Genomic DNA, 142,291 nt, shown 5'->3' with positions numbered 1-142,291 from the left:
CAAAAAAGTGTTGAGGTCAGCAGGACAAAATACCCCCCGTGGGTTAGGGGGAGTCCCATATTGGTTGGGACGAGAAAGAATTTACCCGATGCTCCCCAGCATGTCGTAAGAGGCGACTAACGGATTCTGTTTCTCCTTTTACCCTTGTTAAGTGTTTCTTGTATGGAATATAGTCAATTTTTGTAAAGATTTTAGTCAAGCAGTATGTAAGAAAATGTTAAGTCCTTTGTACTGGAAACTTGCATTCTCCCAGTAAGGTCATAGATTGTACTACGTTGCAAGCCCCTGGAGCAAATTTTTGATTAGTGCTTTTGTGAACAAGAAACAATTGACAAGTGGCTCTATCCCATCTTCCCCCTTCCCCCGTCGCGATATAACCTTCGTGGTTGAAAACGACGTTAAACACCAAATAAAGAAAGATTGAATAGATCACAAACAGCCAAGAGAGGAATTATAATATATTATCAAAATTACATTTTATTAAAAAAAAGGCCATTCCTTTAGTATCCCACACTCATGAACTAAGCATGATGTGAATATGCGATGTGAATGTTACTACATGCATGGTTGATTGATTGATTAATTGATTGATTTTACAGACACACAGTCAAGCTTGTAATTTCTCTTGTAGAGATGAATAAAGATTATTGTATTGTATGTATACAATGTTAGAGATAAGACTGCTGTGAATCACACCTATTCTAAAAGGTTGTGGTTGGGTCAAATCAATTAATTGTCTGTGAGGAAAATTGTGTGTGTTAATTGAAGATCTTTTGTGATCATCAGGTGGCTTCGCTTTCGTCTTTGTGGCTCAAGATGTCAACTCTGGGAAGGACTATGCTCTCAAGGTAGGAGAACACTCATCTTATTACTGTTTGCTACATTTTATTTTCAACACCATAGATGGGGAGGTTTCGTTAAACGGTGTTTGAACAATATTGGTTTATTAATGGAAATGATTCCGACTCCCTGTTCAGTTTTAAATTGTTTTTCGTGTATGCTGTTCACTCAGATTTGACCATCATGCTTACTGTGTATTTTGTGTGTGTGTGTGTGTGTGTGTGTGTGTGTGTGTGTGTGTGTGTGTGTGTGTGTGTGTGTGTGTGTGTGTGTGTGTGTGTGTGTGTGAGCGCAAGGATGCCTTTCTGTGTTGTGTCTCTTGAGTTTTTACTGTAAACCTTCTTTTTTTTTTTAGATTTAAATTTGAATACAGAGTTTAGTGTTTATCACAAAAGGGAGTTCAAAAAGGCTTTTGCAAAACTGATACATGTAGTGTATTTTGTACATTTGCTTTGATTGTCCAAAGGGTAGCTGCGTAGATCACGCCAGTTTATTTGCAAATTTATGTTTGTTACTAGCTTTTTCCAATCCATATGGTTTAGCTTTTGGCATGTAAAAGGGTTTTGATGCTTGAAGTCAGAGTCTTTGTTTAAAATCACAATAACTGTTTTCCTCATTCCCTTGAAAAGAGGTAAAGAGTATTGGCTGTATTCCCGTTCTTTCCTCTGTGTGTGTGTGTGTGTGTGTGTGTGTGTGTGTGTGTGTGTGTGTGTATCACCAGAGGTGTTCATTGTTTTAACCAACATGAATTTCTTTTCAGAGGCTCCTGGCTAATGATGAGGAAACGAGCACGTCAGTCATGGATGAGATCAAATACTTGGTAAACAGATTTATGTATAGCCGCTTTTGGTGCTTGTGCTGGCATGACTCATTTGTCCCTGACAGTTTATGAGAACATAGCTTTTAAAGTGTGTGTTTTGTGTCTTAATGGGCACTGTTGCATTTTACTGAGTCATTGTGTTTACAACTGTTTTTTAAAGAGCTTTTGAACAGTTAATGTATTTAGGGGTGTGTGTGCCCGTTAGTGTGTGTGTGTGTGTTTGAGAGAGAGAGTGTGTGTGTGTATGTGTGTGTGTGTGTGTGTGTGTGTGTGTGTGTGTGTGTGTGTATGTGTGTGTGTGTGTGTGTGTGTGTGTGTTTTCTCTGTTGTCTATCTATTATGTTCTGCTATATATAGATAATAGAAAGTACTTTGTATCTGTGGGCAAAAGAAACATTTAGTGAAAGAATCATCATATGTTAAAGGTGTTCAGTAAATCTGAACACCTCTACAAGGTATTGAAAATTCAAAAGTGGGTAAATTGTGTGGTGTTGCAGAAAAAGCTGTCCGGACACCCACACATTGTGGAGTTCATCACCGCAGCGTCTATCAGCAAAGAGCAGTCTGACCACGGGCAGGCCGAGTTTCTGCTCCTCACAGAGCTCTGTTCAGGTAAGTCTTATTCTCATTGCTTACTTATTCTGGTCTTATGGGCAATTATTTCGCATGGAAACATCAAGTTTTTGCCCCGAGAGTTCCTGCTCCTCTCAGAGCTCTGTTCAGGTCACTTTTACTCTCATTTCATACTCATTCTGGTCTTATGGAGCATTTTGTTCAATGGAAACATTTTCCCCCAAGAGTTTCTGCTCCTCGCAGAGCTCTTCAGGTCACTTTTACTCTCATTTCATACTCATTCTGGTCTTATGGAGCATTTTGTTCAATGGAAACATTTTCCCCCAAGAGTTTCTGCTCCTCGCAGAGCTCTTCAGGTCACTTTTACTCTCATTTCCGACTTATTCTGGACTTATGGAGATTGTTTCACATGGAAACTTACTTGCTTTCCCACAAGAGAAGCTACCTGTAGTACATGTACATTGTAACCCCCTCTGCTTGAGACTTAAAAAACATATGAGAAAATCAGGTCTTAAAAATAGGAGTCTTACAGTGTTGTTCTCAGGTCTCAGTCTGCGTTCTGTTGCGCATTCTTTTTTGATCTTCTTCTTCTTCTTCTTCTTCTTCTTCTTCTTCTTCTTCTTCTTCTGCGTTCGTGGGCTGAAACTCCCACGTACACTCGTGTTTTGCACGAGTGGAATTTTACGTGTATGACCGTTTTTACCCCGCCATTTAGGCAGCCATACGCCGCTTTCGGAGGAAGCATGCTGGGTATTTTCGTGTTTCTATAACCCACCGAACTCTGACATGGATTACAGGATCTTTTTCGTGCGCACTTGGTCTTGTGCTTGCGTGTACACACGGGGGTGTTCGGACACCGAGGAGAGTCTGCACACAAAGTTGACTCTAAGAAATAAATCTCTCGCCGAACGTGGGGACGAACTCACGCTGACAGCGGCCAACTGGATACAAATCCATCGCGCTACCGACTGAGCTACATCCCTGCCCTGGCAAAGTCTGTAATCGGGGGGGGGGGGGGGGGGGTCTTCAACGTTTACTCAGGCCTATGAATTGAATGTGCTGCTTAGTGACAAAAACAATAGTTGCAGTTGAATTGATTATCAAAATCAACTGATGTTACCTTTCTTTCTTGTGTCACAGACAAAGATGGTGATGAACTTGGTGTCTTTGTTGTGCAGGTGGACAACTGGTGGACATAATCAATGCACAGACATCACCTATGAACCCTGATCTTGTACTGCGGGTGTTTTACCAGACGTGTCGCGCGGTGCAACACATGCACAAACAGAAACCTCCCATCATCCACCGTGATATGAAGGTATGTTTTGTGTCTTAGAATTGAATTGTACCACTAGAAGCCATGCACAAGTAACTTCTGCCTACCTTGTCTAAAGCAACGTCATGAGAGTTGTGCCATATAGAGTGGTAGGTCGTATGGAAAGTAAGTTCCTGTCTTTTATTTGTACGTGTGGCATGAAAACGTTCTACAATCACGACTTTCTAATTAAAATTACAGTGCTGCAAAGGTATTTAAGATAGAACACACCCTAGGGAATGCAGGGATACAGAAATACATGTATTCAAACCTTATGTACCTTTCAAGAAGGAGGTCACTGCATTACGAATGAGTCTGGAAAACATCATTATTTCAATAGCTATTGCTTCAAAATCAAGGCCAGTTTGAGTGTCTGGATCTGATTTGAAGCAGGACTTTGTACATATGCAACGATGGAGGGCTCTATATTTATTTTGCTTGCCCACTACAGGTTGAGAACTTACTGCTGAGTGACCAGGGAACGATAAAGCTGTGTGACTTCGGTTCAGCAACTACAGAGACGCATTACCCAGACTCTTCTTGGTCAGCCATTCAGCGCAGTCTGGTGGAAGACGAGGTTTGTTGTGAACGTTTTTGATGCAAGCACAAAAAGTTTTCTTTGAGGTGTGGAGTGGACAATTACACCAAAGTAGAGGGAGTGATGATTGATTTTGTGATCATTGAGATGATTAGTGTGAAACGTCCAGTCAAAAGTTGATGAAGATCAGTTTTGAGGTTTGGCTTTATTTGAGGTTTATTTTCTTTGGTAAACACACTTTTATTGACTACCAATACTGTTTAAAACTTGTATTTAGTTTCATTTCACTGCTGATAAGATACAACAACCAAACACAGCAAAGGTTGCATCTATATGACCGTGACAGGATTTGGCTGATTCATTATTGTGCTTTTCTCTCATGCCTGATATTTGTGAATTTTCTTTTGTTTAACAGCTTCAAAAGAACACCACTCCAATGTACAGAGCTCCTGAGATGTTGGATTTGTACCAGAACTTTGCCATCAACGAAGCACTCGATATTTGGGTAAGAATTTGTCAACAAAAAAGTTGTTTTATTGTTAATCTCTATCCTTTTCTGATTAAACTCAAGTGTCTTTACAAGTATTTTGTTAAACTTTTTATTTTATTTTATTTTATTGGACTAAGTTTTGATTGAGTGTTGACTAGTTTGTGTGTTTCTATCTAAAATTTTAATAGCATTACATTATTTCTCTATATACTGGAAATTGCAGGATAAACTGCTGTTGTTATGTGATATTTTGTATGTGTGTTTGCAGGCTCTGGGCTGTGTGTTGTTCATGTTGTGCTATGGTGAACATCCGTTTGAAGATTCTGCCAAGCTGAGAATCATCAACGGCAAATACACAATCCCTGAGTCAGACACCAAGTTCACAGTATTCCATGATCTACTGAGTGAGTTCAACAGATATTGAGTTTAACTAACAGTAAACTGTGTTGAACAGTCCGTACATTTAAAGCATTTGTGTGTGTGTGTGTGTGTGTGAGTGAGGGGGGGGGGGGTGCTTCTACAACAAAAAGAAAGTCCTAAAAACTTCATTGGTTATGTGTCATTTTGTTGACAATTACCATATTAAGTTGTATCACAGTCCTGTTTCAAACAAAGACATGTTCTAATACTGGGCTGGTTGAGTAGTTTTTGTGTTTGTTGTTGCTTACCTTTGTCGTTGATATGTCAACAGTGGGCATGCTTAAAGTGAACCCTGCGGAGCGACCGACAATCAACGATATTATCGACAGGCTGCACGAGATTGCCTCTGCAAGGGGAGTTAACTTGCGGGAACCGCTTGGTCTCAGTCCAGAAGCGCCAGCTTATGCACCAGGTAATGCCCCGGGTAACAGAGACCGATATAAGGTACAGATAAAAAATCTCATGGCATTTATGGCGGGACACAATTGTATGTAACGCACGTGAGTAATTCTGATAAGCACTGGAGAGGTAGAGATGGTTATTCTAGGAAGAACATTACAGGAAAGAAAGGCAAGAAATTGATGAAACACAGGAACATCATTCTCTGTGGAGGTGCTGTTGTGCATGATTATACTGATAGCATGAGTGAAAAATATCTACGGGAAGAAGGAATTGATTTGAATGCAAATGCTTCAACATGCTCTTTGCTGCAGATGCATGGCTATGTATTCTCTCTCTCATGCATACACACACACACACGCACACGCACACACACACACACACACATGCACATGCACACACACACACACAAAATGCACAACACAAATACACACAATCATTCAATCAAGCAATCAGTCATTCAATTTAGCTGAAATAATATCACTTTCTCTTCATTTTCAGCCACACCAGAACGACGGTCATACAACAACAGCCCAGCTCATGCCAACCCAGCTGTCAACAGCAACAGTGCAGGCGGCGTGCCACCAGGGGGAGCTGCCAGCACAGCCTCCTCCCTCTTCAGTTCCATCCGAGGCAGCGCTGGCAGTCTGGTCAAGAACATTCGCGATGCTTCCAGCAAGGTCATGGACACTGTGTCTGCGTAAGTCAGCCATTTTGACAAAATTCTAAAGGGAGAGATGCTCGCAGGAAGTGAGTGAAAGCTATGCAGAAATCACCCATCTAGCACAGTATAGTGGAACCCCCCTTTTAAGACCTCAAGAGATCTGAGAAAATCAGGTCTTAAAAAGGAGGGAGTCTTGAAATGGGGTAAACTTACAGAGGCTCCGAACAGAAAGTCTGAGAAGACAGGAGTCTTAAAAGGGAAGGAGTCTTAAATTGGGGAGTCTTTAAATTGGGGTTCCACTGTGGTACATGCAGAATAAGAAGTGTTAAATGAAACAAGTTATTCTCATTTGAAAAAAACTCTGACTTACTGTTGTGGTGTGTCATGCATGCTTCCTTCCCTTTGCTATTTGGATTGAAGAATGGAGCCTCTGTCTCACTTGTTCCTGGTTATCAACAATTCTTGGGTTCTTCTTGCTGAGTTCAGGAACAATAGCTCCTTGCTTTTGGGATGTTCACAAAGATGTGAAAACGGGCCTTGAAAGAGAATGTGGTTTACAGCTCTCATCATGAATCGAGTGAAAGCGAAAGTATTTAGGCTCAAAATTAAGAGGGTATTAGATCAGATCAGGTTTCACTGTTTTTCCATTGTGTGTTAGAAGATCAGGTTTCATTAACCACTGTTTTCCCATTGTGTGTTAAACAAATTGAACTTGCTGTGATACGCACATCTACTGCCTTGAAATGAACTGTCAGGGAAAGCTAAGGTTGAAAGCCAATTGTATCATTTAGTTAGCTTCATTGGTGTTGGACTTCTCTGATGTATTTCTGGTTTCATCTGACAGTTCAAGGAATGTCAGATAGAAATGGAAAAGATCGAATTTGAAGTACTTGCCATGTTTGTGCCCTGTTCAAGCTTTCTTTTTAAACTACATTGAACTCAATCTCTGTGTTGCAGCACAATGAACAAAGGTGACCTGGATATATCCTACATCACCTCCAGGCTGGCAGGTATGTCGCTTCTTCTATGATTTGATCACGAGTTGCTTGGCCAGCCATTTTTCTTTTTCAGTGTAGACTTTCTCATGCTTGCTACACATCGTTATTCTTGTGGGTACCTTGACAGAGAAATGATGATGTGAGAAATTTGACCACTCGTCTGGAGGAACATGATGTAAATGGAAGGCTTCATTCTTGGTTCATGTTTGCCTCAAAAGATCAAATTTAGTGTGATATGGAAATGGATAACCTTTGCTTTGACAAAGTGCGATGTCATTGAAAGAAGTTGATTGTTAGCAAGGAGTAAAATCTATAGAGAACTGGCATGTGTTTTGTTGGATAAAGTGCCTCAGTTGTGGCGTGACAGGCTCCCATGCATTGCTGCATTGTAAGTGTTGTGATATCTAGCTGTAGGGCGGGGATGTAGCTCAGTTGGTAGCGCGCTGGATTTGTATCCAGTTGGCCGCTGTCAGCGTGAGTTCGTCCCCACGTTCGGCGAGAGATTTATTTCTCAGAGTCAACTTTGCGTGCAGACTCTCCTCGGTGTCCGAACACCCCCATGTGTACACGCAAGCACAAGACCAAGTGCGCACGAAAAAGATCCTGTAATCCATGTCAGAGTTCGGTGGGTTATAGAAACACGAAAATACCCAGCATGCTTCCTCCGAAAGCGGCGTATGGCTGCCTAAATGGTGGGGTAAAACCGGTCATACACGTAAAAGCCGTGGGAGTTTCAGCCCATGAACGAACAAACAAACAAACAATATCTAGCTGTAAGGAAATGAATAAGTTATGTGTTCCTTATCTTTGCAGTGATGTCCTTCCCTGCAGAAGGTGTGGAATCAGCCATCAAAAACCACATAGATGATGTGCGCATGTTCCTGGAAGCGCGGCACAAAAACTCTTACGCTGTCTACAACCTGTCACAGAGGAGCTACCGCCCCGTCAAGTTTGAAAACAGAGTAAACATTCTGGTCTTTTTCTCAACAAGACAACTTACGTCTTGAATCTTCTGCGTCTGTAGTTTTCAGTTTTTGACTCACATGCGAAGCAAAAGTGAGTCTATGTACTCACCCGAGTCGTCCGTCCGTCCGGACGTCCGGACGTCCGTCCGTCCGGAAAACTTTAACGTTGGATATTTCTTGGACACTATTCAGTCTATCAGTACCAAATTTGGCAAGATGGTGTATGATGACAAGGCCCCAAAAAACATACATAGCATCTTGACCTTGCTTCAAGGTCAAGGTCGCAGGGGCCATAAATGTTGTCTAAAAAACAGCTATTTTTCCCATTTTCTCTGAAGTTTTTGAGATTGAATACCTCACCTATATATGATATATAGGGCAAAGTAAGCCCCATCTTTTGATACCAGTTTGGTTTACCTTGCTTCAAGGTCAAGGTCACAGGAGCTCTTCAAAGTTGGATTGTATACATATTTTGAAGTGACCTTGACCCTGAACTATGGAAGATAACTGTTTCAAACTTAAAAATTATGTGGGGCACATGTTATGCTTTCATCATGAGACACATTTGGTCTCATATGATCAAGGTCAAGGTCACTTTGACCCTTATGAAATGTTGCCAAAATAAGGTAGTGAACCACTAAAAGTGACCATATCTCATGGTAGAAAGAGCCAATAAGCACCATTGTACTTCCTATGTCTTGAATTAACAGCTTTGTGTTGCATGACCTTGGATGACCTTGACCTTGGGTCAAGGTCAAGGTCAAGCATGTGAGTCGTATGGGCTTTGCCCTTCTTGTTAGTTCCTTTTCCAATTTGTTGATAATCATCACTTGTTTTAATAGAGATTTTTGTACCGCTCAATCCACTCTTCCCACGCCCAGACTTTTCAGCTACTGTCCTTCATATCGTATTGCCTTGAGTTCTTTCTGAACTGAATACATATTGATAAATTGTTTGATGGTATTTTCCTTTTTCCCAACCAATTGTAAGGCGTCATTGCTTGCTTCTCACCCAGAACAGTTTATGCTCATTCAAAGCAATTAACAAGGGTAATGAAAGAAGGGATTCTTCACTGAAAATAAATGTGATGGAAGCTTGGGCTTCAGTTTTTCATATTTTGACAATGTGTAATGTGTGTCAGGTATCAGAGTGTGGCTGGGTGCAGCGCAAGGCTCCAACACTGACCACTCTCTTCGCCATCTGCAAGAACATGCATCTGTGGCTGCGGCAGAACCCCAAGAACATCTGTGTCGTGCACTGCCTGGTGAGTAGAGGTCAAAACAGCTGGTACAAAACACGAAGAGCATTCATAGTAACTGTGTCTGTCATTGACAAGGGGTATGTTAAAAGTGTAAATCGGCAGTAGAACGTTCTTTTTGCACAATTCCTGACTTGTATGAATGAAGGCTGTGAAGTTAACTTTCATGAGTTTGGAGTATGTTAGTTTTGTGTGAGAGAGAGAGAGAGAGAGAGAGAGAGAGAGAGAGAGAGAGAGAGAGAGAGACTCAGACTCAGACTCAGACTCAGAATTTTATTACAAAAGGATAAAGGTTTTAGGCAAAGCCTATTCTTCCAACCTGTCCTTTATGCAACACATAAAGACAGACGCACATTAAAAATGTAAATTCAATCATATAAAATACAGAAATACATTGTATGGAATGCAACACAATGTGCATTTAAGGAATTACATAAGGAGAACTCAAAAATTACAAAATTACATTGACATAGTTATACCTTTCATTTGGGAATAAAGTTGCTCCGATCAGCTACACATCCGTTAACACTTTCTTGTATAGAATATAGTCAATGTTTGTAAAGATTTTAGTCAAGCAGTATGTAAGAAATGTTACGTCCTTTGTACTGGAAACTTGCATTCTCCCAGTAAGGTCATATATTGTACTACGTTGCAAGCCCCTGGAGCAATTTTTTGATTAGTGCTTTTGTGAACAAGAAACAATTAACAAGTGGCTCTATCCCATCTCCCCCCTTTCCCCTATCCCATCTCCCCCCTTCCCCCGTCGCGATATAACCTTGAATGGTTGAAAACTACGTTAAACACCAAATAAAGAAAGAAAGAATCCGTTAACACTAGTACAAAATGTTTAACAAAATAACAATCGAACAAGAGAGAGAGAGAGAGAGAGAGAAACAGAAGGTATGTGTGTGTGAGAGAAAGGGAGAGAGAGGAAAATCAATAAAATTGAGAGTGCATGGCATTGGAACTTGCACCAGGTGACCGTAAGTGAGTTTGCTCCCCTTTCTTTGGTTTACAGGATGGCAGGTCCAACTCCGCCACAGTGATAGGAGCATTCCTTGTGTTTGTCAGACTGATGGACAATGCATCAGCGGCCATGCACATATTCTCTGCGCGACGGGGACCACCTGGCATAACGCCATCTCAAAAACGGTCAGTTCCAGTATTTGCTATCTATTTCTCAGTCATGTGAGAGGTAACTGAGTAAACATAACGCCATCTCAAAAACAGTCAGTTCCAGTATTTGCTATCTACTTCTCAGTCATGTTGGAGGCATCTGAGTAAACATAACTCCGTCTCAAAAACGGTCAGTTCCAGTGTTTGCTATCTACTTCTCAGTCATGTTAGAGGCATCTGAGTAAACCAGAACAGTGATGTCATCTTTATGGAGTCAGAGGTGAATGAGTTAAAGAGAAGAGTAATTGGATCCTCATTAATTAGGGTTTGTGCTTGGTCTTCAATGTCATATTGACCCAGTCGATTGTATTTTTATGTCATATTTATGGGGTCTAGAGGTAATTGAGTTAAAGAGAAGAGGGATTGGATCCTTGTTAATTAGGGCTATGTCAAGCTTGTTGGTTTGTGCTTGGTCTTCAGTGCCATACTGACCCAGTTGATGTTATTTTCTCTCAGGTATGTGGACTACATCGGGCAGATGGTTGCTGACAACCCGGTGCTGCCTCACCAGCGACCGGTGCTCATCAAGTGTCTCAACATGTCGCCTGTGCCGCTCTTCAACAAGATGAAGTCAGTAACATAGCTTTGGGATTCAGTGTGCTGACGAGATTGTGTGTGTGTGTGTGTGTGTGTGTGTGTGTGTGTGTGTGTGTGTGTGTGTGTGTGTGTGTGTGTGGGGGGGGGGGGGCATGTGTGTGATCTCTGTTTTGCTTTCTTTTTTCCCCCTTTGCCGCTTTGGTTGGAGGCAGGGATAGGTTCCCCTCTCATATATGTCCACAATTTCAATTTGTTTAAATCCTTCAGGGGTTTGTGGCAATTTATTCCTATTTGGAAGACTCCATCAGCAGCTGAATCTAAGGTTGTCGCTAAATTTTTTCAGTTCAAAAGATGTTTACATGGTGACGGGCGCGGTGGCTTGGTGGTAAGACGTCGGCCTCCTAATCGGGAGGTCGTGAGTTCGAATCCCGGTCGCTGCCGCCTGGTGGGTTAAGAGTGGAGATTTTTCCGATCTCCCAGGTCAACTTATGTACAGACCTGCTAGTGACTTAACCCCCTTCGTGTGTACACGCAAGCACAAGACCAAGTGCGCACGGAAAAGATCCTGTAATCCATGTCAGAGTTCGGTGGGTTATAGAAACACGAAAATACCCAGCATGCCTCCCCCGAAATCGGCGTATACTGCCTGCATGGCGGGGTAAAAACGGTCATACACGTAAAAATCCACTCGTGCTAAAACATGAGTGAACGTGGGAGTTTCAGCCCATGAACGAAGAAGAAGAAGAAGTTTACATGGTAACAGCAGAATCCTACTCTCCTTTTGAAATGATGTCATTTGTAGCCAGTTGAAGCTCTCTTTGCTTATTGGCACTGACTTTGCACAGCATGTTTATGTGCTATTTCTTGCAGGAATGGATGTACACCATTTGTGGAAGTGTACGTGGGTGAGGAGCGGATAGCTACAACTTCACAGGAGTATGAGAAAATGAGGTAATAATTTTGCTCATATTTGTTAAAGTGTTTATGACAGCACAGAGTATAATATCTGAGTTGTTTTGCTAATACACTGTAGTCAAAATTGTATTAAATCAAACTGGCTAATGTGATGACTCATTGTGTGTGTGTGTGTGTGTCTGATCTTAAATAAGTTTATTGTCGCATATTTTGTATTTGGTTTTCTGAAGTGGTGTGTGTAATTTACAGGCAATTCACAACGGAGGATCGTCACGTCAAACTTCCCCTCAATGTGTCTGCTGCAGGGGATATCACTCTAGTCTTCTACCATGCTCGTTCCACATTCGGTGGCAAAATCCAGGGCAAGGTAAAAGGAAACTGTTTCCACAATGATATTGCTCCTTTTCATTGTGCTGAAAGACGGCAATCTGCTACAATTGTTTTGACAGATAGCTGTTACTCTTCTTTTTTTTTTATAGTGAAATTTACTTCTGTTGCTCAAAAGCTCAATTTTTACTGTGACCAGGCATGCTATATGTCAAAAAATGGAGGAAATAATAAATACAACAACAAAATAAAAAATAAAAACTTCAACAATATTTATTTTTAAATGCTATAACTTTTTGTATGGTGCTCTTCAACGCGGAACCACATTGTCATTAAAATGTCAATCACCAAGCCGAAGAATATTTCAGAAGTAACTTTGTGCATTGTTCTGCGAAAAAACTCTTTTAGCACAGTACTAGGCCTGTCTGTTGTCGGCTGCAGGAAGTTTCTAGGCTGTGAGGCAGCATGTAAGCCTTGATGAGTTTACCTCTTAACACGTGCAACCTGAAGCTTAGTGTGCTTTATCAACAGGGAGCTCTTTTGTCTTGACTCTTTCAGATTACCTCCATGAAGATGTTCCAGATTCAGTTCCATTCAGGTTTCATTCGGGAAGGAACAACGTCCATGAAGTTCACACAGTGAGTTATGAGCATTCCAGGCAAATGTTTGTGCTTTTAAGTGGAATTGCATATGAAGAGGAACAGGTTGCTTGATGACAGGGTTTCTGAACACCTGATTGCTGTATTAACTTTTTGAGTGCAAAAATAATGGCTAATTGAAGAAGAAAAAACCCCTGATATGTTGCTATTTATAATTCTTCTTTGTTCAGCTTATTTATCAAATAGTAGATGGTCATGCTTGTGTGGCTTGTATGAATGATTCTGTTTTCTCGGCCAAGTTATTGAACCCTGAATCCCCCCCGCGGGTTAGGGGGAAGAATTTACCCGATGCTCCCCAGCATGTCGTAAGAGGCGACTAACAGATTCTGTTTCTCCTTTTACCCTTGTTAAGTGTTTCTTGTATAGAATATAGTCAATGTTTGTAAAGATTTTAGTCAAGCAGTATGTAAGAAATGTTAAGTCCTTTGTACTGGAAACTTGCATTCTCCCAGTAAGGTCATATATTGTACTACGTTGCAAGCCCCTGGAGCAATTTTTTTATTAGTGCTTTTGTGAACAAGAAACAATTAACAAGTGGTTCTATCCCATCTCCCCCCTTTTCCCGTCGCGATATAACCTTGAACGGTTGAAAACGACGTTAAACACCAAATAAAGAAAGAAAGAAAGAATTGAACCCTGAACACTCCATGATTTATCTTACTTTAGCTACTGACCCATATACAAGCCATGGGGAATGAGGGATTGCAATGAATTATATGCAAAAACAGATTAGGACCTGAATCAACCCTCTCTCTTTACCATGAATCTCTCCGGTCTGTTTATATCTGTCAGTCAAAAAACACTGGTGACCTACCTGCAGCCAATCACTCGCCTCTTGTCATGAATATTAACAGTAGAACCGTTCTCGCAAACATTCCCACAGAGTGACCTGAACATGTGTTTTCACTGCTTCGCCTTTTTTTCACTTCTTTCTCCATAACTTTGACAGAACAATTTTAACGCGAACCAGTCAGCCTGGCACAATGAAAGCTAGGGTGATGCCTCATCGGATCTGTGCACCTAATTGTTTAACCAGAGACCATCCCACCAACCCCGTTATTGACTTAATAGCTTCGAATTGAAACTGGAGAACCTGGGCATTGGCACATGCGCGGAGAGGTACTACGGGACAAGGGGAGACTACTCTCCCCTAATGGTATACTGATGGAAAGCTAGATTAAATTACATATTCCTACTCCGAATCACATGTAGCAGTTGACTCAGTCTAAAGTGCTAGGTCTGAAAAGGCTACCCGTCTAAGGGGAGCAACCCCAACTAAAAAAGTGTAAACGTAGCTATGGTAATGACGACGCACCCAGGGAGTTACCTCCCCTCCTGCGTACTACGTCACTACTGCTACTGACCACGTGACCCCTATCATTCGACACTTCAGCTTTCTAGGGAGCAGGTCGTGAATTTTTTGGCTCTAGTGGAAGTTCGCTGTTTGGTGTTTGCTTAGACACCCACCGGCACCCACACCCGTCTCTTCACCCGCTGCACTGGTAGTTGGTGAGCTCGTTCCTTTACTTGTATCGAACGTAATTTTCAGTTGCTACTTGAAATTTTCGGCCACGTGTTGGTCACGTATTTTGTGGTAGCCATTTTGGAATTTTGTGTCTCCATTTTGTTGTCAGCATGTCTGACGGAGACAAAAAGCGCGAGCGCGGCAAGGCTGATGTGAAAGGGAAAATTAAACCCAAGTCTTCCACTTCTGTCCCTAAGCCTATTTTGGTTGTTGTTTCTGACGCGGCTAACAATGCTGTTATGACGGTCCCTATTTCTGCCCCAAATGACCAGCCGGTTGTGGGGCAGTCTAATCAACCTACGCGTACCGCTGTTTCTCGCTCGTCTTCTCTGCCGCTTGCAGATTCGACGTCGCTGGTTTCATCGTTGCTTTCTTCGCTGGTTCCCGAGCTTCGCACGTTGGTGAGAGAGGAGATGGTGCGTTCTCAGCCGTCGACTTCCGTTGTCCCGTCGATGGCTTCCTTTCCGCTTCCGGCTGTGACGCTGTCCTTGACCGAGGCGGTTGCTTCTGTGCCTTCTACCGCTGTGGTTGGCGACGCAAGTAAGTTGGGCTGGTCCGTAGGTCCTCGTGAGGCCGCTGGACGCTCCCTGCTGGGAAGCAGCCCTTTTCGGCGGGTTCACGACCCGCAAACCCCTGTTCGTTCTCACTTTGGCTTCACGGAAGACCATCGTGTCGATGAGCAATGGCGGCATTTGGTTCAGGCTTCGACGCTTCCGGCACTCGCCGGAAGCGTAGGTCCTCCGACGTACGCACCCGCTGGGGTCGTTTCCGGAGTCGACCAGCCGGTTCCGTCTGCTGCGCTTCCGGCACTCGCCGGAAGCATAGGTCCCCCGATGTACGCACCCGCTGGGGTCGTTTCCGGGGTTGACCGGACGTGGCCCTCTGGGCATTCGGCCTTCCGGCCGCCGTCCACAGTGTCTGCGCTTCCGCCTTTCGCGGTCGCGTCTGATACTTTTCCGGCTCAGACCGGATCTGCTGCTTCTTCCGCTTCCGCTTCCTCTCAGGTGGCGGTCGCGGGGGGGCATCACCAGCCCTTTGGGCAGGTGTCTCAGCCCTGGCCGGGGCAGTCAGCGCTTCCGTCTTCGGTTGTTGCTTCGACTGCGGTTCCGGTTCCGGCGGCTGCGGGCATGCCGTCCTCTTACTCTTTCCCTAGTCAGGGCATGAGTTCGGATGGTATTGGAGTGGACGGGTTTCCGGTTTCCGGTTACGGTGTTCACCGCCCTTCTACCAGCAACGTGGACTTCGGTCCTTCGCCGGATGTTTCGGATATTCAGTCCGTCGCCAGCGAGGCTGCACGTGTTGGTTATCCGGAGAGACTCAAAGTGGCTCTTGAGGCCGCTGCTGAGGTCACTTCGAGATATTTCGCGGAAGGGGCTTCGGTCTCTTCGGCTGCCGCTTCGACGGCACCGTCCGCGATGGCCGATTTTCGCTCTGGGAAGGAGGATGACTCATACTTCCGGTTTTTGGAGTCTCCATCCATAGCTTTTCAGCTTTCTCAGGTTTTGGCCAAACCATCTCCTTCCGGAAGCGGAATTCCTTCACTTCCGGTTCCGCTACTCGTGCCTCACGGCTCAGTTCCGGAGCTGGCTCAGCAGTGGATGGCTTCGCCTTCTCAGGCTTCTGCATTCGCGCTGTCGTCTCACAGGCGGTTGGTCTTGCAGAAGTCTCCTAGGAACTTGTTGGATGCGTTCGCTCTCCCGCGTTCATCTTTGACAGTTCCTCCGGAGATGCTGGCCTTGTTGGCCAAGCCTATCAAGAAGGATGACGGCGTGCTCTTTTCTGAGAACACTCTGATTGCTTCTGAAGAGGCAGGGCGTCAGCAGCTGGAGCTTGCCTCCATTGCTGAGACTCTCATTCGGGCCCTCTCTCGTGCCCTCACTGATTCACTGAATCCGTTCTCTCTCAGCGAGGATCAGGATGCGGATGACGTCTCCACTTTGTTGGCCGCTCTTGCGAGGGTCAATGAAGAACAGATGAGACTTTCCGCGGTGCACTATGCGCACTCTGTTATGTGTCGTCGGGATCTCTTCCTGTCACACTCTCAGTTTTCGGATCAGGCGACCAAGGACACTTTGCGTGCCTCACCGGTCTTGGAGGGTTCCCTCTTTGGGCATCTCGTTTTTGATGCCCGAAGACAGGAAATTCAGGCTAACAGGGACCAGCAGTTCTCTGACTTTTCCCTGCACAGCCTTAAGCAGTCCAAGCAGTCTCAGCCTTCTCAGCCTAAGCAGGCTAAGGTTGCTGGCCCTCCCAAACCGGCAGACAAGGGTCGTGGACGTTCCTCTTCTCGGGGCTCGAGAAGACGACCGTCTTCCGGCAGGGGGAGAGGCGGCTCTGGAAGCAAGCCTCACCCCCAATGAAGTGCTCCCGATCTCCCCCCCACCCCGCCCTCCACTCTGGTGATGGCGGGGGGCCCTTCCCGGGCACTTTCCCATTGGCTCGTGTCCATACAGAGTCAATGGATCGTGGGGGTCGTGAGGTCGGGCTTCCGTCTTCTCTGGAAGGATGGCAAGGCACCTCTGGTCAGGCGTCCGCCGGCGTTCAGGCCTCCCTCCTCGCAGGAAGCCATTTCCGTCCTTCGGTCGGAAATAGACTCCCTGGTGCAGAAGGGCGCAGTGGAGAAAGTCCTCGACCACAGTTCCCCTGGGTTTTACGGACGGCTTTTCGCCGTCCCCAAAGCCTCAGGGGCATGGCGTCCTGTCTTGGACCTGTCGTTCCTCAATACCTTTTTGAGGGAGATAAGGTTCAAGATGGAGACGCCAGCGTCGGTCAGGGACTCTCTCCGCCCGGGAGATTGGGCGACTTCCATCGACCTGACGGATGCATACTTCCATATTCTTATGCATCCAGCCGACCGGAAATGGCTTCGTTTCCGGTGGGCAAGTCAGGTTTACCAGTTTCGCGCCCTTCCTTTCGGCCTGTCTCTCGCCCCTTGGGTCTTCACCATGGTCGTGAGACAGGTCTGCGCGCTGGTGAGGTCGCGGGGTGTCCGGCTACGTGCCTACCTGGACGATTGGCTCATCCTGAGTCAGAGTCAGGCGGGGTGCGAGCAGGATACCCAATCGGTTCTTCGGGAGGCCAACTTGTTTGGCTTCGCGATCAACCGATCAAAGTCGGAGCTGACGCCGTGTCAGACGTTCACCTACTTGGGAATGTCTTTCGACACGGTGGCTTGGACTGTTCAGCCCTCTCAGAAGAGGGTGGACAAGCTCCAGGCGTGCATACGCTCCACTTTGCCTCTCCCGAGGGCCTCCCTGCGGACTTTGGCCTCCATCTTAGGGCAGATGGAGTCCATGGCTCTCCTGGTCCCCTTGGGGAGGGTCCACAAACGTCCCTTTCAGCTGGCGCTGAAGCCGTTCGTGGACTCTCCCACGGTGGATTGGAATGCCCTCATCCCTCTCCGGGGATGGTTCCAATCCGCTACCCTTCCGTGGCTGGACACGGAGTGGGTGTGCAGGGGCGTGCCGATAGCCCTTCCTGCCCCAGACTTGGACCTGTTCACGGACGCGTCCTTGGTGGGGTGGGGGGCTCACACAGACCAGCTGACTGCGTCAGGTCTGTGGTCGGCAGATCAGAGGATGCAGCACATCAACTTGCTGGAGCTAGAAGCCGTGGCTCTAGCTCTGGACAAGTTCCGGCCCTCCCTTCAGGCCAAGCATGTTCGTCTGTTTACAGACAACACGACAGTGGCAGCTTACATCAACAAGCAGGGAGGGTCGCGGTCTCCGTCGCTTTCGGCCAGGGCCTGCGAGATCCTGATTTGGTGTTCAGAGCATCAAATCAGGCTTTCGGCCAGGTACCTGCCCGGAAGCTTGAACACTCTGGCGGACGCGCTCAGCCGCTCCGACAGAGTGCTTCAAACAGAGTGGACCATCACTCACGGAGCGCTGGATCGTCTCTGGTCTCTTGTGCAGAAACCTCAGGTGGACCTTTTTGCCACCAGGTTCTCGAAGAGACTACCAGTGTTCGTCTCACCATTCCCGGATCCCGAGGCGTGGGAGACGAACGCGATGGACATTTCCTGGTCAGGCCTGGAGGCTTACGCGTTCCCGCCATTCCAGTTGCTCACGCGAGTTCTCAGGAAGGCGGAGCAGGAGGGCCCGTCCCTCCTGCTGATCGCTCCTCTTTGGCCGTCTCAGCCGTGGTTCCCGGACCTGCTGAGACTCGCCCAGGGCCCTCCCATTCCTCTCGCTCTCACGCGAGGAGAACTGGTACAGCCTCACACCGGCAGCCTCCACGCAGAGCCTCAGATGCTGAATCTTCACGCGTGGAGGTTGTGCGGTCTTCTCTGAGGCGCAAAGGGGCATCAGATCTGACCATGGACCTGGTAGGACGCTCGCACAGAGCATCTACCTCGTCCGTTTATGAGTCACATTGGAGGGCCTGGGTTACCTGGTGTCACGAGCATCGGCTGGATGCTACGGCGCCCCGCACGATGCACGTGGCGAACCATCTTGCTTTCATGTCCTCTCAGGGAGCTTCCGCTGCCTCGTTGAAAGTAAGAAGATCGGCCATCTCGGCGACCCTACGCCAGATAGGTCGCTCTATAGATGTTAGTGGCGTGATCGCTGGAGTCATCAAGGGCGCTTCCCTTTCTGACGTCAAGTCTCGCACGCCCGTTCCTAAGTGGGATCTCTTATTGGTCATGGAGTTTCTGCGTTCAGCGGATTTTGAACCTCTCAGAGATGCCAGTTTTGCGAATCTTACACGCAAGTCCCTTTTCCTTTTGCTGCTAGCATCGGCAAGAAGGGGCAGTGAGATCCACGCTCTTTCCGGTAATTCGGACGACATTTCCTTTGAATCAGATGGGTCCGTTACCTTGCGGTTTCGGCCTGAGTTTCTTGCGAAAAACCAGGCTCCCGAGCGAGCTTCTCCTTTGGTTCATGTCAGGCCGTTGTCCACTATTCTGGCTCCGAATGACCCAGACTTAGTAAATTGCCCTGTTAGAGCCCTTCACATCTACCTTGCCCGTGCTCAGTCTCTTAGATCCGCAGCTCAAAAGCTTTTGTTTATTTCTCTCAATACGGAGAGACATAAGGATATTACTAAGACGACTCTGGCCCGGTGGGTGTCGGCGCTCATTAAGCATGCTTACGAGTGGAGCCGCCGCAATGAAGGGGGGACACAGCCTGTCCTTCCTCTGGAATCAGCTCGGGCTCACGAGACGCGATCAAGAAGACTGGAGGAGGTGCTACACACCGCATACTGGCGTTCCGAGGATGTCTTCATGAATTTTTACCTGCGTGATATCTCGGCTCTTCGCCAGGATGGATCTAGAGCTTTGCCTGCCATGGTGGCAGGGGGTCAGCTCTTGACAAGGATTTGAGAGTGAGTTTGAACTTTTTCTTGCCCACCGCCTTGTTGTTTCAATCTGCTACATGTGATTCGGAGTAGGAATATGTAATTTAATCGAAAATTTTATTGTAAATTTTCATTTAATAAATATACCTACCCGAATCACATATCGTAGTCCCTCCCACCTACCCCGCTTATGATTTGGAGATTTTATTCTTCGAGTCGAATGATAGGGGTCACGTGGTCAGTAGCAGTAGTGACGTAGTACGCAGGAGGGGAGGTAACTCCCTGGGTGCGTCGTCATTACCATAGCTACGTTTACACTTTTTTAGTTGGGGTTGCTCCCCTTAGACGGGTAGCCTTTTCAGACCTAGCACTTTAGACTGAGTCAACTGCTACATGTGATTCGGGTAGGTATATTTATTAAATGAAAATTTACAATAAAATTTTCGAGTTAGCGACCTTGGTTTACGATCTGGTAAAAAGGGACACTTCTTAGTCTAGCACTTGTACGTAAGGTAAACATCATTTGTCGTCATGGGATCTGTCTCTTGCAGATTTGAGCTTGACCAGCTGGACACGCCAGACAAGTACCCCGAGCCGTTCAACGCCAGCATCGACATCATGGTGGCCCCCGTGGCCAAGCAGCCCACCGACAAACGCTACCCCTGGGAGAACTTCAACGCCGACAAACTGGGGCCTCGCATACTCTTCTCTAACAGAGAGGAGCTGCACAGCGTCATTGAGGAGTTTGGTCAGTACAAGGGAGATAATGTGGGTCTGGGGGAAGGCTTGCAGAGAAGAAAGGGGGGGGGGGGGGGGTCAGATTGAATTATTTGGAGGAGGATGGGCAGGGGGTGGTCAAGAGGAAGCAAGGTTTGTGGTCATTGCTGAGTTCAACAGATTAGAGGGTTAAAATCAAGGCGAACTATGCTTGTATTGGGGATATATGACATTTGCAGAATAAGGGGAACAGACCGTTCAGACATAGGCTTTTATTCTTTGTCTTGCAGAGCCTGATGCACTGTTTTTCATCTGACAGCAATTCAGGTGAATTAATTGAACTCTTAAGACCTGCCACCAGAGAACAAATTTTCAAGGATATTAAGGGAAGGGGATTTACTAGACCGTTTTTCTGAGTGTTTCTGAGCATTTCAGGGGTAAGCTTTGTCTCTTTTGCCATAACTTACCAAATGCCAAAGCTTTTATGCAGGTGTGTTTTACTTCTTAAAAAGTTAATTGGCAGTTTTTTTGCTCTTCTTCAGGAGTGTCGGAACGAGCCAAGAGTCGTCTGAGTCGCACCCCTAGCAAAGAGTCTGACGATGTCTCGGACACCCCTGAGGGTACTCCGTCCAAAAAAGGGGCCAAGGGCACAGAAGCAGCCAACCAGAAGGGAGACGGGGAGGGAAAGGGCAAGAGCAGCTTCTTCACCATGCTGGACTGGTCTGATGACCCACAGGGAGGGCCGGAGGGGCAGGAAGAGACCGCGCCTGTTCAGCGTACAGAGGCTCAGGTGAGAAAAAGTGATGGTAGGTTCACTCACTCAGAGCTGCCAACTGCTAAGCTTTCAGTGTAGCAGGCTATGTTTTAAGAGCAGTTGCTACGCCAAGCTAAAGATTGCTATGCCTAAACAAATAATCACAAGCATCAAAAAAAGATGAAAAGTGCTACACTTGAGGCTTCACAAGTGTTGGCAGGTCCGGTCACTATTGTATCACTTTTCCAGACTGAAGATGTCAATGGTCAAAATGTGGCTTTGCTGCCAGAGTCCTGCTGGCCTGACATGTCTACTTTGTTTGGTTGTGTTTGGGACAAAAATGACAATGTTACCATTCAAAGATATTCCAGGAGATCAGCATGAGTGTGTTACAAAAACTTAAAAGATACAAATCTGTAGCAAGAGCCACTTTAGTCATTAGTTATTGCGTTTATTGACATGCTTTTGCACTTCTACTGCCCCCACCTCCAACCTTATTTCGAATACAGTGGAACCCCCATTTAAAGAACCCCCAATTTAGGACTTCCTCCATTTTAAGACCTTGCTTTTTCAGATTGTCTGATGATAAGCTCTGTACATTAACCCCCATTTTAAGACTCCCTCTTTTATAAGACCTGTTTTCTCCCATTTTGGGAGGTCTTAAAACGGGGTTTCCACTGTAGTCCAGTGTCACCCTTGAAAAGACAATTGAGCAAACACTGTCTGTATGCTCTCCAGTTGGGGTTGTTGGATGAGATGTCAGGAGACGATGATGACTTCACAGCTCTCTCCAGAGGCCGCGCCAGCAGCAAGAATGACGACTCCTACGCTCCCACCAAAACTTCTGCCGCGAACTTCTTCAGCCCAGACAGCGACGAGCAAGACCAGAAGCCAGACGCGCAGAAGCAGGAAGGAGACGCCAACTTCTTTGACTCGGACTTCGGGGGGTCTGCACCGGCCAGTAACGGAGGGGGTGGAAGTGGGGTGGATCTGTTGAACATCAACAACATCAACTCCAACAAAAATCCCCAACCAGACGTGGTTGCCGACCAGCTCGGGGGTCTGGGGTTGGGTGGAGGAGGAGGTACTAACGCTCCTCCCAGCTTTGTGGACTTGTTAGGTGGAAGTTCAGACTTTTCCAGCACAGCGGCAGCGGCAGCAAAGCCGAGCTCGAAACAGCCAATTCCAGACCTGATGGGAGGTATGGCGGATGATACCTTTGACCCCTTCCAGCAGTTCAACACGTCCTCCTCCACTAGCTCGGGTACTACCTCTTCTGGTGGTGCTTTCGATCCATTCCAGAATATGCAGGTGAGATAAACTTGTTGAAGCATTGTTTCGTACAGGGAGGAAAGTTTCCATTTAAAAATCAGGAATTACAGATTTTAAAAACGTAAGTATTTCTGGATAAAATTCCGGAATTTGTCAAAGAAAGTCAGGTGAAAACTTTTCAAGATGTGAAGTTGTTTTTAGCATTTACTTAGATTTGACAGAGAGAAAAAAATTAGCTTTTGTTTTAAGGACATGTTCAGATGTGTGCATATTGTTTTCTTTTGAGGTTGTTTGAGAAGTTTCAAATGTCAACACATTCTAGATGATGCGCATGTGTAGGGACAGTTTAAAGGCAGCCACATTTTTTTGTATACTGTATACTTCATGCTTTATGTGGGTACTTAATATTTGTGGATACTTAAATGTATTAGGCCAACAACAACAAAATAGTCTGTTTACGGTATCCCGACCGACCCTATTTTTTCGCGCGACCCTAGACTTTTTTTTGGCATTTGGGGGAGAAAAAAAAATCTTTGTCTTTTGGCAAAATAACTTAAAAATATGGTTTTTTTGGAGAGAAAAAAAAATTTAAAAAAATTCCCGACCTACCGACCCTATTTTTTTTGCCTATGTTACCGTAAACAGACTATTTTTGTTGTTGTTGCCTTATTCATCCCTTGTAAACCATCAGAACACGATCACAGATCTATTCAGGCTTAAACATGGAATAAAGGCATCCGTCAATATAACACTTACCTCGACAGTACTATTCTTGCACATTATCTATTATAGGCCGAAAAAATTGGACAAAACGCTGAGTGGGTACAATTATCTCCCATAACCATGCGCCACCGTGGATCCCAAGCACTGTCCGAGTGCTTCCCCCTTACAGGATGTAGGTGGCGCGTCCTCTTTCTTTTTTCGCGCGTGTCAGACCGGCTGTGTTTCTGCTACGCTCCCGGATTATTTTGGACTAAGAGGCTCCTTTTCTGTGTGGACTATCACCTGTTGGATTATTGTGTGTTATTCCACTTCTGGCTTGAGGCTACGTTGTGTTTCCTTCAACTTGTGCCTCCGTTTTTGTGTGGCGGACTCGGCGTGCCTCCCGTCCTACTTCGTGGTGACCGGTCGTCTGCTTCTCGTTTCGCCGCATTCACTTGAGTATTGACCTAAATTTTCTTTGAATTTTGTTAATTCTCGGTCTTTAAGGGTACGTACAGGGCGAGGTAGGATGTCTCGTCCTGTTTTGGGCTCTGGTTCTACGGAACCAGAGTCTGCCGGGGGCAACCCTTCTCCGGGCGCCCAGCGTCATGTTTTACGCACGGAGAAGGGGATCTTTCGGCGCTCCGACTCTCCCTCCCCAAACGCTTTGCGTTTGCGGCGAGGGAGGGCGGAGAAAGCCTGTTTGAGCAAGCTCAATGCGAGCTTGCTCAAACAGGCTGGGCTTGAGCCTGGGACTTCGGGCGGGGCTGCGCCGTCGAAGGTTCGGGGAAGTTCGAGGGGAAAGAAAAAGCTTCTTTCTCCTTCTCCTTCAGTGGAACAGGCTTCCCCCCCTTCGACGCCGTTGTCCGGCCCTCAGTCTCAGGCTTCAGCTCCTCCCGGTTTCGAGCCTGGGGGGAAGGTTTCCTTCTCCCCCCTGGCTCGAATCCGGGGGCAGGTCGATTCCCAACCCTCTTTGGGGGTTGGTGAATCCGATCTAGGGGCTACTGGAGAGACTCAGGTTTTGACAGCCAACGGCCATACCACGTTGAAAACACCGGTTCTCGTCCGACCACCGAAGTTAAGCAACGTCGGGCCCGGTTAGTACTTGGATGGGTGACCGCCTGGGAACACCGGGTGCAGTTGGCATTAAAATCTTTCTTTTTCCGGTGCCTCTCCTGTGCCCTCCTCGGTTTCCACCGCTGTGGAAGCCAGGAGGGACACGGGTCCTCCTCTGAACTCCCTCGCTGGGTCGTCTGCTGCTGTTTTGACAGTAGTTTCGGCCTCCTGGGGGGGGAGATCGGAGGAGATGACGGGGTCTCTGAATTCCCTCCCCGCTGGGGTTGGGATGCGAATTGACCCCGTTCAGGGCGGTCCTGTGGGGGCAGGGGTTTCAGGCTTCGTGCCTACGACCACTGCTACTACGGTTCCCTCTGACGTCCGTGTGACTGGTGGCTGTCCCTCTTGAAACGCTCCGGCCGACTAGTTACTGGACGTGGAGGTGTTCGACAGAACGTGGTACTTCTGTCGAATGGTCAGGGCGACGGGAACATTGTTTCTGTTGCTCAGACCGACACCTCCGACCGGACCGTCTTGACCCCACGCCATTCCTTAGCGTCTGGTGTTCGGGTGACGGATGGTCCGGACCAAGGGTCCGGAACGTTCCAGGCTTACGGGTCGGGATCGAACCGGACCCACGGGTCCCGACTGGACTTGACCTCCGGGTTTGGTCCGGACGGGACCCATGGTACGGGACCGTACCGGACCTTAGGGTCCGGTGCGGGACAGTACCTCTGGCCCTTGCCGGACCCCCCGGACCTACGGGTCCGGATGGTACGGTACGGGACCAGTGTTTCGGTCGGGACCGGACCACCCGACCACCTCTGTTGGTCTGGGTGGTCTGGCACCGAACCGGAACACACCGGACCTACGGGTCCGGAGGGTACGGTACCGGACCAGTGGTCCGGTCGGGACCGGACCACTCGACCACCTCTGTTGGTCCGGGTGGTCTGGCACCGAACCGGACCATGCCGGACCTACGGGTCCGGATGGTACGGTATGTCCACGTCCGGACCGAGCCACCCGAACACTTCTGTGGGTACGGATGGTTCGGTACCGAACGGGACCTCCGGATGGTACGGGACCGGACCGAATCTACGGGTTCGGATGGTCCGGTACCGGACCACCCGACCACCTCTGTTGGTCCGGATGGTCTGTCACCGAACCGGACCATACCGGACCACCGGACCTACGGGTCCGGATGGTACGGTAGGTCCACGTCCGGACCGAACACTTCAGTGGGTACGGATGGTTCGGTGCCGTACGGGACCTCCGGATGGTATGGGACAGGACCGGAACACCGGACCACCCTACCGGATCGGTCCGGACCACCCGACCACCTCTGTTGGTCCGGATGGTCTGGCACCGAACCGGACCTACGGGTCCGGATGGTACGGTATGTCCACGTCCGGACCGAGCCACCCGAACACTTCTGTGGGTACGGGTGGTTCGGTGCCGAACGGGACCTCCGGATGGTGCGGGACCGGACCGGACCTACGGGTCCGGATGGTCCGGTGCTGGACCGGTGGTCCGGTCCGGACCGGACCACCCGACCACCTCTGTTGGTCCGGATGGTCTGGCACCGAACCGGACCATACCGGACTTACGGGTCCGGATGGTACGGTGTGTCCACGTCCGGACCGAGCCACCCGAACACTTCTGTGGGTACGGATGGTTCGGTACCGAACGGGACCTCCGGATGGTACGGGACCGGACCGGAACACCGGACCGGAACACCGGACCACCCTACCGGACCGGTCCGGACCACCCGACCACCTCTGTTGGTCCGGATGGTCTGGCACCGAACCGGACCTACGGGTCCGGATGGTACGGTACGTACGTCCACGCCCGGACCGAACCACCCGAACACTTCTGTGCGTACGGATGGTTCGGTGCCGAACAGGACCTCCGGATGGTACCGGACCTACGGGTCCGGACCTACGGGTCCGGATGGTCCGGTGCGGGACCACCCGACCACCTCTGTTGGTCTGGATGGTCTGGCACCGAACCGGACCATACCGGACCACCGGACCTACGGGTCCGGATGGTACGGTATGTCCACGTCCGGACCTAACCACCCGAACACTTCGTTGGGTACGATGGTTCGGTGCTGAACGGGACCTCCGGATGGTACGGCACCGGACCGGACCACCCTACCGGACCGGATCGGCACCCCCGACCGGACCGGACCATTTCTTTTCTGATCAGACCCCATGGGTTCCTGTTCAGTCTATAAATGGCGGGGGTTCGTTGGCTGGGCTGACCCAACAGTCGCAGGGTTGTTGTTTTTCTCCCCCTTCGGCTGCTGGAGACGTTTCGTCTTTGGGGCAGGGGTCTTCGCGGCCTCTTGCTTCTGTGGGCGTTTCTTCACAGCCTGCTTCATCGCTTTCGGCTCTTCCCCCTCAAGCTCCCTACACTCCTGCTTTTGAGGAGTTGTCGGGAAGTGAAGAGGAGAGTGAGTCGGAGGACGATAGGGAGGAGGATCAGGGTCGCCCTGAGGTTAACACTGAACCTCTACCCTTGCCGGTTTCTGATGGAACTTCCGAAGCTATGCTTCGTACTTTCCAACAGTACATGACAGACATCACGCGGCGTCTTGACGTCACGGATGCCTCTCTTAAGCGTCTGTCGTCTAGTGTTGACACACAGGACGTGGACCCGGGGTCTGAGGACGAGAGGCAGGAGGCTCGTCCTCGCACAGCTAGAAGGACGTTTGAACAGTTTCAGGACGTCCTTCCCTGAGACGCCCTCTCGTCCTTTGAGTCCGCTTCGGCCCGGGCGCGGGAGGCTCACGCCGCGTCTGCCGGCGGCTCGTTTTATGAACGATCCGGCCGCCGGCAATTCGCGTTCCACCCTAGTCTAAGTGCCACGGTGGAAGCGGCAGCACATCGCCTGAGGAGTACAGATTCACGTGCAAACGCGACCTATGTTCCTCGGGAGGACGCGGGTTCAGTGCCATGCTTTCCTTTGGGAGGCGCACCTCCACTGTTTCCTCGTGTCCAATCTGTTTCGTCCCTCCCTTTTCCCTTTGACTCTCGAACTCTCCCTTTCCAGACTTCGAGTGTTTAGGGTGGGGCTGACGGTGATGTGTTCGTTGGGGAGGTGCCTTCGGTCAAGAAGGTGGAACTGAGCTCTGCTTCGTTCCACAATCTTGAGGCCACCGTTTCGTCCACAGTCGAGGCCCAATCACAGGCCTTGACATGGATGAGCACGCGGTCCACACTGTTGGACCCTCCCAATCGGGCAGAGTCCGATTCCACTCGGGTCCTTGACACGGTTCGAGTGGATCGGGCTTTGCATGCCGTGCGATCGTGCGTGACGTCTGCGGCAGAATTGGCCATTGGAACACGGGTCCACTTTATTGGCCCTGTTCCGTGATCATTTTCTGCCTACTTCTATAGTGCCTCCGGATATGAGGAAGAGTCTGAGGAACACGTTTCCTCAGCCTTCTTCCCTCTTTCATCCGGACACTGTTCGTTCTGTGGTGGAGTCCACACGCCAGAGGAACACTGATTCTCTGATGGTTGGCCTCGCTGCTTCGGCGACGGCGGCGGGGAGTAAGAGAAGTGCTACAGTCACCTCCAGCTCCCAGCCTCAGAAGAAGAAGAAGAAGCCAGTTTCACTGCCTCCTTCTTCCTCCTCTTAGGCGCCTGTTGCGTTCCCAAGCAAGACGAAGGGTGCTCAGACAGGTAAGGGGAAGCAGCACCACCAGGGGGGGTGGTCGCAAGCCTGCGCCTGCCCGCCAGCAGAATTTTCAGTGAGTCCCGGCCCTACGTTGACGCCCCCTCAAGTTGCCCCTCTTTCGTCCGGCGGTTCCCTTTTTTCGGGCCCGCGGCATGTGGGGCAGACTGGTCTCCAACCAGTTTTTCTTGAGGGTGGTGTGGTCGGGGTTTTCTCTACCGCTGTCGTCACAACCTCCATTGTCCGCTCTACCTTGGACGTTCCCCCCTCCTCGAGAGCCTGCCAGATGGCAGGCTCTTCAGGACGAGGTGAACTCGTTGGTCGAGAAGAAGGCGGTCTACCCCCTTTCTCAGCCTTCTCTGGGGTTCTGCTCCCGCCTGTTCACCGTCCCCAAAAAGGACGGCCGGTTCAGGCCGGTGTTGGACCTCTCCACCTTGAACTTGTACCTTCACAGGTGCAAGTTCAAGATGGAAACCCCTTCGTCGGTCCGGTTGGCCATCCGGCCAAACGATTGGGCCATGTCTGGGACCTCCAGGATGCTTACTTCCACATCCTGGTGGCCCCGGGGTACCGACATCTGCTCCGGTTCGTTTGGGAGGGCACGGTGTTCGAGTTTCGGGCCCTCCCATTCGGCCTGTCCTTGGCCCCTCTGATTTTCAACGGGGACAACAACACCACATGCTTAGCTTACCTTCGCCACCAGGGGGGCACCAATTCTCGGTCCCTCTCCCTGTTGGCGGAGGAGATTCTGCTCTGGTGCCAGACCAATCAGGTCCGGATGTCAGTCCAGTTCGTTCCGGGGAAACTGAACGCCCTGGCCGACATTCTCAGTCGGGGCGATCAGGTTCTCTCCACAGAATGGACCATCGCTCACAACGTTCTACAGCGTCTGTGGGCAAGGTGGGACCGTCCTCTGATCGATCTGTTCGTAACTCGATTCAGCGCTCGGCTTCCCAGGTACGTCAGCCCCTTTCGAGACATGAATGCGTTCCACTTGGACGCATTCACTCTCTTGTGGAGGCTCCTCGATGCTTACGCCTATCCCCCGACATCTCTGATTCCGAGGGTGCTGGCAAAATATCTGCAGGAACGACCAAGACTGATTTTGGTCGCGCCTTACTGGCCAACAGCTCCGTGGTTTCCAGATCTTCGCGGTCTCACCCACGTAGACCCTCTACCTCTGGATCTGGACGGGGGAGGTCTGCTCCAGCCTCGATCATGCCTCCCTCATCCACGTCCAGAGAGTCTGTGCTTGACCGCATGGCTCTTGTGCGCTCCAAACTGCTTGCACTAGGATTGCACAAGAGTTCAGTAGAGTTTTCCTTGAACGCTAAGAGGCGATCAACTAATCAGCTCTACGACTTACGCTGGAGAGCTTGGGCCACCTTCGCCTTGTCCAAGGGGATAAAGCCGCTTTATCCCTCAACACAGGACTTGGCCAACTTCCTGGTGGAAGTGTATCAAAAGAAGAGTCTTTCTTCTAAGACTCTTCTTGGATACAGATCTGCCATCGCTTCCACGATTGCGGCCGCTACTGGTCGCAGAACTGAACACTTGATCAGGTCCTCCCTCATCGCTAATGTCCTTTCGGGTATTAGCAATGCAGCGGTGTCTAAACCTCTGGTTTCATTTCCCAAGGGGGATGTCTTTCTGGTCCTCAAACTCCTGCGTAGCAATGAGTTTGAACCCCTGGCAGGCATCAGTATCAAGTTGCTGATTTTTAAGACTAATTGTTCCTCATCGCTTTAGCCACTTGCCGTAGACTCAGTGGTATTCAAGCTTTGAGTGGCCTGGACTTTGACATTGAGTTCACCACACAGCAGTGGTTGCTAGCATGGTCACGTCAGTCTAAGGTATGTTTCTTGGGTATATTTTCTTTTACGGTAGTACTGTTCGAAAATTGCCTGGGTATCTTAATCCTTGGATTTAAGTGATTTTGATTAAGGAGTTTAATACTCTACATATCACCCTCACACCACTCTGGTATTCTGTGCAAGAATAGTACTGTCGAGGTAAGTGTTATATTGACTGTAAGGCTTCTTTTTAAGCCTACTGTCTATATGATACTTACCGAGACAGTACTATTAGAGTTTCCCTCCCGCCTCCCCTCTTGATATGTTATGGGCTTTTTGAGGGTCTGCAGCTCATAAAGAAAGAGGACGCGCCACCTACATCCTGTAAGGGGGAAGCACTCGGACAGTGCTTGGGATCCACGGTGGCGCATGGTTATGGGAGATAATTGTACCCACTCAGCGTTTTGTCCAATTTTTTCGGCCTATAATAGATAATGTGCAAGAATAGTACTGTCTCGGTAAGTATCATATAGACAGTAGGCTTAAAAAGAAGCCTTACATTCTGTTTGACCAAAATCAACATTCTGGCTGCTTCCTGTGCAGAGTGGGAATTTTGTTATGAATTATTTGTGCATATTGACACAAGGGTCAGTTACAAGATACATGCATTAACCCCTTCACTGCCACAGTATAACAGCATTTTGGTATTGCTGTGCGCCAGGGCAAATTTCGCTTTCTTCGGTAGGTTCACTAATCTGTTCACTGTTCAATCATTTATTGAGGTATCTCTTAGATCTTTGGCATGTGGTTTGCTTACACCCTTGGCTATTATGTGATAACATGATCATTGGACTTTGTTTGTGATTGTTATAGTAAAAATCGATGTAATGACCATTTTTGTCAAAAATTACAGTTTCCAAACTTTCACACACACACTGCAGCACGTAAAACCGCAGAAAACACAGCTAAAACTGGTGTCAAACATCAGGTACTCACATTACAGCCCATAACAGTATTCTTCTGTGTGGTAATCCATAAATCACTTCTTGTAGAGCTTCCAGAACACTGTATCATTTGAAAACAGGTCTACGAGTTGATGTCCGACTTTCGGCCGCCATTTTGAATCTTATAGATCGGAAAAAGCTTCTAAAAATGTTTTTACCACGTGGTACTAACTTATCTCAACGGTCAATGGGAAAGAACTGTGTTTAAACCCCTACAAGAAGTTGGACAGTGGTTACCTCCCATTTAGTTTTCACAAATGTCCTGAAAAGTGCTGATGTAAATGCCACGTACCTAGTACGTGTATGGGCGTATGACAAACCAAACATGACCACGTACCCAGTACGTGCTGGGCAGTGAAGGGGTTAATAAAATTCTTACTGTGCAAAGAAAGCAGTTAGGCAGTTGATTTTTGGTATACATATGTGACCCAGTTTCAAGAAACAAGAAATAACCGCTGGCCCTCCTTTCGCAGCTACAGCTGCCCTATCTGGGTTAATTTGGGATTTTTGTTGATTCTGAAAGCTGAGTTATAAATGTCTTTAAAACGATGTTTTATTGCCCTATCTTATCTTTCTTTTGTCTTCAGAGATGAGATTCTTCCGCGTTTTCGCGGAATTCCGCTCAAAAGTTGATCCCCAGGACCGTTTTTCTGAATCGTCCAGACCCTGGACCCCACCAGGGGCGTTGCCCCTGGACCCCAAATGTTTTTTACCCTCTTAAATCCAAATTTGGGAATCTCATCTCTGTGTCTTAAACTTTCAACAATGAGGGGTAATCGACCCATTTTCGGCATCGGATTACTGAAAGTATCCCTCGCAGGGCCTCACTGTATCGCATATGAATGGAAAGGTTATCGCATCAACTTTGACCTCAAGTGTGTGCGAACTTGGAATTCGACCAATGAAAAGAACTGTAAAGCGATTTTGGCCTGTAAACAAACGAACAAAGACAGTGAGCAACTGACCAACAGTTATTGCATATTTAGCTAGATTTGATAAAAATGATGATTGGAAACTAAAAAGAAGTTACTTTACTGTGTTCCTGTAAATTTTCGATTACAATAGAAGCATGGTTGCTAAGGAAATATTGTATTTGAATGTGCTTCTCCTTTGAAGGCTCTTTTCTCAAAATGGCCGCCGGGACCGTTCTATACTTTGAAACCCCATATCTCAGTGAGTTTTGAAGCTACAGGCATAAAACTTATATCAATTTAAAAGGAATGATGTGAAGAATATGGATATGCTAATAGCTCAATTTGCAAAAAATAGCACTTATCCCTGGTTTTGTGGTGCCTGGTCACATATGTGACCCTCCACCACGAAATGAGTCGCATGTCACATCGCGCGGTTCTGCGCTAGGCTTGATATAAGTCCGGGGAGTGTCTGGTAACAGTGTGAGGGTCACCTTAGTCACAGGCTTATAACTCAAACAGTTTTCGCTCTTTTCTAAAACGGTTTTCACCACTGGATAGAGCATAAAAAACTCTTTAGGAAAATGTAAAAAAATGAAAATCATGCAAAGGTGACATGCGACTCATTCCGTGGTGGAGGGTCACATATGTCCAAGTGAAAGGATAGTCATGTCCCATGAATTAGCCTCGACTCTGTTGAGATTTTGAGCATAACCGCCTATACAGGAAGGAATGCATGTTACCATTCCCACACTGTGCATCTTTACAGACCAAGCCACCTAAACCACAAAGCTCGAAGAAGCCAGCCAACAATTCCCAAGATGACTTCATTGCCTTCATGGAGAGCAAGTCGGACAAAAAGGACGAGGAGGATCTGTTTGGGACGTGGGACGCCTCCAACATTCAGCACAGTGGGGCTGCAGCCAGGGGGGTCTTCAGGCAACAGAACTCGGGCAGCCCCGGCTTACAGGTTAGTTGCTTGGTGTCTTTCTTGTTCTGTTCATGTGTCTGTGTGTACATGTGTCTCTATGCATGTTCGTCTGTGCATTTACATATGTGTGCAAGTGTGTTTTGGCTCCTAAAGTTGCTCGAGCTACATGAGGTTTTTTAAAATTGGTTTTATTTTTGTATTCATGTGTGTGTCTGTTGTGTACAGGTTTGTTGTCTACCCCCTTCTACAGTGGAACCCCCCTTTTAAGACCCCCTAATTTAAGACTCCCTCCATTATAAGAGCCTACTTTCTCACATTTTGTGTTCATAGCCTCTGTAAATGTACCCCCAATTTAAGACTCCCTCCTTTTTGAGTCACTTGAGAAAAAGTGACTCTATGTAATCGGTCAGTGTTAGTCTGTCCGGCCGGCCGTCCGGCCGTCCGTAGACACCACCTTAACGTTGGACTTTTCTCGGAAACTATCAAAGCGATCGGGCTCATATTTTGTTTAGTCGTGACCTCCAATGACCTCTACACTTTAACGATGGTTTCGTTGACCTTTGACCTTTTTCAAGGTCACAGGTCAGCGTCAAAGGAAAAATTAGACATTTTATATCTTTTCTCGGAAACTATCAAAGCGATCGGGCTCATATTTTGTTTAGTCGTGACCTCCAATGACCTCTACACTTTAACGATGGTTTCGTTGACCTTTGACCTTTTTCAAGGTCACAGGTCAGCGTCAAAGGAAAAATTAGACATTTTATATCTTTGACAAAGTTCATCGGATGTGATTGAAACTTTGTAGGATTATTCTTTACATCAAAGTATTTACATCTGTAGCCTTTTACGAACGTTATCAGAAAAACAAGGGAGATAACTAGCCTTTTCTGTTCGGCAACACACAACTTAACGTTGGGCTTTTCTCGGAAACTATAAAAGTGACCGGGCTCAAATTTTATGTGAACGTGACTCATTGTGTTGTGAATAGCAATTTCTTCCTGTCCATCTGATGCCTCATATAATATTCAGAACTGCGAAAGTGACTCGATCGAGCGTTTGCTCTTCTTGTTAAGACATGATTTTCTCAGATTTTGGGAGGTGTTAAAATGGGGGTTCGACTGTATATGCATACATGTGTATTGTTAGTGAACATCAACCCCAAGGCCACTCCTGTCAAGTGAACCACAGCAATTTCACTGGCTCTGTGTTGTCTACTTGCAGGTTCCAGGCATGGGGATGCACAAGAGTGCCAGCACAGGGTCTGCCATGAACATGGCATTTTCCGCTGGGGGGCCTGGCATGAGCAGTTCTCAGAGCACCAGCAGCTCTCTGGGCACAGGCACGGGACCCGTACCCAAGGCAGACCCCTTTGCTGACCTGGGTAAGTCTCTTTCCCATGCCGTGCTTTCTTTTTTAAGTTCTTTCATTGTCTCATTTGTTTAATTTGCATGCTTGTCACTCTTACTAGTTTTTGTTTTTGTATTTTTGTTTCTTTGTGTTTTGTTACATTTACTATTCTGTGTATCATGCGCCATCAGTTATGGCCCTTCGTGGTCAGCTGGGCGTTAAGCAAACAAACAAACAAACAAATGCGCCATCAGCACATTTTTGTGTGAAATACACAGTGAGAATTAATGACGAAGGATACAGAATGTGTTAAATATGAAGTAGCAGGGTCAGTTTGCCGGAGATGAAATTCCACATTCTTGATTAAAGAAGTCATTTTCTCCAATCTTTCTTTCTTTCTTTCTTTCTTTCTTTCTTTATTTGGTGTTTAACGTCGTTTTCAACCACGAAGGTTATATCGCGACGGTTTTCTCCAATCACGGCAGTCTCCCTGCAATGAGTGTATACAATAAAGCATGTGAATATGGCCAGAGTAATGACAAAGATTGTGTGTGCATGTAGAGGCATGACTTCAAGCCATGTTCCACTTCTGTGTGTTGCAGGTGGTTTAGGCAAGACTTCGTTCAAGGCAGGGACGGCACCACGGCCTCAGACACCACAACAACAACCACAGCGACCCAGCACACCAAACTCCAATGGAGGTATGTTGACCACCTGGGGGTTGGGTTGGGGAAGGGGGGAGAACCGTATGTATCCTTTTTTCAGGTGTATTCATGTGCTGTTTTATTTTTGTTGCTTGGTTACCCATGGTGAATTCTTAACATGTGTAACATGGCAAGCAAGAACCAAAAAAAAACAATGATAGGGAGGGGGAACCAAAGATATGAAACCAAAGTGTACCCTTTCATCAAGTGTATTCTGGTTTATTTTTATTTTCCTACCTGGTTGTCCTCGGTAAAATGTAATTGTGTAAACATTCTATCTGCGTCAGCAACAATAACGCCAGCAGCAACCAAAATAACAGCGCCTTGAGTCCCTGCGCCTTCAGTCCAAGTCTGGAGATACGCGCGCGATATAAGACTTCATATAACATAACAGCGGCCAAGCCTTAATGTTTCTGCTTTCTTTAGTCATGTACTGTTTTATTTTTCATCTCTTGCTTAATCCCGATTCATTAAAAACAAAAATGTTTGTAGGTCGGCAACAACCACCACAGCAACAGCAACAGCCACAGCGGCCCAACTACAACGTTGGTGGTTTCACCAGTCCTGGGCCCCATAAACCAGCAGCAAATGCCAGCGTCTTTGGTGCCAGGGATGATCGTGGAGTCCATAAAAACTTTGGTCAGTAGCTCTTGCTACTTTGATAAGTAGCTTTCGCTCAGTACATTCACCATAGTAGTAAATAAGGTTTGCCAAGTCGGATGGTAATTTACATGTTAAAACTTAACTCACACAGACTTCGTTTTAGAAAGATATATAGGATTGTAGATTTTCTGAGGTTTGAGAGTGAATGCATGGTTATAAGAAAACACTGAACATCCAAACGAGGAATCATTCTCTGCTGCAGAGCAGACCATATCTTACACATTTCCACTAATTAATAATGAAGCTGAAATTCCATTGAGTAATGTTTCAGACATGCAGAATCTGTTTTTCATTTTGTTAGTTGAGAAACTAATGTTTGTAGACTGCTGTAAGCATGGCTTGTGTGTCTTGTTATGGCAGGTGCTCGCCCCAAAGTGTCAGCCAGCGACTTTGAGGATTTGCTGGGAGACGCTCACTTCACGGCCGCCTCCAGGAACGAACCTAAAACCATCGCTGACATGAGGCGAAAGCAATTGGTTGAGGATATGGACCCTGATACACTGAAGGTGAGTTCATGTTAACTCAGGGGTTGTTCTTAGAAACATTTACGGTGGAGGGGTCACTCTTATCAAGATTTAAACGTTTTGTCAGAATAAGCGTTTACCAGCATATTGTCCCGATCGACACAAAACGTTTAAGTGCTGAAGAGCCCCTAGAAGCTGAGAAATTTCTATAGTTTTGACATCAAAATTGGGCTGTTTTATGTGTTTTCAATCAACAGGAAAAGCGTACTGTGGAACCTTCCTTATAGGACACACACCCCCCCCCCTGTTTTAAGACCACGCATCTTCAGACACTAGTTTTTGAGATTTTGTGTTCGTAACGTTGTTAAATTTACCTCCATTATCAGACTTCTTCCCTTGTAAGACCTGATTTTGGCAGAGTTTTGGAGGTCTTAAAAAAGGCGAAGCTGGGGGGTCCACTGTATTTACAGGCATCCAAGTACAAATGGCATTCTTGATTGTTGTGGTGTGTGCAGGTGTTGGAGTGGTCGCAGGGCAAGGAGAAGAACATCCGCGCCTTGCTGTGTTCGCTGGACAAGGTGCTTTGGGACGGAGAGAAGCGCTGGAAGCCCGTCGGCATGCAGGACTTGATCACCGCTGACCAGGTCAAGAGAGTCTACCGCAAGGCTGTGCTGTCTGTCCACCCAGATAAGGTGAGCTGCCGTGTTAAGTCAGGGTGTGTGTGTGTGTGTGTGTGTGTGTGTTTCAGGTGTGTGTTATACATAGCAGTAAGGGTGTGTGTGTGTATGTTTCAGGTGTGTGTTCTACATAGCAGCAAGGGTGTGTGTGTGTGTTGTTTCAGGTGTGTGCTATACATAGCAGCAAGGGTGTGTGTGTGTGTGTGTTATGCTTAGCAGCAAGGGTGCTTGTGTGTGAGTGAGTGTTATAATGGCATGCACCTTGCTGAAATGTACTTTTTGAGATCTGAAAAGGTGCTAAGACTGTAATAAATGCTACTTTGCTCACTCACACACAGTTTCTATACAGATGCTGCCCAAATTATAAATATGTACGAAATATTTTGGTCTGTGCCATCTAAACAGAGTTGTCTTTCTTTGATTCCCAGCTGCACGATGACCCCCACGAAGAGCTGGCCAAACAGATCTTCATGGAACTGAGCGAGTCTTGGGCCAAGTTTGAAGAGGATGGAATGAAGAGTCTGTACTAGAGACGGACAACCCTTGACTTCTTTGCCACTCACCTAGACCTTCGCCTTTCCCCCTCACCGGTTCTGTGAGCCAAGTAGCAATCCCACGGAGTCAGATTACTGCTATCAGTGGAGATTTGGACAGTGCAATTATTTGATTCTTATCAGTTGTCCATCATCGTAGTGAGAGCAGAATCCCCCAACCTCCCACCACCACCTCCTTGGAGAGTCAGCCTCGCGCCTCTTCACCTTCCTCATCCAAATAGACCTGCTTTTCTCCACAGGGCCCACAGAGGGTACGAGAATGCAATTTAGTCTTGAAATCCTTGAACTCTCTTTTTGTAGTTTTTCTGCAAGGACTAGCTTTACTGCAGGACCTCAATAATGTTTTCGTGTTCAAGTTCAGTACTAGCCCCACTTCAGTAGTTTTTGTGTTCTATATAAAGTACAGTTGTGATGCTGTCAGGAATACATCTGTGGACAAGCATGTAGTACTTGAAGAAAAGAATGTTGCTTTATGATTAGCAGGGATGAAAGCTCTCATCCAGAAATCAGGAATTCCTGATGTAAGGTATAATTTACTGATGGTTTTCCTGACTTTCAAACCATTGAGGGTGTCAAAATCATAGAGCAACACCTGAAAAAGTGAGAGCAACTTAGGTCTTCAGGCCGATTTTCCTGATTTTGAACATGATCAACTTTTATCCCTGAATTGGGAACCTGTTGGTTTTAGAATTCTCGTCCTAGTCAATGCCGGCTCATGCAAAAGATAGAAATACTCACCAAGCAAAGGAATAATGAAGTAAATGAGCCTTTGAGCCATGATCCTTACAGCTCTTATGTCAAAATGAGCGACAGCATAGTTCAGCCCTGACTTTGCTTGATTTACTTGTCAAATGATGGAATGGCTGTCTCGCTTTCACGTGTAAAAGAAAATGACAGTCAATTGGTACACTTGTTCAGAAGATACACACAGTTGAAGACCAACTCTAAGATATTGTGAAGCTGGTAGTAGTAGAAAAGTGCTCAAACAGTCAAGAAGTAGAAGGGATGGTACTGAAAAGGGTTGAAGTATCCAGCAGCAGTAGAGTGATCTCTAGAGGCTGACTGTCTTTGTGAAAGAAAAGTTGCCCATGACCGCTTTTGTGATACCTTAATGTCAAAACCCCATGGTGTTTGTGCTAGTCTAATGTATGATTAGATGGGTAAACTGTATTGTTTCTATTGCTGTAGAATCCACTTTAAAAAACATGTGGAATCCACTTGAAAAAAACCCACACACTCTTAAGCCAAAATGTCAGTTTTCTTCTTCTTCTGTTTAGTCTCTTGGTGTAGAAATTGAGAATTCCAACGATGGAGCTAGCCATTTTGCAAACCGGTATCTCTTTAGAAGTAATATCATGGCTCTCTTGAAAAAGGTATCACCCTGCCATACAAACTGGTCAAATGAAGTGATTACATAATCACTTTTACGGGACAAATCTGTCAAACAAAAGATCAACCATTAGGGATGGCTGGGTGTCAATTTCATTTCCTGTGTATCCTGATTTTCACCGGTAATTAATTACCAGAAATTTCTGGTTACGGCAATTGTTGTGGTAGGAGGAAAGCTGTGGGTTAAACACATGAGAGGTGTGAGCACAAAGTGTTACAGACGTACAAACTAACAGTGGCCAGTTTCCCGCAGTGGGGCACTGCGGTTATGAAATTAAAGGCCCCTCCTGTTTTTGGAACCGCAGGAGCTTTCTAGTTTGCTGTTAGGTAGATTTTTGGTTCCTCTTTCCTGTCATGCTCTCTTTTTCTTCATGAATTCTTTTCTTTTTTCTGCCTTCTTGCTCATTCACCTGTATTTTTTCCAAAAATCTCTTCTCTTGCCGCTTGTCTCGCGATTCATGTATAGTTTAATCTGTTAGTGTTCTGATGTAAGTCCAGCAGTAGATAGGTTAAGCCTATTTTAACATACTGGAAACTGGTAATCTTCCAGTAGGTATTAATTTAGTTTTACTAAAGCCTGCTGGGACACAAGTAATGGGTTAGTGCATTTGTAAACAGGAATCGCTTGACAAGTGGCCCCCTTCATCCCCCCCTTCCTCGTCCTGATATGGCTCTGCGTAGTCGGCTGGACGTTAAGCAACAAATAAACAAACAAACAAACAAACAGTGGCCAGTTATGAGCTGATTTGTGATACCTAATGCGTTTTCTTGTAGGGAGGGGATAGTGTGATAACTTACGTATTTTGTTGTAGGATGGGGAGGAGAAAGGGGAACATTGATAGCTTTCTGACACAAAGGGAAGTAAGGGGTGTTTATAGACAACAACCATGAGAGTTAACTTTCACTTACTGTTGTAGGCTTGGTATGAAAAAGACAACCTCATTTGTTTCCCACAACGGTGTGGCAAGTGGGAGTGCCAAAAAGAAGACTTACTTTCCTTGTCTATTTTTAGCATGCTTACTTCCCTTTGTTTCGTTGAGCTTGTTATTGGTACTCTTATGATTATTAGATGGAGTGCATCATGCTGTTGCTATTGTCATTTGTATAATTTTTGGGCCTACCTTAGCACACCAGGGTCCATACCCCCTGCGGGTTAGGGGGAAGAATTTACCCGATGCTCCCCAGCATGTCGTAAGAGGCGACTAACGGATTCTGTTTCTCCTTTTACCCTTGTTAAGTGTTTCTTGTATAGAAAATAGTCAATTTTTGTAAAGATTTTAGTCAAGCAGTATGTAAGAAATGTTAAGTCCTTTGTACTGGAAACTTGCATTCTCCCAGTAAGGTAATATATTGTTCTACGTTGCAAGCCCCTGGAGCAAATTTTTGATTAGTGCTTTTGTGAACAAGAAACAATTGACAAGTGGCTCTATCCCATCTCCCCCCTTTCCCCGTCGCGATATAACCTTCGTGGTTGAAAACGACGTTAAACACCAAATAAAGAAAGAAAGTAAAGGGTCCACCAGCAATTTGTTGATTAACTTTTCATTCTGATCATGTCCAAACAATTGTTTGACATACAATGTGTATTATAGATGATGAAACATTTTGTGAGATGATTTCTGCAGTTTTTATGTTTTTGTTTTTCTGCAAGATTTTGTGTTTAATTGTTTCATTGGCTTTTAAACAAACATTGTTGTACAAAACGTTGACATGTTTCATTCTTGTATTTATTCATTTTTTAAGTTCCATTTTATTTATTTAAGTGATTTGCTTGTCTGGAAAAGAGGGGACAATTCTTAATGTAAGATACATATTGTAAAGAGCTCAGACCTCAAATCTGACACGTGTTCAGAAAGATTGTACAATTGTTGTTTGTCATGGTGATGGGTTTCGTGGTTGAAAACGACGTTAAACACCAAATAAAGAAATAAGGGTGATAGGTATTTCCTGTAAACTGGTCTTAAAAAATCCAGGATGTGCTTGTTTAAAATGGTACAGTGGAACCCCCCATTTAAGACTTCACAAAATGTGAGAAAAAAAGTTCTTAAATGAGGGAGTTTTAAAATAGAGGTAAACTTACAGAGGTTATTAAGAGAAAATCTTAAAGCAAGGTCTTAAAGAGGGGGGGGTTCTTAAATTTCTTGGTGGGGTCTTAATAGGGGGTTCCACTGTACGTGTATGACATTGTTGAAATGTTTGTCGACAGGTGAAAATCCTGTGAACCCAGACATTCAAGTGCAATTTGGTTGGTTGTGATATGTTTCTGGTTGTACATGTATAGCCATGGTCTGGTCCGGTGCACACACAGGGAGCAAGACTGTTTGGAATGGTGTTCAAATGTCAGGTCACTGTTTGTAGGAGTGCTGGTAATGTCAGTTTACATGTGTGTTCACTGTGACCTCCTCCCTGTGTAAATGAGCATGTAAGCTACCACAGATCTGCCCAGGCTTTTACATGAAATAAGAGCATCCCTGAACTTGAATGCAGCCAAAAATCAACAGCCTGATGGCTTTTAGTGCAGATCGAGTTAGACTTTTTGGACAACTTAATTGTGCAGATTAACACTGGTGTCAGGTACAAAATAAGTTGTTACTCTGCACAGGAAGCAGCTAGATACGAGGTGTTTGGTACATGTGCAAGTGGAAGGATACTTTTATCTCATATAAACAACGCCTCAACAGATCAATGGTGATTAGTGATTTACAAAATGCCACAGTGGAACCCCCCTTTTACGACCTCCACAAATCTGAGAAAATTAGGTCTTAAAAGGGAAGGAGTCTTAAAATGGAGGTAAATTTACACAGGTTATGAACAGAAAGTCTGAGAAAACAGGGTCTTAAAAAGGAGGGAGTCTTAAAATGGGGGTAAATTTACACAGGTTATCAACAGAAAGTCAGAGAAAACAGGGTCTGAAAAAGGAGGGAGTCTTAAATTGGGGAATCTTACAAGGGGGGTTCCACTGTATACATGAGACAGAAGGTACCTTCTAGAGTGCTAGTCAAGTCTGTTTGTATGTGAGGTCACTGTGTTAAGCGTGCAAGTTCAGATTAGTGATAATGTTTGTAAACTTGTTCCCTGAATGGTAGCTGTTAAATTAAAAGAGCGCGAGTTACCACACAAATTGTTTACTGTAAAAGTCACTGTTCATGAGTTATTTGTAATTTTTTTTATTTACTGCAGTTCTTTTTATACTTGTAACAATTTTTTTAAATGATGTGAACTGGTGGAAAGTTCCTCTTAAATGCTCATCTCCTGAATTGTATTACCATTCTGGAAAGTTCTCCCATGAACAACTCATAAAAGAAAAAACCACCAGAGGCAATTTGAGCGCTCTAGGTGTGGTTTAACATTGGAGAATTAAGCATGGGAGTGCATGCATTTGGATTGTGTTTCTTACGACTCTTAAGTTTTATGCTGCGTTTTACGCTGGTGTACATATTTTTGGTTTCTTCTTTGTCAGTATGGCTGTACTTACTTGCTTCGTTACAGTTTTTGCTGCTGTTCTTGGATGTTGTTTGATTTATATGTATTTTTGGTGCATTTTATTGGTTATGTTGTGAGTGAAAGTTTTTACAAGGAATGATCCATACGCAAAAATAAATATGTTGTAAGAATAATTGAGGAGGAGGTGGAATGGGTGTTTTAATTTATCATTGGTCTGTGCAAAGAAAAGCAATCATTCTAGGGCTGTTTGATATGCTGACATTCCTTTTTCACTTGACTGTATTATAGCATTAATCACTTGAGACTTCAACTTACAGAAGGTTCATTCTAGTGAAGCTTGATAGTTCAAGTTCACAGCAAACGTTCATCAAACATATTGCATTTCTTGAAGAAGATTCCTACCCCTTTATACTATACATTCCTTACTCTTTCACAAGTCAGTGGAAGACATGTATGCTTAAGCACTCTTTGAATTTCCAATCCTCTCACTTCATTTCCAATTCCGTGTGGTCATTGCAAAACCGTGATCCAACTACTAACCACATTTTTGAGAACATTAAAAGGACTGTTTAGATTCGTTACTTTCAACAAAAATCTCTTTCTCCGTAGAGAATGTAACATACTTGAGATAGATGTTAAAATATGTATATGTGGCAGAGTTAATACTCTCATATTCTGTGTTCTATTCTGTATTCTTGTGTGTCTTTTGGACTAATCTTGTGGCTGTAGACAGTGTTCAAACATTAGATTGTCATACTGCATGTAGTTGTCTTTAAAAAGCAGGCAAGGACTACTACTAAAGGACGTGCACGTCCTTTAGTAGTAGTAGTCCTTGAAAGCAGGTCTTATCAAAAAAGACAATCTGTAGATAGTTTGTGGTTCTTTTCACTAAAATAGATGGGTACATTTGCCATCAAATGATAGGTGTGACATAATTCTGTCTGTTAGTTAGTTCTGCAAATTCCCTGTGAGATTCCTTTTTAATGTCTTTTGTTATTTATATATATAGGTGGTTTTTTTTTATACCTATATCAGACTTTGAAATCACAGATAATGTGCAATACTTGATGATGTACATCTGTAATTCTAGGATGTTTTGCATTTAAACGTGACATCTAGCATAGCCACAAACAAAGCTATAACATCAGTTAAAACATTGATGTCTTGTATAGACATGTATATGTATATCCTCTACTTATGTTTATCCTACATACGTGAGAGACACCCGTACCCCCCGCGGGTTAGGGGGAAGAATTTACCCGATGCTCCCCAGCATGTCGTAAGAGGCGACTAACGAATTCTGTTTCTCCTTTTACCCTTGTTAAGTGTTTCTTGTATAGAATATAGTCAATGTTTGTACAGATTTTAGTCAAGCAGTATGTAAGAAATGTTAAGTCCTTTGTACTGGAAACTTGCATTCTCCCAGTAAGGTAATATATATTGTACTACGTTGCAAGCCCCTGGAGCAATTTTTTGATTTGTGCTTTTGTGAACAAGAAACAATTAACAAGTGGCTCTATCCCATCTCCCCCCCCCTTTCCCCGTCACGATATAACCTTCGTGGTTGAAAACGACGTTAAACACCAAATAAGGAAAGAAAGAGAGACACCCGTGAGATAATAATCGTTCAAATCACACGTGTGTATATCATGTAAATGAGATCATGTCAAGCAAGTCGGGCAGGGACCTGTTTTTCCACTGCTTATGGTGCCAAAGTCACCAAGACAAACGTCATTATAGAAACAAAAATTGCGCTCGCTAATTACCCTCCATGAATCTTTAGAACTAACACGTCACGCCACACTTTCAGAGTGACGTTTCTTTGCTTTGACGTAATAGATTGCACGAGGCTTTAGAAGAGATCGAGGTTCCAAAACAAGCGTCTTCAATTTAGCTGCCTCGACTGCTGGACATTTTCAGTAAAATACACGTAAGTACAGTATGTAGGATTATGTATACCCTCTTACTTATGTGTAGATATTCCAACACGCACAAAAATAAAATTACAACACACATATATGAAGTAATGCTACTGTTTCATATTCTTGTGTAATGAGTTTTGTTTAAAAGTCAAAAATTTGATTGACAAGTTAAACGAAAGCAGGTCACATCTCAGCATTGGAGGATTCCTTTATATAACAAGAAGAGCAAACGCTCGATCGAGTCACTTTCGCAGTTCTGAATATTATATGAGGCATCAGATGGACAGGAAGAAATTGCTATTCACAACACAATACAGATGTAAATAATTTGATGTAAAGAATAATCCTATAAAGTTTGAATCAAATCCGATGAATAGTTTCAGAGATATGATATTTCAATTTTTTTCCTTCAAGACATACCTGTGACCTTGAAAAAGGTCAAAGGTCACCAAAGCAGACGTCAAAGTGTAGAGGTCACTGGGAGTCACGTTCACATAAAATTTGAGCCCGGTCACTTTTATAGTTTCCGAGAAAAGCCCAACGTTAAGTTGTGTGTTGCCGAACAGAAAAGGCTAGTTATCTCCCTTGTTTTTCTGATAACGTTCGTAAAAGGCTACAGATGTAAATACTTTGATGTAAAGAATAATCCTACAAAGTTTCAATCACATCCGATGAACTTTGTCAAAGATATAAAATGTCTAATTTTTCCTTTGACGCTGACCTGTGACCTTGAAAAAGGTCAAAGGTCAACGAAACCATCGTTAAAGTGTAGAGGTCATTGGAGGTCACGACTAAACAAAATATGAGCCCGATCGCTTTGATAGTTTCCGAGAAAAGTCCAACGTTAAGGTGGTGTCTACGGCCGGCCGGCCGGACGGCCGGCCGGACAGACTAACACTGACCGATTACATAGAGTCACTTTTTCTCAAGTGACTCAAAAAGCATTGTTTAAAGGAGAGTAGTAGCTGCTATTCAGACACAATGGTGAGCAGCTGTGTTACAGCAGAACAGTACAAGATTTTCTTTGAACTGCCAGGCTTGGCTTGTTTACTTCTACTCTCATTTCTAGTATCTGTGCACACGCATTTGCATGGGTGCTTCATACTCTGGTAGTCTAATTTCACAGCGCTGTTGTTCTCATCTCTGCATATTCATGTTGGAGTAAAAAAAAACTGGTATAAGTTAAGACGAGCATATATACAAGTGCAATCTACATTTTTTCTTTGAGGTAACTTTAGAGATATGAATTGAGAGACATTATCCTTGTAACACTTGATTCACATTTCTGCTGTCATGCACTTCACTTTCGTTGACATTACAGTACTGTGCCACCATATTTTGTACCTTTTTTTGGCAAATAAAAGGGTTAAAAGCATTAATGCATTCGGGATAAGTAATCAATTCAGGTTGACAACTTTCTATGATGCTTTGCTTGATTTTTGATTTGTGTAAGAGGGATCTGTTTGGGATGAATATTTCACTCTTCTTCTTATCTTCACTAACAAGAATGCTGATGGTTCATAATGTGGCAGTATTAAACACTGCATTAACTGCAAAATCAAAAGGCAGTTTACAGGTGTTCAACTGAAATTGTCAAGACATTAACACAATATTTGTTGGCATGTTATTAGAAGTGTTTGTCTTAAAGAAACTGTGTCTAGATTCGTTAAATATAACCCTGTTGCATGAAAACATGTGATACTTTGTGTACTATGTTTGTAGCATGTATTTGACCCTGCCATCATCACTTATACCATACACATTTAACTAATATGCAATAGTTCATTGTTACCGTTCATTGGTTATCCATACCTGTGTGTAGCTGTGTGCAGATGATCAGAGTGTGTTGACAGAATTACTGTTGTGTGTAGAACCACCCCAAACCTAGAAATCATGACAGCGTTCATTTATGTATAGATCAGCATAATTTGCAGAATAAATGTGCCAGAAGGTAAAGATTTGGTTTGTTTGTGAATCGAGAGAGAGGAGAGAGTGGGTGTATACATGTGCGTTCCGCTGTAACGGTAGCTGCGTGTTCTAAGAAAAGCTATTTTGATTCAGGTTCATATCTGATACACAACACTAGTCTAGCAACTGTGACACTCGTACAGTTGCTGATTCTCAGAGGTAGACTTCAAAAATCAGATGCAAAATGTGTCAATTTTATTTGCATAAATCCAAATCCCTTTCACCTGGGCCATCTGGTTTACAAGTTCAACAACACATTCATACAGTTCATTCAGTTCAAAGTGAATTTATTTTCATAACAGAGAAATTCAACAAACAACATATGTACATGTACACAAAATTTCAATTTCATTCAACTATGCCTTTCACCTCAGTCATGTCCAAATTTGAAATGGTTTTCGGCACTTTCAACTGAACCTCTGAGCATGGAAAATCAGATCACACATCCATTTTACTGACAACATGCATGATTTGGTTGCTACTACATGTACTCAACACCAGACAAAGACTGCAACTGTCATCTTGCTTAGGCCACAAAAAAAAAAAAGGTCTGTTTACGGTAACATAGGCCAAAAAAATAGGGTCGGTAGGTCGGGATTTTTTTTTTCTTTTTTTTTTTCCCAAAAACCATATTTTTACGTTATTTTGCCAAAAAAACAAGATTTTTTATTTTTTTATTTTTTTTCCCCCCCCAAATGCCAAAAAAAAGTCTAGGGTCGCGCGAAAAAACTAGGGTCGGTCGGGTTACCGTAAACAGACCTTTTTTTTTTTTGGCCTTAAATCAACTGTAAACAGGTGCTGCAGCTTTGAGATTGTAAAGCTGGAACTGTCAGCAGGCATCAGTTCATCATTTCATTTCACAGGCCTGAATTATTTTCTCTTGACCCCATCTACTGTCAGTCAGCCTAGCATTACTGGAAAGCACTATCTTCTGCAAGCAACAGTTCGCTTCAATAGCAAGTCACCCTGCTCATAGAATTAGTCAGATCCTCTTGATATTTGTGTATGCTGGCAGTAGTCTCCAATATGTCTGTCTGTCTCTCCTGGTCACATGAACAGCAGGGACACACCGACACTAACTTCCATCCAGCGCTGCCTGCTTGACCGAGAGTTGCACTTCCACTCTGACACTATAGAAATGGCACTTCACTTGGACACTTCCAATCCAGAAACATTTTTGTTAGTTTGAAACCATCAACTAGCATCAACATGAAACGGTTCATCACTTCACTTTGTGAGCTTGAAGTCGTTTTTCCAAGTTTTCTACCGTCTGCTTCAAACGTTGGGGGTGAAGGTGGAAGTACACAAAGAGATCTCTCTCCTTGGCCTGAAGAGCGTCCTTCTTCAGTGCCTGCAGACATGGAAAAAATGCTTAACTATAGCAGCTGCTGATTAATGGGATTCATTTACTTGCGAGATGGATAACAGCAACATTCGGGAAAAAAACCTGGCAATGAAGACTTAGGGCATGCTGATAGTTTCATGCCAGGTGTCCTCAAATCATCGTCTAATACCAAGAGGGCATGCTGATAGTTTCATGCCAGGTGTCCTCAAATCATCGTCTAATACCAAGATACACATGCCAGACACTTCACACATATAACCTAACTGTAGAACATAAGAATGAGCTCGAACAGCTAAGACACAGAGAAACATGAACGCACAAGAAAAAGAAGACACAGAGAATATACTCAAAGTAATCTCTGTATTCATAAAATTACATATTACCAAAAAAACGCTCAACACACACCGCTCTTTGCATAGTGTTTCTCTGGGCAATGAAACATGTGAAAGAAAACAAACCTTTTTCTTATTGTTAACATCTGTGACAACATCCAAGATGGCGGCCTCCAGCTTGTGAAGCATATCGTCGAGCTGCGTGGTGGCTTCCAGTAGTTCACGAGGCATCAACATCGGCTGACCTCCAACAGTGCTTGAGTCAGCGTAGAGCACGTCTTCACAGCGTCCAACTTCTTTCTCCCTGAAAATAGACACATGCATTCCCAGTCTTTATGCAAGATATTAATATATCAGGTACAAAGCGAGCACACACAAAACCTGTCTGCATTTGTTGTTCACCATGAGCGGACAGTTCACAATGGAATCTTTACTACTCTCAGATGACATGTTAGTGAAGGTTGTCTTCCAAGATACAGTAATAAAATCACAAAAAGTGTTTGGACCAAGCAATCATTATTTATTTATTAAGGAGATTTCTATAGCGCATAACTAAAAGCACTATGCGCTTATCTCACGTCAGTGCTTTTTCTCTTCAACAGGAGAATGATTCTCTTTCCATTCTTATATCCATACTGGTCATGAGACAAAGCCTTGTCATGTTATCCTTGACTAAATCATTTATTCAGATACCGATTTTCTTCTAAGATAAAACGTCTTTTCTGATCTGATTTCCTTTCACATTCATCGTTTTCAGGCTATTTCACCAAAAGCCAGTGTGTTCAAATGTCCACCTTTACCTCGTCCTCAAAACAAATCTGACCTTCAGACTTTATCTGACCTTCATCTCCTTGACCTTGAACCCATATTTAACCTTGAGTACTCACAGGCTGTGCACCGTGACCCAATATTCATCAGCAGTAGAGACAGCATTGGCCTTTGTGGTGGAGTGTGCAGTTTTGAGTTTTTCCGCCCCCTGTACCATGCTGCTGTAGGACAGGAACAGTTGTCGCTCTGCTGAGCTCTGGTTCCCAGATACTGCACAGAAACACCACACACAGTTATGACTATGTTCTGTACCCTGACAATTTTCAATAGCTCAATCGTATTACAGTGGTCGCCGCTAATAAAAAACGCAGTTAATAAAAACAGCCCTTTTTTAAATACAGCCTTGTCCGGTCCGGATTTACCACTATATAACCTATGTAAAATTCCGCCGGTTATTAAATACAGGGGCCGTTTAATAAAAACACTTTTTGTTCATTTTCTCTCTGCTCAGAGGGTTAGTAGTCGCCTTCTGGTCGTGAATTCTTGTCAGTAAACCATTAGATGACAACTCAAGACACTTCAGCGTTTGTGTCAACAGTGATCACCCTTGTAAACCGTCAGATGACAACTCTTGTCAGTAAACCGTCAAATGACAATTCAACACTGTCTGGTCTTTCTTCTCACTGGATAAGCAGTGAAACTGAAAATGGCTTCAACTTCAGCTTCAGCTTCAAAGAAAAGAAAAAGAATGGATCTGACATCCAAAGACAAAGTTGACTTGCTTGATTGCTACCGAAAGCTGAATGCAAGAAGTATGAGGGAGGGTGCTGCAAGTCCTCACAATGGCACTTGAGAGGAGGGGGTTTGAACATGCTGCCAAGTTTGACACAATGGGAGGGGAGATCCGTGACTTTTTGCGCAAACAGCCCATGGATCAGATGACCATAGAACAATGTCTCGGCAAACTGTGATGTGCGATACATGTACATATTCTGAATCGTTTGTTTTTGTCATTCAAATGCTTTTGGTAAAGTTTCAAAACGGTTGTACGGTGTAATCAGTTTAGCTTGAATGCGTGCGTCGGTCTTCTTACCTTTCGTTACTGATGGACATGTTCAACACATGTTCAACACGCAGCCGTTTATTAAAAACGCCGCTTATTAAAAACACTTTTGTTCGGTCCCAAGGTGTTTTTTATAAGCGGCGACTACTGTAATTGTATTGCAACCATAGCCTCCTCCAAAGATGGAATACAGCTGCCTATATGGTGGGGCGGTTGTGCACCGAATCTTCACATTTGGATGACAGTCACCTTCTGTGTACCAAGTGGCGAGTGTTAAACGTGGGTACGCTTAACAACAACTGTAGTAAATACACTCAATGCATGAGAAAACTGAGTGCATTTGGTATCTTTGGTTCCTGGTTGTGGAACTAACATGAACATAATTATCTTAGAGACACATGTGCGCACACACAGGCTCTGCGCAAGCACACACACGCATGCATGCAGGAAGGCAGGCAGACACACACACACACACACTGTGGGCACACATGCACAAATACAAATGCACAAATACACACACTTACTGTGCACACACGCGCACAGGGGGAAAAAGCCCAAACACACCGCCAAAGCCTGACAGTGGAATCGGTGCGACTTACCCAGCATGTGGTGTAGCCTTGTGGTGGCGGTGTCCCTGGTGTCTATCGTTCCCCTCCTGTACTTCTCCTTGCTCAGCCGTGGGTCGCTCAGGGCTTGCTGCAAAAATCAACATCAGTGGAGGTCAAACAAACCAATTTGAAATCATTCCACAATTAACGCCCTTTTTCACACGTGTGTATGTACAGTATGTTTCCCACACTATTTTCAACTGTTACTATACTCTGTTTGAGGCTCTTTGTACGGAATGACAGCAAACTGTTTGCACAGCTACCTGCCCAACTCTATGCAGTGGTGTTTGAACAGTTCAGTAAGATGCATTGTTCATTGCACGCAGTGTTTATGAACACTTTTAATTTTCGGTTTCTATTTCCCACTGAAAGGTTGCAGCATTGTACACATATGAACAGCCCTTCTTGTTCCGAGTGGGCAAACATGCACGCAGGCAACTGATGATGGAGTTATTCCTTTATGCTGTTTATAAGGTCCATCCGGTATACAAGGTGGTAGATCAGGGTTTGCGACTAATGTGTCCCATGCAAATTGCAATGGCAGTTGTAAGGCTTCTTTTTAAGCCTACTGTCTATATGATACTTACCGAGACAGTACTATTCTTGCACATTATCTATTATAGGCCGAAAAAATTGGACAAAACGCTGAGTGGGTACAATTATCTCCCATAACCATGCGCCACCGTGGATCCCAAGCACTGTCCGAGTGCTTCCCCCTTACAGGATGTAGGTGGCGCGTCCTCTTTCTTTATGAGCTGCAGACCCTCAAAAAGCCCATAACATATCAAGAGGGGAGGCGGGAGGGAAACTCTAATAGTACTGTCTCGGTAAGTATCATATAGACAGTAGGCTTAAAAAGAAGCCTTACAGTCAATATAACACTTACCTCGACAGTACTATTCTTGCACAGAATACCAGAGTGGTGTGAGGGTGATATGTAGAGTATTAAACTCCTTAATCAAAATCACTTAAATCCAAGGATTAAGATACCCAGGCAATTTTCGAACAGTACTACCGTAAAAGAAAATATACCCAAGAAACATACCTTAGACTGACGTGACCATGCTAGCAACCACTGCTGTGTGGTGAACTCAATGTCAAAGTCCAGGCCACTCAAAGCTTGAATACCACTGAGTCTACGGCAAGTGGCTAAAGCGATGAGGAACAATTAGTCTTAAAAATCAGCAACTTGATACTGATGCCTGCCAGGGGTTCAAACTCATTGCTACGCAGGAGTTTGAGGACCAGAAAGACATCCCCCTTGGGAAATGAAACCCGAGGTTTAGACACCGCTGCATTGCTAATACCCGAAAGGACATTAGCGATGAGGGAGGACCTGATCAAGTGTTCAGTTCTGCGACCAGTAGCGGCCGCAATCGTGGAAGCGATGGCAGATCTGTATCCAAGAAGAGTCTTAGAAGAAAGACTCTTCTTTTGATACACTTCCACCAGGAAGTTGGCCAAGTCCTGTGTTGAGGGATAAAGCGGCTTTATCCCCTTGGACAAGGCGAAGGTGGCCCAAGCTCTCCAGCGTAAGTCGTAGAGCTGATTAGTTGATCGCCTCTTAGCGTTCAAGGAAAACTCTACTGAACTCTTGTGCAATCCTAGTGCAAGCAGTTTGGAGCGCACAAGAGCCATGCGGTCAAGCACAGACTCTCTGGACGTGGATGAGGGAGGCATGATCGAGGCTGGAGCAGACCTCCCCCGTCCAGATCCAGAGGTAGAGGGTCTACGTGGGTGAGACCGCGAAGATCTGGAAACCACGGAGCTGTTGGCCAGTAAGGCGCGACCAAAATCAGTCTTGGTCGTTCCTGCAGATATTTTGCCAGCACCCTCGGAATCAGAGATGTCGGGGGATAGGCGTAAGCATCGAGGAGCCTCCACAAGAGAGTGAATGCGTCCAAGTGGAACGCATTCATGTCTCGAAAGGGGCTGACGTACCTGGGAAGCCGAGCGCTGAATCGAGTTACGAACAGATCGATCAGAGGACGGTCCCACCTTGCCCACAGACGCTGTAGAACGTTGTGAGCGATGGTCCATTCTGTGGAGAGAACCTGATCGCCCCGACTGAGAATGTCGGCCAGGGCGTTCAGTTTCCCCGGAACGAACTGGACTGACATCCGGACCTGATTGGTCTGGCACCAGAGCAGAATCTCCTCCGCCAACAGGGAGAGGGACCGAGAATTGGTGCCCCCCTGGTGGCGAAGGTAAGCTAAGCATGTGGTGTTGTTGTCCCCGTTGAAAATCAGAGGGGCCAAGGACAGGCCGAATGGGAGGGCCCGAAACTCGAACACCGTGCCCTCCCAAACGAACCGGAGCAGATGTCGGTACCCCGGGGCCACCAGGATGTGGAAGTAAGCATCCTGGAGGTCCCAGACATGGCCCAATCGTTTGGCCGGATGGCCAACCGGACCGACGAAGGGGTTTCCATCTTGAACTTGCACCTGTGAAGGTACAAGTTCAAGGTGGAGAGGTCCAACACCGGCCTGAACCGGCCGTCCTTTTTGGGGACGGTGAACAGGCGGGAGCAGAACCCCAGAGAAGGCTGAGAAAGGGGGTAGACCGCCTTCTTCTCGACCAACGAGTTCACCTCGTCCTGAAGAGCCTGCCATCTGGCAGGCTCTCGAGGAGGGGGGAACGTCCAAGGTAGAGCGGACAATGGAGGTTGTGACGACAGCGGTAGAGAAAACCCCGACCACACCACCCTCAAGAAAAACTGGTTGGAGACCAGTCTGCCCCACATGCCGCGGGCCCGAAAAAAGGGAACCGACGGACGAAAGAGGGGCAACTTGAGGGGGCGTCAACGTAGGGCCGGGACTCACTGAAAATTCTGCTGGTGGGCAGGCGCAGGCTTGCGACCACCCCCCCCTGGTGGTGCTGCTTCCCCTTATCTGTCTGAGCACCCTTCGTCTTGCTTGGGAACGCAACAGGCGCCTAAGAGGAGGAAGAAGGAGGCAGTGAAACTGGCTTCTTCTTCTTCTTCTGAGGCTGGGAGCTGGAGGTGACTGTAGCACTTCTCTTACTCCCCGCCGCCGTCGCCGAAGCAGCGAGGCCAACCATCAGAGAATCAGTGTTCCTCTGGCGTGTGGACTCCACCACAGAACGAACAGTGTCCGGATGAAAGAGGGAAGAAGGCTGAGGAAACGTGTTCCTCAGACTCTTCCTCATTTCCGGAGGCACTATAGAAGTAGGCAGAAAATGATCACGGAACAGGGCCAATAAAGTGGACCCGTGTTCCAATGGCCAATTCTGCCGCAGACGTCACGCACGATCGCACGGCATGCAAAGCCCGATCCACTCGAACCGTGTCAAGGACCCGAGTGGAATCGGACTCTGCCCGATCGGGAGGGTCCAACAGTGTGGACAGCGTGCTCATCCATGTCAAGGCCTGTGAATGGGCCTCGACTGTGGAAGAAACGGTGGCCTCAAGATTGTGGAACGAAGCAGAGCTCAGTTCCACCTTCTTGACCGAAGGCACCTCCCCAACGAACACATCACCGTCAGCCCCACCCTAAACACTCGAAGTCTGGAAAGGGAGAGTTCGAGAGTCAAAGGGAAAAGGGAGGGACGAAACAGATTGGACACGAGGAAACAGTGGAGGTGCGCCTCCCGAAGGAAAGCATGGCACTGAACCCGCGTCCTCCCGAGGAACATAGGTCGCGTTTGCACGTGAATCTGTACTCCTCAGGCGATGTGCCGCCGCTTCCACCGTGGCACTTAGACTAGGGTGGAACGCGAATTGCCGGCGGCCGGATCGTTCATAAAACGAGCCGCCGGCAGACGCGGCGTGAGCCTCCCGCGCCCGGGCCGAAGCGGACTCAAAGGACGAGAGGGCGTCTCAGGGAAGGACGTCCTGAAACTGTTCAAACGTCCTTCTAGCTGTGCGAGGACGAGCCTCCTGCCTCTCGTCCTCAGACCCCGGGTCCACGTCCTGTGTGTCAACACTAGACGACAGACGCTTAAGAGAGGCATCCGTGACGTCAAGACGCCGCGTGATGTCTGTCATGTACTGTTGGAAAGTACGAAGCATAGCTTCGGAAGTTCCATCAGAAACCGGCAAGGGTAGAGGTTCAGTGTTAACCTCAGGGCGACCCTGATCCTCCTCCCTATCGTCCTCCGACTCACTCTCCTCTTCACTTCCCGACAACTCCTCAAAAGCAGGAGTGTAGGGAGCTTGAGGGGGAAGAGCCGAAAGCGATGAAGCAGGCTGTGAAGAAACGCCCACAGAAGCAAGAGGCCGCGAAGACCCCTGCCCCAAAGACGAAACGTCTCCAGCAGCCGAAGGGGGAGAAAAACAACAACCCTGCGACTGTTGGGTCAGCCCAGCCAACGAACCCCCGCCATTTATAGACTGAACAGGAACCCATCGGGTCTGATCAGAAAAGAAATGGTCCGGTCCGGTCGGGGGTGCCGATCCGGTCCGGTAGGGTGGTCCGGTCCGGTGCCGTACCATCCGGAGGTCCCGTTCAGCACCGAACCATCGTACCCACAGAAGTGTTCGGGTGGCTCGGTCCGGACGTGGACACACCGTACCATCCGGACCCGTAGGTCCGGTGGTCCGGTATGGTCCGGTTCGGTGCCAGACCATCCAGACCAACAGAGGTGGTCGGGTGGTCCCGCACCGGACCATCCGGACCCGTAGGTCCGGACCCGTAGGTCCGGTACCATCCGGTGCCAGACCATCCGGACCAACAGAGGTGGTCGGGTGGTCCGGTCCGGACCGGACCACCGGTCCAGCACCGGACCATCCGGACCCGTAGGTCCGGTCCGGCACCATCCGGAGGTCCCGTTCGGCACCGAACCACCCGTACCCACAGAAGTGTTCGGGTGGCTCGGTCCGGACGTGGACATACCGTACCATCCGGACCCGTAGGTCCGGTTCGGTGCCAGACCATCCGGACCAACAGAGGTGGTCGGGTGGTCCGGACCGATCCGGTAGGGTGGTCCGGTGTTCCGGTCCTGTGGTCCGGTCCCATACCATCCGGAGGTCCCGTACGGCACCGAACCATCCGTACCCACTGAAGTGTTCGGTCCGGACGTGGACCTACCGTACCATCCGGACCCGTAGGTCCGGTGGTCCGGTATGGTCCGGTTCGGTGACAGACCATCCGGACCAACACAGGTGGTCGGGTGGTCCGGTACCGGACCATCCGAACCCGTAGATTCGGTCCGGTCCCGTACCATCCGGAGGTCCCGTTCGGTACCGAACCATCCGTACCCACAGAAGTGTTCGGGTGGCTCGGTCCGGACGTGGACATACCGTACCATCCGGACCCGTAGGTCCGGCATGGTCCGGTTCGGTGCCAGACCACCCGGACCAACAGAGGTGGTCGAGTGGTCCGGTCCCGACCGGACCACTGGTCCGGTACCGTACCCTCCGGACCCGTAGGTCCGGTGTGTTCCGGTTCGGTGCCAGACCACCCAGACCAACAGAGGTGGTCGGGTGGTCCGGTCCCGACCGAAACACTGGTCCCGTACCGTACCATCCGGACCCGTAGGTCCGGGGGGTCCGGCAAGGGCCAGAGGTACTGTCCCGCACCGGACCCTAAGGTCCGGTACGGTCCCGTACCATGGGTCCCGTCCGGACCAAACCCGGAGGTCAAGTCCAGTCGGGACCCGTGGGTCCGGTTCGATCCCGACCCGTAAGCCTGGAACGTTCCGGACCCTTGGTCCGGACCATCCGTCACCCGAACACCAGACGCTAAGGAATGGCGTGGGGTCAAGACGGTCCGGTCGGAGGTGTCGGTCTGAGCAACAGAAACAATGTTCCCGTCGCCCTGACCATTCGACAGAAGTACCACGTTCTGTCGAACACCTCCACGTCCAGTAACTAGTCGGCCGGAGCGTTTCAAGAGGGACAGCCACCAGTCACACGGACGTCAGAGGGAACCGTAGTAGCAGTGGTCGTAGGCACGAAGCCTGAAACCCCTGCCCCCACAGGACCGCCCTGAACGGGGTCAATTCGCATCCCAACCCCAGCGGGGAGGGAATTCAGAGACCCCGTCATCTCCTCCGATCTCCCCCCCCAGGAGGCCGAAACTACTGTCAAAACAGCAGCAGACGACCCAGCGAGGGAGTTCAGAGGAGGACCCGTGTCCCTCCTGGCTTCCACAGCGGTGGAAACCGAGGAGGGCACAGGAGAGGCACCGGAAAAGGAAGATTTTAATGCCAACTGCACCCGGTGTTCCCAGGCGGTCACCCATCCAAGTACTAACCGGGCCCGACGTTGCTTAACTTCGGTGGTCGGACGAGAACCGGTGTTTTCAACGTGGTATGGCCGTTGGCTGTCAAAACCTGAGTCTCTCCAGTAGCCCCTAGATCGGATTCACCAACCCCCAAAGAGGGTTGGGAATCGACCTGCCCCCGGATTCGAGCCAGGGGGGAGAAGGAAACCTTCCCCCCAGGCTTGAAACCGGGAGGAGCTGAAGCCTGAGACTGAGGGCCGGACAACGGCGTCGAAGGGGGGGAAGCCTGTTCCACTGAAGGAGAAGGAGAAAGAAGCTTTTTCTTTCCCTTCGACCTTCCCCGAACCTTCGACGGCGCAGCCCCGCCCGAAGTCCCAGGCTCAAGCCCAGCCTGTTTGAGCAAGCTCGCATTGAGCTTGCTCAAACAGGCTTTCTCCGCCCTCCCTCGCCGCAAACGCAAAGCGTTTGGGGAGGGAGAGTCGGAGCGCCGAAAGATCCCCTTCTCCGTGCGTAAAACATGACGCTGGGCGCCCGGAGAAGGGTTGCCCCCGGCAGACTCTGGTTCCGTAGAACCAGAGCCCAAAACAGGACGAGACATCCTACCTCGCCCTGTACGTACCCTTAAAGACCGAGAATTAACAAAATTCAAAGAAAATTTAGGTCAATACTCAAGTGAATGAGGCGAAACGAGAAGCAGACGACCGGTCACCACGAAGTAGGACGGGAGGCACGCCGAGTCCGCCACACAAAAACGGAGGCACAAGTTGAAGGAAACACAACGTAGCCTCAAGCCAGAAGTGGAATAACACACAATAATCCAACAGGTGATAGTCCACACAGAAAAGGAGCCTCTTAGTCCAAAATAATCCGGGAGCGTAGCAGAAACACAGCCGGTCTGACACGCGCGAAAAAAGAAAGAGGACGCGCCACCTACATCCTGTAAGGGGGAAGCACTCGGACAGTGCTTGGGATCCACGGTGGCGCATGGTTATGGGAGATAATTGTACCCACTCAGCGTTTTGTCCAATTTTTTCGGCCTATAATAGATAATGTGCAAGAATAGTACTGTCGAGGTAAGTGTTATATTGACAGGGTGGATTTATAGATCTATTACGGCCTTCATAATTGTACCTAAATCGACAGATTTTCATATTTTATTTGTTCCAGACACACAACAGAACATAGACACAAAATGAACACAAATACCACCCTACATATACTGATTACGCAAGATAACCCTATCTACTGATTACAAAACACATACCGTATTTGACGGACTACAAGCCGCAACTTTTTTTCAACAAAAATCGCATTGCGGCTTTTAAAAAGATGCGGCTAAAACGTTACCTAAACTTGAATAGCATTCACCTAATGGAAGTCGCCGCGGATTTTCATTTCGCTCGATTAGCGATTACCGGTACTTTATTAGCTCCCTACTCAAGACTCAGCGCTTTTCTCTTTCTTTCGCGAATCTTCGTTTGTCAACAAGTCGTCGTGACAAGATAGCGTACAGAGAAACACCGGATGTATCAGGATTTCGCGCGCGAGATTTTTCTTTTTTTTGTGTCTTGCGATAGTTGGAGGAGCGAGAGCCGCCATGTTGTGTTTTCGTCTGCTCGACATGTGCGCCAAAGTCGTAAATCATCCAAAAAAAGCTTTTTCCGGGCGGGACTACATGTGTGTGTTGGTTACAAATTGTGTGTGCGATATTTTTCTTCAAACTTTTTCACTTTTCTTCTTTGTTTCACTTGTTTATTCTCGGAGCCGATTTCGCCAAATACCGTACTTTCGTTTGCCTGGTTGTTTTGATTGATTGACACGATCTGATTATATTTTTTTCGACGGCGGCTAATATAGTGAAGCGGCCTGTACGTGGCTCGTCCCAATTTTTTTGTTAAAAGTCGGGGGTGCGGCTTATAAAACGGTGCAACTTGTAATCCGTCAAATACGGTACACACACACTTACACAGATATTTGCACCCACATCCACAAATGCTCACAGTCGCACATACAAACACCCAATCTCTCACCATGCGTGTGTGGTGCTGGGTCAGCCTGTCTTGCAGCGTTTGTTGTGCAGCGGTCAAGAGTCTGTTTACATCACGATGGTTCCTGGCCTCAATCTCGTACGCCATGGTCAGAAATTCGTTTCTGGCTCGTTGATCCACCAAATATTTGATCACCTGCAGGACAGCGGTTTCTATTAACTTGATTTCTCCATGTCACTATTACACTCAAAATAATAACTAACTAACATGATGACATAATCTCAAGGGAGACATACAAGTGTTACGTTTAAAATGTCAATTTCCATATTTTTTTTTTTTTAAAGGACTGAAGAAAGCGGCAAAGACATGGTACTGTACATCTTAATGAGATTCACAACAGTGGCTTCTAATTCACTACTACTTTTACACAACATTTGAGCCGAACTGAACGCCCCATTTAAAAAATTCTTATTGCAGTTTGAAATCTACAAACAAAGTGAGTCTAAGTTAAACTGGCTGATGCCTTTACTGTGAAATAATTTCAGCTACAGTGCTATCTGCGATGAAAGGACACCCTTGAAACCATCAACAAGTGTACCTATATTGCAGGTGGCCTGTCATAACAAGTATATTTTGGTCAAAATGATAGACAAAGGGATTGGGACGTGTCATCTCATCAAGAGGGCTATAAATAGCAAGTACAGGTGACCAAAAAAAATGCAACCCACAAAATTGTCAAACCTTGTTATGTTGAGTCGATCCCCGAATTTGGAAATATTTTCTGAAAGTGCACAAAAGTCAGATCATTTTACTTACAAACCTGCCACTTTGTGGACAGGTTATGCATAAGTTGAAGTTAATGTGCACCAAATATGAAGTCATTCAGCCAATAGATGTAGAAGTTTTTAGCAATTTTGGGGGGTTGCATTTTTGGGGGGGTCACTTTGTATCACTGCACATCAAACTGCATACCTGGTCTTGGTTAGCAGTAAAATAGTCTTGGCGTGCCAGCTTGAGACGATAGTCCCCAGTGAGAATACTGGTTCCTTGCAGAGTTCCCAGTTCTCTCACTAGTGCCGCAAGTTCACCCTCGGCCAGTTCCCGCAGCTCTGCGCCTGTCACTGAAAGTGTGACCTTCACCTCTTGTACCTGCCCACTATGATGGACACAAAGAGATTAGCAAAGAAACTGTATTCGTTGACACAACAATGGTGCTAAATACCAACACTTGAATCCTTTGTTCTTTTCTAGAGGGGTAAGATGAAAAAGACAGAAGCACAGAAAAACAACAACCTACTGGGAAACGCTTCAAATGAAAAGAGTACAAACACGAGGCCATAAGCAGTCCTTACCCCCCCCCCCCCCCCCTACACACACAAAGCTTAAAACAATAACAGGAATAGAAGACATGCACACAGGTGCACATGGATGCACACACTCACACACACCAAACAAATCCAGGCATGCATAAAAACTTGCACACACACATTGACACACATTCCCTCTCTCTCCCACGGTTATGAATGTCACCTTAAATCTTGAAGGTTTGTTGGGAATTGACCGTTCTGCAATTTACGTAGAATGTCATCAGCAACTTGACTGACATTAACAGCACACTTGTATTCTGCCAGTGCGTTGATACGTTCACCCTCGCTCTTAGAAAACCTGCCAACAAAACAAAATCCAGCCTGTGACTGACAATATACAAATCATTTGCATTTCAACCCTGAATTAAATCTCTGATGCAGTTCCACCACTTTAAGTAAATCATATTAAACTTTTCGTTCTATAGTTACTCAAACCACCCAAATGCTCTGAGCTTTGAATTTTTGAATGATAAACCAAATAAACAAGGTATATATACAATGAAAAATATAGACAAGTGAAATGGAACAAGAACAAAATGGACAAGAAGACATACAGTCGAACCCACTTAAAACGAACACGCTAGTTACGAATTTTGACTTATAACGTATTAGTTTTAAGTTCCCAACTGAATACCTCTTTCTTCATGCTTAAAAAAAATGCTTAAAACGAATTCTTTGTAACGAATTTATGCTTATAACGAGCACTTTTTGGATTCCCAAGCATGCATAACTCACACTTATGACGAAATCTTTAAACTCGTCCCGAGATCGACATATCATGGGAATTTGAGAAGTTTGAATACATGTGTCAAAGTCTTCCCTTGCGTCGACTGCTTGAACCATTGCTCAACCGATCACTGAATAAAGTTAAACTGATTACACTGTACTCACAAAACAATTTCAAATTTAGAATCAAAGTGATTGATAGCTCAGACACTGAACATGAATGACTGACTGACGTTTATTTCCTTCGCGAATACCAAAAACGAAACATCAATGTTTTGAACGGACGCCATTGCCAAAAAATATAGATGCCAGAGTGGTTTCCCTTGGACAAGGGAAACCACACTCTCAACGTTTGCGTTCGCCGGTTCGCGATAGTTTATCAGTCAGTCAGTGCTATCGATTTGGATTTGAACATCATGTTGCAACAAAACAAAAAAAACTAAATTGGCCAAGGTTTGCTACCCGTCGCCAAGGTAAGTGATTCCGGACAAATGATAGGAACACCGCGAATGTGGACAGTGTCAGTGTGTGCGTGTGTGTGACCAAAAACGTAACAACTGGATGAAACATCTGTGTGCTCACTCTCACTCAAACTCAACAATCATCACTCAACATGAGACACACATGAACATGTAACTGAATATGTCACTTTATTGTCTAAACGTGAAGCAGCATGAAAGTTGCGAAAGAAACAAATTGAAACACCATAAAATGTACAAGACTTAAAAAAAAAAAAATAAATAAACAAAATAAAAAATCAATCAATTTTCTTAATACGAATTTTGGTTAAGACGAACTTTTTTTCCGATCCCCAGTGATTCGTCTTAAGCGAGTTCGACTGTATATCAAAATTGGATTTCTGAATCAAAGATTTCAAATGTAATAAAGCCAACAAATGTACATTTCAATCAGTGAGTCAAAACGTGACAGGCTACTTACACTGTCTGCAGCCTGCTGAGTTCCTCGCAGTCCTGAAGAAAGGCTTGCTCTGATGGGCCCTTGACCAGTAACGAAGTGGGGTCGCTGACCTCCAACAGTTGGTAACGAGACAGCTCTCCTCCCGCAATGTCAGCTATACCCTGTGTAAAAAAATATCTTGTGAGTCTGCTGAAATGTTATTCCTAGAATCACGAAGCATGCAAAATGGAGCCGTTTTAGCTTCTTGTTGTTGTGTATTATAAGACAGTTTTACCCGCCTTTGTCTCAGTCTAACACTTTTTGTTTTGAGTAACCCTTGTGGGATTATCCGTTGTGAAAGGGTGCGTCCCTTTACCCTGTTTTGAGCCCCCACTGGCCAATCATGTTTTCGCGTTTCTATAACCCACCGCACTCTGACATGAGTTACAGAATATTTTTGGTACACACTTGGTTTTGGGCTTGCATGTTGGGCTTGCATGTACACACAAAGGGAGATAAGGCACTGGCAGGTCTGCACGTAAGTTGACCCGGGAGATCATAAAAATCTCCACCCTTTAACCCACCAGATGCGAACGTGATACGAACACTCAACCTTCCGCACAGACGGCTGGCGTCTTATCCACTAAGCCATTGCGCCCGTCTAAACAAGCTGATAAAGCTTTGTCTGACGGGCGCTGTGGCGGGGTGGTAAGAGGTTGGCCTCTTAATCGGAAGGTCGAGGGTTCGAATCCCGGCCGCGGCCACCTGGTGGGTTAAGTGTGGAGATTTTTCCGATCTCCCAGGTCAACTTATGTGCAGACATGCTAGTGGCTTATCCCCCTTCGTGAGTACACGCAAGCACAAGACCAAGTGCGCACGAAAAAGAGCCTGTAATCCATGTCAGAGTTCGGTGGGTTATAGAAACACGAAAATACCCAGCATGCTTCCTCCGAAAGCGGCGTATGGCTGCCTAAATGGCGGGGTAAAAACGGTCATACACGTAAAATTCCACTCGTGCAAAAACACGAGTGTACGTGGGAGTCTAAGCCCATGAACGAAGAAGAAGAAGAAGCTTTGTCTTGTTGTTGGTAGCCTTTCACCAAATCTGAAACTGTATTCTTTTGTGTGTTACGATTCCTTTACCAGACCTTTCACCCCATTTTGGAACCCCCATCAACCAACCAGCAAGTCTCCTTGGGTTGTTTGGTTTGTGTGTTTAAGACTGTTTCACCAGCCTTTCGCCAGGTCTCAAATTGGTTTTTTTGTTGTTGAGTGGATTCCGAGACCTATGCCTTATTTTTTTGGCCCAATCAGCTATTAAAGGATGCATCCCTGTCACTCTCTGCACCGGCAAATCAGATCTTTTAATTAAAAATTTTAGTAATAAATTTTCATTTGATTAATATACTTACCCAACTCACATATAGCAATTAACCCATAGTTCAGTGCTGATACCGCTGTACGCGTCCCCTTAGCAACAAGGAAGACGCCTCTAAAAAAGAGTGACCGAGACCCGTAAGGGTATCCAGGCCAGCCCGTAAGGGAGGCTGCCTTCCATATGCGCGCGCATATGCCGCCATCTTGTCATTCTACACGAAGCCCAACTCACTACTTTTTTAGACCCCCATACCCCCCACAGCGGGGAGGCGGGAGGGAATAAACGATGTGAGTTGGGTAAGTATATTAATCAAATGAAAATTTATTACTAAAATTTTTAATTAAATTACATATCTTACCCAACTCACATATAGCAGATTGCTACTATAGGAGGAGGGTACTTACCAACTTAAGACCGCAGGACCTGCCCTGCAGCCACGAGAGCCGGCAAAGCCGCACTGCCATCTTGCCGCCTTGCAGCAATGTCTCTCAAATAAAAATTGATGAACACGTCCTCAGATTTCCAATAAGCCGCCGCCAGGACCTCTGATAGGCGCCCTGAGCTAAGCACGGCCACAGAAGACGCCCAAGCCCTCGCTTCGTGCGTCCTGGCTGACGTAAGAGGAAGCACCGCCCTGACCTCGCCAGACTGGCGTTGCCACCATCCATACGCTTGCTTAATGGTCAGTGAAACCCATTTAGTCAAGGTGACCTTCGAGATATCCTTCGCTCGCACAGTGTTGAGGGATATAAACAATAATTTCTGAGTTTCCGAGCGAATCGGCGAAGACCTAGACAGGTAGCTGCTTAACGCCCTGACAGGACAATTTGACAGATCGGGGTCTCCAGGAGCGAGTATATCGCTCAAGGGTGGAATACGAATGCAAGGCGAAGCCTGACTGGGCTTTTGATTTTTAGCGAGAAAATTAGACGTAAATCTCAAAGAGTAGGAGCCATCCCTCTCCAGGGAAATATCTTTAGCGAGACCAGAAAGTGCGTGCACCTCGCTACCCCTCCTAGCCGTGGCAAGCAAGACCAAAAACAGAGTTTTTCTCGTCAAATTAGGTAAACTAGCCAACCGGAGAGGCTCAAAGTCCTCCGATGCAAGGAAACGGAGAACCACAAACAGATCCCAGGCAGGGAGCTGTGATCTTGAGAGAGCTGCGTCAAGGGCAGCTCCCTTAAGCACGCTTGAAATGACACCGTCAAGATTGATCTTGCGACCGAGCTGTCTAAGAGTGGAAGAAATCGCAGACCTTCTAACTCGCAGTGAAGAAGGAGAGACCCCCCTACTAGCCAACCAAGAGAGGTGGTTGGCTACCTCCATGGACCTTGGGGAAAGATGTTGAACCTTATTCTCAGAGCACCACTTGGCCCATGCAGCCCAATGAGAAGAGTAAACGGAGCTAGTTGAGTCTCTGTGTGCTTTCTGTACCAGTTTCAAAGTTGTGGCCGAGGCCCCGGCACGACGCAGAGCGATTCTGACAGAATCCAGCCGTGAAGCTGCAACGCTTGCGGATTCTCGTGCGGGACCCCTGACCTGGGCTGTAACAGGTCGCCCCTTCGAACGCCTAGAGGAATGGGTGGGCGCACTGCCAGCCGCAGAAGGTCCGGATACCAGTGCTGGCTGGGCCAAAGAGGAGCAACCAGCACCAGCGCTGGCTTTTCCAGATCCACTTTTCTTACTACCTTCCCTAGCAGGCAAAACGGAGGAAAAGCGTAAGCCTGCAGATTTGACCAATCCAGATCCAACGCGTTCACCGCCCACGCCAGAGGGTCCGGGAACGGTGAGACGAAAAGGGGAAGCCTGGTGGAGAATCTCGTTGCAAACAGATCTATGCAAGGCTTGTCTACTTGAACCCAAAGGCGGTCCAACGCCTGGTGGGAGAGGGTCCATTCTGAGTGCAGAACCTTGTCCCCCCGACTGAGGGCATCCGCCAAAACATTGAGCGTGCCCTTCAGGTACTTCGCTGAGAGAAGTATGTTGTGCGAGCTGCACCAAACCAACAGACGGCAAGCGCTCTCCGACAGCTTCTGCGAGCGTGTGCCCCCCTGCCGATTTATGTAAGCGGCCACAGTCGTATTGTCCGTGTGGACTTGAACATGACTGCCCCCCAGAAGCGGCAGGAAAGCCTGTAAACCCAGAGACACAGCCTCCAGCTCCAGCACGTTTATGTGCTGTGGAGCTAGGGAGAGATCCCACAGACCTGAGGCTGTCTGATCGGCCAGATGAGCACCCCAGCCTGTCATGGATGCATCTGTAACAAGAATGTTCTCCGGCGCCGGAGGAACGATCGGAACACCCTGAGAGACCCAGGGGAGCAGCCAAACACTTGTAGTGTTGCTGAACCAACTCCCCAGTCCTATGCGAACATTCCAGCCCTGAGAGGCTTGGTCCCACTGCCTCCTCAAAGCCGCCTGAAACGGCCTCTTGTGGACCCTGCCTAGAGGCACAAGGGGAGCCATCGATTCCATCTGCCCCAGTAGGGAGGACAACTCCCGGGCCGTGGACACACTCTTTCCTTTCAACGAGCGAACCAAGTTCTGAAGCTTGTCCACCCTCTTTTGAGAGGGACGGACTAACCACTCCACCGTATCGAAATCCATGCCCAGGTAAGTGAAGCGTTGGGATGGTTCTAACTCTGACTTCCCTAGATTGACTGTAAAGCCCAGCTGAGCCGCCAGGTCGAGAACCCTCGCAGTCTGAGTTCTGCACATGTACTGGTCCTGCTGCAGATTCAACCAATCGTCTAAATACGCCCGTAGGCGTACCCCCTCTTGTCTGACAAGGGAGCAAAGCTGGCGAACGACCAGCGTGAAGATCCAGGGGGCCAGGGAAAGCCCGAAGGGGAGTGCCCGAAATTGAAACACTTTCTCGCCCCACAGAAAGCGCAGCCATTTCCTGTCTTGAACATGCATGAGCACATGGAAATATGCGTCGGTGAGATCCACCGACGTGGCCCAATCTCCCGGACGCAGAGCTTCCCTTACAGAGAGAGGAGTCTCCATGACAAACTTGACTACCCGTAGGTAATTGTTCAGGGTGGACAGGTCCAAAACAGGCCTCCATGCCCCTGAGGCTTTGGGCACCACGAACAGCCTGCCGTAAAAGCCGAGGGACTCTCGATCTCGAACTTCCTCTATCGCACCCTTCAGGAGTAGGGAAGCCACCTCCGCATGAACGGCTGACTTGGCTTCCGGGTCCACGGGATATCTGAAAGGCGGAGGTATCCTGGACAGAGGTGCCTTCCCCTCTGCCCAGAGGAGACGGAATCCCGAACGCACTATTCCCAAAATCCACCGGCTGGACACCAGGCGTGTCCAGGCGGCCAAGGCCCTGGAGGGGCCACCCGCCGCCACCACGGCGGGGGTTACTGGGAATAGTGGCTCGGGAGACCCTCATTGGGGGTGAGGCTTGTGCCCCGACCCCCGAGAACCCCCAAAGGAGCCTCTCTTCTGGTAAGGCGCGCCTCGCCCCCTACCCCGAAAAGAGGTGGACTGATTTTGCATCTTGCCCCCCCCAGACGAAGAAGGCTGAGCCTTACTCTGGGAGGTAGGCTTGCTCTGAACCTTCTGAAAGCCGTGGTGAGCAATCCTTGCAATAGCCAGATCCCTAGCGTCCTGGGTTTCCTTCTGCAAAGCGTCCAAAGAGGAAGTACCCAGCAGCGACCCTTCCGTAAACGGGGATACCTTAAGTCTGTCAATGGTACCCCTGTCTCGGATCTTTGAACCCGCCAAAAAGGCAGTTCTGCGGGAATGTACAGCATGCCCGTAAAGCCTGGCTGCCAAGCTCAATTGTTCCTGAGAGACCTTGGCAAGCGTCGCCAACAGAGTTGTCACATCCTCCTGGGAGGCGTCGTAACGGAACTCAAACGGGTCTAACGATGAAGCGATAGACCTAGACAAAGAGCGTTGGAGAGAACTAGAGACGGAACCCAACTCGAGCAGAGATCTACCCGTCTCCTCCAAAGCCTGAAGAGCAGACTCCGTGTAAGGGACTGTTCTATCCCTGGCATACCCGTCCTCCCGCAGAGAAAGCAGTTCCGGAGTCACCGGTAGAACTGATCTCGGCAAAGCGAAAGAGTCAAGTAGAGCGACGGGACGAACCGACAGTTTAGAGCTCTTTGAGAGCGCAGAACAAGGAACGTGTTGACCCGCTTTAGCCAACCAGGGGCCCACCACCTCCGGCGCCTCCCCATGCTGTGACAACAGCGGAAAGGCATCGGACATAGCTCGACCTTTCGCAAAAACCTTCGACATCTCGACCGCCACAGAGGGGGACTCCCGGAATCGGAACGAACTTTTCGGTTCCTTAGCACTCCTGAAATCCCCTAAGGCAGAAGGAGGATGGACAAACTGAGATTTGTTCACCGCCACCTCCTCCTCGAGATATTTCGAAGCCACTCCAGCCGCCAGAGCCACCGCATCTGGCAGCTGCCGTGGCAAAAAGAATCCAGCACCTTCAGCCTGAGAGGCGGCACCGTCATCCAGGTAGCCTTCGTGCCCTTCCGTGCACTCCGGAGACTGGTCCCCGTACTGACTAACAGAGTCAAGTCCAGAGCCAGCCATACTACCACCAACTTCCTGCCCCCTGGGCGGAAGCAGATGCCCTTCAACCTGACTACGGTCGGGAAGAATAGGAACATCTGTTCGCTTGTCAGGGCCCTTAGCACCCACTGACACCCCGACTAAGCGGTGGATATCAGCCGATGTTTCAGAACTTTCACCTGGGATGAGACCCAAGGCTACTCCCTCAAGACAACGCTCACGTGGAGTGCACATACCTTGTGAAGAAGAACGGACACCGGCCGGAGACCCCACGGGAGCCTGAGAGATCCCATCCTGAGACGCATGCACGTCCGCCCTCGTAACAGTAGCAGAGGGAGGCAAACGCACACTGGCCAGCGACGACGTACCCCCGACACCTGCCGGCAGCGCACGTATCTCCGCCTTAGTTGACGAAACTTCAGCCGCTAAGGCCGAAACCTGAGAGCTTAATGTCAAAAGCAAAGAAGCAAAATCCGCAGATGCAAGCCCAGAACCTACAGGCGAGACATCCCCTACAACATGCTTAACCCCGAGCAAGGGCTTCTCCGTAGGTTTAGCAGACGAACCGGAAACTCCGGGCACGCCAACAACAACATCACTACATTTTTTGGATTCTGAACCCGAAAGAGACACGGGCGTATCGCCGTGCGTTTTAGAACTTCTAGAACTTCTAGAACTTTTCTTAACAGGAGAGGGCGAAGCAGCTACATGTTTAGATGTTGACCTCTTCCCGTCCGCATTGTCGGCCATGATGAAAACAACTCACAAACAAATTTGGAAAAAATTTTGTAAGTCCGAAAACAAGCCAACAATGCCGCCAAAATTCAGGTAAAAAATGGAAAGATCTCACCTCAACAGCAAATGCGAAGTCCGGAGACAAGAAGACACCAAGGGGAACACAAACCAGGTCTGGAAGACCAAGCAAGTAGGCTGAAAGCACAGCCGGAGCGTACCAAACACGACCAGCTCCACTGAGCGCTGAGAGTAGAATGACAAGATGGCGGCATATGCGCGCGCATATGGAAGGCAGCCTCCCTTACGGGCTGGCCTGGATACCCTTACGGGTCTCGGTCACTCTTTTTTAGAGGCGTCTTCCTTGTTGCTAAGGGGACGCGTACAGCGGTATCAGCACTGAACTATGGGTTAATTGCTATATGTGAGTTGGGTAAGATATGTAATTTAATGAGTATTCACACTCCACAAAAGTTTAATTCTGATGGATAAAAGTCATGCAAGAACAAAGATATTACAAACAAAAGTAATTTAAAATGTAGGTCTATAGTACGAACACACACATTTTCTGTTTGCAAGGCGCCCCTGCTGTGTCATGTATGTGACAGGAAGACCATCACCCTTCACAGCAGGCTCTCGAGCTATTTATTGCTCGACATTTCTTCTACGTCGCCGACACCTGTGAATTGTAGAGTTCTGTTTGTGATAGGGTCCGGCTGATGCTGTCTCCTTGTATGCTCTTGGGAACCTTAGCGTACCAATAGCAGTTTTTGTAGGGCTAAGAAATTAGCTCTAAAAATCTCAATCCGGTTTGAATGGCTTTGCCTCCAAAGGTGATTGTTGTGCGTCGGGCACTTGGATACATGTACAAAGAACTCACCTCAAAGAAGAGTTTCTTGGTGAAGCTGGTGAGTTCTCTGGAGTAGTTCTCCTCCACCCTGTGGAACTGATCCAGTCTGAGCTGGGACAGAAAAGCCTTGTCATCACCCCCTCGCTCCGAATCGGACGGACTGTCATCATGATACAGGCTGCAAAGCCGCTGCACGCTTTCCGCAAGACGCTGTAGACTGGCATTGCTCTGAAAACATATCACAATAATTACTTCCACTTGATATGTAGAAAGTGCAGTCCATGTTTATTATAATAATTGTAATCTTTTGGGGCAAAATTTATCATATTACAATCTGTTTTTCAGAAATTGAAAGCATTCTTGATTCTTCACTGTACACATTTTGATTTACATAATGAACTTACATGCAATTAACCCCAATCCCACCCACCCACCCATTCTGTTTCCATTTCATCCCTTTTTCAAGCATGGAGCATATCAACAGACAAGATGCATATCATCTGTGATATCGTGGGACGTCGTAAGTGACTTGGCGCCAAGAGTCACTTGCAAGGTCCCACGATTTCATCGACAATTTATTACTTATATATATTCTCAATATTTCTCAAAAGTTATGTCCCAATAATGATATAAAATTGAAGCTGACCTCTGCATTAGCTCTGTGACATTTCTCCAGGCTGTGACGGTAATCCTGTTTTTTGGTCGTCTCAACATCAGACAACTTGGACAGTCTGTGTGCCAGCCCTGAGTGGTGCATACTGAAAGCAAAACAACATGACATTACACTACAATTAAGTCTTTATGGCATCCTGTTTCTTGGCAGTCTCAACATCAGACAGCTTGGAGAGTCTTAGTGCCAGCCCTGTGTGGTGCATACTGAAAGCAAAACAACGTGAGATTGCACTACAATTAAGTCTTTGTGGCATCCAACTTCCAAGCAAGAAAGAAAGAAAAAATGCAAGGGAATAGGAAAGGAGGCGATGGACAATAAAGAGAAACTCATAAAGCAAGGATGAAACTGAAAGCAATGAAAAAAAAAAAAGGGAAGGCATCGCAGAAAGGGTGATTCCTCACTGGAACAGTCTGCCAGAAACAGTTGTGACAGCACCATCAGTGAACAGTTTCAAAGGAAGGCTGGACAATTTCTGGGCAGACAGACCAGAGAAATTCTCGCCAACGTGCTACCAATAACCGCCCGTGCATGCCACCAAAAAAGTGTTATTGGAGTACTATTCGACAGGATCGATGAACAGGCCTAAGGCTTTAAACATCGCAAGTTCAAGTTCAAGTTCAAGGAAGGAGGAAAGAAAAAAAGATGCAAGTAAGGAATAAAAAAATAAAGGAAACAAAGAAAAACTTGAAGATGCACAATACTGACTAAAGCAGATTTATACAGACTAAACCAGTGTAGTTACAGTGATTCACTGTCATATATATATATCCCATATGGGTCAATGGACAATAGTTATCAATGAAAGTCTCACCTGAGAGTGTTTCTGGTCTTGACCATCTGTTCTTTCTTCTTCACGTGTCTCTCCAGATCCTCCTTCTTCTCTTCCACTTCTTCTCTGCAATAAAAAGTAAAACATACATTCAAAAACTTGCAAACAAACAGGTGGATAAACAAAAACAGTATATTCTTCTTCATTCACTACACGGGGACAGCAATCATTTGCATGTATGATGTGGTCCTCTAGACACTTGTCAATCTGAGTAAATTGTATATATACTTTGGCCTTAAATCAAAGTGTTTCCCTTCACAGATATCCTCTTGGGGTTGTCAGATGAGGGTAGTCTCCCATGCCAACAGAAGCTACCATTCAGAGAATGGTTTGCTTCTTAGTTGGATACCATGGGTTGACAACTCTCGCCATCAGTACCACCTGACCACTGATGAGACACAATAGTGTCGAAACACGTGTCTGGTCTAGGTACAAATACAATGGTCCTCCTCAGGACTAGATTACCTTGCGATACGTCCCCCACAAAGGGACTTTGCTCTGTAAATCTCGGTCCCCCTTGAGGAGGGTCTGATGCTCCCAATAGGCTGTCTGTGAAGGGATACTTACTTCTCTCTCTATCTCTGCTAAGAGATTTTAACAAATCTCGGAAGAAAGTCTCTGCTGACTTTCAATTGTTTCTTTCACAATTTCTGATGTTTTATATATATATATATATATATATACTGGTAGTGTTCAGACCTGGGAACCCCTGTTTTGCACTTGGAGTATTTTCAAACAAACTTGGTGTATTCTTAGAACAAGAAGGGCAAAGACCATACGACTCACATGCTTGACCTTGACCTTTACATGACCTTGACCTTTACATGACCTTGACCTTCGGGGTCAAGGTCAAATAACTAAACCTAGCAATGACATCATACACTAAGAACTGCTTTACACATTTTTCCTACCAAAATACATGTGACCTTGACCCAAGGTCAAGGTCATCCAAGGTCATGCAACACAAAGCTGTTAATTCAAGACATAGGAAGTACAATGGTGCTTATTGGCTCTTTCTACCATGAGATATGGTCACTTTTAGTGGTTCACTACCTTATTTTGGTCACATTTCATAAGGGTCAAAGTGACCTTGACCTTGATCATATGTGACCAAATGTGTCTCATGATGAAAGCATAACATGTGCCCCACATAATTTTTAAGTTTGAAACAGTTATCTTCCATAGTTCAGGGTCAAGGTCACTTCAAAATATGTATACAATCCAACTTTGAAGAGCTCCTGTGACCTTGACCTTGAAGCAAGGTAAACCAAACTGGTATCAAAAGATGGGGCTTACTTTGCCCTATATGTAAGGCTTCTTTTTAAGCCTACTGTCTATATGATACTTACCGAGACAGTACTTTCTTTTTTCGGCCTATAATAGATAATGTGCAAGAATAGTACTGTCGAGGTAAGTGTTATATTGACTATCATATATAGGTGAGGTATTCAATCTCAAAAACTTCAGAGAAAATGGGAAAAATGTGAAAAATAGCTGTTTTTTAGACAACATTTATGGTCCCTGCGACCTTGACCTTGAAGCAAGGTCAAGATGCTATGTATGTTTTTTGGGGCCTTGTCATCATACACCATCTTGCCAAATTTGGTACTGATAGACTGAATAGTGTCCAAGAAATATCCAACGTTAAAGTTTTCCGGACGGACGGACGGACGACTCGGGTGAGTACATAGACTCACTTTTGCTTCGCATGTGAGTCAAAAATGAACGTACTTCACACAGCATTCGAACATCCATTTACCAATGCATTTAAAACAAGAAGAGCAAACGCTCGATCGAGTCACTTTCGCAGTTCTGAATATTATATGAGGCATTAGATGGACAGGAAGAAATTGCTATTCACAACACAATGAGTCACGTTCACATAAAATTTGAGCCCGGTCACTTTTATAGTTTCCGAGAAAAGCCCAACGTTAAGTTGTGTGTTGCCGAACAGAAAAGGCTAGTTATCTCCCTTGTTTTTCTGATAACGTTCGTAAAAGGCTACAGATGTAAATACTTTGATGTAAAGAATAATCCTACAAAGTTTCAATCACATCCGATGAACTTTGTCAAAGATATAAAATGTCTAATTTTTCCTTTGACGCTGACCTGTGACCTTGAAAAAGGTCAAAGGTCAACGAAACCATCGTTAAAGTGTAGAGGTCATTGGAGGTCACGACTAAACAAAATATGAGCCCGATCGCTTTGATAGTTTCCGAGAAAAGATATAAAATGTCTAATTTTTCCTTTGACGCTGACCTGTGACCTTGAAAAAGGTCAAAGGTCAACGAAACCATCGTTAAAGTGTAGAGGTCATTGGAGGTCACGACTAAACAAAATATGAGCCCGATCGCTTTGATAGTTTCCGAGAAAAGTCCAACGTTAAGGTGGTGTCTACGGACGGCCGGCCGGACAGACTAACACTGACCGATTACGTAGAGTCACTTTTTCTCAAGTGACTCAAAAAATGCTTCTTTCAATGTTAACTGACAAAAATTGTAATCATGTGTCAAAATACATGTACTGGATCGGCTTCGGGATGCGCTTGTGAAGAAAAGTAGTCCCGGAATTTTTCTCATTGTATTTTTTTCCACGGACCCTGCTGATCGTATTCTAGACAACCAAGCGTACACAATACGGCGAAATCGTATGGGTTCCCAGGTCTGAGTGTTCTTCCCAGCCTCAGAGGACAAATTAGTCAATTGGACCGGGACTGAAAATAACTTTATATGCATAGATCCAAATGTTCTGGCTGTGTTCGCTTAGTAGGAAAATTGTTGACCAGAAGACCTCGTTGGCATTATACTTGTCTCGTCTAAATATCGGACCCTATTGCTACGCTGAAAACACAATAGCTGTTAACCCTTACACTGGTGCAATTCTGTAACACATGTTACATAGCCACTGGTGAATTAACAGAGAGAAAAATAACAAAAAACAGTCATATAGGTTTTTGCATCCATGGGAGGTAATCGGAACCAACCAAACAGACTGAGCCAGTAGCGCGACATATGTCGTGACAACCAGGTGACTGTATACGTAAAGTAGCGCGACATTTGTCGCGACAACCAGCCTAAGGGTTAATAACGCCAGCTAAATAACTATTGTGACAAACTGACTATAAGCAATACTTACTTGAGTAATTCAAAGGAAACATCTTCACCATGTTGGGATGACAAACACTCCAGAGCTTTCTGCAGTAAGGGGCCCTCCAACACAGCTTCCCCGCTCTGCTCCAATTCAATGAACCTGTCAGTGATAAATCAAGGCCATCAACACACCGTTCACACTGTGTGGTTTTACAACTTGAATATCAAGCTGTGTTGTTTAACATCTTGAATATTACAAGTTTATAAACAAAATGTTGAATGCTGATTGCTATTAGTATTATTATTACATGTATTATTATTTCTTTGTTCTCCTAGTACAGATAAAACCACAAAGTTCAGGGATGTCGTTAGGCGTCGGACATCCGACATAGACCGATTAAAAGGCTCAAATGTCCGATTCACATAGCCGCATGGCGGTCAGATGTCCTATCGTTTACAACTGAGCGCTATCATTGTCCGATAAGAACTGCATTCCTTCGGACAGCGCGTTATTTGATAATTTTCCTTTCATGATAGAAATCTTCAAAAAGTAACCAAGCGCTCTAACTGTTTGCGGCATGAGCCGTTTGCGTACACCCGTCTACAGCACACTAAAGTTAGGAGTACGGGAGACAACTCCAACTGACCAAGGCTCGCGTCTGCTTTAATTTGCTTTCGGTTAGAGATGAAGCGCACGGCACTGAATTATGCCACCGAAAAAATTCTAAAGCCTGCCAAAGCACAGTTAAAAGCTGAACACGTTTGGCGTTTCAAGGGCATCGTGTGCTACATTAGGGCCAAGAACATGGGAAAACACGGCTAGCATCATTCTGGAAAATGACAGTGCCAATCGGACACTGGACAGTGTCGCCGCTGACACCTCCACAATCAACGGAAAGTAAAGTTTCGTCACTTGTAGATGGTGTCGGTACAGCAGGAAATTCACACAGACGGTCTTTTAATAATAATAAGGTTAACTATTCAGGGCTGACCCTGTTTAGTACTAGTTGGTAAGAATTTGACAGCAAAGAGACCATCTATATATAGGCAAACTGTTTTGTCGAATCTGTCAAAAAAAAGCTCTGTCAGGTAATCATGCAGTTTGTGTGCCAATCAAAGTAAGATTGCTGAAGTTTTTGGTTGCTTTTTAGTTTGTTTGTTTCTTTGTGTGTGTGTCCTGTTTGAAACAAAAGTAATAAAACAATATACGCACACAATGTTGGTGCATATACTGATTTGTGTGTCATATTAAAATGCCTGAAAGCAGTCAAATGTCCTATTGATGCCGAAGAGCTTAGGACATTTGTCCTATAGGTAAGAACTTGTGGCAACATCCCTGAAGTTGCTTCCAAGTATTATGTGATGTGACCATGAAGTATGTTTTATTTTGATTGGCTGAAATTAACTTTCACTTTTGATTAAACTATTACAAACTTAATTACAACATCAAATCAAAAGTTGTACTTTAAATCAAAGAACAGAATTCAACACTTACGCTTGTTTCTCTTCTGGTGTCAGAATATTCTGATGTCCAACGGTAGTGCAAAACCACGATAGGAAAGGCAGTACGTTTTCATCCTCAAACATCCAATCAAAAGTTTTTGCACTGAGGCTGCTGGCTTTGGGGTAACCAATCTGTTGGAGCGTCTCTATGAACTGTTGACCACTCATTCTGAGTCAGGGTAGATACAACTGTCTGTTACAGATTCTGACCGGACTTTGTTACTATTTGCTGCGTATCAGCCAGATGCTAACTCTAACCATTATCTTGGGTGAGAGTTGCCGCTGACTGTTTTGCTTGAACTTGGACGCCACGGTTTTTCCTTTCTTTGCATCATTGACCACCATGTCACACTGTTGGCTGTTGTAAACTTTACATTTGGATCCCATCAATTTTGTCTCCTGCAAAGTGAAAATTGATGAATGAGTTTAAGAAAACAAATGAGCAACTTAAGTCAAGTGACAAGTCCACACACTGGTTAAGTCCACACACTGGTTTCTGTGTGATATGTGCAGCCCCAAAAATAAACATGACAGTGGAGACAGAAGTTTCTCACATAAGAAAATCAACAGTTCATGTTGACAGAATACGGATATTTTTTCAAATCGTTATGGGTAAATTAATTGTGAAAGCTTTACTAATATATACTAGTATATATATTGAGGTCTAACGAGGTCTAACGTCTCACAACGTGCATGGTCGTCCTTGGCGGTCAAGAAAGCCACCGCGATCATTGCGCAGATGACACTTCTAGACCGCCAATATTTTGTGTGCGCATCACGTGCTCCACATAAATCGGCCGGAAACGAAGCAATTGGGAAACCTGGATATACAGTGGTATATTTGCAGATCTGGAAGCATCCAACCAAAAGCACACTTTTTGAAACTTTATTCGATTAATCAATACAAACAACACTGAAAATCGCAGAGCTGAAAGCTCTCGATAAGAGTGACCCCTGCACCTTACATTTTTCTGAGAACAACCCCAAAACAGACTCGATCATGTTGTTTAATTACTTCATGATCATGAGCAAAATTAGGGGGTTCAGTATTTTAGAAGCAAATACTGAATTAGTTGGATCAGGGAAGGAGACAATCAGACAGATGGATGGTGATCCACTGTTAACAAGTTCCCAGCTTCCCAAACAGTGCAGTAACACTAAATGTGACTGATATATATATATCATTATATGTCCACCACAGTGTACTACTTTCACTTCTCAATCGCATTCTCAGTTGATGTGTTGAAACCCGTAACTGCATAAGTTAAGTTACAAAGAGGAAAACAATTCAGACAAACATTGTCACAACTGTCACAAACACCGACACACATATATGTATTGAAATACAAAATACTGGTTCTCTCTGAAAATATGATCTTACTGTTGTTTAAACACCAGCAACATTCTGTGTGTACATTTCGGTAGTCTTCCCAGTTGCCCAGCCCGCCAGCAATTTCTCAACTTCTTTTCCATTGGCTTGAATTTGTAAGACGAAATAAGAGAACCAATCACATTAAGCGTTCTATAATTCTACTTCCGCTGATTAAATGGCGGCCAACTTGAACTAAAAGACAACATTGAAGCATCAAAATGCCTCCAAAGGTAAAACCGTGCATCTTTATACCGTGAAGCTAGAACTGCTTCAGTACTTAAGAAATGTTGATTTTGCAAAAAGATAACATGGAACTGCAAACGCAATTACCTGCTGTTTTAATGCCCTTAATGCCCTTAAAAGTTAAATATCAGGTTTGGAGAATAACGAAGATTACTTCTTCTTCAAGGTACTGAGGAAATCCCCAGTAGCCATATCCTCAGCAACCACCCTCATTGGGTGGTGCGCCCAATGTCCCAGGAGTAAAAGATAAAGTGGATAGTTTACCTATGAAAAAAAAAACAGGGATGGGTTGGTAGGTCAACTACTGCTTTTCGCTTCGCCCTGGAGCCCAGTTTCAGACCCTAAGGCCAAAAAAAAAAGTTGTATGTTTCTGGTAACATGGCTACAAAAAATAGGGTAGGTAGGTAGGGATTTTTTTATTTTTTTTATTTTTTTTGTTTTTTGTGGTCAGGGTAGAAAATAACTATACAGTGACGCAAAGAGACTGGACTTACTATACAAAGAGAAAGAACACATTACAAAACAAATGAGACAAAAGGGATGCGGGGTTATCCCCCTTGTGTCTTCTGCCGTCTGTTACTTTTGTTTTGACGCTTTTTTTCTTCTTTTTTGTTTACAAATGCAATAAAAAAAAGTCTAGGGTCGGCGGGAAAAAACTAGGTAGGGTCGGGTGACCAGAAACACAACTTTTTTTTTTTCCTAAATAAAGCTGATGGGGTCTATACATGTCGACCAAAAGAGTTGGATTCCCTGAAGGTGGAGTTCCTGTAGGAGGATTCCCTGTAGCGTTTTGCTGATCTCCCTGAAAGACACGTGATGCTTAGCGACATCGGTAGAATTTTATTTTTTTTTAATCTTTTTTTGTAATAATATTTAATCAGTTAATCAACTTACGGTAATGACAATCTGACAAAGTCACCAGTCCATCAATACTACTGCTATTTTGATTTACTACTTTCACTTCATGTACAAATCTAGTAATCATGAACTTGTCTGATGATTTTGTTTGTTTGAATGTATTGCAGAAGTTTACTGGAAGGGTTGCTGCCAGTGCCAATCCTTTCAAAGATAAAAATGTTGGAAGGTGAGTCACTGACTGACTGAGTGAAACTGAAAGTGTATGAAAAATGTGAAAAATTCAACAGTGAAGTTGTGATGGTGTATACTGTTAGTGTTGTTAACATCCTATTAATAATTAACTAAAGTTGAAGAATGTGTTATAAGCTATACTGATTGATACTGACAGCAACAGTAATCATTAGCAATGTCTAAAGGTGCTGAAATTATAAAGAGAGGAATGTCATTGAATTGAAGTAGACATGAGATGAATTTGACAGTTGACCATTTTGAGTAATTTGGAGAGGAAGGAGTACAGGTCAGTATGACTAATTAATTAGTATTCTTGTTTAGACTGGAAGTGGAAAGATAAGAAGAGTCCTTGGAATTGCAACATGCAGTTGATAAAAAAAAAACACACAAAAAGGTGCCCAGAAATTTTGCTATTATATTGCAAAGCAATCTTTTCATTTAATTTACTTTTCCTTTTTCTGGGTTTGGCCTAAAAATAAATAGGTGTGGTTACGGTAACCCGACCTACCCTATTTTTAGGGGCCGACCCTATAACTTTTTATTACATTTGTTAAAAAAAATATAAAAAAAATAAAAAATAAACACAGTGCAGAAAACGCAATGAAAGCGAAAGCGCTCGAGTCGCACACTTATTTCCCTGTCAAGTAGGTTTAATTTGTACACATTAGAAAAAAAAGTTTAAAAAAAAAAAAGTGATTGCCTACCTTCCTACCCTATTTTTTTGGCTATGTTACTGTAACCACACCTTTTTTTCCCAATTTTTTTGGCTATGTTACCTTAACCACACCTTTTTTTTTTTTTTGCCTTATTTTTCTGACATACTGATTATATGTGTACATTTTTAATGTCCTTTTTCTCTCAGGAGGACAGGAAAAGACATCAAAGCTGGGAAAGTCATCCGGAAAAATGAGAAAGGATTTGAAAACTTTGATGATTACTGGTCCGAGTCAGGTCTGTACAGCTCAGAGATTTATCACATAAATGTTACCCCCCCAAAATGAAAACAAACATGCATCGTATTTGACGTGAGAATTGTTGACTATTTTGCATGCCAGATGCTTGCTCTATAATTCTTTTTTATATTTAGTCAAGTTTTGACTAAATATTTTAACATCGAGGGGGAATCGAAACGACGGTCGTGGTGTATGTGCGTGCGTGTGTGCGTGCGTGTGTGTGTGTGTGTGTGTGTGTGTGTGTGTGTGTGTGTGTGTGTGTGTAGAGCGATTCAGACTAAACTACAGGACCGATCTTTATGAAATTTGACATGAGAGTTCCTGGGTATGAAATCCCCGAACGTTTTTTTCATTTTTTTGATAAATGTCTTTGATGACGTCATATTCGGCTTTTCGTGAAAGTTGAGGCGGCACTGTCACGCCCTCATTTTTCAACCAAATTGGTTCAAATTTTGGTCAAGTAATCTTCGACGAAGCCCGGGGTTCGGTATTGCATTTCAGCTTGGTGGCTTAAAAATTAATTAATGACTTTGGTCATTAAAAATCGGAAAATTGTAAAAAAAAAATAAAAATTTATAAAACGATCCAAATTTACGTTTATCTTATTCTCCATCATTTGCTGATTCCAAAAACATATAAATATGTTATATTCGGATTAAAAACAAGCTCTGAAAATTAAATATATAAAAATTATTATTAAAATTAAATTGTCCAAATCAATTTAAAAACACTTTCATCTTATTCCTTGTCGGTTCCTGATTCCAAAAACATATAGATATGATATGTTTGGATTAAAAACACGCTCAGAAAGTTAAAACAAAGAGAGGTACAGAAAAGCGTGCTATCCTTCTTAGCGCAACTACTACCCCGCTCTTCTTGTCAATTTCACTGCCTTTGCCATGAGCGGTGGACTGACGATGCTACGAGTATACGGTCTTGCTGAAAAATGGCATTGCGTTCAGTTTCATTCTGTGAGTTCGACAGCTACTTGACTAAATATTGTATTTTCGCCTTACGCGACTTGTTTAGTTAATTGTATGGTTGGTTTGCAGGTTGATCAATAAATGAACAATTGTTGTGTAGTGCCTTGATCTCTGACATTGAGAACAAGAAGTGATTTATTGTAACTTACTTAGTAAGAGAAAATGTTCTTTGTAAGTGAGGTTAAGTTTAAGCCATGAAATACATAAATATAAATTAAATTACATATTCTTACTCCGAATCACATATAAGCATTGACGCAGTCTGAGAATGCTAGGTCTGAAAAGGCTACCCGTCTTAAATAATTTTAAAGGGAAGCAACCCAACCACAAAAAAGGTAAACATAGCTATGGTAATGACCATATACCCTAGGGAGTTACCTCCCGTACCGGGGTATGTGACGTCACTTCCACTGCTACACCACGTGGTATACTCATACTACTTTTCAGACTTGAGATGAGAGGTTGTGTTTTTTGAAGGCTCTGTGTGTGTTTGTGGAGTTTCTCAATCAATCAATCAATCAATGAGTCTTATATCGCGCATATTCCGTGGGTACAGTTCTAGGCGCTCTGCAGTGATGCCGTGTGAGATGAAATTTTATACGGCCAGTAGATTGCAGCCATTTCGGCGCATATTTACCTTTCACGGCCTATTATTCCAAGTCACACGGGTATAGGTAGAAAATTATTAACTGTGCCTAAGCAATTTTGCCAGGAAAGACCCTTTTGTCAATCGTGGGATCTTTAACGTGCACACCCAATGTAGTGTACACGGGGGGAGGTTCGGACACCGAAGAGAGTCTGCACACAAAGTTGACTCTGTGAAAATAAATTTCCGCCGAACCTGGGATCGAACTCACGCTGACAGCGGCCAATTGAATACAAATCCAGCGCGCTACCAACTGAGCTATATCCCCGCCCACCCACCGACCACCTACCCGTCTGTTCATCTTCTACCGTGTAGTTGGTGAGATCTTTCCATTTTATCTTGCTTTCAGTAAGAATATTTGGCTTGTTATTGATAATTTTCCGTCCTTTTGGACTTGCGAATTTTCTTCAGTAACTTGTTGTTGTTGGCCGCCATTTGTATTTTCGGCCGGCATGGCAGATATCGTTAGTAAACGGGGCAAGGGCGATGTCAAGGGCAAAGTTAAGCCTTAATCGTCTTCTGTGGCTCCTAAACCTCCCGTGTTAGTTGTCCTTTCGGACAAAGAGATTAACACTATCATGTCTGTTACCTTTTCTTCCCCTGACGAACATGTGTTGTTGGGGGTCGTTCTACTTTTTGCGTTACGTCTTCTGCTTGCTCGTCTGTTTTGTCAGACGGGCAAGCGTCTCTTGTTTCTTCTCTGTTGAGCTTTTGTTCCAGAGATACGCAACTTAGTGCGCGTGAATTGAAGCGTGCTACACCTGCTACAAGCCTTGTTGTACATCCGCCGGCGGTGAGCGTTTCTCGCTCGTTGGCTTCCGTTTCCTTTCCGGTTACGTCGGCATCCGGTGAATGCCGGAACTTCTGCTACTTCTGCTTCCTCTGGAAGCTTACAAGGTATGTCGAGCTTGTCCACTGGCTCTAGTGAAGCCACCGGACGGTGTCTGTAGATACGGAGCTCACTTGGCAAGGGTCACTCCCTTTTTCCTGTTCAGTTTCGTCCAGTACACATTGAGCGTGCGTTCGACTCTGAGCAAGGGCGGTTTCCTTCGGAAGTCGCGCTTCCGGGCTTTCCCGGAAGCGAAGGTCCTCCTTCACACTCACACTCAGAGGTGGTGGCTGGAGTTGACCGTGGACTGGCCTCCGGGCATCAGGGCTTCCGGCCCCAGTCATCGCAACCTTCGTTTCCACATCATGGTGCGGTTTCGTCCGTTGTGTTTCCGGCTCAGGCCGATGCGCTTTTCCTCTTACGGACACTCCTTCACGGATGTCGGTGAGCGAGGATTAGCATCCGCCCTATGGGCTGTTAGGGCAGTCTTCTTTTCACCACCCTGGTGTTGGGTCGACACCCCTTTCAGCTCCGGCGGCACTGTTTCGACCTCTCCTTTGTCCCTTTGCGGGCATTGTCGTTTTCAGAACAAGGGCGGTAGCCGCTGGCGCTGCGCTTACGGTGTACTGTAAGCATACGTCCTCCTTTGTAATTACACTGTGTGTTCTTTCCTGGAGTTGACCGCTTTTCCTCTTACAGACACTCCTTCACGGATGTCGGTGAGCGAAGATTAGCATCCGCCCTATGGGCTGTTAGGGCAGTCTTCTTTTCACCACCCTGGTGTTGAGTTGACACCCCCTTTCAGCTTCGGCGGCACTGTTTTGACCTCTCCTTTGTCCCTTTGCGGGCATTGTCGTTTTCAGAACAAGGGCGGTAGCCGCCGGCGCTGCGCTTCCGGTTTACCGGCAGCATAGGTCCTCCTTCGTAATTACACTGTGTATTCTTTCCTGGAGTTGACCGCTGACTGGCCTACGGGCGTTCGGGCTTACGGCCTCAGTCCACGCAACCTTTGCTTCCGCATTGTGCGGTTTTGTCTGTTGCGTTTCCGGCTTTGTCCGGATACATTGTTCTTCTTACTAACACTTCCTTTTGGATGTCAGTGAGTGAGGAACAGCGGCTGGCCTATGGGCATTCAGGCTTTCAGCCTCGGCCGGGACAATAGTCTCTTCACTACTGTCTAATCAGTTCTGGTAGCTTCGGATGTTACCTCCTCTTTTCTTACCCTCTTACGGGAGGGGTTGAGACAGGACGGTTTCCGAGTGGACGGGTTTCCGGTTTTCCGGTCATCCCGTTCAGTAGTCTTCCACTGGGAACTGTGACTTAGGTCCGTGTCAGTTCTCTTGGCTATTCTGTTATGCAGTCTTTAGCCAACGTTCAGACATGTTCTGGATTTCCGTCGAAGCTCTTGGCTTCTCTCGAGGCTTCGACGGAGGCTACTTCCAGATATTGTATGGAGGTACATCGGCTTCCTTTTTGGTTGCATTCGGCGATGTCGGACTTCCGTTCCGCGAAGGAGGAGTTTTTCCTACTTCCGGTTCGATAGTCACCTTCAATGTGGTACCACCTTTCGCAGGTATTTGGCTAGTCCATCTCCTACCTGAAGTAGTATCCACGGGTTCCGGTTCTGCTACTCGTTCTTCACGGGTCAGTTCCGGAACACGCTCAGCCTTTGGCTGTCTTCGACTACATAGGTTTCGGTTTTTGTTTCTTCATGTCGTAAGTTCTCTTTTCTGAAGCTGGGTCGGAACTTGCTGACGTCTTTGCTCTTCCGCATACACCTTTACTGGTAACGCAGGAACTTAGAGGATTTTGGACGTCAGTTTTTGGAATTTTCCTCTTTTTCGGAAATGATCGTCAGAGCGCCCTCGCGCTCTTTCCCGGAGTCACTGAACCTTTCACACTTAGTGTGTATCAGGACATCTCCACTCTTTTAGTCAGCCCTGCTAGGGTGAACGAAGAGAAAAAAGGGGCTGTCCTCCCTTCACCACACTTTACAGTCAGGTGTCGGAGGGACTCGTTTCTCTCGCATTCTCAGTTCTCTGAGCAGGCTAGGAGAGAAACTTGGGCTTTGCTCGGGTAGAGGGACCTACTTTTTGATCTTTGGTGTTTATACCAGAAAAGAAAAGTAGATTCAGTTGAATAGAGATCAGCAGATCTCTGCCTTCTCTCTACAAGGGTTAAAGCAGAGCTAGCCTCCTCAGAGGAAGCATGCTCAGGCCTCCGGTCGATTTAAGCCGGCGGCCATTAGGCAGTCTCTGTCTGATTCTCGATTTTCGAGAAATGGATCTAATGAGTGCATATTTGCCTATGCGTCAGTCCGATCTTTTCACAGTGATCTAGGCCCATCAGCTTGAGCACCAGCTGAGGTCTCTTCTGGTTGGATCTAGCGCTGTCCTTCGGGTATACTGCTTCAGCCCTCAGTTAGTGTAACAGTAGTTCAGCCACGGGCTGCTGCAGTGGCACTTCCGGTTTTTCCGGAGAGGTTGTTTCTTTCACAGACGCTTCATAGGTACGTCTGAGTTTTGGAACAACGGCTGACCTTAGGGCATCCAGGTTTTTTAGCCTCGGCTGGTGCAACAGCCATTCCACCTGTTGGCGGTGATGGTTGTTGCTTTCCCTTTTCTTGTGGCTTCGGACTTCGACTTTCTTTCCTTTATTCTCATCTTAAGCATGAGATGAGATAGGACGATTTCCGTTTGAGTGGGGTCTTCCGTCTTCAGGCTTCCCCGTTTTTCTCACTTTTTGCCACAAGCTTCTGGACTTGGTCCTGGTTTGTTTTTCGCCGAGTCTGACTCTGTCTTTCTCCAGCGATCAGACTTGTTCTGGTGTTTCGTCCAAACTTAAGGTGCGCTTGAGTTGGCCTCGGAAGTAACATTCAGATTTTCCTGAGGGGGCATTGTCTTTGGCAATGTATGTTAGAGGAGTCATTTTTTGTGGCTTATCACCTCTCTCAGGTTTTTGGCTACTCCTCTCCTTTTGGGCAGAGGGTTAGCTAATGTTCCGGTTTTTCTTTGCTGTGGGCTTTTAGCCCAGCAGCTTATTTGGCAGCCGAAATTTACGTTTCTTACGTTTACCTGTGTACTGTTGGTACTTTGGTATATTTGGTTGTCCTTCGGGCATCACGGCTTTCAGCCTTAGCCTGTGCTATAGTCTCCTGCCTAGCGTGGGCGACTATGGCATTTTCGGTTCCTGTGATTTCGGTTTTTTGCTCTTCCTCTTCTCCCTCATCCTAGCACGAGGTGAAGCAGGACGACTTCCGTTGGTTCGGGGTTTCTTTTACAGTCACCCTTCTACCATAGGCAACTATGACTACGGCGTTTGCCCGTTGGTCTCCGCGTCTGACTCTCAGTCTTTCAGAGGTAGACAGACGCGATCAAATTTTTTCGGCCGAACTCAAGAATTCCTCTTGATTTGGCCGTGAAGTTTACTTCCGGTTTTTTCCATGAGAAATCTTGTCTCGGGAGTCTTATGGCTGGTCGGCTTCACGGTTTCCGTTTACGCTTTCCAGTCTTGTTTTCTGTTTTGGGTTTTTGATTTTCTTTTCACTTACCTTCAAGCAGCCTGATCTGTGAACACTCTGGCTTTTAGTCATTTTCGTTTATGGTCCCGTCGCGATATAACCTTGAATGGTTGAAAACGACGTTAAACACCATATAAAGAAAGAAGAAAGAAAGGTTTATGGTCACCGGTCACATCAGTCTTTGACCACGATGATTTCCGCTCTTCCGGTGGCTTACGCACTTTCGTAAGTCTCTGCTTCCTCTTATTACCTCTCTCTCTGCTTTCGCATTGACTGGTAGAGGATTACTGGCGACCGTCTCTGTTTTGGGATTTTCCTGTCGAGTTGGGCTCTGGTACTTTGTACTCAGGTGTCTCTCTCTCTCTATCTTTGTTGGATATTGGTCACTCTTCTTTGGAGCTGACTTTTATCTCACAGTCCTTTCAGGCTTCACTCCATCCCAAGGTTTGCTTAACTTTGGCATGATTGTCTTACGGTCTCCGTGAGGTTTGTCCTTCACTGCACTGAGTGGACTTCCTTACACACGGATCGTTTCCAGGGCATCGGCATTTCCTTCCAATAGAAAGGGGGGGGGGGGGGGGGGGGGCAGCTTGTCTTTCCCTCTACTTGGCTCTGGTTAATCCAAGGCTGGGGTCTCTTTCTGGGTCGTTTGGTCCAGGAGATTGGAAGAAGTGCTGGGCACAGATTTCTGGCTCTCTGATGTTGTTTTAAGTAAATTTTCATTTGATTAATATACTTACCCGAATCACATAGTGAATACCCTCCCGCCAACCCCGCTTATGATTTTTTAGTTTCTTTAAAGTCGTATGAGTATACCACGTGGTGTAGCAGTGGAAGTGACGTCACATACCCCGGTACGGGAGGTAACTCCCTAGGGTATATGGTCATTACCATAGCTATGTTTACCTTTTTTGTGGTTGGGTTGCTTCCCTTTAAAATTATTTAAGACGGGTAGCCTTTTCAGACCTAGCATTCTCAGACTGCGTCAATGCTTATATGTGATTCGGGTAAGTATATTAATCAAATGAAAATTTACTTAAAAATTTTCGATTATGATAAAGTATATAAAGATGGGTGCACAATACATGTACTACTTGCAATGAACTATGAGTTAAAACTAAAAGTAACATTTCAAATCCTCGACTGGACATTGCAGAAGCTGACATGACAAGGGATGGAACATTTGTGAAACCAGATGCAGCAGAAAGTACAGCAGAAATGTCCAAAGATTCCACCAAGAAAGTTACACAAATGCCACCACCAGAAATGCCAAGTGAACACCACGAGTCCATCTCGATTTCTCAACAGTCCATTTTAGTGCAGTCTCAGGTTGGTTGTAAAGTTATTTTTGTTTAGTTGTAGTTTTCCTATTTGTTTTATCTACTCCCGGCTAACTTTCTGAAAGTCTGAAACAGACATTTTCTTTGTAGGTTTCTAGCTTGCTTATAAGTTATAGTTCTGTACCGAATAATACATGTTTAGTACATGTAGTTGCGTGTCTGATCTGCTTTTTGCATGTAGTCTGAAACGTGAAAGTTTAAAAGCATGAGTCAAAAAATGATGCTGCAATGTTTAGATAACCAACATTGGACCAGTGAAGAATGTGCTGAATCCATACCGAAGCAAGCAGATAGGGCGACGTACGGGGAAGGACATGAAAGCAGGCAAGAGCATCCGCATCACCGAAGGTGGATTTGAGAACTTTGATGACTACTGGTCCGAGTCAGGTTAGTGTGATGGCTTACACAAGTTAGAGAGTGTCTTGACAGTCTTTAATCGTGTCAAGAGAGGGTGTGTGTGTGTTTTGATCTAAGGACTTCTTGAAGGTGATCATGAGTAGAATAAATATTGCATGCATAGATATCTATGTGATGTAGACTACAGAGAATGGGCAACAATGTGATTCTGACTCTGTTAATGTGTATTACGAACACCAAGCTGTCAGAGTCTGCTTTCTTGCTGGAAGTTATTGTCTTCATATATTCATACTATCTCTCGGTGCTCGAAATTCTAATCATGGTAAGGTAATAAGTAGTCGTATTCTCTTTTAAATTTTGTTCTCAGCCCTTCACTCTTCAAAATATTTGGTTTCCAAATACACATATTAGTTATACAGAAAGATTATAGTAACAATGCACCTTATATTAATTTCTCCAATACTTTGATGGATTTAGTCTTTTTGTGTGTGAATGTTTGTGATTTGACATTTTTCTTGATCTGTTTTTCACCTACATAAGTTCGTTGTTCACAGATGCAGATAGCATTGCGTCGTTCCACATGGCAACATCAAGCGTCAAACAGGTACAAGCACAGCTATTTTCACACTGTGGTTAGCCAGCTCACAAAATGTATCTATGTCACCAGATTTAGCTGACTTGCTGAATGCTGGTCTGAAGAAAATATCTGGAAAAACTTGAAGGAAATTGGAGTGTTGTCAGCTTTTGCTTTGATTGATTTTTAATCTCTGTCTTCTGTTTAATCTGCAATAATCAAAATAAAAATGAGAGGAAAAGTTGCTCCTTTTTCAATTTACCATTTAATATGCTTAGATATATGGGTTTAAACGTGGGTCTGCATTTCTTCATTCTTCTGAATATTTCTTTTTGAAAGGCATCAACAGTGAAGCGATCATCAGGCCCAGTCTCTTTGGCAAGCGACACAAGTAGATTGTGCGCAGATTCCAATCCGAGTGCTAGCCACCAAGAGAGAGGCAGCTCTGAAGACAAGGCATCAGGAAATCAAGACACTGCAGGGGACAGCGCCAGTGATGGAGAAAGCCAGGGTCAGGAGGACAAACAGGATGATAGTCAGGAAGAGGAACAGAGCCAGGAAGACAAACAGAGCCAGGAAGACAGACAGAGCAAGGAAGACAGTCAGGAAGACAAACAAAGCCAGGAAGACAAACAGAGCCAGGAAGACAGACAGAGCAAAGAAGACAGACAGAGCAAGGAAGACAGTCAGGAAGACAAACAAAGCCAGGAAGACAGTCAGGAAGATGAACAGCGCCAGGAAGACAGGAATAACCAGAAGCAAAGAGAACCAGGAGACAAGAATGTGAAAGTCCAACAGAATCGGAAAAAGGACAGCAGACGGGGTGTGAGTCGGGAAAACACACAGCATCACAGTCAGAAAAGGGGACAGAATCAGGATGCTCAGCACAGCACTGAGGAGGCAAAAAGCCAAGATGAAGAGGATAGCGAAGGAGACAGAGATGACCACACTGATACAGAAAATCAAGTCAAACATCTGATCCACCAAAAGAAAGATTCTAAAGACACTCGGAGTACTGCAGACAGCGCTAAGGAGTCCGAACGCAACGAGAACGTTGACAGCAGGGGTAATGATGGAGAAACTGAGGAGGAGGATCAAGGTGGCTCAGGCAGTGGAGACAAAGATGAAGAGGCATCAAGAAAAGACCACCACCAAGATGACAAAAGATCTCACAGATCTCGGGGTGGTGTCCACGACCAGCAATCCAAAGAACAAGCTAACAGTGTGGACAAACAACAGCAAAAGAGCATCTCGAAAAAAGAAGTACAAAACGTCAATGGGTCAAAGGGAAGGCAGCAAGAACAAGAACCTGCAGGAAAGTCAACAAACAGAGCACATGTTGCTAGCAGCAGCAGGCAGAGGGAAGAGACAGTTCCAGAGAGTCAGTCCGACAGCGGTGAAGAGACCGACGATGTGGAGGTGCACACTGAACCTGACAGCCAGGTGGAGTCCAGTCAGGAGAGTCAACAGGCGCTGACTGTGCGCAAAGCTGCCGCTGATTCTCAGAAAGGTGAGATTTCAGAACTGACTGTATGTTTAGTTTCATCTTTAGTTTGTTTAGCTGCTATGTTTGCTGTATTTTGTGTTACTATGATTACAGATTATACAAGTCTGCTGGAAATATTTGTTTAAGTCGAACTCGCCAGTAACATTCGCAAGGGTACACATTTGTTTGCCATCCTGTCAAAAATGTACGACTTCAGTGTTGGATTTATTCTTGGCGCACGCTTTTCAGAATTAGATTCATGCAGTGCAGAACCTTACCTGTTACACAGAATGAGTAATGTTGGCTCTGCAGTAGTATGCACTGGTTTGGTGCCTTACAGTTTTGTAAGTGAATCAGCCTTGCATGCTTGCTTTTTTGTAGAGTTTTTCCATACAAAAAAAGTCAGCATTCAGTCATGTCACAAGTGCATTGATTAAAATGAAATGCAAGGAAAGAATACAGTAGAAGAACCCCTCTTAGACCTCCACAAATCTGAGAAAACCAAGTCTTCTAAATGAGGGAATCTTAGAATGGAGGTAAATTTACAGGGGTTATGAACAGAAAATGTGAAAAACAAGGTCTTACAAGGCAGGAAGTCTTACATTGGGAGGGGGGTGGGGGAGGGGGTCCACTCTACCTCTTGTAGGGTGCCTTAAATTTCACAGTCATGACAGATTGAGTCATGTACATGTTTCTTGTCAGCAGAATCGGTACATACCCAGAGCAGTGGCAGTGAACAGGAAAGGGATCGCCAGAGCAGCCAGCAACAACAAACCACTGAAGAGTCACACTCACAGGCAACGTCTTCGTCAGACACAGATGTTGCCACGTTGCAGGCAATGACTGACAATCAGTCAGCAATCATGAGCTCTCAGCTGTCACAGGTCAGTATCATTTTGCAGTGTATTTTATCTTTCCAATCATGTTTATTTTGACACGTCCAGCACAGAAGATGACATGATACACATACAGTATCACATACATAACAAATAATGCATATTTGACCTTGTGTACTGGTACTATCTCATCCTTACTCTTTTTTCAAAGACAGCAATGTAGTTCAAGCATTCATGTATAGATAATTGCAGGTGGAATATGAATTTCAGGTGACTGTCTCTCTAGGTGGTTTTGCTGCAGAGTTTGAAGAACAAAATCTAGTTTTATTAAGCAAAGGCGCACAAACAACAAAGGTATCTGTGTAATCTCTATTGTTTTCCACCAACCAGAAACATGAAAAAATCTGTTTAGTGATAGACTGGACTGAATCATCCTCTTTTCTTCTCAACTGACTCGGGTGCCTGCTGTCCAGCATGTTCACTCTTGCAGTACCCAGCGTTGTTCTCAGGCCTCTGTCTTCACTCACTGACACATACTGTTTTTTATCTGACACATTGTTCTGATCCCTTGTAAATAGCCATGTACATAATTTTATTTATTTTATTTACGAGGATTTATATCGCGCACGTATCTCACCACACAAGGCGACTCAAGGCGCATGTTACCTATTAATGCCGTGTGAGATAGAATTTTTTACATCGGCCAGTAGATCGACTGCCTTTAGGCGCTGCATCCACCTTTCACGGCCTATTATTCCAGGTCACACGGGTATTTTGGTGGACATTTTTATCTACGCCTATACAATTTTGCCAGGAAAGACCCTTTTGTCAATCGTGGGATCTTTAACGTGCATACCCCAATGTAGTGTACACGAAGGGACCTCGGTTTATCGTCTCATCCGAAAGACTAGCACTTGAACCCACCACCTAGGTTAGGAAAGGGGGGAGAAAATTGCTAACGCCCTGACCCAGGGTCGAACTCGCAACCTTTCCCTTCCGAGCGCAAGTGCGTTACCACTCGGCCACCCAGACCACATCAGCATTCAGTCATGTCACAAGTGCATTGATTAAAATGAAATGCAATGAAATGCTCATTTATAATTATTATTTGAAATTTTCTTTTCTTTTTCATGCTTACTTTTTAGTGCCGTGTCTCTGTTTATGTTGTTGCCTTGTCATCTTTAATTTATGCGTAAGTGTATATGAGTGTGCTTGAGTTGTTAATGCGAAAGAATGTGTAATAGTGCGCCTTGCGTCGCCTTGTGGTGAGATATGTGCGTGTTATAAATTCTCGTATTATTATTATTATCCCTGACCAGTTGACAGATAATTTTTTCATGTAGGAGGTCTTCTGACAGAACAACTTTGTTTGGTAGCTAGGGTATTTGGACCTACACATCATTTTCAGTCCAGGTCCAACTAACCTTTTGAGTTAGGGAATAACGCTGAGTAACTCCAATTTTGTTTTGTTTTTGTTGTTGCTACAGATGAGTTCATTTGCAAGTCCCATGGCCATGTCACAGAAGTCGTCGGTGTACCTGTCCCTGGCGGGCGACATCACAGGGTCCATTACTCGTCTCAACAACACATCTACTCTCTCCCCGGCACCAAACCTTTTTGGAACCAGGAAGAGGTCTCCACATTTTACTCTGCTATACAGATAGACTTTTTGATGGACATAATGTAGGCATAGTTGAGTGGTCTAAAACAGCCTCCGTTCTGTGTTGACAGGCATGGGAATTCTCCTCGGGTCCGAGGATTTCCGAGAAAAGCTGAACATTTCCGAGAGAGAAAAAAATTCCCTTCCGAGAAAAAAAATGGAGAAGTGTGTTCAAAGGATATTAGAGGCACAGGAAGCTTCCTGTAAACCATCACAGATACTGTCAAGCTTTTACACACAGTACAAACACCGTTCCATTTGAACGCTCACCGAACAGGAACATCCTAGGTGCCCTATGTAAAGAGCGAGCAATTTTCAAAGAATTAATTTTGCGGATTGTCTCCTCACACAATCGGACCGTGGTGCGTTTTGGCGCTAGACCTAACTTTTAAAATCTAAATAATAAATTGACAGCTTCTTACACAAACATTCTTAAATCATAAAAGAATTCTTTTTTCATCAAGACAAGATCAGTACAATTCAAAGTTTTGAAAGTTTGAAAAAAGAAAAGCCCGGAAGCAGGGTCACGCAAAGTCGTGGTTCTCGTAGCAGACGACGGTTTATGCCTATCGCCAGTTCCTCTGAACAGTCAAAAGCCATCGCTAGAGTTCTTGTGAACCACAGCCATTTGTTTCGTGCATAGTCAGAGGTACATAATAACGTGCTATTGCAGATAAGCTCACAGCGAATTACAAACTGACGACAACATTGTGAAAAAGGAAAACTGGATCACACGGGTTCAAGATGGCTCCAGGGTAAGATAAACCACGCAAAAATAAATTCTTTGAAAATTGCTCGCTCTTTACGGAGGGCACCTAGGATGTTCTCAAGCGGTGAGTGTTTAAATAAAAGGGTGTTTGTACTGTGTGTAAAAGCCTAACAGTATCTGTGATGGTTTACGGGAGGCTTACAGTGCCTTTAATTTAGTTGAAGGATTAAATTGATCGTTGCTTACTGGCAATACAAAACATGTACATGTATTACATTTGTTCAGGTTTTTTTGCTGTGTAAAATTCATGAAACATAATCACAGAATGCGCCGGATTGCACAGGTTTTAAACTAGACTTCAGAAAAATTCCAGGGGACCCCACTAGTTTTCCTAGATTTTTCTTTCAATCAATTCCCATGCCTGGTTGAACACAAATCAAGTCATTCAGTTTTAGTATTTTTGAAGTTATATTTTATTTTAACCTATTTATATTTTTCTTACAGGTTGTCTTATGCTGAGAGTCCCAGCAAAGCGCAGGAACGTCTGAAGGAAAAAACAAAGAAACTAAGGTAGGTTTTATTTCCAAACTTACACTTCAGTCCTGATAATTGGTGATGCTTAGATGATGTTTGACCAACTTAATTACTTACTCTTTTACTGTCCATACATGTGCCATAATACGCAATTCTTTGTTCGCCTTGAGACAGAAACTGCATAGATTCAAAATAATTTCAGTTAAAGCTGGCCAGCAATGATGACTAACGATTTGAATGTTCATTCAGCTGTTCTCAGTTGAGATGTGCATGCCATCTTTCTTTAGAAAAGCATCGACAGACACTTTTACGTCTACTTTCAGGTCACATCTGCCAATGCCTGTCCCCAAAACCAGCAGCACAAAGCCGGCAGCATCCCCCATACCAGAAGACCACCAGGAGGACGATCACAGCGCAAAGACACAATGGCCCAGCCCACTTTCACACATCAAGGGTAGCACAACAGAGGCTGAGAGGACTGGATCAGCTAGATCAGCCAAGGCCAATAAAGGGAATAAGCAAGTGCCCCTCTCCCAGCAAGATGGGAAAAACTCTCAGAGCAGCCTTATTAATCACCGTGCACAGACCCAACTGTCCAGCTCACTATCACACGCCAAGGACCACACAGCAGACACTCATTTGAGTGTACAGTCCAAAACAACAAAGACTGTCAAAGGGAAGCAGCAAGCACCAATCTCGGATGGGGAACAATCTCAAAGCAGCATGACAGAAGTTGGCACTTTCCTTTCCCTAGCCAGTCAAAGTCGGCATAAACCCAACACTACAACTGCACACAGTTCTCTGTCAGACAGCGATGAGGATGAGTTTGCAATCTTGGACGAGAGTCCCGTGTACAGAGGTAAGAGTGGGAAAACAAAGGCAAAAGAGGGCAGAAAAGCCACAGCTGCTCAGAGAAAGTCCACCGCCAGTAGAGCCGTTGTGGAGACGTCAGAAGATACAACCACAAAGAACATAACTAGAACGATATCTGCCGGGAAGCCTTCATCATCAAATAAGGATGAAGCAGAAACGTCTCCAGCGGTCATGAACACCCAAAAAGGACAGAAAAAGGCTGGAAAGGTCCCCACCAAGAAGTCTTCACCGTCAAATGAGGATGAAGCAGAAACGTCTCCAGCAGTCGTTAACACCCAAAAAGGACAGAAAAAGTCTGGAAAGGTCCCCACCAAGAAGTTTTCACCATCAAATGAGGATGAAGCAGAAACGTCTCCAGCAGTCGTTAACACCCAAAAAGGACAGAAAAAGTCTGGAAAGGTCCCCACCAAGAAGTTTTCACCGTCAAATGAGGATGAAGCAGAAACGTCTCCAGCAGTCGTTAACACCCAAAAAGGACAGAAAAAGGCTGGAAAGGTCCCCACCAAGAAGTCTTCATCATCAAATGAGGAAGGAGCAGAAACGTCTCCAGCAGTCGTTAACACCCAAAAAGGACAGGAAAAGGTCCCCACCAAGAAGTTTTCATGGTCAACTGAGGATGAGGTAGACACTGTTGCTGATACACACACCCAGCAGCAGAATTCAAAGGGAAGGAAAAAGTCTGGAAAGATGTCCACCAATAAATCAGACGAACACCAGGTAGAAACTTTACCAGCTATGAGAAAAGGGAAGACAAAGGCTGAAAAAATGTTGAAAAAGAAATCTTTATCCTCCAAGAAAGATAAAGTAGAAGCTTCCCCTGCTGACACAGTCACTAAGCAAGAAACTCCCAAAGGCCGGCGAAAGGCTGTAAAGATGTCCAGCAAACAGTTGTTAGCAGAGGAAACTGAGCTGTTATCCCATGAAGATACTGAAGCACAACAGGAGAAACCAGAAAGCACCAAAACAGCCGACAATGCAGGCAGGAAAAAATCGCCTGAAGAGCAGAACATAGGTTTACATGCAGCAGACACCAAAACTGGACAAAAACAAACAAAATCAAAGGCAGTGCCCAGAAAAGTTGCTCACAAAAAAATGACTGATCACCCTGGCGAAGAAGACCATTCAGAGAATGAAATTGTAAACTCAAAAGCAAAGAAGGTTACAAGGATCAGCTCTGGGAATCTCCCACAATCTCTGGACGCTGAACTTGAGCTTGAAATGGAACCAAAGTCTGTTGAAAGCAAGGCCCCCAAATCGTCACGAAGATCTGGTTTGAAGCACAAAAGCCTGTCTCACACCCAGGAGGAAGAGTTTGCTGACGCTGGTAAAAATCCAGAATCGGCAAAAGGAGTGATTGAAGAGTTATCTCCATCACCTGCCAAGAAAAGCAAGTCAGCGGTTGGAAAAGGAGCAAGGGAGTCCGTCCAGCCCGAGGAAGCATCAGTACAAAAAGACAAAGAAGAAAAAGAAGGCAAGCCATCCCGAAAAAGCGCAAAAAGAAAGCTGCTGGAGTCACATCGTACCAGTGATATGTTCGTTGAGGCCCCCAACACTCATGTGGTAGAGGTGCAAGTACATCATGCTGGCGAGGTCTACAATTTTTCTCCTGACCCCAAACCCAAGAGGAAAAGCACCAGGGTATCTACTGTGAGAAAGAAAAAGCCTGCAGACACTGAATCCAAAAGTCAAGCGGTCATTGGAAGATTACCTTTGGGCACTAACGTGGGTCATTCTCCTGCTGACGACGATATCGTTGAGTTTAACGCCATAGACAGAGAAGTTGCAGACAGTGGCGTGCCTAAGAAAGTAAAGAAAACCAGCAAGAAAGCATCTTCCAAATCTCGCACTGCAAAGACTACTGCATCAAAGAAAAAGACGGCAAAAAATCTGAGCGAGAAACTGTTCGAAGATGCAAGCAACTTGGATGTTCATGAAGAAGCAGCTCCTGGCAAGTCTGAGCACAAGAGGGGGGTGTCTGATGATCCGAAGTCAGGTAGAAAGGGGAGAAAAGCATCCATTGTGGCATCTGAGATAATACCACGGATGGAGGACCAAGAAGCATCTCCAGGCAAGTCGGAGCTGAAGAGGGGTGTGACTGGTGATCACAAGTCTGGTAGAAAGGGGATGAAGGCATCCGTTGTGGCATCTGAGATTATACCACGGATGGAGGACCAAGGAACATCTGATGCAGATGATGAGCCAGATGGCATGCAAGATGATGTACAGGAAGAAGGTGGGTGGCCGTTCTTTTTCTTTTGTTGTTTGTTGTGTCTGTGTCACAGTGTGTTGTCTCATTTGCCTACCCCCCCTCCCCCTGATTTTTTAACATAAATTTGAGCTTGTGCTGTGAGTATTGGCTTGCAGAGTTTTGCTTTAATGTTTTTGTGTTTGAAGAATTTAACATTACAAGTTGTATCAAAGTAACTAATCTGATTTGTTTACACGTGCATATGCTTTCACTAGAATCTAAATATTCTAATTTTTACGCACTTCTTCTAGTGTGTTCTGTAACTGTTAACTTTCAGTGTGTCGTTTTCCACCTAGTCACTGAATTGTCTACTCTAACTCACGCATTGACTCTTGCTCATCTTCAGAAGACGGAGAGACGTGCACACCATTGGCTCAGTCCTTTGTTCCTCTGGACCATGGTGACTCTGCGTTGAAAAGCGGCATTTCATTTCGGCGCTTCAGTCATATCCCCTCCTCACTCAAAATCAGACGTTCAAGGCAGTTGATGTACACCAGTTCTGACAAAGTCCAGGATGACATAATCTCTACACCGCCACTCAGTAAGTTTTTGTCTCCGTGAACCAGCCTTTCAAGCTCTTCTTGACAAAATGTAAATAGATAAGTAGTAATTCGGATAAGTGACATTTTCAAACAGCTTCTCATACATGGTCTTTTGAAAACTAAAGCACTTGCTGTGAAAGTATTATGAGGCTCAAAAACCAAAGAATTATGTGTGGACAAATTTTTTCCTTTGAAAGTGGGTACAGAAAGTTGTAAACATGTTAGCAATACATGTAGCAAGAAATGTTATACAGCAATACAAATATTCTAATGAGAAAGAAGTGAGAAAACCAGGGCAGAACATACTCCTAGGATCTTCCAAACCTTTTTAGCGTATTTGCTTTTCCACTTCAAGGTGTCCTTGTCTTTATTCGTAACGAAATCCTGCCCCCGATGTTACATATGGATGTAAAAGACCCATTGAGAGTGTGGCCAAGACCTAGGAGTAGAAAAAGGCAAACTAGATGAGAGCTACATGTAGTATTTTGGTTTTCCCTCTGAGGTATTTCTTACCTTGATGTCATGCACCGTGCAGGGAGACAGTCTTTTCTGTCAGAGGGCGCCGCCAGTCCCCAGCTTCAGGCTTCAAGCATGCGAACAAAGTCACGTCAGGGCGGCAAGAAGGAACGCCGTGTGACCATCAGCAACACTGTTGCACATCGTAGTCTCACTCCTGATGGTAACTACTACTTGTGATCATTGTTCTTTCTTATTGCCTGTTTGTCAGTCCGTCTCCCTGTTATAAGCTGTTGATGTCGTGTGATTGTCGAAATTTGAGTTTTCTTTCTCAAATATTTGATGTTCACATAACTGATAAAGCGTATTAGTATTGATGTCTAAGATCTTACAAATGCATGTTGTGCAGCCACTATTTTGGGGAATGTTGCTGCATTTGTTTGTATGTTAAATAAATGTAAATGTACAAATTGGGCATGGAAACTGTCTGTGAAAATACCTCAGGCTAACCCCAGAATGATTTGAGTAAGATTAATAGAAAAACTCTATAAGATTTTCTCATTCCCATGCCTGTAAATGTAAAAGACTAGAAGTAGACTGTGTTATGTGGCGCAGAGAGAGAGAGTGTGTGTGTGTGTGTGTGCATGAGTATGTGTGCTTTCAACCCCCGAAGCTCTCACAAATGTTTGACGTTTGTTGCTGTAACGGTATGGAACTGTTGGCCTGTTTGGTTGAGTTGATGAAGTGTGGAAATGAGTGTGTTTGTGTGGGTGAGCAGGTATGAACCTGTGGGTCTGTTTGGTTCAGTTGATGAAGTGTGGAAATGAGTGTGTTTGTGTGGGTGAGCAGGTATGAACCTGTGGGTCTGTTTGGTCCAGTGGATGAAGTGTGGAAATGAGTGTTTGTGTGGGTGAGCAGGTATGGAGGGGGCAGACAGGAGCACCACCCTTCTCCCCAGCATGTCCGCCACACCGGTTCATTATCACCAGATGTCGTCACCAGCCTCACCGGCTAGAGGCCATTGGGAGGAAAACAAGATCGGTAAGTTCCAGTCTGCTTCCTGAGACAGCTCTGTGTGTTACTAGTGTGTGTTGGCCATTGCACAGATCCATCCAATTTTCTGTCTAAATTGTAAGGTATGAGCTCCTTTTCATATAAACTCATACATTTACATACAATCAGGGTTCGTACAGGTCATGGAAAACCTGGAAAGTCATGGAATTTGATTTTTAATTTTCCAGGCCTGGAAAGTCATGGAATTTCAATTCAAGCCATGGAAAGTCATGGAATTAAAAAAAAATAAGAAAGAAAAAAAATTAACCTTTAGCACGCCAGCGGCGATTTTTGTCGCCCAGCCATTCTCCCCCCCCCCCCCCCTTTGCCAGCCAGCGGCGATTTGCGTCGCCAGCACAAGGCTTGTTCGTATGACCAACTTCTCGTTCGTATTTGCATACGAGAATAACGGTATTTTTAACGGCAATTGAGCCAAAGTGAGGCTCACTTCCTTCCGTTATCTCGTCGTGTCGTCTGCGCTGCATTTGAGTCGGTTTCGTCGAAGTTTTCTGCTTTTGTTTTTGCATCGATAAAGTACTTTAGCGCTTCGACAAGCAAGATGGAGGATGATGAATTTGAAACTTTCTTTCGAGTTGTTTCTTGACAACAAAAAGTATGCGGAATTGGAACGAATTACCGAGGAAGATCTTCGCAATGAACTGTGTATCGCGGTGAAAAAAATGACAGTTCGTCAAGTGACAGTGACGGTTACGAAACGGAATTTACGAAAGTGCAGATGGATACAAACATTGGCTGGTCCAGTTTAGTGAAATGACAGGACCAGCAAACATTACCGATAATCTGACTGCGTAGCAAATGCTTGACTTGCTTGTCGAAGAGACACTGCGTAGAAACTGACTCAAATTCAGTGCAAAGCAAGCCAGTGTCAAAACTGGCAGTGACAAGACGTAAACAGTTTGCGTGTTCGGAAATGGCGACCTGTGGATCTAGTCATGGAAAATGTTATTGAGGCTCATGGAAAGTCATGGAAAAGTCATGGAATTTTGTTTCTAAAAACCAGTGGGGACCCTGTACAATGATTTACAGCCTGGCGACTTCCAAGCAGACACCACCACCCCAGATCACATTCCTAAAAATTGTGCCGTATTTGTATTTCAGCAGAGTGAAGACAACGGTTAGATGACAGATGCATAAGGAAATTGAACCTGATGATCCTTGTTTCATGACTAACTCATTTCATTTAATCAGAAAACTGACATCAACTGATAAGCTTATTGGAATGTTTGACATCACATGTATCATTTTTGTCCCCTTTGCGAAGTGGTCACAACTTTTAGAAAATATTTTAGAAAACACATTGACTGATTGTAAGAAAATGGCTGAGAAACTGGCTAGTTTCACACTGCAACTGCTAATTGTTTCTTTTATCCAGTGCATCCAGATGACGACAACACTGACGGCCTGCGTCGCTCTCACCGTACGAGAGTGAAACCTTTGGAGTGGTACAAGAATGAGCGCATCGTCTATGACAGACGGAAGTCAGGACCTGTGATTGTGGCCGTTCAGCCATCCAGAGAACGTCTCTATCTCGAGCAGGAGAATCTGAGGCGCAGAAAGCGACGGCAGAGAAACAGTAAGACTTTTGTTATGGGTAGAGTGTTGGGTGTATGTGTTAGGTGCTGGCAGTAAGGCCCAAAAAAAAAAATAGTCTGTTTACGGTAACCCTATTTTTTTCGCGCGACCCTAGACTTTTTTTTGGCATTTGGGGAGAAAAAAAAATCTTTTGGTTTTTTTTGCAAAATAACGTAAAAATATGGTTTTTTTGGGAAAAAAAAAAAAAATCCCGACCTACCGACCCTATTTTTTTGGCCTATGTTACCGTAAACAGACCTCTTTTTTTTTGGCCTAATGACAAAGAAACAGTAAGACTTTTCTTCATGGGTAGAGTGTTGGGTGTATGTGTTGAGTGCTGGTCATAACGGCAGAGAAACATTTGGATTTTTGGTTAGTGGAAGAACGTTGTGTGTATATGTGTTGAGTGCTGGTTATAAATATATAAGTGAGAATGCCCAGAATTGTTGGCGCAAATCAAGATTGTTGGATGAATAGCTGTTTGAACATGATTTCTTTGCTAGCTTCAGTAGGTAGAACAGAACATCCCCCTGAGCATTTGCTCTTGTTGCATGACCTGATGTTTGCAGTTACTTTGGTCAAAAGGGCCGTATCCAAGATATTCATTTGAAACAAGTGGTGCAGTTTGACAAAGTCTTACATTGTAGCTGTTTGCTTTGTACAGTGGTGAAGAAGAAGCAGAGGATGGTGAAGGGGGGGACGAAGAAGCGGCTGTCCACCCACCTCCCTCTTCCCTCCAACCTCAACGTCACGGTCAGCACCAGCATCCCCGTCCTCCACCCCGAGACCAGAGAGGAGGTGTTCTTGGGTAAGGTCGTTTAGATTGCTAACCTTGACATCACCTTCACCTTCAGCGACTTTGTTCTCCATCCAAGGGGAAAATGCTTGTGTTTTGCAGAATAGAAAAATACCCTGCTGACTAGATGATAGGTCCATCTCATAGCAACAGGAACTCATGTGTAAGTTACTCGAATTACTAACCTTGTTGTGGCCATTGTGCATTTGTCTTTTTGGACTCCAAGGATATGCTCATTTTTGACTCACATGCGAAGCAAAAGTGAGTCTATCTACTTACCTCAGTCGTCCGTCCGTCTGTCCCCCCCGTCCGTCCGTCCGGAAAACTTTAACGTTGGATATTTCTTGGACACTATGCAGTCTATCAGTACCAAATTTGGCAAGATGGTGTATGATGACAAGGCCCCAAAAAACATACATAGCATCTTGACCTTGCTTTAAGGTCAAGGTCGCAGGGGCCATAAATGTTGTCTAAAAAACAGCTATTTTTCACATTTTTCCCATTTTCTCTGAAGTTTTTGAGATTTAATACCTCACCTATATATGATATATAGGGCAAAGTAAGCCCCATCTTTTGATACCAGTTTGGTTTACCTTGCTTCAAGGTCAAGGTCACAGGAGCTCTTCAAAGTTGGATTGTATACATATTTTGAAGTGACCTTGACCCTGAACTATGGAAGATAACTGTTTCAAACTTAAAAATTATGTGGGGCACATGTTATGCTTTCATCATGAGACACATTTGGTCACATATGGTCAAGGTCACTTTGACCCTTATGAAATGTGACCAAAATAAGGTAGTGAACCACTAAAAGTGACCATATCTCATGGTAGAAAGAGCCAATAAGCACCATTGTACTTCCTATGTCTTGAATTAACAGCTTTGTGTTGCATGACCTTGGATGACCTTGACCTTGGGTCAAGGTCACATGTATTTTGGTAGGAAAAATGTGTAAAGCAGTTCTTAGTGTATGATGTCATTGCTAGGTTTAGCTGAAGGTCAAGGTCATGTCAAGGTCAAGCATGTGAGTCGTATGGGCTTTGCCCTTCTTGTTTTTTATGTCAACAGCGTAAAAATGTCTAACCTTCCTGAATCCTTCCTTCCCCCCCCCCCCCCCCCCCCCCCCCCAGCAAACTTGTTCGTATCTACCTGTCTCATTCCTGTGACTTACCTGGGCAATCAGAAGAGTCCTAGGATTCATGGGAAATTGTTGAAGGAGGGGAATAGGAATTGTCAATCAGATATTGTAAATACCAGTCCTGTTGTGTGACTGGATAATCACATGTTCAGTGTGTGTGTGTGTGGGTGTCTAAAGGAAGATTGTCAACACCTTTACAGGCTGTTTCGTCCCCGAGTCATCCGCCACCATCATTGGTCCCCAAGGTGACGACCCTTCACCCGATGACCCTTTCACCTTGAAGCTGATGGCACAGCAGAAGTTGTTCACCACGGGCATCCTGACCTTGGCTCCAGCCTCGGAGAAACCACTGCAGCGAGCCGTCAGCACAGCGGTGGTAGGTTGCATGCCAGTTGTTTGACTAGATGTGTATGTTTCTAGCATCTGACCGGGTTCCCACGCTCCTTCAATCTCTTTAAATTCTGAGAGTCATTTGCAAGACTTGAATTTATGTCAAACTTGCTCCTGCAGCCTCCACCTTGAAAACTACTGAACTTGAAATGTTAAGTAACGAGCATCAGGGCTCCCCAAACTGTGCGTCCCTGCGTCCTATACACACTAGAAACCGAAAACAATACTACAAGTTCATGGAGGGGGACGCACTTAAACTGAAAAGAGCGGGTCCGTTATCATGTGTACCATCAAAACAGTTTTCAGAAAACGTTCTACCTGTTCAATACCGACGTAAATTTACAGAGTTAATATATGACTCATTCGACCATAATAGTTTTGTAAAGGGCTCAGAGAGTTTCAAAAAGTCGAAATTACTTTGGCGTGAGCGATCCCGAGGTTATGTGTAGGCGTGGAATGTGCCTTCCAAAAGTAAGAATATGAACCTCCTTGTCTTCGGACCCTCTAAAGTTCCGCTAAGGGGGTTCGAGGATCCCCTACAAATTGAAGTTGGCGGTCCAGGGACCCTTTAGGTTGAGCGTCCTGCCTTGAATATGTTTTCTGTGTGAACTAAACGTGTTTTGAGTGTGAGTGTGCCCAAGATCAAATGCTGTGAGAAGGCAAAAGACGAGAAAGAAAGAAAAGATGTCATCTTTCTTGGCTGAAAATCACTCTTGGCCTGGAAAAAGGTACTGGAGGACATGAAGTGCCAAACAGACTGTGATATTACATAAAGGTTTATCAGTTCTCCTTGAAATGGGGGAAAAACTCAAAAATCTTGAACTCTCCTTGAATTTTGTTTGCACTTTATTGTTGCAGTTGTTCTCAATCACCTATGGCAAGATCCTGGTCACAATCAACAGAGCCACGACCATCATGGAGAATGGTGATCACTTCTTCATCCCCAGAGGTACACAGCATGTTTCAGTAGAACGGTGGTGTTTTGTTTGTGGGCATGGGAAATGCATGCTTGAAGGATACGAATGGCTTTAAAATATATTTAGAAAACCAAAATCTCTCCAAGAGTGCGCTAAGAGTTTTAGTGCATTGCCATTAGCCAATCAACTGTTTCACATCAGTCATGTGACACCAGTACTTACTGACAGTTATTGTTATTGTTATTATTATTTTTTATTTTCTAAATATTTGTATTATTATTACAGGGGCAGTGTACAGCCTGAAGAACCTACGCACAGATGAGGCTAGCCTTACTTTCGTCAATTTGATGTTGGAAAATGCAGAGGAAACGAGCATTCGGCAAAGCAGTAATCAGGCCACGCCAAAATCATCCGTCCAAACACAGTCTGTTCTGGACAATTTGTAATGCTGCACTAGGACTGTGGCCAGTAAAACATCCAGCGACCAGTTACGTCCTCTTCAACAAGACTCTGATGCTTTTTATTGTGCATGATGAGAAATGCTGTACAGTACACTGCTCAAGAACAAGGTTAACTGGAACATTCTGATATTTTACCTGGGGGTATTCTCAAAATACCCACCATGAAATTGGTCGTAAATAACGATTGTTATTCTGTTTATCCATTGTTCCCTGCACATATTGTGTTATCATGTTTTAGACTTGGTGTGACTGGTTTCTGTAAGAGCCAGGATTTAACAAGAACCACCAGTTTGCAAAATGACTAGAGTTTTCACGGATGCTTCCATTAAAATGCCTGGCAAGATAACAAGATGCAGAGATTGAGCATACTGCAATGATGGAAAATACAGTGGAACCCCCAGTTTAAGACTCCCTTTCAGGACCCCGTTTTCTCAGACTTTCTTTTCATAACCACTGTAAATTTACCCCCCTGTTAAGACTCCCTCCTATTTAAGGCCTGATTTTCTCAGTATTTTGGAGGTCTTAAAAGGGGGGTTCCACTGTACAGTGGGTAGCTGCACTGTACGTTAAGTTACTTTTCTTTGATCCAGACACTGGTACATTTGCACACCAGTGACTAGTTTGTGCGTGTTTCTGTTCACACAAGTCATCTGAAAAGATGCCAAGACTGTACGTACTGTGTGACTGAAAATGCTGGGCAAAGCAATACATATTCATTAAGGTAGTGTTGAAACTCTGTGTCATACAGAGTTTTTAAAGAGGTTTTTGTTTGTTACATAACATGTGTTTGTCTTTTTAAAGCCTGAAGGGTGAAAAATGCACAAAATGTCCTTGCTAAGTTGTTTAGTTTTAGTGAAGATGGTGTTATGTGTGCAATGCTTAAAGGATGTAAAATATTCTTACATTCTGCTTGTTGCTCTGAATGATAAAGGAATGTTGACACTTCTCAGTACAGAAAAAAAGTGTGAATTGTGTTTTTACACAAGATTGAGACTTGATTGTGCAATCAAGAACTGGCAAATGACATGGGGTGACAGTAGATACCTTGCTTCATTGCAGTCTTGTTTGTGTGTGAGGGTGTATACATGTATGTGTGTGTGAGTCTCTGGTTTGTATACAGTATATGTGTGAGCGTTTAGTGTCACAGCGATATTGTGTGTGAACATTTTGAAGACAAGAGTATCCAAAATGTCTCATTGACAATTGTGTGCTTAAAATGACTGTACAGTTTCAAAGTAGGGACAGCGGAGCTTCTTCCCTTGTTTTAAGGTGCTGTATGTAAACAGAACGGTTGAAGTGCTTACACTTATGGAAAAGTTTGTTCATTTTGTATATTTTTTGTTAGAAGATTCATGCTCAGTTTAGTTGGAGGTTTACATTTACACATACATGTACATAAATTTGTGTCTTTTTAAATGTGTAAATTTGTATGTACATTTCTTTGTGCAGTATGTAAGCATTTACAACCGTCGGTTATTTATTTATTTTTATTTTTATTTTTTTTATTTTTATTTTTTTTTGGGGGGGGGGGGGGGGGGGGGTAAACTTCTGTTAGATAGGGACTATCTACAGCATGTAAATTCCTGTGCATATCATTTTATACTATCACTTCTCCTCTGTTTTGTGTACAGCTCTGTCACCTTGAGAATATTCACAGCAAAAAACATGCTTCATTCTGTACAACCATTTCCTTGTTTGATGTTTGCACTTAATTTAGGACAGACTACTTTGAATGCATCAGCAATGGCATTTGCAAGGGAAAAATCAATAGCCTGGCTGCATTTTATGCAGAGTGGACACTTTTTTTCTGAATTTATTTTGCAGATTAACATAGACTAGTTATTATTTAGGAAATTAATTCAAGAAAACATCCCCTCTCTACACAGAAGGAAACCAGGCTTTTGGGTTTTGACTTGTGTTTGAGTTGAAAAATTCCAGGGGGGGGGGGGCAGAATCAGTATTAAATCAAATTGTTTAGTGATTCAATATATAGATATAGCTTTTAACTTCACCAGTACATGCATTGATTGATGTAAAAAAAAAAAAAAAAGATTTAAAAAAAAAGACAAAATCCAAAATTCTCCTTTTCATTTTTTATTGTACAAGAAATTAAAAAGTGAAGACTATTTACATCATTTACAAAAATACTCTTACACTTTACAAGTACACAACAAAAAACAGACATGAAAAAGATGTGTAGACCTACACATACAAATGGTTAAGCATTAACCCAGAACAATCACAGAAAGTGCTGAAAAAGTGGAAATGTGATTAAATAAATTATACTGTTTATACATAGAGACTTGGAATGATACTGATAGTGGTATAAAAACTTTCTACCATGCTACATGTTTGCGAATTCTAACAAAACAGTAAGAGCCTTCTGCAGACCTGTTTACCCCCATAAGTGTTTTGGAGTAATGCTCAGCCCCCAAAATAGTAATCCTGGCACAAAAATAGTAATCATCCAGCCTTCGTCGCCAATTACAACGCACATGACAACTGTGTCTGCGAAACGCAATCATGCACATATATATCCATCATTCACAAACAAAACACATCAGTCAGTTTTTGTAGTCATCATAATTTCAAAGAAGATCACATCAAAAGCACATGCATCACCGATTCTTTTTCTTTTGCTCGTGGTAGGCCTTTTTCAGTGTGTCAAGCGCTTCTCTACTGTACTTGCGCTTGCCGAATGAGTGAGGGCAAGACTTCACCACTAGAAGGCTCTCCAGCGTCTCATCAGACAGACATGATCTCTGGTCAGTCCTGTGGTTTTTTCACCCCATTTTGCCATTGAAAAAAACTGCCAAACATGTGAAAAAATAAAAAAAATAAAAATGTTTTTTTTTTTTTAACCTTTTTTTTTTATTTATGAAAATTGTAGTCTTGACACGGATAGCGGAATGGCGTATTTTTTGCAGAAAATCTTAATAAATTACGCCAAAATCGTAAGGGTAAACAGGTCTGCTTCTGCTAAACTAAAACAGGTTCACATCTTTGCCTTTTTTCTTCACACTGTTGCAAAGGAAGATCTTCATCATGCAGTAAATCTGCTAAAATAAAGGCTATTTAACCAATCATAAAATGAGGAACTAGACAAGAATGAATGAGATCTTGGTTTTGACATGAGATATTCAAAGGAAAGCTGTAAAGCACAACACTGGGTGTATAAAATGGATGCTGCAAGGTATGGAATGCTTCAAAGTGGGCAATGTTTTCATTATTAGGCACATCGTTCCCTGTGTAATACATAAAATGCACAATTCAGAAAACAAGGAAATGAATTAAACATCTATTTTTACTCTGTTCTGTGCTAAATACAGAATGGAATGCTTCAAAGTGAGCAATGTTTTCATTATTAGGCACATTGTTCCCTGTGTAATACATAAAATGCACAGTTCAGAAAAGAAGGTCATGAATTAAACATCTATTTTTACTCTGTTCTGTGCTAAATACACTGTGCCGTCTGTGGTACATGTATCTCTCTTTTAATACCTACAACATTCTGAAAAGAGGGAGTCTTAAACAAAAGGTAAATTTCTGACACTTCACCCCGCGGGTTAGGGGAAAGAATTTACCCGATGCTCCCCAGCATGTCGTAAGAGGCGACTAACGGATTCTGTTTCTCCTTTTACCCTTGTTAAGTGTTTCTTGTATGGAATATAGTCAATGTTTGTAAAGATTTTAGTCAAGCAGTATGTAAGAAATGTTAAGTCCTTTGTAATGGAAACTTGCATTCTCCCAGTGAGGTCATACATTCTACTACGTTGCAAGCCCCTGGAGCACTTTTTTGATTAGTGCTTTTGTGAACAAGAAACAATTGACAAGTGGCTCTATCCCATCTCCCCCCCCCCCCCCCCCCTTTCCCCGTCGCGATATAACCTTTGTGGTTGAAAACGATGTTAAACACCAAATAAAGAAAGAAATTTCTGACACTAGGTAGAGACGGTCTGAGAAAATGGGGTCTTAGTGCAAAAGGAATCTTAAAATGCAAGGTCTTAAAACAGGTTTCACTGTAAACAGTCAGTCAAACATACATGCTGTGGTTGGTTTTTCCTCTGGTGGCAGTGGTAGATATAATGAGACGCTCATGAATGGCTTGGCAGTGTGGATTTTTCATTCCATCTCATCTTGCATTTATACTTTCATTAACACACTTTGATTGTGCCGCTATTTCATTCTTTCTCGATCCTTTTCCCTTTCAAAACTCTTCGGTTTGAGTTTAATGCAAATGCAAAAATATCGCATTCTGTTCTTCATTCCTTCATCAATAACCTAATTGTACAGTCTATCAAACATGCATTATAAATAAATGAATCATCACAAAATTAAGTTGAGATTGTGCATTCCTTGAATCTGACATTTTCCAGATCTAAACTGAACAGCCAAGCAATTTCCAATGAATGAAAGCCCATAAGTCTGGCCAGTGAATGAAGGTCTCTCATCTGGTCCATGGCACCAGTTCTTCCATCTGGCCAATCGGAAGCACTTGTTTCCTAGGGTTTGAGATTCCAGGCCTGTCGCATCATGAGGTCGAAGTAGCTGTCACTGTCAATGGAGGCTGACACACCAACATAGTAGTTTTCGAATTCCTCCTTGGTAATCTGCAGTCAAAGAAACACAAGTTTAAAAAAAGATTTTAAAACGATGAAAATGCTGTGTGACCCTATATTTACCTTTCTATTTCCATTGGGAATGGACATACAGTAACAGAAAAATAAAATATGTAATCAGATTAGAGGTTTTAGGTACATTGGTCTATTACTGGGATTCCAAAAGTTTTTGTTTTTTCTCATCAGTTTGTTGCCATGTTAAGGTCTTTGATGCTATTGAATCAATGAATGCAGAAAGCAATTTATTTGTATAATTTTGTTTTATGTATGGTAAGAAACACCTGAAGACATCATCTGTTTGTGTTATCATTAATTTTAGTCCTGACATGATACACACACAAATTTAAGCAAAATTGTTTGCTGAGGTATACATGCATGTAGCGATGTACCTGTATATTGACAAATAAAAAAATGTCCAAGAGAAAATAACATTCTTATAGTGCTCAACGGGAGCATCTCCTTACTCCCCCGTATCGTTACTCCCCCCGGCTTGTTACTAACCCTGACCCTAACCCTAACCCTAACCCTAAGGGGGAGTAACGAGCCGGGGGAGTAACGAGCTGATCCCGTGCTCAACATGAGTCAGTTATAACATTCTTACTTTTATGCAGTAATTATGAATTACAGGTTTGACTCAGGAGAAAGTAGAATACCCCTGATGGACAAGACGTCTTTGAGAAAGAACTTGAGGGATTGCATTAAAGGCACAGTCCTTACTGTGTTAACTATTTGGCTAACTATCTTAAATATGTCCGGGGATAAGAGCATCCCTCGACTTGGATACAAGCCAAAAATTAACAGCCTGGGTATTTTTGTAAAGAATGGGATATTTGTATGAATTACTTTCAAACTGACACCAGTGTCAATGTGCACAATTATTTCTTAGAATACTCCTACTCTTGACAAGAAGCAGTCAGGGTGTTCATTTTTGGTATATGTCCCAGTGGAGGGTTGGTCTTCTCCCATATAAATGCCTGGGCAGATCTGAGATAGTGAGCCAAACTGTTTTCACAAGACAGATTTTAAGTGCATATGAAAGTGCATGCAGAAAGACGTGTGCAGCCAAGCTTGTTGCTATTCATCTTACACTGTTTTTTTGGCATACAAATTAGCTATTTTCAGTGAGTGTTCTGTTTCATCTTTTTTTTTTTATCAAAGAATACAAATGGAAAACATGAAAGAATAAGAAAGACAACAATATAATGGAAATAAGCATTACAAAAATTATAATTCAGTGAAGATGGTCATTTACATTACCAACATTGTTTTGCTTCCCTTTGCAAACTTCCAACCTGCATCGTTGATTGTTTTAATACCTCTGACCCTATTTTCTATTTACACAGAGCAATAAAACAAGCAAAAATGAACATTGACTCTGGAAAGACAGAGGAAATACAAATTTCAAAGCCTAAGGATCATGTTTGTGTGCACAGTGCACTGCAAATGAGAAGTTTTAGCATTGTGCGTTGTTTCCTACTGTACCTATGACTAAAAAAAATTAGAAAAAGAAAATATGTGTACAAGCACAGAACAACAAATATGAGAGGTGAAAAAACGGCAGTCTCCTGAAATTCAGTTCAACAAACCAACGTTACAAAAATCAACACAGAACACAAACTAATAGGAAGACACAAGTTGAAAAAAACCCACACACCAACAGAAATAAACATAGTAACGCAACCAAACTGCAGCAAAAACATATCACATCTGGTGTCATCTTCACTATCTAATTTCATGTTGAATTTTCATAGACAAACTACGACCTGAAAGGTTTCAGTCTAGACATAATAATCAAGCACTAGGTTTTAAATCAGATCTATTTATTTCAGGATGTTTATCAACTCATGAAGTCCTGCCTGTTAGACACCCAACAGCTAGAATTAAAAGAACGAGAAATGAAGGAGTCAATATGCCAGATAAAACATACAAATGCTAAAGTGCTGAACAGAGAAATGACTTCTCTCCAAGCATGCAGTTATGGTCAGTTATGTGTACCCTCCTGAACGTTTTGCCCCTCACTTCCCCATTGAGACAACAACAACAAAACAGAATTAGTGGAGTCGAAATCAGGAATGCAGAAGAAGAAAAATGAAACAAGTGTTCTAGATTTCTTAACTCATTTTTTTCTACTCACCCTTTTTCCAACCAACACAACACGAAGGACAGCTACTAATACACCAAACATACAGACAAACCTAAACATTCATCAATAGATTTACACAGAGTAGCAGTATTTTCTGTGTTCTTTCTAAACATAAAGCAGCTGAAAAGTACTGCATCTGGCATAAGCTGAAGCAATTTAACACACACAAATGCAGTGGTCATTGTCTATTTCTGTATTCCAAAGGCCAAAATACACCATACAACTTTGTTAAATGTAACTGGTTGCCTACATGTGCCACATAAAACAATTTTTTGTCTGCTGCTAAACAGTTATTTTGTTGTGTTCCATGTGCACCGCATATATCAATGAGCAGCATTCTGATTTGTTCATTGAAAACAAGCTTTCTCTGTTGTTTTCAAGGTTGCATCAAATATGCAAATTGTTGCATGTAACTACATGTACATCTGGGATTTTAGAATCGAGCTGTATACTAACCAATATTTTACCGACTGCCACATGCAGAAAAGTTGTATAACGTATGTTGGCCCTAACAGTTGAAGCATGGCTCAGCAGTACATGAGACGGTGAAGCTGCTTGCAAATCAGGACTAAAATCAGGTTTCAAGACAAATTGTCTGAAAAGAAATGTTGCAGCAAAAATAGGCTGTGAAGCGTGTTGTACATGTTATAACAGCCTAAGTTAGTCTCATGGAACACTCATAAAAAAAAAATGAAGCAAGCTAGATTAGTTGCAGCCCCATCAATGCAATAACTGTGTTTAAAAGTTCATAACTGGTTACTGTAGCAAATCGGCATGTTCAGGGTTAAGCAAAATACATGTATCTAAGCAAATATTAAACAAATATATTACAACTCCTCCATCCTCCATTACAGATTATGGTAATTATGTGGCACTTGAACAGATGGGGAGGAGAGAGAGGAAGATTTTTTATTTATTTATAGAACAGGCAATTTGATGCCTACTCCAAACATTAAAAATTAAAATTTTCAGGTGGACCTTTCAGGAGGGAGGAGTTCTAATATACACTGATTTTCAAAGTATCTTACCTTACTTTGTATTAAATACGAGTAAAATTGAATTACTGCAGACCAACCCCTGTCTCCTCTCAACCTCACACACACACACACACACACACACACATACCACACACACACACACACACAGTTTTCTACCCCCACAAGAGAGTGAATGGATTTGATTTCTGTTGTTGTGTAGTTTGTTGTATTTTATCAATGATTACACATTTCATGTCTTTGTCTTTAGGAAACAATGGCAGAACACAGGCAGAACAGCGTATAAAAGCTGCAGGCCAATGTCTTTACTTGCAGTGTTCATAGTACATTTTTGTATACAATGTATTTTGTATAGCATTCCAAATTTCTGAACGAGATTGGAAATTATATAGAAGCTATCTCATTAGCCCAGCATCATTGTGTGCCAATTAATATATTTTTGGATAAAAAGACCTTTGTCAGCGAAATCAACTTTAACATCATTTGCAGCAGTACAGGTTAGGTACAGTACAGTCTCAAAGAAATACACACACATGCGAACAAACACACACACACACACACACACACACACACACACACACACTGAAAACATTTTTGTTATAATTAAAAAAACATACTTCATAAGCTAGCCTGCAAATTAAGCTGGATCTGATTGTACTATGAGTATATTGCTGTTTAGTGTTCTATGTTATTGTCAGTACTAGAAAAGCCAACCCTGAAATCAGACTTCACAGATAAGTGACAATTTACAAAATACCATTCACTCCTCCACACAGACAAACATAATAGTTTAGTCAAGTTATGTACACAGTAACGGTTGACAGACAGACCGTTTATTTCAAAACACTGGCACTTTAACAATAACAAATGAGTCACCAACATGAGCAAGACTTTACATATATATGATACAATAAGATAGAAGAATTGATTGATGATAAAAAAAAAACCTCAGAAAATGCTGTCTCAAATGAGGAAAAGCCAATTTACATTTCAAGCAGGGAACCTGACATACCAGGTCACAACTAACATCATGCCTTTTTTAATTGAAATTTACATTTTTCTGGCAGCAGATGTCAAAAAGCGCTATACCTGATGACAACTTTAAATTTGATACCTACAATGAAATCACCTGCGATGAAAGGACGCCCACTGGCCCAGCCAAAGTGTCCCTACACTAAAGGCAGCTTGTCGATCATGGCAGGTGTATTTTGGTAAAGATGGCAGACAAAGGAACAATTAAGAGGTGTCTTTTATTCAGGAAAGTTCTCCCCTCAGAGGGGCATCTCATCACAGGTACCACTGTACATGCTGCACTGCACATCAGGACAATTTGCAAAGGATGTCAACACACTGTGACAGTGGAACCTGCAATGTGAGGCCCCTCTGATGCCATGCCGTCACCTCCTAGTAAAGGACGCCTGTAAATTGTTCCTTCATCTTTTATCTTACCTTGTATACCTGTCATGATTGGCCACCTGCACTTTAGCTGGTCCCAAGGGTGTCTTTCCATCGCAGGTACCCCTGTCACTGCAAGTTACCACTTTGATTGATGCCTCGCTGTTCTATAATCATGTTGTGTAAGAAACTGCCAAATTTGACCACAAGTGACAGCATTTTCTGAATTTAAAAAAAAAAAGACAGCAATCCTAAGCATTTACATAACCACATCACAAGGGAGTTTTCAGAGTCGAGTTCAATGCTGCTTTGAAAGAAGACTGTTTAGATGTTAGGTTTTTAACTAAAAGAACTATAATTGCACCAAGCGTAAGGACAAAGGAAACTGCATATTAATTGCTAAAGGTAAGCTTGTTTTTTTTAATGTACTATGCATACCTATTGTACAATTATATTTCTACATGTATCCCGCTATGACTAGAGTATACATATACCCCACTGAACGATTTTATTCCCAAGCCACTTTAATTTGTTGTTAAATCAAAGAAAATGGACCATATCCACTTGCATTCCTTTGGGTCTGTAATCATTTTCATGTTGTACAAAGGGTTACAGCTGTTCAAGCACCAAAAAATCTACACACAGTTTTCAGGGAAATGTGTATTATATAAGGAGAGATGGGGAGCAATTGAAACTCTCTGAGGAGAAAACTTGGAAAACGAACATCTTAATAGCTATAAGGAGTATGGAAGTTAAGAGACATAAATTCAGGGCTTCAATGAAGATTAATCAACTACTCAAGGATAGTAATGCCTTTGCTGTTAGCATTTTAGCACATTTTATGCGTGTTAGTCACATCTGACAAAGAAGAATTCTTTTCCGAAATTGTCAGATCCTTTGTTTCTCGACACATACATAAACATCTCTGCTTTTTTTCTCTTCTTTTCTTGCGATCTCTTTGACTTGAATGTCTGCTTTCTTGTAGGTGCATGTACATATATTCTCTAATTTAACGGGTTAAACATGAGTACGATTTTGTTGTTCTTGCATGCACCATGTAAGTCATGTAAGGCCGTGTTGTAGAGTCACAAAGACTCAAATTGTATCATCAACGATGGGCTATTCCGTAAGCGTTTCTCATCATTAAGTCGAAGTATGCATCATTATCAATGGAAGCGCTGACTCCGGCATAGTAGTTCTCAAACTCATCCTTTGTGATCTGTCGCAGGCAATCGCATGCAAGGAAAACAACCAGTCAGTATATTATATTAAAAAACAAAACAACCCTGCTACAAATATGCACAGAAACAATTAAACTAAGAGAGTTAGAAAAGAAATCTAAATCAGACAGTCAACATTCTGTATTCTTGACTGAAAAACAGGAAAGGTTAATTTACGGAAATTTAAATTCAAAACAAATCATTTACAGAATATATATCAATTCACAAAACATTTTAAGTTAGAAAAGAAAATAGATTTTTATTGTTAATGAATGCTTTAGTAAACAAATGAAACCTCACTCTCAGAAAAGAAAAAGAATCACAGAATAAACAAAAACACTGACAGATTGAATCAGACAAAAACATTAGAACACACATACAAAGGACAACTCTGAGTATAAATGACAATCACACATTTTTATTTCAGTTGAGAATGTGAAATAAATAATTGTGAAGTTTTCACAAGAAGTGAATCACATAGGATTAATGCTACAGCTGTCAAGTGTTACATATTTGTGCTGTAAACTACCCATGTGTAAGTTAACTAACGAGTAAATTGTATTTTAAAAGGTTTGTTACATATTGTACTTTGATCAGAACACACACACACATACACATGCAAAAGACAGACAAAAATGTGCGCGGTTGGCACACACATTCTTTCCCCCTTAATCATCCCCCCCCCCCCTTCCCCATACCCCCTCTCTTCCCCCACAAACAAACTTGTTTAATGCACAGACAAAAAGGCACAAATCCGCTCAATGGGGAGATGCATCAATTTTCACTATCCCTCCCCTCCCCAAACCAACCTACCTCCTCTCTCTTCTTCTTCTTCTTCTGCGTTCGTGGGCTGAAACTCCCACGTACACTCGTGTTTTTTGCACGAGTGGAATTTTACGTGTATGACCGTTTTTTACCCCGCCATTTAGGCAGCCATACGCCGTTTTCGGAGGAAGCATGCTGGGTATTTTCGTGTTTCTATAACCCACTGAACTCTGACATGGATTACAGGATCTTTTTCGTGCGCACTTGGTCTTGTGTTTGTGTGTACACACGGGGGTGTTCGGACACCGAGGAGAGTCTGCACACAAAGTTGACTCTGAGAAATAAATCTCTCGCCGAACGTGGGGACGAACTCACGCTGACAGCGGCCAACTGGATACAAATCCAGCACGCTACCGACTGAGCTACATCCCCGCCCGCCTCCTCTCTCTCAAAAACAAACACACACATGCATACAAACACACACTCTCACAAACACACAGACAGATCTTGGCAGCACTAGCCAAACAGTTGTTTATCAAAATCAAATTTTGTTAAAGAGAGTATTCATGTTTCAACTATTCATTCAAGTCTGTTGTGCATGCAGTAAAACATATGCATGTTTTATTTATTTCCATAACAGAATGTGCAGGTTTGAATGGCATCAATATATGTGAACATTGGCAGTCTTCATTTTCTTATAGATTTAAACTGAATTTACAAGCATACTGCAGAATCTTCCACATATCAGGATTAGTGTGAGTTTTACATAAAAACAAACAAATGCGTTGATGTTTTTTTCATTAATATATGTTATTTTGTTGTCGACATCTGTATGCCTTTTTTTTTTTTAACACTTTCCTTTCTTCCCCAGTAAAATTAAGTATGATAATCATAACTCAGTCACACAGAGAAAGGAAACTGCCATGGGCATGCCGTTCTTACGCAGGTAATATTAAATTCCTTGCTTAGAGCGGATCAACAATTGAATTTGAGCTAACTTTGGGAAAACTTAAAAGCCAACATCCACTGGTATGCATGCTGGACAGATTTACAGGTCTTCTGACAAGTCTGTGCTATATCTGTTGGTGCTCATGTCGCTGCACAGTGCAGATCTGTGGCCCTCCACTTTTATAAGCCTTGTCATGGCTGTAGGTTTTGTCATTTATGCCCAATCTTTAATTATTACTGTTATGTGTTAACATGTCAAAATGCTTTTTTGTTGCAGTTGTTTGTTCTCACTACATTGGGGTGTGCACGTTAAAGATCCCACGATTGACAAAAGGGTCTCTCCTGGCAAAATTGTATAGGCATAGATAAAAATGTCCACCCAAATACCCGTGTGACTTGGAATAATAGGCCGTGAAAAAGTAGGATATGCGCCGAAATGGCTGCGATCTGCTGGCCGATGTGAATGCGTGATGTATTGTGTAAAAAAATTCCATCTCACACGACATAAATAAATCCCTGCGCTTTGAATATGACTGTGCGCGATATAAATTGCATAAAAAATATAAAATAAAAACTAAAAATAAATCCCTGCGCTTAGAACTGTACCAACGGAATACGCGCGATATAAGCCTCATATTGATTGATCTGTCCATGCATTTTTTGAGCTGCATGTGTAATCAGCATAACCTTTAGCTTGTTCCCCCTTAGATCTTGCAGTCCATGTGATGGGTAAAACCCAACACCTAATTCTGCTGGTAGGCTGCTCCAGCTTATTATTTTTGAACAAACCCAATATTTCAGATTTTTAGTACAGTATTTAAAAGTTTATTTCTTTTGTGACACATACCTACACACACATACACACGCTCATGAAACACTTCTGAAAACTCACATGTACAACCAGAAACCGTTATTACAAGGCTCATATCACAATTGCGTACATAATTTCTAACATCTGTTCAAGCACAATTTACATAACATGCCAATAAATATAAATAGATATTATCTACATTTAAATATTAAATCTAAGCTGAACTGGAATGCCAACTGGTGAATACATAATATGACCATGATGATGACTTGTTTACAAAACAGTACAATATTACAAATCTAAATCTTATCTTTATATATATGTGCTCCCGTTAAACATCTCCAATAAAGGAGTGGTTATTTTTTTTGGGGGGAGGGGGGTGGGGGATGATGTTAGATATCCTGAAGTATGCTAAAACAATTTTTTTGTTAAATGCTAGAAGTAACTGGTTTCCTGAAATGTTATTTTCAAAATTAAAAAGGAAATCCGGTTTCAGATTTAATTCTGGGGAAGGGGTGGGGATCAGGGGGCTGCCAGGGAGGCAACATTTTAAGTAATCAGATTGCTTCTTTGGCACAATGGCGGTATTCTAAGGACAAATATCCAGCGTCTCGTTTATCCATGAAATTGAGCCTTTCCATGTGTCATTCAAAGCCTGTATTTAGAAAAGCAATACTGGGGTGCTCCGCTCCCTTTTTTCAGAAATAGATTTTATGTGAATCATGTCGGTAAATTTACCTCCATTGTAAGACTCCGTCTCTTTTAAAACCTAATTTTCACCGATTTTAGGAGAAAGGGGGGTTCCATTTGACCATTTTTCCACATCTTTGATAAGTTCTTGGAAATATACAATCACTGGGAAGCATAGAAGCAGGTGCACTTTTGAGACAACAATGTACATAAGCCCATCAGACATCTCACCAAAAAACAACCATAAGCGTGCAGTGATCTCATGAAAAGCAGCCTCCACCATCTCCCATAAATCATAGACACCAAGCAAAATAACTGCAATACAGTGGAACCCCCTTTGAGGGCCTCAACAAATCTGAGAAAATCAGATCTTAAAAGGGAGGAAGTTTTAAAATGGGGGGGGGGGGGGGGGGGGTTCCACTGTTAAAATTAAATCTTCAATGCTTTGTTGATAAACATTTCCATGCAATAACAAGCGGTTATTAATCTGCACATGTGGTTCTCATAAGAATTCTTTTTAGGGAAAAAAACCACCAACTACCAACACATCAAAAGCCTAAGCTGCTATTTAGGACTCAAATGTAAAATCAGTACCAAATTTAAAAGCAAAAACCAGCGTAAAAGCAAAAATCAAATTCTATTCTTAAAGTTAAAACAAAAATCAGCGTAAAAACAAAAATCAACCTCTATTCATTCCACTAATGCATATCAAAGATGAAAACAATGCACCAAATGAACAATCCGCAATAGCAAGGAACTCATTTTGGATAGAGCATCCATAATCTTTTAGTTTTAAAATAGTGCTTTTAATTAGTATTTAGGCTATATAGAAAAAAATGTTTCTGGCGACAAGGTTATGCCTTAACGGACCATATCTCCATCTCTTTCATTTCCAACAATTATCGACTTTGAAATTAATGTGTCAGGAAACGAGAAAATTTGAAGCAAATATATCTGTCTAGATTGGAATGAATAACTATACAATGAAGCTGACATTTTCACATCTGAATTTCTTCACTTATAAAAATACATATCCAAACTAAGTTCCAGTGCAGCTACTAAATGTACAAGGCAAATAAACAATAATCTGATGACTATGAACAACAGTGAAAAAACATGATACTAAAGATAATTAGCAACAATGTGCATGGCAGTTTGTAAGGCCAGTGAGCAAAACTGCCATGTACTATTAACTACAGTACAACATGCAGGGATCAAGATCTGTACTGGCATACTAAAAAATCAAGGTCGGGAAGGAGAAGAGAGATGGTTCGTGCAGTGAAGAAGATGATGGATCACTATAGTTTCCACGCCTGTTTCATCATAAGATCAAAATAAGCGTCACTGTCAACGGAAGCGCTGACGCCAGAGTAGTAATTCTGAAACTCGTCCTTGGTGATCTGCAAGGGTGTAAGAAGAGGCCGTGTGGGCGTGAGAAAACAGGCAGTCAGGTGACAAATATAAAAGTGCACTCTAGAGTCCTCAACTACTGGCAAAGAAGTGGTAGGGAAGGCGAAGAAGGAGAGGCAAATGCACAACAGAGGAGGGAATAAAGGTAAGTGGATGGAGCAGTTTGAACTGAACTATTCTTTCCTATATTTATGGAATGTTAAATTACAGAAAAACTGAAACATTCACTAGTACTTTGACCAATCAGTGGACATTTTTTTCTCCAAGATATAGCTTTTTCCTCTCTTAAGGAAAATGTTTTATCTGTCTACCTCTCTTCCAGGCAAGAGGGGATGGAAGGGGTCATTGATGGGATCAAGACATTTCCGTCATAAGGAGAAAACGTGTAGCTCAGACCTAAAGTGCACCATTCAAAATGATAAGAACTTTTAAAACGGCGTTTAAAATAAAATAATAAAATTATCTCTCAAGTGTATACAGGATTTTTGATTTATCAACTCTTCAGCTAAAGCATGAACACCACATCCCCAGTTCAGAAAAAAATACAGTCAACTGTACTTTTTGCACACACGAAAGTGACATGCCACAAGACACAAATAACTCTTTGTTTTAATCTTGGTAGCTGTGAATTTATATACAAAGAAGAATTTAAGAAAAAATATTAAATTTCTGTACACATGAGAGATAATTCAAAGGCAATACTCTCAATCAAATCTGAGTCAGGCATACTACTTTTCTATTTCAAAGAAAACAATTGACTCACAAAGACAAGACTATACAAAAATTCAATGTTTGTATTATTCTTGAATTACTTAATCAGCTACTTTATAACAAGTACATGCCTAGCTATAAATAAAGCAAGCATTGCAAGGGTTAAAAGTGCAAATGTTTGAAAAAGCAAGAACATTTAGTAAAGCCATAACCATTAAACCAAAGTCTTCTAGGAAAACTAAAGATGCACTACCACAGGTTAGCTTTTAAAGAAAGATAGTGAGAAAGAGGAACTTAAAAAAGAAGATTCTCCTCTTAAAAAAATAGATTCTGAAAACTCCAAAAATGCAATCACTTTGATTCTTTATTTTCAAACATGCACCAGTTAATATAACTGGATCGGATAAGAAATGACAGATTTGATAAAAAAACATTGTTTGATTGTAGACTAGCAAATTTATACTGTCTTCAACATGAGCTCCTACATGTCTGAAAATCACTGTAGGATTAACTTCTACTGTATTTTTTCCTGCAGCAAATAAACTCCAGTACTTTTGTAGGATCAACATCTTCTTTATTAAGTAGTCGTAGTGGTTAGGGACTAGATTGGTATCCATAAGCCTCACAGCTTTTTTCGAGTCCCATCTCATCAAATTTGTTGCCGGTCAATCATATTAACATGCTCAAAGTCGTATTTACTCAATATCAATTATCGTACAAATAAAGTTGCAGTGTTTTGAAGCATTTGTGCCATAGAGATCTTCTTCTTCTTCTTCGTTCGTGGGCTGAAACTCCCACGTACACTCGTGTTTTTTTGCACGAGTGGAATTTTACGTGTATGACCGTTTTTTACCCCGCCATTTAGGCAGCCATACGCCGTTTTCGGAGGAAGCATGCTGGGTATTTTCGTGTTTCTATAACCCACCGAACTCTGACATGGATTACAGGCTCTTTTTTGTGCGCACTTGGTCTTGTGCTTGCGTGTACACACGGGGGTGTTCGGACACCGAGGAGAGTCTGCACACAAAGTTGACTCTGAGAAATAAATCTCTCGCCGAACGTGGGGACGAACTCACGCTGACAGCGGCCAACTGGATACAAATCCAGCGCGCTACCGACTGAGCTACATCCCCGCCCGTGCCATAGAGATCAGTCACCAAGTAAAATAATAAGAGGAATAGCTAGTGATAAAGGGTGTACACAAATGAGAGATATTATCAGGCAGCTACAGTTAACGCTACAAAGCAGTGATAAATAAGATACAGCACAGAAGGAAGCAAGCATTTATGATTAAAATTTGAGGGCGGATGATGACAAAGAATGTTGAAAAAAAATGACTCCCAGCAAAAATGCAGTGACAATTAGAAAGTAGACACCTTCATTTTCACAGCTTAGAACAGACACAGTGAAGTATGGACTCGTGCATATCTTGCAAGCGTTTAAGCTCAATTGGTTTATTTCTTCTTTTTTATTTTAGGAATGGAGCCTTTTTGTGTATCATGCATGAGTTATGTTCCATTTACAATGCCAAGCACAGCTGGAGACTTCTGTGAGCTTCAAATACTTTAAATAGGTATACTGATATCCGTAATTGTAAAGCCAGTCTGTTTATAGCATGAGCTCATGCAGCCTTTGGTTTACATTTTTATATATATATATGTGATTCACAGGATGACTGTTGATGTACCACAGTAACATAGAACTGATCAATCCTTAATGCACACTTTTCTCTCAATCGCAATCTCTCTCTCTCTCTCCCACTGCTCTCTATCCTTGGCGGATTATGACATTATTCAGTTATTCTGCAGAAAAACCAAAATGCTGGAGAAAAACTGTCTTTTCTGCAGCATTTCTGCATAATGTCATCTTTCGCCGAAGCAGCGTTTTTTTCTGCAGCAAAACATTTTACTGCAGTAAAATTGAAATCAGGAATGCTGCAGTAAAACGGTGCTGTTGTTTTACTGCAGAAAACCTGTTTTTATTTTTTCTGCAGCATTTTGTACTGGCTCTTGGCGGATTATGACATTATTCAGTTATTCTGGAGAAAAACAGAAATGCTGGAGAAAAACTGTCTTTTCTGCAGCATTTCTGCATAATGTCATCTTTCGCGAGAGCAACGTTTTTTTTTCTGCAGTAAAACATTCTTACTGCAGTAAAATTGAAATCAAGAATGCTGCAGTAAAACGGTGATGTTGTTTTACTGCAGAAAAACTGTTTACTTTTTTTCTTCAGCATTTTGCCATTATTCAGTTATTCTGCAGAAAAACCGAAATGCTGGAGAAAAACTGTCTTTTCTGCAGCATTTCTGCATAATGTCATCTTTCGCCGAAGCAACGGGTTTTTCTGGAGCAAAACATTTTACTGCAGTAAAATTGAAATCAAGAATGCTGCAGTAAAACGGTGCTGTTGTTTTACTGCAGAAAACCTGTTTACACTTTTTCTGCAGAATTTTGTACTGGCTCATTATAATGTTGGAGCACGCGAGCCCCCCTCTGTCGAGAGATGGACTCATCCAGAATTACCAATAGTTGTGCGTGACTGACACGAATGTATTTTGTCTGTCGGAACAAACTATTATACTATTCCAGGGGGCGATGAATACAAACGCTACTTTACAAGGTCGTTCGTTTTTCTCCAGAAAAACTGTGACAGACTATTCTGCAGTAAAACAACATCACCGTTTTACTGCAGCATTCTTGATTTCAATTTTACTGCAGTAAAACTGTTTTACTGCAGAAAAAAACCGTTGCTCTCGCGAAAGATGACATTATGCAGAAATGCTGCAGAAAAGACAGTTTTTCTCCAGCATTTCGGTTTTTCTTCAGAATAACTGAATAATGTCATAATCCGCCAAGAGCCAGTACAAAATGCTGCAGAAAAAGTGTAAACAGGTTTTCTGCAGTAAAACAACAGCACCGTTTTACTGCAGCATTCTTGATTTCAATTTTACTGCAGTAAAATGTTTTGCTCCAGAAAAACCCGTTGCTTCGGCGAAAGATGACATTATGCAGAAATGCTGCAGAAAAGACAGTTTTTCTCCAGCATTTCTGTTTTTCTGCAGAATAACTGAATAATGGCAAAATGCTGAAGAAAAAGTGTAAACAGTTTTTCTCCAGTAAAACAACATCTTCGTTTTACTGCAGCATTCTTGATTTCAATTTTACTGCAGTAAAACTGTTTTACTGCAGAAAAAAACGTTGCTCTTGCGAAAGATGACATTATGCAGGAATGCTGCAGAAAAGAACGGTTTTTCTCCAGCATTTCTGTTTTTCTGCAGAATAACTGAATAAAGTCATCATCCGCCAAGGATAGCTCTCCTCACTCACTTCCAAACTCTATCCTTTCAAACATACTACAAACACATTCTCCCTCACATCTGCTAAAACACAACAAACATCTCCCTCTCTCTAATAAACTACAAAAACACACTCACACAAACCTTTATATTTATCCTTAACACACACACACACACACACACAAACCCACACTCTCTCTCTCTTAGTAAACATTCACAAAATAATTTGGTTTATCAGTGTCTTTTTGTGAATTTTAATAATTCTAATACGAGCCTTGTAAATCATTGTTTTTGAGCACGAGCTTCATTCATGCAGGTTGGTGTGTTATTATGTGTTTGTCTCTCTGCTTGTGTGTAATTAATTCTCGTAATCATGAGCCTTGCAAAGCAGCAACTTTTTAATTAAAAGCTTCATGTAGTATATTTTTCATGACATGCAATGCTTATAGACATACAAAGCAGAGCTGCTAGCATCATAGCAGACGGCCCCTCCATTGCCCAACATTTCTTTCCTCCTTCTTTGAATATTTTTGTTAAAAAGAAATAGAAAATGATTGATTAATGTATACAAAATAAACTGAGACAAACAGACATAAAACCACATCTAAAAAGATCAGCACCAATATCTGAAGGCGCTTCGAACTATTATAGGGTTAGCACCACAACAATACCCTTTTAGTTATAGTTAATATTAACACTAAGAGAAAGAATATATACAGCATTCCACAAATCTTCACCTACATTTGAGAGAAACAGACACAGACAAACATAGTAGCCTCTTTCACTCTCCTGCCACTAGAGTATGAGTAGCACCTCTATCAGAATTCTTGTTACTAACAAGGTTTGTGAACTACAGTAACCCAGCTATGGTATTAGCTTAACAATGGTGTTAAGTGACATTACCACAAGTGTGCAAAGTTTCGATGTGAAATCTTCAAATTGTCCAGGGACGACAAATGATCATAGTAGTCAGACAATGAAGGTGAGGATTTGTTACAGGGAGGTATACACCATGGCAAACCAGCTCTGGCAGGGGATGTGGACAACTTTGGACATTTTCGAACCCTAAAGCATGTCCTTAATTGGGCGATGTCAACTACGCAAAGTATGCTTCGCGAAGCTAGCCGCACGGAGCTTTAGCACTGAGTTTTTGGTAGTCGACTTCGGGCTTAATTAAGGACCGCCTTAAGCAGGATGGAGACTTCACACACTTGTGATAATTCAGTTGCCGACATCACGAAACAAGATAAAATCTAAGCTACTTGTAAACTACAGCCTCTCACCTTTCCGTCTTTGTCTTGGCTGTCGAAGGAGTCGAGGAAAACTTTCAAGCACTGGTCCTCTGTCCACTCTCCGTTCAAGTACTTGGGGTGCTTTTTCACGTTGTACACCCCCCTCAGGTCTTCTACTGTGATGATACCATCCCCAGTCTTGTCGAGCTTATCGAAGGCTTGGAAGATGAGGGCCTTGCGATGCTGGCTCATGGGTGGCTGCACACACCATCAAATCAAATTAAAATCTAATTAGACAGTGAGATCTGAAGATGAATTTTGGCTGTATGAATATAGGACAGGGGGTTCAAACTAAAATTAAAATCAAATTAGACAGTGAGCTCTGAAGATGAAGCGTGGCTGTGTGAATATAGGACAGGGGGTTCTTATCATTTTGGAGAACACACTGACATGTTACATATTCAGGTGACATTGCACACATGTTCAAATTTGTATGACTACAGCCAAACACGCCCTGGCAATTTGCAACGACAAGTCAAAAACCATCATCTGCCCATTACGATCACACATACAAAAAGATCCCCAACAAGGTTTTTTTCTTTATAATTCACCTTTCCATAGCGATCACCTTCCTATAATGACCACTTCTGGTCAGTCCCTTTGGTGGTTGTTATAGACAGGTTCGACTGTACTGGAAAATGCATCTGACATAATCCCTGTCCCTTTCCTCCATCCTATCCCACACCACATCCTAACCTTATGTTAAAAACTGCAGCTTTCACCTCTGATGTAAGTAGTACATTTTCTATATATTAACCCCTTGCAGTTGTTAAACAATTAGTACCAAAGACTTTCCTGCCGCCGAGCCCCATCTCACACCTATATTGTAACGTTAAACTATTTAATACTACTCGCAGATAAACTACAATGAAAAAAAAATCTTATTCAAACATAAATTTCTAATGGGAAATTCAAACATCATCTCAAAATTCTTACCCTGAGTTTCACCAAAAACTCATCAAAGTCAATGGTACCGCTGCCGTCTTTGTCGAATATCTGGAACACTTCCTGCATTGTGGCTTTGTCAAATTCTGTGAGACCGTACTCTCTCAAGCCTTTCTCAAACTCCTTGAAGTCGATAGACCGGTTGCCGTCATCATCCATAATTTTGAATTTTCTGTTGAGAAAAAGAGAAGATGAAATGCATGCAAGCCCACATCTAACATAAGGCATGCACATCAAAAATGTATATTCTTGAATGCCAAATTCATTTGTTATGCATTATAGAAAAATAAGGTAACATTCCATAAAGATAATTAAAAAAACAAAAACCTGTACATGATAGATGGACAATTGCACGTATCATGATAGTAGTATGCATTCACAGTTAATTGAAAAGAAAGAAAAGGCTTAATTAGTTCCACAATAATAACCATGAAGCCGTCTGCACTATAGGTACATTTCTCCATTGGTGTAACTGATATTTAAACTTGTTGAAAATCATTTATAAAAAATATTTGTCTAAAAATGCACACATCAACAGTTCTGAGTGACAGCAACAACTCAACTACATAATACATATAATTATCTTTCAGCCTTGATCCATCAAAAACGAAAACAAAACGGTTTCATAAACATGACATGACCTGCCACCTCAAGTGACTTATTGACACACTACACGCTACCAACACAGCTCCCACGCACATCAATAACACGAACAGACATGTCTCAAATATGCATGAAAAACCCTCGTCAAACGCTCGAGCAAATCGCAAAAAAATCTTACCTTGCCAAACCCTTGATGCCCGTCGCTCCCCGAGACAAACATGCTAGCTGCAACTTTTCCAAGGGATCTGTAGCTTTGGCTAGGGCTGCTTTTGACTTTATCTGCATTTCTTTATTCGTTCTTTGCGTGGCCGCCATGGTTGCTGACGGTTTGTTGTCTGCTTCGCTTTCTGGCGCTGTAAACAATGGAGAAAAATCACCAAAAGCGTCTAAAATGCGCACGCAAAAACACTTCAACACAAAGCGCACTCTTTCAGCAAACCCTTAAACAACCCCGGTTCCATCCAATTTATTTGTTTACCGAATTAATGGTAGAAACACGTAATGGAACTGAACCTTACCGTTCTCAGATCTCTTCAAACTCGGGTGGAATCGGAACAGGAAATTCTCGTAGGTTTCTCGCGAGCACACCCGGTACGTGTTTACCCACTCTAGTCTCCATAACAACAGGGAGGCTTCAGTATTTTTCATGTTCTCTCTTCATTGCGAATTTCGTTCTATTTTTACTAATTCATTTGAGTCCTTTATTTTCATATTTGTGAACGCAATAGTTTTAGACATATTTGTTGAACAAACTGTGTACAAGCGCACGTGTGATATTCGTTCCAAGTTGACATTATTCATTTCTTTGGAATAAAATGGCCGAGTTATTCCCCATGGATCGTCTGCAATCCGCAACTCCTCGAAATTTTTGCCTGGCATATCATGGTCTTCTTCTTCTTTTCGATCGCCGATCACACTTGGAGTCCAGATCTTGAGATATAATTAGTGGTCCTCTGCAGCGCAGCCACTGGCCCGTACAGCTTGTTGTGCAGGGACTCCGGCATTGGCCAGATTTCCTCTCTCAGCACCTGGTGGTTCCTGCAGTCTCGTAGGATGTGGGCCGTGTCCTGCTCTGCTTCCCCACAAGAACACATGGGGGAGGGCACAACATGCAGCTTCTTGTGGAGATGCTGGTTAAGTCTGTTGTGTCCCGTTCTCAGGCGGAAGATGGCCACCTGCTGTGGTCTGGATAGCAGGTGGTAGCTGTCCTGTGGCTGGGGCGTCCTGTGCAGAGACTTAATGATGGTCTTCATCTCTGTCAGGCTCACAGGGTTGTTCTCTTGCTCATCTTCTGCACCCAGCTTTGCCATCCTGTCCGCCTCTTCGTTTCCTTGTACACCACAGTGGGAGGGGATCCATTGCAGTACTGTCCTCAGGCTTTTGATGTTGTGTAGAGCGTGTTCCAGCTGAGGCAGTTTGCTACTGGTCATTGCTTGTAGTACTGACAGAGCGTCAGTCAGGAAGACCACCTGGTTGTCATGGTTGACTCTGTCGTTGATGGTGTATGCTGCGGCATATCATGGTCATAATAGTTGTTAAAGCGCACTTTTTATGTTCACATTTAATTTTATTTACAGCTTTTCTTCGCACAGGAACATTGTTTTTGTTATTGTGTATTTTCGGCGTGATTGCCCGCCTTCTGTAACCCACTGGCATGATAACTCCAGGGCCGGACTAGGTGAAGAGGAGGGGGGGGGTTGCCAGTGGTGGCCCAGGGGGATGTCCCCCCTGGCGGCAGGGGCGGATCAGTTCATTTTATGACTGGTTTTTGTCAAAAGTATATTGTGAAGATATGGGTGTGAAGGCGCGAAGCGCCGAGCCGACGGCGCGAAGCGCCTAGCTTACTAGGGGGGTCCGGGGGCATGCTCCCCCGGAAAATTTTGAAAAAAAGGATGCAAAATGGTGCAATCTGGTGCATTCTGAGGATGATCATTACCAGTTTCAGGCAGCAGATTTTGTCACTGATTAATACCCCAAAAATTGAAACTCAATGTAAAATAAAGAAATGCATACCTCATTCAATATTTTTATTTTTTGGCTGGGGGGGGGGTCCGGAAACCCTAGAACCCCCCCCCCCTCGTTGTGGGGGTCAGGGGGCGAAGCCCCCTGAAGCTGACGGGTAGGTCATATTCTGAGATAGGAAAATGGTCGCTCCTTGCATGAGACGGCATAAAATAAGCAATAATTAAAAAAAAATTAAATAAGTAAGGTACATGTTTAGGCTAGGGGGGGGGGGGGGGTTGCGCAACCCCCATAACCCCCCCGGTAGTCCGGCCCTGAACTCAGTCATACAACAGAGGCTGGCACAATGACAATGTAACAACAACAATTACAACAAGTCGCGTAAGGCGAAATTACTACATTTAGTCAAGCTGTCGAACTCACGGAATGAAACTGAACGTACTGTATTTTTTCACCAAGACAGTACAGTACAGTACCAAGGAAATCGCTCACCTCCCACGTGCAAAACTGACGCAGTGACTAATTAACACGCCAGAATAGCGCGGTAGCGTATTGTGCAAAGCAGGAAAGCGCTTTTTTTCTGTATTCTTGTTAACTTTCTGAGCTTGTTTTGAATACAACCTATCATATCTACATGTTTTCGGAATCAGGAAATGATAAAGAATAAGATGAAATCATTTTTGGATCGATTTCTTAAATTTTAATCGTAAGACTAATTAATCTATTTTCGTTAATTGTGATCACATTTTAAGAGTAAACATAACATATGTATATATTTTTAGATTCAGAATGTGATGCAGAATACGATGCAATCAATTTTAAATCTGTTTGCGAAAAATCGATTTTAATGACAACTTTAATGAGCAAACTCATTAATCAATTTTTAAGCCTCCAAGCTGAAATGCAATACCAAAGTCCGGGCTTTGTCGAAGATTACTTGACCAAAATTTCAACCAATTTCAAGGTTGAAAAATGAGAGCGTGACAGTGCCGCCTCAACTTTCACGAAAAGCCGGATATGACGTCATCAAAGACATTTATCAAAAAAATGAAAAAAATATCTGGAGATACCATACTCAAGATCTCTCATGTCAAGTTTCATGAAGATCGGTGTAGTAGTTTTCTCTGAATCGCTCTACACACACACACACACACACACACACACACACACACACACACATACACCACGACCCTCGTCTCGATTCCCCCCTCTACGTTAAAACATTTAGTCAAAACTTGACAAACAAACGAACAAAACAAACAAACAAAAACACAGAAAAAACGAGAAGCGGCGGCTAGCTTCTGAGTAGTGTCAGACGGTCGGCGTTTGTGACGGTCTGAGTGTGTGCGCGCGTGTGTGTGTGTGTGTGTGTCACGGTGATAATCCGCGGTAGCCTATGTCTGTCTGCCTGCGCCTGCCTGTTTGTCCGCACGTCTTTCTCTTTTTGTGCGAGTGTTTATTTATTTTTTTATCGTTGTTGTTTTTGTTGTTGTTGGTTTGTTTGATTGTGTGTTGGTTGTCCTCTCGAGAAAATTACGACCGTGATGTTTGTTGCGTATCAGTGAAGGACACTACCCATAAGGGTTGTCCCTGCTGCTGCCGCAGTTGCAATCATGTCACTGCCAGCAGGGTTCAAATCTGACACCTTACCTTTAGTCAGAACTTGAGTGACGGCAGTATGTGTCACGGCATCTATGACCTGTTGAACAGCTTCGCTGAACTTTCCACTCTCCACCAATAAACCAAGTAGAATCGAACACCCCCTGTTAAGACCCCCAGTAATCTGAGAAAACCATGTCAAGGGAGGGACGTTAATTTACAGAGAAAATTTGGAGAAAACACAACAGGTGGTCGTCTACATTATTTTTTTTCTCAATAATCTTATGGTTAGATTTCGCTAAAAAGTGATGTCAGATGATGAATGAACCATGGGGAAAAAAGTTTAAAAAAAATATATATATGTAAAAAAAAGATTTTATTTTTGGGCAGCGTGACTCACGCTTCCAATATTTTGTTTTCTGTTTGCTGAGAACATGTGCTTTGCCTAATAATACTGACCAATCAAAGTCATGTCACTATGCTTATAGCCACGCCCAAACAAGTGCAGCAACAGTTTGACACTGGATCGCTGTCCACGCTTTTTTTTAAACGCACGAAATGCACGGGATGTGAGAGGAGTTTTTGCGCTTGGCATTTTCCAAATAAGAATATCCTACTATGAGTACTACGCTGGAATACTACAATGAATTTTCAAACGGCTACACTGGCTTCGTCTTTCCTGATCGAAAGGGGGTGTATTGTTGATAATTGTAGATAATAGACTCTGCATTTTAATGGTCAAATGGCGATTTCGGTATAAAAATGTAGACAAGGACCTTTAATTTACAGAGAAAATTTGGAGAAAAAAACAACAACAGATTGTTTTTCTCCAAATTTTCTCTGTAAATTAACGTCCCTCCCTTTTACGACCTGGTTTTCTCAGATTTCTGGAGGTCGTAACAGGGGGTGTTCGATTCTACTTGGTTTATTGGTGGAGAGTGGAAAACGGACCTCAGCGGGAACAGAACATTTCAGAAAACAAGGTCTTAAAACTGAGAGGGAGGGGGGGGGGTGTCTTAAATCGGGGGTCTCAAAAGGGGCAGGTCGGGTTCCGCTGTCCTGTGATTGGATCTCCTGGCAGTCACAGAAGCAGTTGGCGATAGGCAATCTCTGTAGCAGGCGTTCTGTCAGTCCAGCAAAGTGCTCGTCTCCTCAGTTCACTGTCCTTCTACAGTATATTGGGCAGCGAGGAGGGCTCAGATTGAAACAGTCTGGAAGTTACGGTCTCACCGCAGGGGGGAATCCGTACTCTGTTGTTCAACTGCGTGTAGTTTTGGATGGCAGTGGCACAAAGTCCGGACGCCCAGTGTCTTCAAGACAAGTTGTAACCCTTTTTTAGGCTGACTTGAATTCGAAATAGTTCAGTAGATACATTTATACAGGGTTGACTCACTCGCCGTCATCTGCTGCACACACACACACACACACACACACACACACACACACACACACACACACACACACACTCACATGACAAGTTTATAACTTGAACCAAACATAAATGCTGAAAAACACCCACACACAAAAAATAAATAAAAACACCCAGACTCGAATCAAGAACAACAACAACAATTTTTTTATTTTTTTTTTAAACAAAAACAAAAACACACACACAAACCAACCTACCAAACAAAACTGACAAAAACCTGAATTCACAGACTAACAGCCGTACCAAATATAATCACATAAGATTCCCGAAACATCAAGTCCTTAGCAAGCGAACACAAATAAAACTAAAACTAAGATATGATATAAGTCAAAGTGAAATTAGATAAAAATAAAAATGTCAGTATAATAATTTGTTATAACTTGATGCGTTCAGTTATATTGTTTTAATATACAGAATTTTTTTCCTAGTTTTCAGCCGCAAATTTCTTTTTTTCTTCTTTTTTTCCCCAAAGACAAACCGCTTTACTCCTGCCAGGGACCTATATTTAATATAGGTCTATGCTCCTGCGTTGGCCAAGCTCATTATATGACTTAGGACAGAAATAATCTGAGTTCCAGCTGATCAGTTAGTACGGCCTTGTTCCCCAACTCAGCGGTCAGTCCAGCCAGAGTACTTGATAAGATTATAATGATTCAAAACGACCTAACCGCAGATGTACGCTTGTAAAGTCGCGAGGTAATCCTCTTCCGAAGTAGAACCCTGTGTTAAAACTTGACCCCCCCCCCCCCACCCCCCCCCCCCCCGGCGACGTAAGATTTCTCCCCTTTTGGTTTCTCGCATTTCAGTCTTCGTGGCGTCTGTATATTTACTTCGATTTGAAGACTACCTCCTGACTTTCTCAGATTTTGGGAGGTCTTTAAAAAAAACCAAGTCGCGTAAGGCGAAAATACAATATTTAGTCAAGTACTGAAGTAGCTGCCATTTTTCAGCAAGACCGTATACTCGTAGCATCGTCAGTCCACCGCTCATGGCAGCCAAAGGCAGTGAAATTGACAAGAAGAGCGGGGTAGTAGTTGCGCTAAGAAGGATAGCACGCTTTTCTGTACCTCTCTTTGTTTTAACTTTCTGAGCGTGTTTTTAATCCAAACATATCATATCTATATGTTTTTGGAATCAGGAACCGACAAGGAATAAGATGAAAGTGTTTTTAAATTGATTTGGACAATTTAATTTTGATAATAATTTTGATATATTTAATTTTCAGAGCTTGTTTTTAATCCGAATATAACATATTTATATGTTTTTGGAATCAGCAAATGATGGAGAATAAGATAAACGTAAATTTGGATCGTTTTATAAATTTTTATTTTTTTTTACAATTTTCAGATTTTTAATGACCAAAGTCATTAATTAATTTTTAAGCCACCAAGCTGAAATGCAATACTGAAGTCCGGGCTTCGTCGAAGATTACTTGACCAAAATTTCAACCAATTTGGTTGAAAAATGAGGGCGTGACAGTGCCGCCTCAACTTTCACGAAAAGCCGGATATGACGTCATCAAAGACATTTATCAAAAAAATGAAAAAAACGTTCGGGGATTTCATACCCAGGAACTCTCATGTCAAATTTCATAAAGATCGGTCCAGTAGTTTAGTCTGAATCGCTCTACACACACACACACACACACACACACACACACGCACAGACAGACAGACAGACAGACACACATACACCACGACCCTCGTTTCGATTCCCCCTCGATGTTAAAATATTTAGTCAAAACTTGACTAAATATAAAAAGGGGGGGGGGGGGGGGGTTCCACTGCCTACTATTGGCCCGCGGGCTGGGCTCCGACTGAGTAAGCCGGTGTACACATGTTCAGTGATGCACCGTACTCGTGGCGGCACCCACTGAGAGGCAGTGGTTACATCGCCACGCCTGATTGACTGACACAAAGAAGCCACGTAGTCATACACGTATGCTAATCACTATCAGCTCTTCTGACAAGGAGTGCAAACTCAGATGCCCACACGTTACCCACACGTTGCATCAGAGTACAAAGACTTGTTGTAAACAAACTTCTGTCTGAACTGCTTGAAAGACATCTATAGTGCGTTTCTGCGAAAATGTGAACCGTGAATTTTGCGATTCATGATTTGCAAGAAAATCAAAAATATTTGTTATACTACTGTAAGACTATATTTAAAGGCACAGTAAGCCTCCCGTAAACCATCACAGAGCTCCCCGAGCGTCTAAATACAGTACAAGCATACTTCCATTTGAACGCTCACCGAACGGGAACATCCTGGCTGCTTTCTGTCGAGCGTGAGACATTTTCAAAGAATTTATTTTCGTAGACTTGTTCCGTTAACAACAACGGCGCCTCGTTTTTGCGCTAGACCTAACTTTTAAAATCTAAATAATAAATTGACAGCTTGTTACACAAACATTCTTTAATCATAAAAGAATTCGTTTTTCATCAAGACAAGATCAGAACAATTCGAAGTTGTGAAAGTTTAAAAAAAGAAAAGCCCGGAAGCAGGGTCACGCAAGGGTCGTAGCAGACGACGGCCGGTTTATCAGTGCAAATCGCCGTTCCTCTCAACAGTCAAAAGCCATCGCTAGAGTTCTTGTGAACCACAGCCGTTGTTTCGTGCATAAAAAAAACGTGCTATTGTAGATAAGCTCACGTCGAGTCGCATTCAAATGACTAACTATGACGACTGCATTGTGAAAAGGGAAAACTGGATCACACGGGTTCACGATGGCTCAGGAGTAAGATAAACCACGCAAAAATAAATTCTTTGAAAATTGTTCGCTCTTTACGGAGGGCACCTAGGATGTTCTCAATTGGTGAGTGTTTAAATGAAATGGTGTTTGTACTGTGTGTAAAAGCCTGACCGTATCTGTGATGGTTTACGGGAGGCTTACTCTGCCTTTAATGTTCAAGAACTGAGTCTGCTACCAACTTTCTGGTATATCGAGTCAATTATCGCCGCGCTTTTCATTTCCACGCAAGCTAATGACATAACGTGACATTCGGACTGATAGGATTTTCGGACACTGAGAAAAATCAACCTTTCCTTAATCAAAGCCAAAGGGCTGAGCCTTACTGAAGCATTTCACGAGGTGATAGCGGACACTCTTTATCAATTAAAGATTCGATGTAACTGTCATTGACGACTGACTGACGTCTAAGTGAGGCTCTGACAGGCAAGGAAAACAAACATCTTTTGTGCTACTAAAGTCGGCTAGGTCTACGGACTAAATGGGCCAAAATACAACTAGCACAATCAGTAATTTGATTTTTACAGAAAGTTAGTACTCATCTCAGCGGCGACATCAAACAAATAACCAATTGTTTTAAAGGCACCCTCCTTCCCGTGAAAACAGTTCGGTTCACCATATCAGATCTTGCCAGACTTTTACATTGTATAACTTCGGTTGGATCATCCCTGCACGGACTGACTATGTCAGAGTGCATAGAGAGCACTCAGGCTGTTCATTTGTGTCATGTAATCAAGTGGAGGGGTGGTCTTATCCCACGTAAAAGCCTTCTGGCCGGATCTGATATGGTGGACTCTGTACACAGAAGTGTGCCTTTAAACGCAAATTTAGCATTTCACTGTCCACTGCATGAGAGAGAAACGCACTATACCTTTGGAATCTGCTCTAGAATCGGGACCGCCACGTGTACGGGACCCCCTGCCACCGTGACCCATCCTCCCCCTCTCTCATCCCCCACCCACAAAGCACCACTGCCTCAGCAGCTTCCGAGTCGACGTGGCACTTTCCTTCTTTCTTGCCACTCTTCAGACAGACACAGACCGGCTTCCACCTTGCTGCGAAAGTTGTGCAAAGTTAGTCAAGTTGTTCGCGCAGCACAAGTTTTTCCTTGTTGAGCTGCACTGTATAACTTGTTACACATTTGCAGTGATTTTGTCTCGCTACACACAGCAAGAAAGATGGAAGGAGTCTGGAACCGTCTGATCGTGTTTGGCATCGTGGCAGTCGTCTCCAGAATAGAGGTAAGAGTCAAGACTAAGGAGGAAGGACCGGTGTGCCGCTGGTGTATTCAGCTGAAGTTCACTGAGCTTGCTTCACTAAAGCGTGTGTTTAGTTTTTGTTATTTTAGTGTCTATGTTTGATTATGATCTTTTCTTACTAACTTTAAACTTTTAAGAGTTTGGAATATAGAGTAAATTGCATATTCTAAGGGAACCAGGTGACTGAGTAACTCAGTAAAGTTGGGCAAGCGTAAGCGGTTCTTGCAGCTCAGTGTCAGTGGCTGGCTTACTATCACATTCTTGTGTCTGTGTGTGCCACTTTACTCTGTGTCGCTTGAAATGCCTGTGGTATCAGGTATGGGGCTATCCAATCCTTTCTCTTTCAGTGTTTCAAAATGATTAAAGGTAGATAGGTAAGGTATAGAGTAAAGTAGCCCGCTAAGCGTAGGACTAGGAGGGTAGGTAGGCCTAAGCATCATTGTCATTCTCATTACATTCTTGCATCTGTGTCAGTCACTGTCGGGCACACAGGGCTCAAGTTGTGTCTGTGTAACTACGCTCTGTACCTGATCACTTCCCGTTAGGTAGCCTATTTCTTTACCAGTTTCAAACTTTTACGTGCTTGAGATGTAAAGTAAGTAGCCTATTTCAGGTGAGCAAGCGCTCTCAGTATTCTTGCAAAGATTCGTGTCAGGCCGCTCACATTCTTGCGTCTGTTTTTGTGCCGCTACTGATCCAGTCCAGGTTGACTGACCTCCGTAGTCTGTACAATGTATGTTTGTTTTTGCGTGTGTTCAGCGTGTGGCATCTAGCAGTGTGCTTCTCTCTGCCGTACAGGTTTCTGTACACGTATAGAGAGGAAGCGTGAGTCAAGGGGCAGTAGCGCTTACACCGTAATTTTGAAAAGGCAAATGGTTATAGACACTGCTTTATGAAAATACCAGCAGAAGCTAAACGCAGGGCCGTGGAATGTGGAAACTGCGCCTCTCTCTCTTCCCGTCCCACTGTGTCAGTGGAAATGACAGTACGGGCGGGGGGAGGGGGAGGGTTCTTTGTTGTTGCCCACAACGCAAACCTGTTAGACTACTCATTGTACTGTCAGTAATGACCACTCCGCTCTAAGTGACTCCCCCCATTTGCCGATCTTCAACACTGACGTCTTTGTTCTGTACTCACAGTACTGTTCAGTTCCAGTCCAGTTACATTGATGTAGAAAGTAACATGGCTTGGGTGCACCGGCTCATCTTACATAGGCTCACGAAGAAGTAAACGTGTTTGTTTTTCTTTTTCAGAAGTGCACTTTGAAAATAAGTTTAACGGATACAAGGTGTAGGAAACAAAATAGTGCAGTTACGTGTTTACGTGAAAGGTGTGGAAGAGTACGTTCAGATCGTAATGCACGACTGCAGACACATAGACGCCCAACACGACAGTAAAAATACTCCCGTGCGTGAGTGTAGCCCAGACACTGATACCCTACCCGCGTGGGAGAATTAGACAGGATGTGCATGACCTTGATTGAAGAAGCAAAACATTTTGCACGTCTTGTCTATCTTTGGGAGCACAGTCCCTGGCCCTCAGTGATACTACCTGATTGTGACATAGTGGATCCCCAGGGGAGGGGGGGGGGGAAGAGGAGGGGGGGGGGGGGGTCTTCTAAGGGCGGTTCCATTGTATGTAGGCGTTGATTTGAAGGATCAGAAGCAATTTAATTGCCTAGAGCAATTTAAAAAAACATTTTTTAACTTTCATTTGGTTTTTTTTCCTGTTCTTTTTTTTAATTTTAATTTTTTTAATGGTTTTTTTTATTGACACAGTTCAAAGACACTCACTTTAACTTGTGTGGTTCAATCAACCAAATAAGCTGAGCCAAGAAGATTTTTTTGTCTCCATTTTGTATGTCACCCAATGTCAAAGGTTTTCAACTGACAGTGAATCACAGCATTCAACTTTGGTGGGAATAGTTATTGTAAAAATAATTGCATTCTCCTGCAAACCAGCCAGACAGCATATGAGAATAGGTACACTTTAAACATACCACAAGCTTTTGACCTAAACAACAGGTGAACTAGAAAGGTTGTTTTGTGTGTGTTTTTTTGGGGTTTTTTTGTTTGGGGGGGGGGGGGTGGTTGTTGGTTGCTTCTTTCTTGTTGTTGATGTGTGTGTGTGTTTTTTTGTTGTGTTTGGTTTGGTTGGTTGTTTGGTTTTTACATTTAGTCAGGTTTGGACTAAATGTTTTAACATAGAGGGGGAATCGAGACGAGGGTCGTGGTGTGTGTGTCTGTGTGTGTGTGTAGAGCGATTCAGACTAAACTACTGGACCGATCTTTATGAAATTTGACATGAGAGTTCCTGGGAATGATATCCCCCGACTTTTTTTCATATTTTCGATAAATGTCTTTGATGACGTCTTATCCGGCTTTTTGTAAAAGTTGAGGCGGCACTGTCACACCCTCATTTTTCAATCAAATTGATTGAAATTTTGGCCAAGCAATCTTCGACGAAGGCCGGACTTCGGTATTGCATTTCAGCTTGGTGGTTTAAAAATTAATTAATGACTTTGGTAATTAAAAATCTGAAAATTGTAAAAAAAAACCATTTCTTTTATAAAACGATCCAAATTTACATTCATCTTATTCTTCATCATTTCCTAATTCCAAAAACATATAAATATGTTATATTTGGATTAAAAACAAGCTCTGAAAATTAAAAATATAAAAATTATGATCAAAATTAGATTTTCGAAATCAATTTAAAAACACTTTCATCTTATTCCTTGTCAGTTCCTGATTCCAAAAACATATAGATATGATATGTTTGGATTAAAAACACGCTCAGAAAGTTAAAACGAAGAGAGGTACAGAAAAGCGTGCTATCCTTCTCAGCGCAACTACTACCCCCGCTCTTCTTGTCAATTTCACTGCCTTTGCCACGAGCGGTGGACTGACGATGCTACGAGTATACGGTCTTGCTGAAAAATGGCATTGCGTTCAGTTTCATTCTGTGAGTTCGACAGCTTGACTAAATGTTATATTTTCGCCTTACGCGACTTGTTCTTTTTATATTTAGTCAAGTTTTGACTAAATATTTTAACATCGAGGGGGAATCGAAACGAGGGTCGTGGTGTATGTGCGTGTGTGTGTGTGTGTCTGTCTGTGTGTGTGTGTGTGTGTGTGTGTGTGTGTGTGTGTGTGTAGAGCGATTCAGACTAAACTACTGGACCGATCTTTATGAAATTTGACATGAGAGTTCCTGGGTATGAAATCCCCGAACGTTTTTTTCATTTTTTTGATAAATGTCTTTGATGACGTCATATCCGGCTTTTCGTGAAAGTTGAGGCGGCACTGTCACGCCCTCATTTTTCAACCAAATTGGTTGAAATTTTGGTCAAGTAATCTTCGACGAAGCCCGGACTTCGGTATTGCATTTCAGCTTGGTGGCTTAAAAATTAATTAATGACTTTGGTCATTAAAAATCTGAAAATTGTAAAAAAAAATAAAAATTTATAAAACGATCCAAATTTACGTTTATCTTATTCTCCATCATTTGCTGATTCCAAAAACATATAAATATGTTATATTCGGATTAAAAACAAGCTCTGAAAATTAAATATATAAAAATTATTATCAAAATTAAATTGTCCAAATCAATTTAAAAACACTTTCATCTTATTCCTTGTCGGTTCCTGATTCCAAAAACATATAGATATGATATGTTTGGATTAAAAACACGCTCAGAAAGTTAAAACAAAGAGAGGTACAGAAAAGCGTGCTATCCTTCTCAGCGCAACTACTACCCCGCTCTTCTTGTCAATTTCACTGCCTTTGCCATGAGCGGTGGACTGACGATGCTACGAGTATACGGTCTTGCTGAAAAATGGCATTGCGTTCAGTTTCATTCTGTGAGTTCGACAGCTACTTGACTAAATATTGTATTTTCGCCTTACGCGACTTGTTTTCTCTTTTTTTTGTGTCGGTGGGTTGATTTGTTGGTAGCTCTGTGACTTCAAAACGAAACTGCCAGCTGAATGGCTAGGATTACCCACACATGCATCAGCATTGTCGTCTTTCCTTCTCACTGCCTACATTTTTCTCGCTGTCTTCAGTGCTGTCTCGTCTTTTTTCCACCTGTCTTCCCATTTTGACTGTTGTGGGAAGACACTACAATTTTACACGGTCTAACAAGTAGTATGATATTTTCCCCCACAGGGAGTCCCTGATGCCAAGGTGACAAAGAAGGCGACGTTTAACATCAGCATTGACGGCGATGACGTAGGCAGCATTGTCATCGGGCTGTTTGGGGAGGCTGCCCCCAAGACTGTGGAGAACTTCGCCCAGCTGGCTTCAGGGGAGAACGGTTATGGCTACAAGGGCTCTCGCTTCCACAGAGTAATTTCCGACTTCATGATTCAAGGTGAGAGTTTATCTCTGGGTCATTCGATCAAGGTTAAAGTTAGGTTTCTCAATTCTATGTGACATTCAGGGTAAGAGCCAATTTTCTTGCCGAGTCATTCAAATTTCCATCAGAGTGGGAAGCTGGGTTTCTGTGAATCATTCACTTCCGGGCAGAAGCCAAGTTTATTAACTGAGTCACTCAAATTTCAATCAGGGTAAACATTTAATTTGTCTGAATCATCCAGGAAAAGAGACAGCATTCTTTTGATCAGTCTGGGAAAAAATAGGTTTGTTTTTACCCTGGACCAAAAGGGTAAAAGCCACATTTTTTTGGATCAGTCAGAGTAAGACACAGGTTTTGTCAGAACCAGTCACTGAGTCAGGTTAAGAGTCAGGTTTTTAGGGATCAGAGCCAGCTTTCTAGGGATCAGTCAGGAGAGTTAACTTTGAAGGGACCAGCCACTGAGTCAGAGTAAGAGCCAGCTTTCTTTGAATCAGTTGAGATCAGAGCTAGCTTTCACTGGGTCTTTCAGGATACGGGCCACATTCTCTTGGTCTGGAGAGGTAAGAACCAGGTTTTTCTGGATTAGTTAGGATAAGGGCTAGCTTTCTAGAAAGAAGCAAGACAGCTATAAACCGGAAAGCTGACAGGATGGTTGTTGCTGCTGCAGGTGGTGACTATGCCAACAAGGACGGCACAGGAGAGAACAGCATCTACGGCGGTCTCTTCGACGATGAAGCCATGGACCTCAAGCACTACGGGTCTGGCTGGGTCAGCATGGCCAACAGAGGTAAGTCTGCTCACCCTTTGTCCTGTCTTCTGTGACGGAAGTTACTGTGAATGTCTAATTTTACGTCTAAGGCTTATGGTCCTACAGCGGTACCCCATTTTTATGCATTCGACTGTGACTGACCATTTCTTGATATTTGAACTTGAAAGCCATCTTCTTAACTCGGCGTTTTGTCTCTGTCCGTTTAAACAGGAACGTCTATGATGTTTAAACATTTAGAGCTAGAAAAATGTTATGTCTTACAACATTACGTTAAAAGGAACAAATGCAATTGTACTGCTGTAAAACAAAATCTGTAACCTTTTGTTCTCCCAGGTCCCAACACCAACAGCTGCCAGTTTTTCATCACGATGAAGGCTACTAAATGGCTGGACGGAAGCCATGTGGTGTTCGGTAAGGTACTGAGCGGCATGGACGTTGCCAGGCTCATCTCCAGGGTGCCGGTGGACGAAAACGATCACCCCAAAGTTGAAATCATCGTCACCGGCTCTGTCGTTGAAGACGTCTACCCCTTCACCGTCCCACTTACTGGGGCCGATGATGTTGACACATAAAATGTTTAGTGGAGAGAATAACGTCAACAAGGGAAGGGGGGTGGCATCGTCTTCTGCTGTGGGGTGGTTGAATGCTAAGCTTCATCTGCTATTCCGTCCTGTTTGTGAGAATGTTGAAATGTTGGTGTTACACAGATGAAGAGCATTGAGATCTAACTTAGGGCAACGATTTAACTGGTCACTTTTATACAAGGGGAATTTTCTGATTGTGAAAGCTGTCAACATCGAGGTCAAGGTTGATAGAGTTCAAGTATAAAACCCATCTTTTTTGCTGTTTGGTGATATTGGTTCATTGAAAGGTGAATTGATTGGTGGCGAAGGCAAAGAAGACCTCAATTGGTGACGCAGACAGGGAATGCGATGATCTCACCATCAGTTTGGAATATATCGTGGCTCTGTTCTTTCTTTCATACATCTTATTTTGGTGCTATAGTAAGACTGTGATTCATCGCTGAAAGTTCATTTTGTTCTCACACTTTAAACTTACTTTGGAAAATGAAAGTGCGAGAGAAGGGGGGGGGCAGATATGTCAATCTAATTTCTGGCAGCAAAACTAGCTATTCATTAGGCACAAAAAAAAAAGTCTGTTTACGGTATCCCGATCGACCCTATTTTTTCGCACGACTTTTTTTGGTTGGCATTATGGGGGAAAAAAAGTCTGTTTTTTTGGCAAAATAACTTAAAAATATGGGGGGGGGGGGGGGGTTTGGGGAAAAAAAATCCCAACCTACCGACCCTTTTTTGTTTGCCTATGTTACTGTAAACAGACTAATAATTTTTTTTGTGTGTGCCTTAGTTACCATCCAAGCACCCCTACACTGGCACTGAGAGGCCTGTCACAAGTAGTGTAGGCCTATCAATTGAACATTGTGTTTTGATTCTTTGAGCCATGTGACGCTAGAGGCCGACTTAAATCTCATATTTAGGCAGCTGGCTGAGTCTACAAAAGAGTGGATGTTTGTGTGAGTTCAATCGTAAAAAATAAGAATTCCAACTAAAATGGATTGATACACAACTGTTATTTGCATTTTGATCGAAATATGACATTTGACACAGATCATGACGGTTATTGTTCACTGAGACCGCTTACACAGTTTTGTAGAACAATGGCTGTCTTGATCAGTGTAAAATGTGTATTTTCGTCAAAAAAGCAAATAAGGTGTCTTTAAATTCTTATTTTTATCATGCTTGTAGATAGTCCTTGCTTCTTAGTTGTCTTCGCTTTACTTTTATGAAAATTAGACTTTCAAGTGTAAAAGACAAGGAGCTTGTCAGTGGTTATTCATATAAATAAGAACACACTGGGTGTTCTCCGGCTTTAATTTCTGTTAATCAAGCCTTTTGTTTTCCTGATCTTGAATCTTAGGGAATTGATGTTACATGTATATGTACATTGCTCAAGGTGCCGAGGTGCAATACTGAAAAGAAGTAACCAATGAAAGGATTATCTTTAGAAAGTTGAGCATTTATAGCTTGAGAACATCAAGTGTGTTCTAAGTTGTATTAACGAACACTGACAAGCTTCTTATATTTTTTACATTGTTAAGACATTTAAACATTTTTTAAATTTAGATTAGAGCAAAATCAGTATTCTTCAGCTTTAAACAACCGTGGGTTAACATGAGTACAGTGGAACCCCCCTTTTAAGACCCCCCAATTTAAGACCCCTTCCTTTTTAAGACCTTGTTTTCTCAGACTTTCTGTTCTTAACCTCTGTAAAATGACCCCCATTTTAAGACTCCCTTCTTTTTAAGACCTGATTTTCTCAGATGATTGGAGGTCTTAAAAGGGGGGTTCCACTGTACTCAGATTTGTTTGTTTGCTTTTGTATGGCTGGTGTGAGTTGAGCTCTGTGAGTGTAGTAATTAATGGGTGATATGAAGCAGTCTTGTTGTAAACCATTTCATCTCAGTTTTCGTTCATTTCACACATTCATATGCGTGTGTTTTGTATGTTTTTTTAAAAAAATAGAAAACCAAAGTTGTGTTTACCTGTACATTTTTGTGTACTCATTTATGTTTGTTGCTGTGTTTGTTGGTTTGTGTGTGTGTCTGTCTATTATGTGTGAACTGTGTTCAATTTTGTGTGTAGGTTTTTGTTTGTATTTGGTGTCAGGGAAAGTTAGTGGTGTCAGTAGCCCAGTACAGTGATAAGTGGTTCTTTTTGTATTTCAAAGCTACATTTAGATCTCACTGATGCTCTTGCGACAATGTTTGTCAGAAGAAATTACACTGTAAATGCATAATTTTGGCACTGAATTTGAATTCAGATCTGCTCCCGAACCCATTGGTGCTAATTTCTTGTGAACCGTTTGATAATATTTACAATTTCTATGCAAGTACTTACTTTTATGACAGGCCTGTTAATTTTGACATAAAAGTCTTTGTGTTGAAATGTTTTGTTCATTTTCGTCCCAACTTTTGGTCACAATAAAAAGGAAATTTCTTTGTAAAATGGATGTCTGCATTTTGGGTTTGATGGTGATGGATGCCGTACATGTGCTAGTGTTGTATGAGTATTTGCATTTTAGGCTAAGATTAACTGGAAAAAAAGTTATTATTTATAATTATGCTCAAACAAACAAATATACAGTCTAAAGAACAAACAAGCAAACCAACCAAAAAAATGCTCTTCTCGGAATATAAAAGGAAAAAGAATTTTAACCACTGGACAATATCTAAATCAGCTTGTTGATTAACCCAACGTTTTTGGATATTAGTCAAGCATCAATCAATAAAGCATCAGTGTTGCACACCAAACTTGTTGATAGGGATGGTGGGAGAGGATTTTGTGCTCCTGAATCCTCAAGTATTCAGACATGTTTTCTACTTAGCATGTTCCCATGTTTTTTGGGTACGGAAGAATTCCCAGCAAACAACTGAACGTTGTATTTACGTTGGCGAACGTTGGGGTTACGTTGACTTCACGTAAATTTGTATGGACGAAACGTTGCGTTTAAAATGAATACTTGAATGTTTGGTTGAAGGGGCACGCACGCACACACACACACACATTGGCATACGATCCTTACTATTTCATGTACATGACGTCATCCCGCGTCAGTCAGTAGAAAAACGTTTTAAAAGACAGGACATTAATTTTTTTATGGACAGTTCGCGGGACAAAGGAACAAAACATGTTTATTGACTGATGTATTTATTTATTTATTTATTTTTTTTTTTTTCCAGATTAGAATAAACTGCTTCTTAGCCGAGAATCACAAGTCTCATGATCAAAGTGAGCTATCAGACCCCGTTGAACATCTATGAAATTACAAATTACTGTATAAAACAAACTGACACATTGGGAAATACAATGGTGAAACGAAAATATGTTCACGTATCCGAAAAGTCACACATCAAGACTTGTGGTTTTCTTAAAGAGAATATCTTATCTTGAAAGAAATAAACCCATATTTTGCAATATTTAAGTGACAAACAAATCGTCATTTCTCACAGAGAGAGAGAGAGAGAGAGAGAGCAATCACGATGTAAGCGCGGGGTTGAACCCCATCCCTATCACTGATAACTTATCATGTTGTTTGGTGTGGAATGATAGGGGCTGGCAAATTATGCGAAGTAGAGCGAGAGAGAAGAACGT

At 43.7% G+C, this 142,291-nt stretch overlaps 5 protein-coding genes and 2 non-coding genes across 11 annotated transcripts in view; 4 read left to right on the top strand and 3 right to left on the bottom strand.

The window, feature by feature from the left end:
* The window catches only part of LOC138967160 (cyclin-G-associated kinase-like), a 47,311-nt gene extending 3,928 nt beyond the window's left edge, over nt 1-43,383 (top strand). The window contains exons 2-29 of one of the 2 annotated variants that reach the window (XR_011455858.1): nt 787-848; nt 1,601-1,660; nt 2,158-2,272; nt 3,412-3,551; nt 4,000-4,125; nt 4,502-4,591; nt 4,845-4,980; nt 5,268-5,408; nt 5,897-6,095; nt 7,017-7,069; nt 7,871-8,019; nt 9,164-9,286; nt 10,299-10,432; nt 10,913-11,026; nt 11,864-11,944; nt 12,158-12,275; nt 12,794-12,873; nt 20,272-20,468; nt 20,980-21,227; nt 21,930-22,502; nt 32,380-32,580; nt 33,763-33,922; nt 34,491-34,589; nt 35,085-35,231; nt 35,616-35,761; nt 36,235-36,411; nt 36,825-42,566; nt 42,626-43,383. Coding sequence is in view for 1 of the 2 variants with exons in the window: in XM_070339665.1 (XP_070195766.1) it covers nt 787-848; nt 1,601-1,660; nt 2,158-2,272; nt 3,412-3,551; nt 4,000-4,125; nt 4,502-4,591; nt 4,845-4,980; nt 5,268-5,408; nt 5,897-6,095; nt 7,017-7,069; nt 7,871-8,019; nt 9,164-9,286; nt 10,299-10,432; nt 10,913-11,026; nt 11,864-11,944; nt 12,158-12,275; nt 12,794-12,873; nt 20,272-20,468; nt 20,980-21,227; nt 21,930-22,502; nt 32,380-32,580; nt 33,763-33,922; nt 34,491-34,589; nt 35,085-35,231; nt 35,616-35,761; nt 36,235-36,411; nt 36,825-36,926 (3,971 nt within the window). In the remaining variant the exon portion in view is untranslated. Of the gene's footprint in view, nt 1-786; nt 849-1,600; nt 1,661-2,157; nt 2,273-3,411; nt 3,552-3,999; nt 4,126-4,501; nt 4,592-4,844; nt 4,981-5,267; nt 5,409-5,896; nt 6,096-7,016; nt 7,070-7,870; nt 8,020-9,163; nt 9,287-10,298; nt 10,433-10,912; nt 11,027-11,863; nt 11,945-12,157; nt 12,276-12,793; nt 12,874-20,271; nt 20,469-20,979; nt 21,228-21,929; nt 22,503-32,379; nt 32,581-33,762; nt 33,923-34,490; nt 34,590-35,084; nt 35,232-35,615; nt 35,762-36,234; nt 36,412-36,824 lie in introns of both variants that reach the window. The other variant, XM_070339665.1, reaches the window with a different exon arrangement.
* LOC138967874 (5S ribosomal RNA) lies at nt 24,193-24,311 on the top strand. Its single transcript, XR_011456051.1, has one exon. It is a non-coding gene; the product is annotated as a 5S ribosomal RNA (ribosomal RNA).
* Nucleotides 43,384-45,853: 2,470 nt separating the features above from the next.
* LOC138967161 (HAUS augmin-like complex subunit 3) lies at nt 45,854-76,030 on the bottom strand. 2 transcript variants are annotated; one of them, XR_011455859.1, is made up of 15 exons: nt 75,935-76,030; nt 74,546-74,952; nt 73,097-73,210; nt 69,944-70,027; nt 69,106-69,217; nt 68,490-68,687; nt 60,995-61,134; nt 59,493-59,627; nt 58,935-59,118; nt 58,005-58,157; nt 49,781-49,877; nt 48,238-48,388; nt 47,477-47,654; nt 46,449-47,024; nt 45,854-46,198 (listed from the first exon to the last, which is right to left on the bottom strand). XR_011455859.1 is itself a non-coding variant. In XM_070339666.1 (14 exons), the coding sequence occupies exons 2-14, from the start codon at nt 74,719-74,721 to the stop codon at nt 46,896-46,898; spliced, it is 1,851 nt and encodes a 616-aa protein (XP_070195767.1). In that variant the 5' UTR covers nt 74,722-74,952; nt 75,935-76,030; the 3' UTR covers nt 45,854-46,895. The 2 variants fall into 2 exon arrangements, 1 of the variants encoding a protein (XP_070195767.1); XM_070339666.1 differs by having other exon boundaries at nt 45,854-47,024.
* LOC138967873 (5S ribosomal RNA) lies at nt 55,956-56,074 on the bottom strand. The gene has a single exon (XR_011456050.1). It is a non-coding gene; the product is annotated as a 5S ribosomal RNA (ribosomal RNA).
* Nucleotides 76,031-76,098: 68 nt separating the features above from the next.
* Nucleotides 76,099-103,125, top strand: LOC138967159 (microtubule-associated protein futsch-like). The gene is made up of 19 exons (XM_070339664.1): nt 76,099-76,155; nt 77,194-77,252; nt 78,120-78,208; nt 85,345-85,517; nt 85,765-85,915; nt 86,440-86,489; nt 86,799-87,969; nt 88,651-88,829; nt 90,269-90,414; nt 91,655-91,720; nt 92,008-94,790; nt 95,152-95,346; nt 95,883-96,026; nt 96,722-96,844; nt 98,250-98,450; nt 99,114-99,257; nt 100,584-100,759; nt 101,632-101,722; nt 101,976-103,125. Exons 1-19 carry the CDS (start codon nt 76,144-76,146, stop codon nt 102,134-102,136), a joined length of 6,114 nt encoding a protein of 2,037 aa, XP_070195765.1. The 5' UTR covers nt 76,099-76,143; the 3' UTR covers nt 102,137-103,125.
* Nucleotides 103,126-104,317: 1,192 nt separating this feature from the next.
* On the bottom strand, nt 104,318-124,656 carry LOC138967157 (calcyphosin-like protein). 3 transcript variants are annotated; one of them, XM_070339662.1, is made up of 5 exons: nt 124,512-124,656; nt 124,172-124,346; nt 123,382-123,562; nt 122,437-122,643; nt 104,318-106,761 (listed from the first exon to the last, which is right to left on the bottom strand). In XM_070339662.1, the coding sequence occupies exons 1-5, from the start codon at nt 124,639-124,641 to the stop codon at nt 106,654-106,656; spliced, it is 801 nt and encodes a 266-aa protein (XP_070195763.1). In that variant the 5' UTR covers nt 124,642-124,656; the 3' UTR covers nt 104,318-106,653. The 3 variants fall into 3 exon arrangements, with proteins under 3 accessions (XP_070195763.1, XP_070195762.1, XP_070195764.1); XM_070339661.1 differs by lacking the exon at nt 104,318-106,761 and adding an exon at nt 110,726-112,522; XM_070339663.1 differs by lacking the exon at nt 104,318-106,761 and adding an exon at nt 112,926-117,137.
* Nucleotides 124,657-132,719: 8,063 nt separating this feature from the next.
* On the top strand, nt 132,720-141,145 carry LOC138967156 (peptidyl-prolyl cis-trans isomerase 6-like). The gene is made up of 4 exons (XM_070339660.1): nt 132,720-132,973; nt 137,161-137,365; nt 138,018-138,137; nt 138,453-141,145. The coding sequence occupies exons 1-4, from the start codon at nt 132,911-132,913 to the stop codon at nt 138,689-138,691; spliced, it is 627 nt and encodes a 208-aa protein (XP_070195761.1). The 5' UTR covers nt 132,720-132,910; the 3' UTR covers nt 138,692-141,145.
* The last annotated feature ends 1,146 nt before the right edge of the window (nt 141,146-142,291 follow it).

This window comes from Littorina saxatilis, linkage group LG5 (genome assembly GCF_037325665.1).
Source record: "Littorina saxatilis isolate snail1 linkage group LG5, US_GU_Lsax_2.0, whole genome shotgun sequence".
Lineage (NCBI taxonomy): Eukaryota > Metazoa > Mollusca > Gastropoda > Littorinimorpha > Littorinidae > Littorina > Littorina saxatilis.
Note: the sequence above shows the minus strand (reverse complement) of the source record. Positions and strands in the feature narration are given on the sequence as shown.

Bases quoted from the DNA above. Each gene is read 5' to 3' on its own strand.
- LOC138967161 (XM_070339666.1), bottom strand. From the start codon at position 74,721: ATGAGTGGTCAACAGTTCATAGAGACGCTCCAACAGATTGGTTACCCC. The intron at 59,628-60,994 runs GTAAGTAGCCTG...TTTTGTTGGCAG, and splicing joins CTCAGCAGGCTGCAGACAGT to GTTTTCTAAGAGCGAGGGTG. The intron at 49,878-58,004 runs GTGAGAGATTGG...TGATTTTTGCAG, and splicing joins CCCAGCACCACACACGCATG to CAAGCCCTGAGCGACCCACG.
- LOC138967159 (XM_070339664.1), top strand. The intron at 77,253-78,119 runs GTGAGTCACTGA...TTTTTCTCTCAG, and splicing joins AAAGATAAAAATGTTGGAAG to GAGGACAGGAAAAGACATCA. The intron at 91,721-92,007 runs GTAGGTTTTATT...GTCTACTTTCAG, and splicing joins GAAAAAACAAAGAAACTAAG to GTCACATCTGCCAATGCCTG.
- LOC138967157 (XM_070339661.1), bottom strand. From the start codon at position 124,641: ATGAAAAATACTGAAGCCTCCCTGTTGTTATGGAGACTAGAGTGGGTA. The intron at 124,347-124,511 runs GTAAGGTTCAGT...CATTGTTTACAG, and splicing joins TTTGAAGAGATCTGAGAACG to CGCCAGAAAGCGAAGCAGAC. The intron at 123,563-124,171 runs GTAAGATTTTTT...TTTTCTCAACAG, and splicing joins GGCATCAAGGGTTTGGCAAG to AAAATTCAAAATTATGGATG.
- LOC138967156 (XM_070339660.1), top strand. From the start codon at position 132,911: ATGGAAGGAGTCTGGAACCGTCTGATCGTGTTTGGCATCGTGGCAGTC. The intron at 137,366-138,017 runs GTGAGAGTTTAT...TTGCTGCTGCAG, and splicing joins TTCCGACTTCATGATTCAAG to GTGGTGACTATGCCAACAAG. The intron at 138,138-138,452 runs GTAAGTCTGCTC...TTGTTCTCCCAG, and splicing joins GGTCAGCATGGCCAACAGAG to GTCCCAACACCAACAGCTGC.